Source organism: Trematomus bernacchii, unplaced genomic scaffold (assembly GCF_902827165.1).
Source record: "Trematomus bernacchii unplaced genomic scaffold, fTreBer1.1, whole genome shotgun sequence".
Taxonomy (NCBI): domain Eukaryota; kingdom Metazoa; phylum Chordata; class Actinopteri; order Perciformes; family Nototheniidae; genus Trematomus; species Trematomus bernacchii.
Window position 1 is genome coordinate 2,966,352 of NW_022987778.1, and position 144,179 is coordinate 3,110,530.

General features: G+C 40.7%; 2 protein-coding genes and 1 long non-coding RNA gene across 6 annotated transcripts in view; 2 read left to right on the plus strand and 1 right to left on the minus strand.

Annotated features, from left to right (window-relative positions):
• Nucleotides 1–10,796: 10,796 nt before the first annotated feature.
• Nucleotides 10,797–75,337, plus strand: ppip5k1b (diphosphoinositol pentakisphosphate kinase 1b). Of its 3 annotated transcripts, none has more exons than XM_034149121.1 (30): nt 10,797–10,971; nt 26,608–27,154; nt 29,668–29,863; nt 31,262–31,352; nt 32,207–32,292; nt 32,815–32,969; nt 34,117–34,218; nt 34,849–35,010; nt 37,371–37,492; nt 38,354–38,455; nt 38,673–38,759; nt 39,915–39,990; nt 40,337–40,446; nt 43,303–43,388; nt 43,911–44,036; nt 47,138–47,259; nt 48,079–48,261; nt 49,189–49,330; nt 50,470–50,693; nt 52,737–52,864; nt 53,008–53,122; nt 54,187–54,300; nt 54,409–54,525; nt 55,698–55,838; nt 57,013–57,124; nt 59,535–59,678; nt 62,015–62,077; nt 70,487–70,624; nt 71,581–71,694; nt 73,439–75,337. In XM_034149121.1, exons 2-30 carry the CDS (start codon nt 26,882–26,884, stop codon nt 73,540–73,542), a joined length of 3,735 nt encoding a protein of 1,244 aa, XP_034005012.1. In that variant the 5' UTR covers nt 10,797–10,971; nt 26,608–26,881; the 3' UTR covers nt 73,543–75,337. The 3 variants fall into 3 exon arrangements, with proteins under 3 accessions (XP_034005012.1, XP_034005013.1, XP_034005014.1); XM_034149122.1 differs by having other exon boundaries at nt 54,193–54,300; nt 73,439–73,542; XM_034149123.1 differs by lacking the exon at nt 62,015–62,077.
• Nucleotides 75,338–96,109: 20,772 nt separating this feature from the next.
• LOC117497288 lies at nt 96,110–98,872 on the plus strand. The gene is made up of 3 exons (XR_004557364.1): nt 96,110–96,152; nt 98,187–98,227; nt 98,305–98,872. It is a non-coding gene; the product is annotated as an uncharacterized LOC117497288 (long non-coding RNA).
• Nucleotides 98,873–105,882: 7,010 nt separating this feature from the next.
• The window catches only part of map1ab (microtubule-associated protein 1Ab), a 70,548-nt gene continuing 32,251 nt past the window's right edge, over nt 105,883–144,179 (minus strand). For both annotated transcript variants that reach the window (XM_034149199.1, XM_034149200.1), the window contains 5 exons: nt 121,534–121,616; nt 120,819–120,956; nt 109,378–119,920; nt 107,807–108,039; nt 105,883–106,454 (listed from right to left, as the gene is read on the minus strand). In XM_034149199.1, coding sequence (XP_034005090.1) covers nt 106,299–106,454; nt 107,807–108,039; nt 109,378–119,920; nt 120,819–120,956; nt 121,534–121,616 — 11,153 coding nt within the window. In that variant the 3' untranslated portion in view covers nt 105,883–106,298. The remainder of the gene's footprint in view (nt 106,455–107,806; nt 108,040–109,377; nt 119,921–120,818; nt 120,957–121,533; nt 121,617–144,179) is intronic.

A 144,179-nucleotide genomic window follows, 5' to 3' on the forward strand; every position in this document is an offset into this window, starting at 1 on the left:
CACTGATCGAGGTTTTCTGAAACTGTCCAAGTCTGTTTTCCTTTTTTTGACAAATCCCTAAACAATGCCATGAGTCCATACCCTGTTCCTGTTGGTGTTAACTTCCTTTCTGTCCTCTTCTGTTCATTTATCTGACGTCCAACGCTCAGTCTTTGAACCTTTCTATCTCTCCCTTGATCCTCCGCAGCAATGGTCATTATTTAGCTTAGTGTGTTATCGAGTATTAATAACCTCGGAAATGTCCGAATTGACCAATCAGAATTGAGTATTCCACTAATCCGTGTAATAACTACTGATAGAGGTCATTTTATGGGCTGTCATCTATCAGAGTGGGTGATAACTTAATTTAAACTATTGCTTTGTTTAGGAACTCATCTTGAAGTGTAATCGGTTTCCCTCCAGTTTGACATTTAAAGGTCCCCTATTATACTGTTTTTCATCAATATATTATAGGTCTCAGATATATACAAAACATGTCTCTGAAGTGTTTGGCTCCAAACACCAAACAGATCATTGCAGCATCCCATGATCCCCTCTGTTTCAGCCCTGTTTCAAAAGTGCTGATTCTCTGTCTGTTACTTTAGATGAAAATAAGGAGCCCCTCCCCACGCCCCTCTGAGAGAGATTTGGTTAAAAAGAACACAATGGTGCTCTAGGAGGAGATGCAGGTGATAAGTGGGGGGGGGGGGGTTACCTTGGTTGCTGATTGGCTAATGGTTACACAAGCCAAGAAATCGTCATCAGCTCATTTTCAGACAGGTTTTTATATAAATGGATCAGGACAAAAAGAGAGAGAATCTTTTTTCCTGAAACGTTCAGAATCTCTTTACACAGAGGGGACACATGTTGATGTAGAAGAGACATGAAAAAGTGAATTTTGCACAATAGGCGACCTTTAATACTGCTGTCACTCAAAGTTAAAAAGAGGAAAACTGAAACACTTTGTCCGTTGCAGAAAAATCCCCTCCAGCTAGATTCGGTGTCATTGCCCTGAAATTGCACTGAGGTTGTTAAAAGTGTGTGTGAGTGTTAGGGCTTCTGTGTTGGGCTAAGACACACAAAGAGTCTCTAGAAACAGACATGTAATCTGTTTTCATAGTCTGGGTCGTAAAGAAATTTTGGTGTTGCGCTAACCCACAAAATCAATGGTATTTAATAGTAAATGATATCCTGTTACTCTTAGCTATAGACATGGTAGTTGGACCATGAATGACCCTTTTGTTCGCATGAAAATGAAGAATTTGGTTTATTTGCTTTATGACTTAACTGCAGTTGACTCAAAAGTCACGTTTGCACCAAATTGTCCTTTCTGTTTTTAAGTGTGTGTGTTAAATCTGTGTATCATTGTCTACACACCTCAAACCGTTGCTTTTAGAGAATGATTTCATCTCATTTGCAGTCTGTGTGAGTCCAGGCTTCCCTTACAAGAGTCCACCTGAAAGACGTCTCAGAGTGGACGAAAGGGTCAACACAGAGACGCTTGTGTTTCCTCTCTTCCCCCGCCTGTAATGATCCAAATATGGGCAGCCGCACACTGGAAACAAGCCCGAATATTGCTGACACAGGTAGTCGGTTGGGATAAACTGGAACAAGAGTAGAGCTTCTTCTTCAGGGTGACAAATTTCAAGCTCAGGAAAAAGTGCTGAGGCGTCTGTTTCGGTTGATGGGTTGTTGCACTTTCTGTTCACACAGGCACACACACACACACACACACACACACACACACACACACACACACACACACACACACACACACACACACACACACACACACACACACACACACACACACACACACACACACTTGCCTGGGCTGTATGCATGTGTGATGACAAAATGATTTTGTAGCTTCTCTCTTACAGTAAAGTAGGTCACATTAACCATACCACAGCAACAAAATTAATGCATATTTGACAGGTTTAGCCATGTAATCAGCTTGCTCAAAGGGATGGTTATTTCAGTCTGTCTGTTGTGTACCACTTTGGCTTACACTGAAATATATAGACAATATTTGGATGGGTTAAGATGGAAGTTTCTGAAGAAATTCATGGTTAATAGAGGATGAATTCTAAATATGTTGGTACTCATGTTCCCTCTAGCACCACCAGAAGTTTGTCAAATGTTGTGTTTTTTGTCTTGCCAGCTGTAAGCATTAGAGACACATGCACCCAGGTATCCATAGTAGACAGTGCTATATAACCTAGGGCATACATTTGATTAAGTTTTGAATCTATAAGTATTTTTAGAAATGTCATTTGTCTTTGATAACTAATTGGAAATAGCCATCAGCTATACACACAACTACATTTACAAGTCTTTGAGAGACATGTCAATCATGTCGTTTTTTCCCATCCAGTATAATAATGAGCAACTTCCGGTAGAAAATATATCTGTTTCCATTGCATGCATTGTGCTTTCTTTAAAAAACAGATTCAGATTTGGTACTCTCATGACCGCAACAACTACAATAGCTGATTAGTCATGACAGATGTTCATGGTCCCCAACAATAAAACCAAGAAGATCTTCTGACATTAAAGGTGGGGTAGGTAAGTTTGAGAAACCGGCTCGAGATACACTTTTTGTTATATTCCATGGAATGCTCTTAACATCCCGATAGCAATGAATATCTTAAGTGCTTTGACAAAAAATCCATACAAAAATGTCATCTGTGGAAGCCGTAGTACTGTAAAAAGTACGACCAATCATTTTAGCCGGCCCGGCTAAAGTAACTGGATGGCCTACCTGCCTGTCAGCCTTCCATCTGTGCACAAACTTATCTCGTGCCCTCATTGGTCATGTGCGCGTTCGTGTGTGTTGGAGGAGGGGCTCTATAAGGAAGTGGCAGATTTTCTCCGGTTGTGTATTTTCAAATTCTAGCGCACTCGAGCTGGTTTCTCCAAAATTACCTACCCCACCTTTAACAAGTTTCCATTTGTGATGTGCTAAAATATGTCAGCAATTAGCTTTCAGCATCACGCATACATATTGGGTCAGGTCATAAAATGCATTCTTAAAGATACAGATATATAAACTATGTATATTACACAGCCATAAAGCATATATACATTCATACACACTGTACTGTATTGTACAACCACTTAATTTGCAATTGCAATTTTTCCACATTAGATTTTATTACCATACTGTACCATCTGTAGACTGTAAATCAGCACTGAGAGACGTGGAGAGGCCCGTGAGAAAGACACATAGATTTATAGATAACTGTGACTAAAATCAGAACAGAACCTGACAGAAACACACAGAGGAGGCTTTCTGTCTATTCAGTGTATAGGACGGTTTGTATCATATATGTTTCTGCAACATCTTGGGGTCCAGTTGGAGTAAAGTCAACATCTTGCAGATGCCAGATCATTTATTTCTGCCTGAAATAGACAGTTTAACATCTTGTGGCTGCATGTTTTCAGTCATTGTGAGTTTTTGAATGTTAAACGTACTGTTCTCACACTGCTTTAGACTAGAATAGATTACAGTGTGTATTTACCTACCTGTAAAAATACACAGAGAATGAGGCTGCTCTTTCAAAACAGCAGGGTCAGTTTACCTCTGTTGCAAATATAAAAAAGGTGGAGCAAACCTATAGACACTGAACTAATCTCAAACTCATGTTACACTTCAATCTTTGTCAACTTTAGGTAGATTGTCTGGTGAAATGTGGTTCAAACCCTCAGAACCAAATAAGTGTCACATCCCATATTCTAAATCTGCTTAGAATAATGGGTAATAATAAGTCAAAGTAAAACCAACATAAAGTGTTTCCTTACACCATATGTTGTCCCCTTTAATGCTCTGGACATTTCATCACAAAATTGCAGAGGTGGAGGAAGTACTCAGAACCATCGCTTTAGTAAAAGTAGAAATACTGTGGTCTTAAAATACTCCTTTACAAGTAATAGTCTTAAGGGCGAAACGTTACATGTCAGCCATTGAGATGTCTGCCTTTTCTAGATGGTACAGTTTCATATACAAACTCATTTCGGAGCATGAAGCGTTGTGCAAGTGTTAGAGGTTTGAGACAGACTAGAGGAAAGAAAACATTCAAACACACTTAGATAGGTGATAGAAATGTGGTCTATGAATTGTGCAAGAATAAAATATGTTATTTATTTTATTAATACAGCTGCCAAACTGTCAAAACTGTATTCTTTACAAGCATTAGTGTGGAATTATAATGTGATTAACAGCATCACTTTCTGGTGTTAAGTTGTTCCCTTATTACTACACAGTATGGTTTTATAATATATTATATAATATATTATGAAGTGTGTGTGTGTGTGTGTGTGTGTGTGTGTGTGTGTGTGTTGTGTGTGTGTGGTGTGTGTGTGTGTGTGTGTGTGTGTGTGTGTGTGTGTGTGTGTGGTGTGTGTGTGTGTGTGTGTGTGTGTGTGTGTGTGTGTGTGTGTGTGTGTGTGTGTGTGTGTTCCTGTCATAAGGCCTTCTTTCAACCAGTCCTGGCTGGGCATCTCGTCCTGCTATCCATTAAGGAAAGGGGGCAGTGGTGTGTTCGTGTGTGTGTGTGTGTGTGTGTGTGTGTGTGTGTGTGTGTGTGTGTGTGTGTGTGTGTGTGTGTGTGTGTGTGTGTGTGTGTGTGTGTGTGTGTGTGTGTGTGTGTGTGTGTGTGTGTGTGTGTGTGTGTGTGTGTGTGTGTGTGTGTGTGTGTGTGTGTGTGTGTGTGTGTGTGTGTGTGTGTGTGTGTGTGTGTGTGTGTGTGTGTTGACACAGCCTCTGGCAGTCTATCAAGTTAGAGGGCTGCGTTTTTCTCTTTACAGCCTCTCCATAGAGTGAATAGTGGCTTTATGGCAGTCAGGGCTCACTCACTATATATAAATGTGTATACGTGCTGATATACGTGCCACACGGAGAGCTCTGCTGAGCGTGTCATGGATAAGATTGATGAGCAGATGCACAGAGATCTTCCTCTCATCCTTCTTGTCTTTAACAGACGCTTCATGTTTTATGTAGTTGCAGAAAATGACTCAAGAGGCTTTTGTGAGTCATTAGGATGCTGTGTAAACCTCCGAATACATACATCCGGATGACAGTAGCAGAGGAAATATAGTCTTATTTTAACCAGTTACCACAAAAAACAAACTACTTAGACTCCAGTAGTGTTGTCACTATTACTTTACAGCATCAGAGAAAAACAAAATGGATAAAGATGGGACAATATGGGATTTATAAGATATGATAAGGTAAGATGCAGTAAGATACGATAAGATAAGATAAGGTAAAATAAGATAAGATAAGATAAATCATTATTGACCCCCGTAGGGAATTTCAGATGCCTTAGCAACAACAGTAACTAGTATAGATGTACTGGTTATCTTCATTGGCATCTATGTAGTGATCATTTGTTTGTCTGATTGCCGGAAAAACTAAAACTCTGGTGGATCAAAACAAATTAAATCCATTCATGTGCCTCAAATCCATTATATATTTGGTAACCAGGTGACATTTTGTTGATATTATAAAGGATTTCTCTGAATCTCGTTTTAGGAAAAGGCCGTCGTCATTCTTCCTAAAAATGCTAAATCTCAATCATTAGAGGCTCATAAGATGGTCACTAAATGTCAGGATGCGATATTCACTTTGAGCTCACCAACTCCCCAATAATAGTCTGAAAATCAACCACATCTTGTCGTAGGTTTTCTAAATTCTTATTATCTAATTTTATACTGGAAAGTGACCAGTAAAGGTAGGCGTCAATAACATGAAGTGGATTGAAAATGTAATGTTCTGAGCTCTCAAAAAATGTAGGTTAATGGACATAGCTACATCCCACTATTGATATTTATAGTTATATTATAAGCTACAAGCATGCTGTTTTTTGTGCATATTTGTATCAGTAAATGTCATTATCTTTAGCATCCTGGTCAATATGACAACACAGGGTTCTGTTTTCTCCGTCATACATTCAGATATCTTTTCAATAATGAAATGCAATCCACAGCCATCATGGCCCAACGTGAGACATGTTAGTGGCATTTTGTGTAAAGCTCAATCTCAGTTTCAATACAAATGACGACAGCCTCTATCCTCCTCTTTTTCAGGTAATCTATGGGAGAAAGTGAGGAAGAGAGGCGTCAGTATAACGAGAAAGAGACGTTTACTGAACCCATTCACCTCATAATTCATCATTGTGCACACTCACCATCCATGGAAACTACATGAAGGAAAGTTTCCTCTTTTAAAAAAAAACGTTTTTCTGGGGCACGTTGCTAAATTTGTTCACAGGGCAGACATGTTAATGACTTCTCTCTGTAGGTGTCCTGCTAACAGCCACTGGTGGGAATTTAGTAGTACTTAACTTCGAGGTACTTATACTTTAATTGAGTATTTTCATTTCATGCCACTATATACTTCAACTCTATACTTAACCCTTTTACTACATTTGTTTTCCAGGCGTAACTTGTTACCTTACAAATTAAGATTGTTTGATTAAAGAACACAAGTGTTTATAAAATGTGATGTTTTGTAAACAAGCCAATAGTTTATTCAAAAACAAACTTTAATCAACTTGCCAATTGAGAGAAAATTAAATGGCATCTATACATATTTAAGTTTTTAAAATGTATTCAAAATGTTCCTGCATTGAATACTTTTACGTATAATACTGTAAGTTTATTTTGTTAATTATACTTACTTTATTCTACTTCAGTAAAATCATCAATGCAGGACTTTTACTTGTAACTGGGTACTTTTACAGTATGGTGGTACTATGATGCAACTTCTTGCAAGAAACAGCGTCTGAGGGCTTCTTAACATTTAATAAACGATGAATGTGTCATACCCACTTAACAGGAAGAAACTCAGCTAACTGACGATATTAACAGTTTTTAGCAAAACGAAACATAAGGGTAATAACAGCCCTGAGCGAAAAAATGCTAATGCAGTTAGCACAGAACTCAAGGTAAAATACCCTTATTACTTATCGGATCTGCACAAACAAGATATCTATTAGCAAACTGAGATTCCACAGATTCCAGACATATAAGTATCATCACTGAGCGATCAAAACTCGCGACAGGGGAAGCGAAAACAGACATCACAACACGTAGCTTCACGGAGGAAACACGGAGATATTCTTACATTAGCTGTTGTTCTGATCAAAAGTTGTGTTCAATGGCATCAAAACGATAAAAACACTGCTGAAGGTTAATCCAATGTGTCTGTGTCACTTTGAAATGATTACTGATAATCCATCTTCATATAGTTTGAGCCTAGGTTTCAGTTTTCAGAGCGTAACATAGCTTTCGACTGCGTGCGCGTCACTGTGTGTGTATGTGGAACTTCCCCTTCGATTATATTGGCTCTAACGGTTCAAAAGAGATGTCAATCACCAAAATCGACCAATGGGTTCCAGAGATACGGCAAATCCACCCAAATGACCCCAGAGGTGGGTTATTTTTGCTAAACCTCTCTAAAAAGGTCAAATGTCACTTGTTTTGCATCAATCTTGATACAGGGTACTTATTATATTATATAGCTTTTAGTCTACTATCCCATCATTCAAGGGTGGTTTTCACTATAAGTACTGTTTTTTTTTACTATGTTCAATCTGAATTTACTTTAAAATAAAACAATTATATATTGATTCTGACTTTTCTACATCCAACTCACAGGTTTATCATTGCTTTGAGAAAAAAGATTATTAATTTACCCCTTTTAGAAGTGAAGATATGGTCATTTGTTCTGGGAATGTCATTTTCGAGCCTGAAAAACAGGCTCGGGGCTTAACTGGTCAACTATAATGCAAAATCCACTTTTTCATGTCTTTTATACATAAACATTTGTCCCCTCTGTGTAAAGAGATTCTGAAAGTTCCAGGAAAAAAGATTCGCTCAGAGACATGTTTTGTATATATCTGAGACCTATATATTGATGAAAAACAGTACTTTAACGTAAGAATCTTAATAGATCTTACAACACGGCAGACAGCCTTATTGGTTTAGGCCCCATCCACACAGAGACGATATCAGTTGTATCCGCTAACGTTCTCTATCGTATAGACGGTTCGTCCACACGAGGCCAAAACGGATCCGCGGATTCGGAGCCCGAAAACGATACACTTTGATAACGGCTCCCAAAGTGGGAAAGTCTGGAAGCGAAACGCTTGCGGCTCCGTGTGTACGCCTTATACGATCATGTCCTGAATCGATGACGCCATAGCCCCGCCTCTCCCCACCTCTGCTGCTCACCCCCGCGTCATTGCTGATGTGTTTCACCAACAACAACAACAATGGCGGATCACAGGGTTGCGTTCGTGCTCCAGACGCTACTGACCATGATACAGATTTTAGTGCAAAATCTACAGCTCCTCTACCACAACCATCAGCAACAATAATAATATAATATAATATAATAATAATAACAATAATAATCGCCATCGGTCTTATTCGCTGCTTTTGGTGTATTTTGTGGCGGAAGTACAGCGCCACTTACAGGCCCGGCATATGTACTACAGCGTCTCCAGCGGTTTCGTGCGGTTTCGTGTGGACGGACACGTTTCTTGAGCCGACTTTTTTTAAATCGACTTCGGTTCGAAATTGGTTTCGTCTCGGTTTCGTCTTCGTGTGGACGGGGCCTTAATGTCACCGAGCTGCACATTTTAAACAAACCTTTTAACTCTGTTTCTTCTTTCTTGTAAGCTAAATGTATCTTAAAGAGAACAATGTCTTGTTTGTTAAAATCCAAGATAGCCATCAATGATAGTGAGTCTTCTGAATAAATGAAGAAAGGGCGTTTCAGTGCGCACTTACATTTTTTTCAAATGCATTACATAATTTGGATGCAGGATAGGTGGAGAGAGAGAGAAGATGAGGAGGAGGAGGGAGAGGTGGTTTGAGGGGTTTTTCAACTGAACACTACTTCCTTATTCCTGCAGCACAGACTGACTCCTCATGTCCTGATGCATGATGGGATGGAGAGCCGCTCCACTTTTTGTTGACAGGCTGCCAGACTCCCATCAGCCTCTGAGGCTCTGAACGTCTTAATGTGAAGCGCAGGGAGCAGAGGGATTATGGAAAACTGTGTAAGGCTTGTTTCACATGACTGTGTGGGCGGGATGAATAACTTGTGAAATAAAAAGATGTGTGTGTGTTTTATCCCTTGACATACAACACATAATGTTAGCCCACTTGATAAACACTGACACATGTCTTGCATTAAAAGGATTGAAAACTGGTCAAAACTTGCTAGAATTAAGTGGAATACTAAATAAAAACTCAAGTAAAGATGCCTTTTTAAAAGAAGTGTTTAAATGTGTAAAGAGTGTGTTTTGTCTCTTAAACGACAATAAATCAAATGATATATGTACGTTTTGATGTTTCTTTATACCGGGTAATAACCAGATCATTTTATGTCACCACTGATTGGGCATTACAATTATTTTGTATTTTCATTTTCTGCAATTTCATCATTCTTCTTCACTACTTTTCATTTATATAATATTCTCTTCCTCGACATTTATGGGATATCTGGGGTTATGTTTAAGATCAACAGTATACTCTAACTTGAAATAACTGAATAAGCTTAAACTCACTAAATCCAACACATTGTTCAATTTTAAACATCTCCTTCGCGGCTGTTACACTGCACATTCCCATGCTGTAGGAAAAGGATTATCTTATCTTTCTGTATCTGCAGTTAGACAGTATAACATTTTAACATAATATAGTATGATATAATAAAGTATTTCAGTAGTAGAAGAGTAGTAGAAGATATAAAGTATAGTTTGAGTTGAAATGTAATAATAATATAACATAGTAAAGTAGTATCATTTTATTATAATATTTTTTTTTATTGTTGAGCATCATTTTCAAACATTGCATTGCCATGCTTCTTTTATACACAAGCACACTTCATAATAATTTATAATCATAACAATTAAAATAAGATTGTTCATAAACCTTTATTATTCTGGAAGTGTAATCATTAATAAAAAAAGGGGTAATATCAATATAATAATAATAATAATAATAATAATAAATACTTACACATTTATAACATAATTTGCTAAATGTTCTTGACAGCCTAAAAAAAAGCACAATACCACAAACCATAATGCAGCCTAACAATGTCTCATTATCTACATAATATAATATTGTATTCAATAAAAAAACATTAGTATTCAATTGTAGATTTTTATATTGGTACTTATACCAATACTTGTAAAATAAACCTTATACATACATTCACATACCTCACGCACACTCATTCACATACCTCACGCACACTCAGGTCAGACAGCTCCAATCTCCTGGCTGTCCCGCGGACAAAACTGGTCACCATGGGAAACCGTGCTTTCTCCTCCCTGGGTCCACGTCTGTGGAATCAGCTTCCAGAGAACATACGGACCTCAGCATCACTCTCAGTTTTAGGAAATGCCTCAAGACCCACCTGTTCCACACCGCATTTTACTGACTGTCCTTTACTTTATTTATTTTTAAACCTTCTATGCTCTTAACCTTTTATTTTTATATTGTCATATTTTATCCAATATGCTCCTTTAGATAACTTTTTACTTATTGTTCCTTATAGCTTTGTGAAGCACCTTGAGATGACGTTGTTTTTAAAGTGTGCTATATAAATCAAATGTATTATTATTATTATTATACACAGTTTTTTTTATCAGGCATAATTTTTTCCTATAGTAATCGATGAGTGCAGTTCACCACTTTGACCGATAGATGGCAGTGATGGCGCGTCTTACAAACATTTTTACTTTATGTAAAACAACAAACAAAAAAAGTGAAGAAAAGAGAAAAAGGAAGGAAGCTAGCCGCAGCAGCTAAACACCAGACATGAGCGGACATGAACTTTAGCATGCAGTTAGCTCACAACTTCACTGAGAGTTAAAAAAAGACAAGCTAAACTCAGGCGGCTGCAGCTTCCCTTCAGTCGGAGGAAATAAGGAAGTGAGCAGCTGACGGACCTCCAGTGGTTTTCCGCCGGTAAGTCCCGCTGTTGTTCCCACACTTTGTGCTCTATATTCGGCGTGGCTTCCCTGTGATGTCGCTGCTGCTGTGTCGCTGGAAGTGGACTGAATGAGGCAAGCTTTTAAGGATTTGTGCAACTCTATGTAACAGGAGTACTGTGTTGTGAGCAGGCGATACTTGGATGTATTTACGTGTGTTTTGTGAGGTTTATTTCTCCCACATAAGGCTTGTTTGACTACAAAACACCCATCTGACTCATTCATTGTGTTCTATAGAGATTTGAGACGCATGTTGTGGCTTTTAACAGGCTGCTGGACACCTGCAATGCACTGATATAGTGTATTAACCACTTTATTAAACTATCAAAGCTTGATATGCATCTTTCTGGATGTCTATGTAGGGAGTGTGACTGGGAGTGTTGACATATTGTGTGCAATTGTAACATTAACTTAAGTAATGTTACTCCACTTTAAGTACATTTTTGAGGTACTTTATCTGATAATTAGCATGTTCTACTACCTTTACGTTATATTTAATTACATTTTAGAGGCTTAGGCTATATTAAAACTTTTACGCCATTATATTTCACAACATTAGTTAAACTGCAGATTCAGTTTATTAAAACCAAGTCACCTAAGATATCATGATGTATTATCATAGGTTAAACTACCCAGCAGTATATAAGGTAAAGAAACTAGTCCTACATTAACTAGCTGCAACATTAAAAAGGTACATCATTGTTGTTGTTGTTGGTGCTAATTAAAAAGAGCGCGGTAATGAATGTGACCATGTTTTTAGTGAATTAAACATCACCATTTGCACCTTTTTATGGACATACGCATATTTACTTTAGGGGCAACAAACATGCATGGATATTGAAATAAGAGACATGTCTTTATTCATTCCCCGCCTCCAAAGTCTTAAAAGTGAACTTGTCAGAGCCCCGTGACCACAGGAAGTGCAGAAATGTTCCTTCACGAGGATGCTTTATACAGCTGACTATATATGTATATATCTGACTAACAGAAGCAGAAATGTCAGAAACCTTACATACATGCCTTTTAAAAAAACAACCTTTCAATAGATAAATAGTAAGCCTTTTGTTGATTATAGTGTACATTATTCTCTTTTAACCTGACCAGGAATGATAGGCATAGCTCCTACTAACTAGGTTTCCATAATATTAAATTGTACATACTTTAAACATCGACACCGTGTGTTATGACCTGGCTCAAAAGGCCACAACAAAGAGGAGACACACCATATCAACGGTTTAACAAAATATGTTTATTAAAGTGGACCTATCATGCTATATTTGAATAATATAGTGTAGGACCATACCTATATAAGGCATATTTATACTTTTTTTTTTCTTTCAAAATTCCAAACAGATCATGCATTTTAGCCATGCCTCATTTCGCTCAATTTGAAAATGTTTAGCTCTGTTTTTGCAAGGGTTGATTCTGTGAGAACAGCACCACCTACAGGCCTGGCATATGTACTACAGCGTCTCCAGCGCTTTTCGAACGGCAATGGCCGTGGCTGTCTCCTCCTGATTGGTGGAGTTGGCCCAATAGCCGTAGCGCCACTGTCCTGACGTCAGGACAGTGTTCAAATCTGGATCAGTTTTTATCAGATCCGTTGCAGCCCCTTTTTTAGAGATTTGGGTATGGAGGAAAATAGAGAGGGTTGTGTTTTCTGACACTTGGTGAGTTCCCTGGAACACCGGGGACACATATTCATGTATAAAAGACGTACACAAGTGCATTTTGCATGATAGGTCCCCTTTAAAGCAAGTGGTTCAAATTAACCAAATTAATTAAGTGCAAAACAAGTAAAGCATGAGGTGTGGATGTCAGTGGTATCAGTAGTGTAAATGCAGGGTGAGGATTGCATGAACATGTATGAGTGTGAGAGTGTTGAAGTGCACAAAGTGAAGAAACTCGTAGCATACTCAACCGAAACCAGGTGCCTGTAGGAGAAAGCAGAGGCTTTAAATAGCTGTAGGGCGCCAGACCCAGGTGTCCTGAGTTACTGCAATCAAGGCAATCAAGACAGCACAGCCACACCCTCTCTAGATGAACCCACAGGGGCATCACACCGTGTTAAAAACGCTTACTTTTTTAATAGAAAAAAACCACATAATGCATGAACACTATTAAGCGTGCACTCTTGGAGAAATACTGGACATTATACTCGTAGCATTTTCACTGTGTGAATTGATTATACGTGCAAATCAAGAAACAAGAACAACTTGGATAATGTATGTTCAGACTTCAGTCAGACATCACATGCTGCAGATAACTTACCCATGTCTGATCTGATTGCCTCAATCAACAAGCAAAGAAACTAATAATGAGAATGTTTTTTGCTCATGTTGAAGCATAGGCCCTTACTGTGAGTCACTTGTAAAATAGTATCTGCCAAATGAATTGAATGCAATCAGATCAGTGAATACAAACTATGTCGGTCCTTCTGTTATGCCACAATCTCTACTTTTCTTCTGAACTCACTTGAAAACCTTTGCGGTATCTGTTTACAATCCAATCCATCCTCTGTTTTTGTTGCTGCTGCATATTGGGTTTATCTGCTGAATCTGCCAGTATTCTCCAAAGCAACCTATTACAGTTTAATTGTATTATAAGCTGTATGTATGGCTAAAGTAATTCATCAGTAGCTCAAAAGCAGGCGAATAAAGTCATATATTTCCCCGATCCATAAATCATCTCATAAAAACTCTACACAGGTCTTATGCTTTAGGTAGAAATGTTAGTATTCATGAGTTGGAAAAATAATGGGTCTGTTTTGCACGGCCCGCGGTACAGAGAGCTTGTTCTTCCTCTGTTTTCAGTAATAACTGCACTTTGTATTTGCAAACAAAGCTAATTTCTCCAGTGCGCTGCATAATGAGTTTACAAGTTTCTGTAACTGCTGTTCCTCCGGTAATTGTATCCTGATAACATCAAGTTTCTGACCCCTGGGGCTGGAGGTTTGGTTGAACAACTTTTAAAGCTTTGTGCACTTAAGCAGCACGTTTATTACAAATAATTATTAAGCTTTGTTAATGATTGCGTCTTGAACTCTCTTCAGATAACTAATACTTGTTCTGCATTGTCCTGATAAAAAAAGCAGAGATACTGGGCTTGGCTAAATGCTTATTAACCTTTCACAAAAAAGGACCCAATCACAAACAAGTCAAATGTCATTATCTTTTCCGAGAAATGGCCTACATTCATTCGATCAATCGACAATATATGAGACCATAATTGACAGGCTAACAGTTTCCATTTGCGTTTCTTCCTGATGTTTCTCATGTGCCCTCCTATCAGAGGAATGAGAGTGAGTTGCAGCTAATGACCACGTCCTCCATCACCGGTCATAAACACGTCACAGCCTTCAGTCTCAAAGGTTAAAAACCTTTTATTGCAGCCGTGTTTTTTATTATCTGAGGGCCCGCAGTGATGACTCGTAGACGAGGGCCTGCAGGTGACAGCTGGGGATGTTTTTAATCAGCCTCCTAATTTATTCTCGGGTGATGAAGTGTGTTATTTGTTTCCGAGGGGAACAATTTAACTGACAGAGAGGAGACAGTTTCGAAGAATTTGTCTGGTTCCTCTGTCTGTCTCCTTTTTGCTTCTCCATTTCTATCGCCAGTGAAAGGAACGTTAGCTAATTTATGACTTGGATTAATCTCCATTGACGTCCAAGACACAAGAATGTGGATGTTTTGTTGTGTTTGTCAGAGAGTTTTAGTAACAAGCTGAGACTTGTATACATACTATGGATACCTCAAAGATGCAAATCAGGTGTTACAGGAATCTACTTTCTGTGGAAATGATGTGTCAGAGAACAGTGTACCTGGAGAAAAACATATAATAGCACAACGTTGATTTGTGAATGAGGGGCCAATTATGACCAGCTATCTCACTGCTGCAAGTTATCTGAACAAGTGAAGTCACTTGATCTGAAAAAATCTAATTTGTATCAGGGCTGCAGGATTTTTATAAATCTGAAGATGAAGAATATTGTTTATAGGTCGAGACTGCAGCACCCGGTATTTTATTTAGTGTACTTTTTATTTAGTGACTTAGTTTTACCTTACAAATATTTTTTCATAATACAAACTCATGTTTTTATATACAGTATACATACAAAAACCCAAAGAAACACGCCTATACCTTGAACCCAAAAGCTGTTTTTTTATGCATAGAAAATAAAAAGTAAATATATATATATTTATAATAAAAAAACAAATACATTTAAATTCATAAAAATAAATCGTAAACATTTTTTAACATATTTTTCCAAATATTGAGCTTAATTTGATCTGAATAGTTAACTTTTCCATATTGTGATTTTGATAACATTTCGATTAATTATGCAGCGCTCATTTTTATGCTTTGACACATTTAGTGATTGTCGTGCACCAGCTTGTGATGCTAGTAGAGTAAAGGTCATGTCCTCTGCCAATGACTCAATCTCAGCGGTGCCTTCTTACAGCAGTTACACAGATCTGTATATATGAGTTCATCGTTGTTGGTGTATTGACGGGGACGGCAAGAAGAGCTTCCACTCCGTTTAGTGAGGCTTGTCATCGCCTCACGTGTTAGTAATGCTGAGTTATGTTTGGGGGGCGTAGCAGAGCCAACAGCCGGGCCTTTGCTCCTTCAGATCCTGCAGGAGAGGACAGAGTTATTTCTGGGTACCAAGGTTAAGCTGTGTCACGAGTGAGATTCGTCTGTGGGAGCAGAGTCCAGGACACATGAAGAGCAGGGCTTCTCTTTAGCAGCCAGAACAGCTTAATGGTCAAATAATCTGCACTGTATTTGAATGAAGGTGACTTTAAATACCCTGAACAGAAATTATAACAACTGTTTTTCCATGAGTTGCCGTGGTAAACATCTAAGTCTTTATCTTATTTCTGTCAAATGTTGTTCACAAATGTGTTAAATTCTGTGTTTGTGAGCAAAGATAATCTGTTTTACCTGACAGGTAACAGCATGCTTATTAGACAGTTTGTCCCTGGGCTGGTGGCCACTCTCAAATGCACAGGTTTATCTTGAAAGAACACTTTATGAGGCGATCTGCATTTCAGATTTCACATAGCATGGCCTACGGACATGCATTTTTCTGTGGTCACACAGGATTGATCTGTGAAGAGAACAATTTGTTGTTTACGACGCTCAGCTACAATCAGGTCATGACCCTTGTGAGGACACGCAGACGAGTTCCTTCACGTGTTTTCTGTGCAGAAATGCTTTGGTTGTGCAAGCCAACTGTTGCATCAGGTTAAGAAGCTGGATGTGGAGGGACACACTTGATCTAGCTTTGGAATGCCTGTTGAATGTACTTCTTAATTTCTTGGAAACGACATTGGAGACGGTGTTTGGAAGTGATATTAACCTTCATTCACGGGCAACAGCTCTGGTGGACATTCACAGTCCTGCAGGATGTCAATGGCACGCAAATAAAAAACTTTTCAGGGTTTTATTTTGACCGGCCCGAAGCACACCTTATGATGCTGTTCAATCAACATCTTGATATGCCATACCTGTCAAAGGATAGAATATCTTGGATGACTTTTTAACAACTGTGTCAATCAATCAATCAAAGTTTATTTATATCGCCCAATATCACACATTTACATTTTTCTATGGGGACTTTACAGTTTACAGTGTTTCCCCTAGGATGGAGTCATAGCAGCGGTGCTAAGGCACGTGGGCCCAGCATAATGTGAGCGCGGAGCGTGTGGAATTTTTTTGTCTGCAAGCCCAAGAAAGGCTCTTGAGGCCTAGTAACAGGGCCGGTTCTAGCCAATTTGCCGCCCAAGGCGAGATTTTAGGCGAGATTTTAGGTGAGATTTTAGGCGAGATTTTATATATAAAGAATAAATGAAAAATCTCTGCAAAAGACAAATACACTACAAAAACAGAAACTTATTGACATAGATTACCTATGTCAATAAGTTTCTGTTTTTGTTTTTGTAGTGTATTTGTCTTTTGCAGAGATTTTTCATTTCATATGTCAAAATTGCTTCAAATGTATTCAGTATTGTATGAACATGTTTTAATTGGGGGGTGGACGTCACATCCTCTAGGGGGGTCCGGGGGTCGGCCCCCCCGGGAAGATTATTTTGAACATTTTAAAGTAAAATGCTTCAATCTGGTGCACTTTGAGCAGAATTACTAGAGACCTGATCTAGGGGGCACAACTCTAAAACACCCATATGAAAAAGATCGGTTTACATTTTAATAATCAAATAAGTATGTGAACATAACCTACCATTGCCAATAACATTTAAATGTAACTTATTTTATTTTTGTTGTTCATTTATATCTTATTTTACCTTAACATTTATTTATTTATGCATATTTTTGTATCTCTCCAACTTTAAACGATATTTTTGGTTACTGTCCTATAGTATACATTGGAATGATTTCAAACCTGTTTTTATTCATCCTTATAATTATAAAGGAGTGCCTTGGAAATATGTGTTTACATAATTTGTAAACACATATTTGTTTGAGACCCACTGAGATAACTTAGACTAAAATGAACTATCTAAACCCTCAGAGAGTCCTTTACCTCACTGAGCCTCTCAGTCTGACAGGAGAGCTCTCCTCCACCCTGGTTGTAGAAACATCTACTTCTTATATCCGTTAGCGCAGCTAGCACCAGATTCTAATGACAACAGCGCCGGTACCGGTGCGCCCTCTCTCTCTCCCGCGCTCGCTCTCTCGCTCCCACGCTCGCACTTTGGCTGTGAGCTGCGGGCGCCTGATAAGCCAACATCCCCCACTTTCATCACTTACAGCGCCCATCGTACAGGGCAAATGAAAAGTGTAACCGGGGTGAAAAGGGTGTTACATTTACTTAATTATGAATGTTGTTACATCAAGGCTGAAAATTAGGATGAGCACCAACGGTCAAAAATGTTTTTTCCCCTCCCAGAGCTACCAGCGCAGCGCCCCCCAGATCTGGCGCCCTAGGCGACCGCCTATGTCGCCTATGCCAAAAATCGGCCCTGCCTAGTACATACAGTGGCAATGTCTCAAGATTTTGCAAAAATACACCTTTATTGAACATACAGTAACACAAATACTACAAATCCACATAACAAATAATCAAAAATGAAAAAGTTATTATTATTTTAATTAAAAAAAAAGAAGTATTTAAATATATAAAAATATTTGTATATAGGGGAAACACTGGTTTATACAGAATATAATACGGTCAGTGTTTGATGGGAAACACGATCCTCCATCTGTTTCTGGAGGCTTTTCCCCTGGACTCAGCTGTTAGATGTGGGGTCAGGTTGGTGCTGGTGGTGTTTGATGGGGGTGTGAGACTATTCTGATGAGCGACACATGAACCAGCTTTGGCTTCATCCACCGTGTGTGTGAACTTCCTGCAGCAGCAAGTTTCTTCCACTTCTTGGTTGTCTACACTTCACACCTTGCTCTTGGACTTTGGCTCAGTTGGGGAATGACATCTTATGTAACAGCCTTAGTTCTTTTCTGCTATCGGATCAGATAACGGATAAGCATTGAGTGACCGCACACACACCCCTAATATTAAAGGACTTGTGTTGCAAGTGCTATTTGGCAGCTGTTAACTGTTGGGTTTCTGGAACAAGATGATCAGAGAAATGACATCAAGATCCATTGTTTTGGAGTTTGTTATGATAGATTGGTTTTAGGTCACATAGTGTATCCTTGCGTACAAGAACAGTCATACAACAATCCTGGAACAAATACTACTTTCATGAAGGTTGTAACTGTTCAGTTTTTGTTGTAAATGGTTCATAGAGTTGTTGATTTAACTAGGGATGCTCCGATCGATCGGTCACCGATCGAGATCTGCCGATACTCACTCTCTACCGATCGATCGGTGCTCTCTAAACATGCCGATCGCGAGGGCCGATCGCATGACGTAAAATACATGACACTTTTCTCTGTACGCGGCAAAACAAGCTCGCCAAAATGGCTTCACCGGTCTGGCATTATTTTAAGGTGTCCGAAAAAGACAGTAAAATAGCGGTATGCAACGTGTGTGTGAAGCAGAAATCCTGCAGCTCCACCCGCTGTAATGGACCGGTGAGCGGAGCAACACACAAGAGTTAGATCTAACACACTTAGCTATTTGATCTACCTCTGGAACAAGCTAAACTAGTTATAAATATGTTTATTCTTCACTGTCGGCCTCACACATTACTGGATCAGCGAGCTGCATGAGACGATACTGACGGGCTGTCAGGAAAGGGAGAGAGGGGGAGAGAGAGAGAGGGAGAGAGAGGGAGAGAGAGGGAGAGAGAGGAAAAGAGAGCGCTTGCTCATTTCTCCCGTGGTATTATCCAAAGTGAATGTAAACTTGAATAATATACATAATTTAAATAATAATAGTTATAAAAATGAAATAAAGTTATGATGTGGAATAGTGCAGTATGAGTCTATATACAAGTTATTGGAATGATATATATATATTAGGTATTAGATACATACTACTGAGTAGCAGTTGAATGTTTGATGTTGTTTCAACAGTTCAATTTTTTAACAGTCTCACTGCCCGCGGGAAGAAACTGTCTCCGAATCTTCTTGTCCTTGCCAGGATGCTGCGGTAACGTCTGCCAGACGGCAACAGAAAGAACAGTTTGTGGCTGGGGTGATGGGGGTCTTTGATAATCCGTAGTGATTTCTTCCTGAGCCGCTGGAAGTAAAGGTCCTCCATGGATGGCAGCTCCGTCCTGGTGATGTGCTGTGCAGTTTTCACCACCCTCTGTAAAGCCTTACGATCGAGGTCGGTGCAGCTGCCGTACCAGGCCGGCATGCTGCCAGTGAGGATACTCTCTATCGTGCACCTGTAGAAGTTGCAGAGTATCCTGGGATCCATTTTGAACCTCCTCAACCTGCGGAGGAAGAAGAGCCGCTGTCGAGCTTTCTTGGTGATGGTGGTGGTGTGAAGAGACCATGTCAGGTCCTCAGTGATGTGGACCCCAAGGAACCTGAAGCTTTTGACTCTCTCCACCGTAGTCCCATTGATGGCGATGGGGGCGTGTCCCTCTCCCTGCTGCTTCCTGTAGTCCACAATCAGCTCCTTTGTTTTGCTGATGTTGAGATGGAGGTTGTTATCCTGGCACCAAGATGTCAGGTTTTCGACCTCCTCTCTGTACGCCGTCTCGTCATCGTCTGTGATCTGGCCGATGACGGTCGTGTCATCAGCAAACTTCACAATGGTGTTGGAGCTGTGTGTGGCCACGCAGTCGTGGGTGAACAGGGAGTAGAGGAGAGGGCTGAGCACGCAGCCTTGAGGGGCACCGGTGTTGAGGATCAGGGTGGAGGATGTGATATTTCCCACCCGCACTGCCTGGGGGGGTCTGCCCGTCAGGAAGTTCAGGATCCAGTCACAGAGGGCGCTGTTGAGCCCGAGGTCTCTGAGCTTGATGGCCAGCTTGGAGGGCACAATGGTGTTGAATGCTGAACTGTAGTCAATGAACAGCATTCTCACATATGTGTTCCTGTTCTTCGGGTCCAGGTGTGAGAGGGCAGTGTGGAGGGTGAGGGCTATGGCGTCGTCTGTGGACCTGTTTGCTCTGTTGGCAAACTGCAGGGGGTCCAGAGATTCAGGGAGGGAGGAGGTGATGAATAATTTGACTAACCGCTCAAAGCACTTCATTATGATGGAGGTGAGTGCTACTGGGCGGTAGTCGTTGGGGCAGGGTGATGATTGTCTTTTGGGGACAGGAATGATGGTGGAGTGTTTAAAACATGTGGGGACTACAGACTGCAGCAGGGACCTGTTGAAGATGTCTGTGAACACCTCTGCCAGCTGAACTGCACACACCCTGAGAACACGGCCAGGGATGCCATCAGGTCCAGGAGCCTTGTGTGGGTTAACCCTTTTAAAGGATTTACACACATCTGCCCTATTTAAAACAAAAGGGCAGTGTAGCTCCTGGTCCCTCTGTACCTCCACAGCCTGGCTGCTCTCAAAGCGTGCAAAAAAAACTGTTTAGCTCATCTGGGAGAGATGCGCACGCAGACACTCCCGCAGCACCCCCCGCTGCTCCTTTGTAGTCAGTCATTGTCCTTAGTCCCGCCCACATATTCCTAGTGTTACAGCCTTTGAAGTCAGATTCCACCTTGTCTTTGTACTGTCTCTTTGCATTTTGAATTGCTCTCCGGAGATCATACCTAGACTTCCTGTACTCCTCCAAATCTCCCGCTGTGTGCGCGAGAGTGCGCGCTTTCAGTTTGCCGCGCACCTCACCGTTTACCCAGGGCTTTTGATTTGGGAATGTCCGTACAGAAACCTTCGGTACCACGTCATCGATGCATTCCCAATGTAGCAGATGACAGTGTCCGTGTGTGATGTTATTGTCTCAAACACACTCCAATCCGTAGATGCAAAGCAATCCTGCAGTGCTGAATCTGACTCCTCGCTCCATCGCTGTACTGTCCTTGTTATCGGTCTGTCCCTTTTAAGTTTCTGCTTGTACGCAGGCAACAACAGTAGTGAGATATGGTCTGATTTGCCGAAGGGAGGGCGAGGGAGAGCCTTATATCCATTCCGGAAAGGGGAATAAACATGGTCCAGTATGTTTCCCCGCGCGTCGGGAAGTTGATGTGTTGGTAATATTTTGGCAAAACCTTCTTCATGTTGGCGGTGTTGAAATCTCCGGCCACAACGAACGCCGCATCTGGCCGGTGAAGTCTCGGTTTTATCAATAAACCCAAACAGCTGATCGAGTGCCGTGTTGTTGTCGGCGAGTGGCTGCGGCGGGATATACACTGCTGTTATCACAACAGATGTGAATTCCCTCGGCAGATGGAAGGCCCGACATGAGATCATGAGGTGCTCTAGATGTGCGGAACAGTCCGATGAAATAATCTTCACATCTGAGCACCAGTTGTTGTTAGTCATTACACACACCGCCTCCCTTACTTTTCCCCGAGTTAGCAGTCCGGTCCTGACAAAAATAGAGAATCCGTCAGGGACAATAGCGGAGTCCGGGATAGCGGGGTTGAGCCAAGTCTCAGTGAGAATTAACACGTTACAGTTCTTAATGTCCCGTTGAAAAGCAATCCGGCTTCTGAGTTCATCTAGCTTATTTTCAATGGATTGAACATTAGCCAGAAGAATACTCGGAAGAGGGGGTCGATTCTCTCGTTTTCTCAGTCTGACCAGCAACCCGGCCCGGCATCCCCGCTTTGTCTTCTTCTTGCGTCTCTCAGGTAGAACAGCAACAGGTAGCCATGGTGAATCTCCATTGTTTGTCGGAGGGTTATTATTGTCCACGAAGTTTCGCAATTGGAAAGTTCCTCTCTGCTATATTGTATGGCAGAGTAGGTGCGGTCGGCTAGCATGTTGCGAACCATGTTAAAAGAATTAAGTTGATTGTTGTTTGGAAGCTCCAGTGAATGAGCCCCATTAACTGAGTTTTAAACATCACTTTAAATGGAAGATTTAAAGTGATGTTTAAATCTTCCATTTAGGCCCCGCCCACTCGATCGGATCGGCGATCGGTATCGGCAGATACTGATTCCGGCGATCGGCGATCGGCCCCAAAATTGGCGATCGGAGCATCCCTAGATTTAACTGTGTGATAACTGTACAGTTTGTGTTGCTGTTAGACATGCTAGCGCTGCAACAATAAGACAACTAATGGGTTTGAGGAATCAACAGAAAAATGTAATCTATTTTCCAACTTTTAATACTCGATCATTTGTTTAAGTGCGTTTTTATGTCTGTTAATTATTATGATTATAAGGTTTCTTTGTTTTATAACGTATAATTAAACTGAATACATGAGAAAACATTTGTTAGTTGCCGCCCTACATTATAGTGAGAAGTGTTTTATAATTGTTATCTACTCTACTTATACTAAAGTGTTTCTGGAGCTTGAGTTTAATATGGGTAAAGTGCCTTATATTGTTTAATCTGATCCTGTAGTATGAGGAGTAATGTATCAGTAATGTATAACACACACCCTTAGCAATACAACACATAATCAGAATATGTTCACACAGTAAAACAGCAACAAAAACGTATATATAAAAACACATTTCAATTGTTTGTGTTGAGAAGAAGCCAGTAAGCCGCATTAAGACGATTGAAACTGTTGTTTATCAGACTGTGATCACACAGTAAAGACAATAACAACAAACAGCAGCTGTCTTTGTTCCACTTCCCAGACATGTGGGAATTCAAGTTTCAAAGTTTTTTTTTGTCATATGCACAAAGCAGCTACAGTGTAGAAATGGCAATGAAAATCTTCTGACCTGAGCTCCTCCAACAATCCAACATATATATAATAAAATAACAATCAAAACCAATTCCTGGAAAAACTCAAGTGTTGTTAGAGTGTCAGAAATGTACTTATAATTTCATAATTACAAAAAATATGACTCTATGAGGGGATGTGGAAATGTCTGGAAAGTGAAATGTAAACCAGAGTAATGCGATGCGGCCGGGTATCATGTGCTTCATTAAACTGCTGAACATACAGGAACAATAGAGGAACAATCAGGCTCCTCTTCAGGACCTTTCGTCATGGCAAACAGCGGCAACATTACATGGAGTAGACAATGATGTTGTTGTTGTTTATAATGCTAGTGTTTATGTGTGTAATGGCGCATTTCCACTACAGCGCGGTTTAAGCGTGCCGTGCCCGGCCCGTTTTTGGTTGCGTTTCCACTAGGCGTAGTTCCGGCTAGCGGGTACTTTTTCACAGTTTTCTGGCTCTCCAAAATCGAGGTTCTTTCCGGGCCAACAACCGGCCTGAGTATGCTAAACTAGTGAGAGAATCGCTGGCAACTACAACAAAATGAACATATTTGACCGTGATTTAATTGTAATACACGTTTCAAAATGATGCTGAAGTAACAACATACTGATACCGGTTAGTAAAAACCATGAATTAATGCTTTGACAAGTCTGCAGACAGACGGCAGGCAAAAAACCTTTTAAAATCCGTGTTTTCTAAATGGAGATCGGCTAAGCTAACGTTGTATATGCTCCGACCGTCCACACTCACAACAACGGCCCTACAGACATAAATAAAGCAGCGACTGTATTCACCATGACACAGGCAGTCTGTGGTTTGTACTTGTTTCACTTTTGTCTAGTTTCTGAACAGATATGAGGAGCTGTGAGCTCTGAGGGCTAACAGCTAACGGCTGATGTTGGTTTTGTGGTTTGCATTGAAGATGACGTCACGGCTCCGCCTACACTGCGTTACTATAGTTACTGCCCCAGTTCCTAAACTGTAATGGAAACGCAGCATGAAGTGAGCCTGGCCTACCAAGGCCTAACTATACCGTACTAAGCCGTGCGAGGCCCTGCAGTGGAAATGCGCCATTAGTGTCTTACCTAGAAGACCCGGGCCACAACATCTGAATAAAAGCTACGGCCTTAAGGACATTTGGGAATGATGTCCACACTTTAATTTCTACTTGCAGACTTAAAAATACATTTTTTTTATCAAAACTTCAAAAGCTTAATAATGCCTTTTTAAAAGGGACACAACAAAGGGACCTTTGGAAGTGACACCTCACCTCTAAATCACGGCTGTTACATTGGATTTGACTGTAAATTGGGGTCAGTTGTATGATAAATGTGTGTTGTTGCTCACTCTCAACAGATTCCTGAATTTCACATGATTAAAAATAATTGGTTTGAAGACGTTCCACCTTCTGGATCCTCTACTTACTTTTTTGAAACTGACAGGGTGTAATCTGGGGCCTCATTTATAACGCCTTGCGTAGGATTGACGTAGGAAGGTTGCTTACGTAGTACAAAGCACAAAAATAGGTACATACATTTTCCGCCATTTTCCGATTCACAAAACATTGCGTACCGGCGAGGGAAGTGCGTACGGCACTCCCTACGCCTGTTTCCCTTGATAAATCACAATCGACTCGTAACGCCCATATTTGCCTATACATAGTCAAAGAAACGCCCATTCATTCATTCATTTTGACTGACTGCATGAAGAAGATCGCAGGAAATTACGATAGAACAGCTAAAAAAGACATCTCACACCGTGTCAGATTTTGGTTATTGTGGGGAGGTCGAGATAAATCATATTGTTTGGTGGATGCAGTTTGAACCAGAGTAGCAGCATGGAGGTCGGATCGTCACCAAAATAAATAAATAAGTGGTCCGAAAAAAGTTAATGACAAAACAAATACACATAACCTTCCTCAGGCAGTGTGTTTGTCCCGGGGACAGGAGACACCCCCTTGATGAGAAACTGTAAGAAATGATGGGGGAATCCCTCCGGAGTGGAGTCATGACGACTGGATCTGAATTATTTTGTTGTATTTGGTGGTTTGTGTTCCAGCTGTCGATCAGCAACTATATATCCATAATCCACCAGTTAAAGGAAATACAACTAATGGATTGTGTTATATTAGCTGTACAATTTACCACATATGGTGTTCTTAGTTTCCATACCTCCTGTGTTTTACGAGCGACTTATCAAGTCTTGGCAAACGGCATAAAACACGATTAAACGTGATAGTATATAAAACCATGCTCGTATCTACAACCTATAGAAATGCAAAACGGCGTCAGTTTAGACGTAATTCTGTCCTCCTGTTTACCGCATCATTTATGAGAAAACATTTCATAACATTAACACAACATATTCGAGGTGGTTTTAAATAGCATATCCGTATTTATTTATTTCTCCAAGTTATGTTTTTGTGTGCACTGAGGAGTCTCAAACAGGCGTTTGTTTAATCATTTTATGATTGGCTTTAATCAATGTTTGAAAATGAATTCTTCATATTTGATAAATGAGAGGTAACATTTTATTTATGGTATTATTTCCACATATTTCTCTCCATTCTTCCTTCTGCCAACGGTGTCGCAGTTTCTCGTCTCTCCCGTTTGTGTGCTTAGTGCGTACGCATGGGTTAGAGTTTGCGTGGAGGACAGCACATTTTCCCGTCAAGTTAGTATTTTATAAATCGCAAACATTGCGTAGAAACTGGCGTACGCCATTTTTTGAGCGTATATCCCTTTATAAATGAGGCCCCTGATCATATCTTTTGTAGTTTTCTACCGAAGAGAGTGCCTTGCATGCCTGTAAGATTCTTTACTCTGGATTAATGCGTGCGAGAGCTGCCATCATCAATACATTTCCCACATGTCAGCAAAATACCAGAGATTCTTTTGAGCCCAAATCCTGACTCATGTCTTAAGTAACATTTTTTTTAAGTGTTGCATAATGGGTTTCCTCAGAAATTAATATTCTTCTTCTTTTCTTTTGCCTGATCTTACAACCCTGATGTTTATTTCACAAATGTTGGATGTAGCAACACCACAGCAACCAGTGCTCTGGTTATTCAGTATACTTATTGACTTTGATTGAACTAGTGAGTGTCTCTACAATTGCATAAGTCTTGCTTAATTTATCAAGTTTCCATCTTTTGTTTAAACGGTAAGAGTAAGATTTGTTTTACTTGACTAACTCTCATTCTCTTGATTTTAGTCCGCAACACTAACTTTCTTCACGCAGAAGCAGCACTTTAGAACATGGTTTTACCAAATATGTTCTTATATCTCTTGTAAATATGTATTTCAGCACAAAAAGTAAAGAAAAAATGACAGAATATTTGCTCAATTTCTTTCATTTTTTTTCCCTAGGGCAAGAGAAATGGTGCCCAGATGTTGACTCGGAGCAGCAACCAGGATCTTGACTTTCTACGTCAGTACGCCTTCTCTCTTCAACCTCAACACAAACTGTAGCAGCACAGACACACGTAGCTGTTATCACAAACTCCAACAGACACTCCACTTTATCACGGGGCTCCCAGACGCCGGTCATATAGTGACGGTCATACACTGATACCGGGCTACTTCCTGCTTTGCTATCTGGGGAGGAGCCACCTGAAGCAGCCATGTTTTATAGAAGTATGTGATGTCCAGGACCTGTGACGGAGCAGGTGTAGTGGCAGGAGAAGGAGAAGGAGAAGGAGCAGGAGAAGGAGAAGGAGAAGGAGCAGGAGAAGGAGAAGGAGAAGGAGAAGGAGAAGGAGAAAGAGAAGCATTAGAACGGGGGCGGAGCCACAGAGACGTTCCTCGGTTTGTGATTGGCTGTGGGGATGACGAGCAGGACATGGGTCAAATGGAGGCAGGCATGAAGAACGAGATGTTTCGAGAAGAGGATATGGAAGGCGATGACGACGAGTCGGTAGGTGTTAAAGAAATACTACACCTACAAAATGATTTGTTTAAAAAGAATCACCCTATGCTATCCTGAATCATCTTGAAAACAGAAATGAATATAAAGATAAATGGAGGCCAAGTTTACAGTAACAACATTAAAACATCTGTTAACGAACTCATACACAACTTGTGCAGTATGATACTCAGTCTTAGTTATCCACAGATTAGCTCAATACCTCACAAACATGTATTTTTGCTAAATTACTATCTGAGAATGCTTTTTCACAAACTGTCTCCCGATAGTCAAACTACTTATCTGTGCGAGTTCAAAGTAGAAAGACAGAGTGAGTTACTGATACACTTTGCCCATGAGATATTCCTCTCATTCAAGTTTACAGAAAGCTGGTGTAGAAGCTGTGTCTTTGCAAATAGACTAAGTAAAAATATCATGTTTTTTGTTCCTTTTTGAAACGTTTTGATTGGGAAATATCACAAAACTTCATATTATTGTACCTAAAATTAGAGACCATGTGTTGTATGAAAATGACCTAATGTAACTAAAGTGTTCATGTGAAAAAATATGATTTAATGTCGGGAACAGGAAGCCAAAGTCTAGGTCATTTCTGGGCAGTAGGACATTATCAAGCCTGGAAATTATAAAGAGGAATGTTTTTATTAGGAACGGAAAATAAATGGAGACACAAATATACAACGGTTGGCGTGAGAACAATGCAGAAGATAAACATCTTTAAAGCATCTGGTCTGTTGTGTAGTCCTTTAGCTATAAAAGGACTTTATGGTAGTGCTCTGTTAGCGGCTCGCTTACTTGTTATGATTTCTATGTCTCAGTCAGTATTTGTCTCTGTTTCACGATCTGATCGTCTTTATCTAGAGAGCGTTTTACAGGAAGCAGCTCAGTACGTCCATACTTTTCCTTTCAACTACACTACTGTGGCACATCAGCAAAAAGGCTCTTACTTACGTATTAGTGTAGGAATCAATCTACACACAACTTTAAGTGTTTTCTGAAGAATAAGATTCTCTATATGCAATAATGTTTTAGTTTAGATAATCAAATCAAATCAAATCAAGTTTTATTTATAAAGCACATTTAAAAGTGATTTTTGGTCGAGCCAAAGTGCTGTACATGTAATAAAAACACATTACTACAATCACAATAAAAGACAATAAATTACAACAGATATGTAAAAAACACAGGGAAAAGTCAGGAGTCGTGCTCCGCTCTGACTAGAAGGCCAGGGATGATATAATGTTTGCTTTATGAGCCTGCTGAATGTTTTTCCATTCAACAGTGCAATACATTATTTGGCGTTAAGCAAACTGAGGTATTGATGAGGTCGACTACATTTGATCAATAAAGCCCAATATTACAAATCACAATTTTTCCACATTGTCTTTAATCCCCAAATGTACATGTAAAGGCCCGGACACACCAACCCGATTTTGGCCGTCGATAGATGTCTTGCCGTCGATGAGCGTCCTGTCGCCCTACTCAGATTGGTGTGTCCTGCACCGTCGTGTCTTTTCGACCGTGCCGACACCTTCCGCCGGCTGTCGGCCAAAGAAAACTTTCTGATTGGCTGTTCAGCTTAGCGAATCAGTGCATGAGAAGCGAAACGGAAGTGAGGGACCCAAACAAACTATTAAGAAGGCAAATCTGAGATTTCATTTAACTCCAGCTCTCGACACAGGTTCGGGAAAGCCCCATGAGCTTCTCGCTGTAGAGTGAAAATGGAACGCACACGCTATTTGTTGTTTGTTTATATCACGCAGTCTGTTCTTCTTCTCTCGGTGTATCAAGCAGTCTGTCTTCAGGTTGTTGCCTCTTTTGACGAATACACACTACCGCCGCCTGCTGGTAAGGAGAGTTATTGCCACTCACGCATGCGCAGTTCGTACGTGCTTCTTGGCCGTCGGCTGAAGTCTTAGCGGTGTGTTCCAGTGCGACTGTTGGCCAAGACGCAGGAGACGTGAGGCGACACAACAGTCGTGTCCGTCGGGACGTGTTCTTTGGTGTCAGTTTGGTGTGTCAGGGCCTGTAGATGTTGAGGGTTTAGGTGCCAAATTTGTATCTGCAGGTCAAATGACACCCTATGATCTAAAAAGACTTGTGACGTTTAAATCCTTTATCATGAAAGGCTATACATGAATACGAGAATAAGCCTGTCAAGCGCACTAATCAAAAAACCCTCTTTGACATCTCACAATATAACCAGTAGGTCCAATACATTTTCAAAATCCACTGGGAGTCACATCCTGATGTTAAGTTTGGTTTAGTTTATTTGTTTATAGTGTCGTGGACAGTCCCCATTCATCAACTGTCACTGGCAGCTTTAGCCAACATTGCTAATTTCCAGCTGTTGTCCAGAAGATAATGGACACCCTTAAAATCACAATACATCAACAGTTATAAAAAAAGGATGAAAGACAAGTATCTGTGCTCCTCTGCTGTTTTTACATTAAACTAAACTTGCCGTTGCATTGTCCCATTTTTCTGTCTTCCCCGTCCTCCTTCAGCCACCGGAGCGACAGATCTTGGTCGGCATCTGTGCCATGGTGAAGAAATCCAAATCAAAGCCGATGACTCAGATCCTGGAGCGGCTTTGTAAGTTTGACTACATCGACATGGTCATCTTTCCAGAGGAGGTGATCCTGGAGGAGCCGGTGGAGAACTGGCCGCTCTGCGACTGCCTCATCTCCTTCCACTCCAAAGGTAAACATCTACCAACTAATGTCAAAAAAACATCCTGTTGAACGATGAGAAACACTAAGGGAGATGGAGGGGAAATGCTCAGGAGAGGTTTTGTAGCTTCAGAGCGGACGCTAACTCACAATCAGATTGTCACTACAAGATTTAATCGGCCAAAATAAGTCAATGCTGATATTAGAAAATGTGCTAAAATAATCATCTTTATTTGAGTTTTTTCTCAGTTTAGTAGCTATTGTGTCAACAGAGAAAGACAAAAGAGAAGTAGTGGGGTTTTGACATTCGTACATACAGTAGCTACAGTGTAGATATGTCAATGGAAATCTTAGGTCGCAGGCTCCTCCAACAGTGCAACACAATAAAACAGATAAAATAGTGCAAGTAAAAAAAAACGTAGATACTACAGGGTGTCCGCGGGGTCTTAAAAAGTATTGAAAGTTGATAAATCAATTTAGCGAAAATTAAGGCTATTAAAAAGTATTAAACGGCATTTTCCAAGGTATTACATTTTGTAGCTTGTTTTCAATAAGTATGTAAATGGTCCAAAGAGGTTGTATTCTACAGTCTGCCTGAATGTAATCATTGCGTAGGTGTGTAGTGTGATTCTGTGTAGTTTATTTATGGCATCCCGTTGGGTTTGACGTCATCTGAACAGGACATCGCACGCTCACTGCTTGATAGCGCGCGAAGGTCCGTTTACGCCGGTTGTTAAACAACATCGTTATGGGGAAATGCAAGTTTGCGTCCAAATGGTTGGAAGATAAGGAGGAAGGACAATCAATACTGTATATAGTCAATGTGAGGTAAAGTGTGTCGCCAAGGTAACCGGTTAAAACTCGAAGTGGCGATGAGGTCTTAAAATGTATGGAAAGGGTCTTAAAAAAGGTCTTAAAAGGTCTTACATTTGACTTCAGGATTCCTGCATATACCCTGTACTAACTAAGCACTTATATACTAACTAAGCACTTACATACTAACAAAGCAATGATATACTAACTAAGCACTTACATACTAACTAAGCACTTACATACTAACAAAGCACTTATATACTAACTAAGCACTTATATACTAACAAAGCACTTATATACTAACAAAGCACTTATATACTAACAAAGCACTTATATACTAACTAAGCACTTATATACTAACAAAGCACTTATATACTAACAAAGGACTGGCTTATCTAAAGCTAGTTGAGTAGCACTTGAAATGGTTTCGCTCTATGACACCTGATGTACTTATATGATTCTGTTTTCTTCAAGTTCGTATCTTCTTGGTCGAATGCACTTATTGCAAGTCGCTTTGGATAAAAGCGTCAGCTAAATGTAATGTAATTACAAATTAAATAGAATGAGATGGTCTATTTGTTAATAACGTTTTTTTTGTTTGTGTGCCATTTCACAGGTTTCCCTCTGGACAAAGCTGTGGAGTACGCCAAGCTCAGGAATCCACTGCTCCTCAATGACCTCAACATGCAGTATTTCATCCAGGACAGGTAAAGCAGGACTGAAGGGTATCACAGAGAAGAAGCTAATTTCTACATAATGGTGCCTCATAACACAAACAATGAGTACAACGAGGGGTCATTAAGTAGCTAAAATCATCGTTACGCTACTTGTTGAAGAAGATACTTCAAAATGGAAGTTTCTCTGTATAAAATAAAACAATATACCTGCATCAAGTTTTTCACCCCCTTATGTCACTTTCAAATAGCAGAAGCTGGACTCTTTTACACAACCATCTTGTTTGCACTTGCCCATTATTAATAGGAGAGAAATCATGACGTAATTGCCATCTTCACACTTTTTACATAACTGTTTGACTGCCTAACCCCAGCACAACGTATCAAAGCACATCAAAGCTGCATACATTGAAATAGGGCTGTGCGATTATGGCAAAAATCATAATCACGATTATTTTGGTCAATAATTGATATCACGATTATTAAATACGATTATTCATTGACTTTGAAAACATCCATTTATTGAACTTTTAAACGAATACAAATAATAATTTGAACAGTGTCTTTTTAACTGTTGATTACCCTGAACGTATAATTCAACTGAAAAACCAATACATAAATAAATAAAATAAATGAAACAATTTAAATAAATAATATCAAAATAATAAATACCAATAAACAAGATCAACAAATATTTTGGAGCGCACTTCAACAAGCTACTAAACATATATAAATATGATAAATACAAATAAATTAGATCAAATATGTTGCAGTGTACTGTCACAACCAAGCAAAGCAAAATAATCGTTTTTTTCACACCCCTACTTTGAAATACTTTGATTGTTCTTGTTTTGAGGTTATTAACATTTTATTGGATTTTCCATCAGGAGGGAAGTTTACAGGATACTAAAGGAAGAGGGCATCGACCTCCCTCGTTACGGCGTATTGAACAGAGACCCTGACAATCCTGAAGGTGAGGAACGGTTCTTATTTTGTGTGAATAAAGTTTGCATGATTTTGGATGGAAACTAAAACAAATCCCATGAATAAATATATATTAAATTATCCATCTGTGACATACAACAGCATACAGGACATCAGTTACTTTGCAATATACACATATTTTCAGTTATTTGAAACCAAAACAAGAAGTCGAGCTGTCAAAAAAAAAACAATTCGATGTAGCTGAGATTGTCTATCATGTTTTTGCCTGTTTTTTCCTCCTATAAATGTAAAATGCTGACAGTGAATATTTTAAAGAAGAGTGTTTTAATGTATATTTATGATGTTATCTCTCGTAGATTGTTAAATAAAATATAAATAAAGTTTGTCAAAATGCAATGGATTTCTTTTATACATTTATGTGAAAGGCAGCTCGGTAAGAATCTACAACTATCAAACTTATTTATGTATTTCCCTTCTTTGAAATATTCCAGGTACTTTTTGATTAAATGCTTTTACTATGTGTTTAAAACCGAAGTGTCCCCCTGTGCAGAGTGCAACCTGGTGGAAGGGGAGGACCACGTGGAGGTGAACGGGGAAGTGTTCCCTAAACCCTTCGTGGAGAAACCTGTGTGTGCCGAGGACCACAACGTGTACGTCTACTACCCATCGTCTGCTGGGGGGGGCAGCCAGAGGCTCTTCAGAAAGGTAGAGAGCTGGCAAGAGACACAGGAAAATAAACAAGTCATTGAAAGATGGTCTGATCTAGAAATACTGACAAGTTACCTTAACGTCACACTGCTTTTGAACTCTTATTGGCTTATTGTAGAGCTTTTGTAAAGAGTATCCACTGTCCCTACTGTACATGTCAAGGAGTGTTATTTTAATATAACCCTAATCATAATGCTAATTTTCCTAATTGCCTAAGACATAATGTTTTCAGAGTTGTTCAGCATCCTTACATCAAAGTATTTCTCATGAACAAGATATCTCAGGAATGCATGAAAGGACATTTCTTGTAATTTTGCAAAAAAAAGTCCCTTTTGATTTAAGGGTAAACTTATTCGATTGAATGCTCGATGGTTAAGGTCTCTGGGACCTCGCAAAACACTTTTTTGGTCCAAAAGCAAACAATAAATGCTTATAATGACTATTTCTTACACATGTCTCATGGGATTGAAGGATTAAGTGAAGACATTTTGGGCAGATTTTGATGTAAATTGCAACTTGACTGGTTGGCTGAGTCAACAACGAGGTGGTAATTCTAGTTTGGGTTGTTTTATTGCATTATTCAATGACTTACACAAAGGAAACATGGCTGAATAGCTGCTGCAGGGTTAGACCTTCTAGATTTACAGTTAATAACACAGTGAAACCAAAGGAACATGAGAGACAAATACTACCATTAGGAGGTTGCAGAGGTGAAAAAAAGTTTGGGTAATCGAGGATTTTTCACCTTAAGTGGTTTCTATATCCTGGGGGAGGCATTCATTTGACAGGCTTTGTCTCTGTGTGATATAAGTGTAATATGGGTGTAATAACAGTGTAATGTGGGTGTAATATGGGTATAATATAGGTCTCATAATATAAGAAATGTTCAATGTATGTTAGTTGGAAAATAAAGGTCATGTTTTGAAAGAAGCCTATATATAAATACACATCATAAAAAAAGAATCAATACATTTTCCCAAATATTTATACGTTTCAAAGTCAACTTTATTGTCAATCTTTCAGTTTGTGTGTACAGACAGAGAGATCGAAATACCGTTTCCCACAATCCCATTTAAGTGTTAATCCAGGCTCGGTTTCCAACGCCCTTTGAATTGTTCTTCTTTGTCTCTGGCTCTCTCTGTAGATCGGGAGTCGCAGCAGTGTGTATTCTCCAGAAGCCAGCGTACGAAAGACCGGATCCTACATCTACGAGGAGTTCATGCCCACAGATGGAACTGACGTGAAGGTACTGTTCACTCAGCCATTAATGATAATGATAATAATAAAGCTTTATTTATATAGCACTTTTCATTTTGAACACATGCAGCTCAAAGTGCTTTACAAAATGACACATCACAAGTTAAAAATACACAACAAGAAATTCCCCTCAGATTATTTGTTAAGAACTTTTTAAAAGGTACATGCAGCAAAATATAACATTTGATCAGGTTAATAGACACAATAATACAAATAAAATAAATAATGGTTTCTCTCAGACAGATAAAGCCAGCCTACATTTCAGATATTACGTCATATCGGACGCAAATCTGGATCAGCTCCGTTGTACCCCTGTTTTTAGAGATTTGGGTACGGAGGAAAAGAGAGAGGGTTTTATTTGCTGACGCTGCGTGAGTTCCCTGACACACCGGGGACACATATTTATGTATAAAAGACATCAACAAGTGCATTTTGCATAATAGGTCCCCTTTAAAGTGGGGGGTTGCTAATAAAAAGCTAATCTAAAAAGATGTGTCTTTAGCTGGTGTTTAAAATGGAGGGGTTCATTGTTTGAATTGATTCATGCACCAGTGACCCTTCTGCTTCAACACCACCTCTGTGTTTGCTTCCCTTCTTCCTGTGTGTTTGAACGTCTCAGGTGTACACAGTGGGTCCAGACTACGCCCATGCGGAGGCCCGGAAATCTCCTGCTCTGGACGGAAAGGTGGAGAGGGACAGCGAGGGGAAGGAGATCCGTTACCCTGTCATGCTGACCGCCATGGAGAAACTGGTGGCTCGCAAAGTCTGCCTGGCCTTCAAGGTAAACTTAAAGGTCACTTATTATGCAAAATCCACTTGTTCATGTCTCTTCTACATCAACATGTGTCCCCTCTGTGTGAAGAGATTCTGAAAGTTTCAGGAAAAAAGATTCTCTCTCTTTTTGTCCTGATCCATTTATATAAAAACCTGTCTGAAAATGAGCTGATCAGATTTTGGCCACCTTATGATGTCATAACGATGTTTTGTCTTGTGTAACCATTAGCCAATCACCAACCAAGGTAACCCCCCCCACCTTATCACCTGAATCTCCTCCTAGAGCACCATTGAGTTCTTTTTAACCAAATATCTCTCAGAGGGGCGTGGGGAGTGGCTCCTTATTTTCATCTAAAGTAACAGACAGAGAATCAGCACTTTTGAAACAGGGCTGAAACAGAGGGGATTATGGGATGCTGCAATGATCTGTTTGGAGTTTGGAGCCAAACACTTCAGAGACATGTTCTGTATATATCTGAGACCTATAATATATTGATGAAAAACAGTATAATAGGGGACCTTTAAGTCATCATATAGAGGATTTAGCACAGAATAGTGTGCAGGGAAGCAAATAAAGCAGCTTTGAAATTGCCAGGAAACCTCCAATTATTCCTGAAAACTGCATTATTTATGCCCTTTGGTTGTTTTGTATTGCTTCACAAGCCATTGGTGTTCAGAAGCTCCTCTGGGTTTCTCTTTGTGTGCAGTTATCCACTTGAAGCTGACATAAACATTGCATCACCTTGTGTTTAGCTGCATGAAACACTAAGAGCATGTGCTTTCAGTTGGTTGAATCCAATTTAAAGCAGGGAGAACATATCTTCAAAACACGGACAGTTGTAGACCTATTACATTGTTTTCCGTTGCTAACTAAATACTCAATTTCCTGGAACATGGGAGCTGCCAGAAGCATTTTTTTCTAAAAGCCTTCTGCCATGGTAATTATTGCTTTCAAATTGTTCTAACTTTGTACAGTGCTTGAAGCAAGTATTAATCAAAAGGGAGGATTCCTAGTAGTGGCTCTATTACCGCCTACACTACAGCTCGTTACTGATGACTCAGTGTTTTCAGAAAACACACCGGACTCCCACAAACAAATAAAACAACAGCATGAGGCCCAGCAAATCAATAATTCATAAGTCCTTTGTGTTGTAAGTTCAGCTCTTAATATAACGACTTAAGAAATAATGAGCGCACATAGAAAATGTTTCTGTAAACAAATAAACACTTCTAGCAGCATTAAAGCCTCATGGACACAAAACTGTTACTAAATAACACTTATACAGTTACAGAAATAAGGGATATTTTATGTTGCTGAAGTTTAAACATGCTTAATACTTGCAGATACATAATGTTACAAAACTGCACCAAAAGGGAAGGTCTAAATATAGATAATATGCCACAAATTAGGCTTATACAAGTGTATTTTCAAGACAAACTAAGTCAGTGTGCGAGTGTGTGAACTTTTGGATTTTAGCCTTTGCAGACCATTTACATGCACACAAACCTGTATAACACAGGAAAGGGAAACTCCAAAAAACAGAAAAGAACAGAATGAAGTTTTTACTTTTGCACATATTGGCTTACATTGCTATGCATTGTATGAATGTACTTTAAAGGTCACCTATCATGCTATTTTTAAGCAATAGCATAGGTCTCAGATATATACAAATATATAAAAAACATGTCTATGAAGTGTTTTGCTCAAAATACCAAACAGATCACCCATTCTAGCCATGCCTCATATCCCTCTATTTCACTTCCTGTTTCAAAAGTGCTGATTTGGGGTATAAAGCTTTAAAAAAAAAAGAAGAATTGATAACTAAAAAAGGAGGGGGCTGAGCTCATGTGGGACCCGGCAGCAACTGTCTAAACTAAATACTGCGGTGATGAAACGCCATATCATGGATTATCAAGGATTCTTTCTGAAACAGTATGGAGCTCAAAGGCTTTCTCTCTTGCCGGTTATACCACAAGGTGAGTTCCTTTTTATTTCCTGCTTCTTCACACACATGCTCTCCAGTACAGGTTAGCTCTGAGTGTTAGCGATGCTAATGTAAACACTGACCATATTACGTCCAAAACAGTCGGGCATTGTTTCTGATAGCAACGTTTCTGATAGGGCCATGGATGTAAAGCCAGCCTACATTTCCGATATTACGTCATATCGGACACAAATCTGGATCAGCTCCGTTGTAGCCCCGTTTTTAGAGATTTGGGTACGGAGGAAAAGAGAGAGGGTTTTATTTTCTGACGCTGCGTGAGTTCCCCGACACACCGGGGACACATGTTTATGTATAAAAGACATCAACAAGTGCATTTTGCATGATAGGTCCCCTTTAAGTCATTTTTTTGTGTGTTTTTTAGCAAACAGTGTGCGGGTTCGACCTGCTCAGAGCCAACGGACACTCGTACGTCTGTGACGTTAACGGCTTCAGCTTCGTCAAAAACTCCATGAAGTATTACGACGACTGTGCCAAAGTCCTGGGGTAGGTTTATAACATATATATTTTTAAATTGTATTCTTTTCAAACTCATATTTATGTGTTTTTTTTTTATGTTGACCAGCACTTATAATCGCAGAAACTTCTTCATGGCATGAAACAGAAAACGTAAATATAATATTATTAATGACTGACTTTCTTTATCTTTGTAAGCTCGTCGTTGGCAAAGGTATTTTTTTGATTGACTGAAGTTTGTATTATCTTTAGTGTATTGATAGCATTTGAGCTTTTTTTGATTATTTTAATGCAATTGTTTGAATATACAATATCCTGTTTAAAAACTCAGAAGCAACTTTTAAGCAGAATATCTTTATAAAACTGATTCGCACACGAGGACGAGGAGCCTGCCGAATGAATGCCATGCTAACTTTTGTTTTGTATTAAGTCCTTTCCATCTTTAATATTTACTTAAAGGTATGGTAGGTAAGTTTGAGAAACTGGCTCGAGATACACTTTTTGTTATATTCCATGGAATGCTCTTAACATCCCGATAGCAATGAATATCTTAAGTGCTTTGACACAAAATCCATAAAAAAATGTCATCTGTGGAAGCCGTGGTACTGTAAAAAGCACGACCAATCATTTTAGCCGCCCGGCTAAAATAACTGGATGGCCTACCTGCCTGTCAGCCTTCCATCTCTGCACAAACTTATCTCGTGCCCTCATTGGTCATGTGCGCGTTCGTGTGTGTTGGAGGAGGGGCTCTGTAAGGAAGTGGCAGATTTTTTCCGGCTGTGTATTTTCAAATTCTAGCGCACTCGAGTCGGTTTCTCCAAAATTACCTACCCCACCTTTAATGTTCTCCAATCTTAAATTCTTTACATCTGTTATTCCTTGCCTCACCAGGAACATGGTGATGAGGGAGTTAGCGCCTCAGTTCCACATCCCCTGGTCCATCCCCATGGAGGCTGAAGACATCCCCATCGTCCCCACAACCTCAGGAACCATGTACGTACCTAAAAACTCTACAGTACTGTGTTCATGGGTCCTCTGCAGCCTGGAAAAGTCCTGGGAAATATATGGGGACTACTACACATATAATACAACATGCGATTAATGCAACATTTATTTTACGCTGATTTAAAGTAGTATGATTATAGTGGACTTTTGTTGAGTTGGGATAGTGAAACACTTTTGAATTGTTTTACTCCTTTGCCTGTTTTAGGATGGAGCTGCGTTGTGTCATCGCCATCATCCGCCATGGAGATCGCACGCCAAAACAAAAGATGAAAATGGAGGTCAGACATCCTCTGTAAGTCTTTTTTAAGTGTTGCTCCAGCATTCAGATGTATCTCCCTCTTTCTGTCAGCATATATTTAAAGTATTGGGTCTATTGTGCGTGTAACTTTTTATTTTCAACATTAAATACGAATATTTTTTACAGTTTACATAATTTTACTTTAAAGGGGACCTATTATGCAAAATGCACTTTTTGATGTCTTTTATACATAAAGATGTGTCCCCGGTGTGTCGGGGAACTCACGCAGCATCAGAAAATAAAACCCTCTCTCTTTTCCTCCGTACCCAAATCTCTAAAAACGGGGCTACAACGGAACTGATCCAGATTTGTGTCCGATATGACGTAATATCAGAAATGTAGGCTGGCTTTACACCCACGGCCCTATCAGAAACGTTGCTATCAGAAACAATGCCCGACTGTTTTGGACGTAATATGGTCAGTGTTTACATTAGCATCGCTAACACTCAGAGCTAACCTGTACTGGAGAGCATGTGTGTGAAGAAGCAGGAAATAAAAAGGAACTCACCTTGTGGTATAACCGGCAAGAAAGAAAGCCTTTGAGCTCCATACTGTTTCAGAAATAATCCTTGATAATCCATGATATGGCGTTTCATCACCGCAGTATTTAGTTTAGACAGTAGCTGCCGGGTCCCGCATGAGCTCAGCCCCCTCCTTTTTTCTTTTCTTTTTAAAGCTTTATACCCAGAATCAGCACTTTTGAAACAGGAAGTGAAATAGAGGGATATGAGGCATGGCTAGAATGGGTGATCTGTTTGGTATTTTGAGCAAAACACTTCATAGACATGTTTTTTATATATTTTCTATATATCTGAGACCTATGCTATTGCCTAAAAATAGCATGATAGGTGACCTTTAAGATATTGCATTAGAAGATTAAAATGTAAGCATCAATGGACTCAATATGCATACATACATAGTTAACTAAGTTATTTATTTTACAGAAGAGTGCAGGTGATAACAAACATGGATTATATTTCACAACTGAACTGCCTTCTCACCCTGCCTACCCTAACCCGTCTCATATTACCCACTTATTACTTAGAGATGAATCAAATTATCAAATATGTTTTCACTTTTAAGATATTGCCCTGATCTGATGTAACTGCACTTCTTATTCTGCTGTTTTATTCTGCTTGTCTTGCTCAGATTCTTTGATTTGTTTGAGAAGCACGGAGGCTACAAGTCAGGAAAGCTAAAACTGAAGAAACCAAAGCAGCTCCAAGTGAGTGAGATTGATTTTCAGTCTTTCTTTTTCCCACGCTCCCCCTCCTCTGTTGTTCTTTTGGCAGATTGTGACTGAATCCTACCAAGACTAATGAAGGGTTTCAGATGATAAGGTTGCTTTTTACTAATTATTATTATGGAGCAGAAACCATTATAGTGTTGTCTAAATATTTATACCAAACCTTGCATTTATCCTGTCATCATATACATCTTTTAATAAGTCTTTCTCTTTGGCATTGTTTTCATTGTCAGGGCGTTAGCAAAGGTTTCAGTGTGTGTTTTAGTCTGACATGTAAACAAATAAAAAGATAAGAGCCAGATAAAAGAATAATGTGTGTTTCCAGGAAGTGCTGGATATCGCCCGCCTGCTGCTGGTTGAACTCGTCCAGCACAACGACTGTGAGATCGAGGAGAAGAAATCCAAACTGGAGCAACTCAAGACGGTCCTGGAGATGTGAGTGACGTCCCACATCAAAAACACACACACACACACACACACACACACACACACACACACACACACACACACAACACACACACACACACACACACACACACACACACACACACACACACACACCACACACACACACACACACACACACACACACACACACACACACACACACACACACACACACACACACACACACACACACACCTAAACACACAACACAGTCATTATCCTCCTGTTTCCAGTCATTCATCACCCACTCTCATCCACCATGTGTAAACACTCCTCAGGGTTCATTCATCTTTCCTCACAAACACACACACACATGTTAACCTTGATTCTACCTCCCCCTCTCTTGAGTCCCTAACTCTTTTCTTCCCTTTTCTGTCTCTCTTTTCTCCTGACCACCCACCCACCCATCCCTTCCTTCTCTTCAAAAGGAATTCCAGCTTGAATGACATTCAGTACGCACCCTCTCCCTCCTCACTTTAAAGGATGAGGTTTTACCACCCTCCTTTAAATTTGTCCGTACAAAATGTTATGAATACCTGTTGTTTAATACCTGTGAGAGTAGCCTGAAACGCCTCCATTGGACTCCATTGTTTACTTCCTTAACATAATTGCATCACTATTTAATACTCATGCCTCTATTAGCTAGTGCTTCAACACATTTAGGCAAAGAGGCGGGACATCTTTAAGCGGTTGACCAATCACAACAGAGCATTGTATGTGATAGGCTAAGGGGCGGGACATCCGACCATTCACAACAGAGCTGGCCAGCTAACCAATCAGAGCAGACTGGGCTCTGGTTTCAGACAGACGGTGAAAATAGGTGCTGCAGCACAGGCAGTATGAGAACAATAAAGAGCTTTTTGAACATTAAAGCACGGAGACATGTCACAGTAGAAGCAAAAAATACAAATATGAATAGCATTATCGGGCTCCTTTAAAATTGTATATGAGGCAGCTGGCAGCACATTTGTCTTTATTAGAACAAAAAAGCAATTAAAGTAAATTTATCTATGACTATTTTGGAAAGTGATGGGGCAAATCCTGGGACATTTCAGGTAAATGACTTCTCAATTTACCAAAGGTCAAATTCAAATAACCTTAAAGGTGGGGTAGGTAAGTTTGAAAAACCAGCTCGAGATACACTTTTTGTTATATTCCATGGAATGCTCTTAACATCCCGATAGCAATGAATATCTTAAGTGCTTTGACAAACAATCCATACAAAAAAATGTCATCTGTGGAAGCCGTGGTACTGTAAAAAGCACGACCAATTATTTTAGCCGGCCCGGCTAAAATAACTGGATGGCCTACCTGCCTGTCAGCCTTCCATCTGTGCACAAACTTATCTCGTGCCCTCATTGGTCATGTGCGCGTTGGAGGAGGGGCTCTATAAGGAAGTGGCAGATTTTTTCCGGTTGTGTATTTTCAAATTCTAGCGATCTCGAGCCGGTTTCTCAAACTTACCTACCCCACCTTTAATGTCTGAAATAAAACATTGTAGTATTTGTTTTATTTGCTAAAACCTTCATAACTAAGCCATAAAATAGACCGAAGGTTGGCCTACCAGCCCCACGAGTGTCCAAACAGGGTATCAGTTAGTTTTATGCAAAGTTTGTGCACGATGAAAGATAGTATAACATATTTTGAAAGGTATTCCTAATGTTTTGTGCACTGAGTGTATCATTTTTATTAACACCCATTCATTGTCCCTGATGACTTCACTGTGTAATTCAGTGTGCTGTGAGACTTTGTGTGCATGCTGTTCTCACCACAGCGTTAACATTCATACGCACATGCAAACCAAACGGGAAATACAACCTCCTTAGCGACGGTAATAATATTATCATCCGTATACTAAAAAAACACTGTAAAAAAAAAGAAGTAAAATCATCAAGAAATTCCGGATAATAAGAATTGTATTCATACATTTATTTTATTTTAATAGAACATTGGATTTAAAACGTACAGACAGTTATACAATATAATCTTTTTATAAATATTTGCATTATAATGAAATAATACATTAATTTTTAATTAGTTAGAAACAATAGGGAAAACCATTTCAATTATTTATTTTTTATATTACTGTGATTTTCCAGCTGAGTGGCTGAAGTTAATTAGAAAATCTAAAATGCTTCTCAGGCTAATTATATGTATGAATAGTAATAATTGTGAGTTTGTGTTGCACAGCGATGCAGGAAGCGCCACAAAATGTATATTTTAATTGATGCAAACAAACACCAAGCATTACCTCACCACAGTGTGTAAGTGTGAGTCAGCTGTTCAGAGTTCTTTATCCTGCTTCAGGGTCACTGTCCTCTCCTCTCAGAGAACACTGTGCGCTCATTAGTCTGCAGGATGTGGCAAATTCTTCCTAAAGCACAGTGCAAGGGGCAAAGCTCCTGATACGCGATAAGACTTAATTCAGAATAACAGGATTTGAAATTGGCTTTTATTTCGACCTTGCAAACAGGTTCTCTGTCTCTTTTGTTCTTACACCCACACACTTGAAAAGATGCAATTACACACTTTAATCAAACTGAACAATCTAGCAGATCAAAACTGCCCGATGACCGAGTTATCATTAAATCATTTTCTAATACTGTTACTTGATTATGTGATATTTTTGAAAAAGGTGTTTGCCTTTTTCTGTCTCTCTTGAAGTTTTTTTTTAAACGGAAGACAGACTTTTGATTTTAGATATCAAACAAAGTTCTTTAAGCTGGGATCAATTCTTCCTGTGTTTTTGTGTGCACTCTTTGTCCGACTTATATGTGCGTATTAACATTTGTTGTGTTGGCTCTGTTTGTGTGTGTGTGTGTGTGTGTGTGTGTGTGTTGCTAGGTACGGTCATTTCTCAGGTATAAACAGGAAAGTCCAGCTGACCTACCTGCGTAACGGACAACCTAAAGCCTCCAGTGAAGAAGAAGGTACACACACACACACACACACACACACACACACACACACACACACATTATGATGTTTATATTTACATATGTGTGTTTTACATATGTTTGTACAAGGTTATAGATTCCATGTGAAATGATGATATTAATCCCCCAAAAACCTATAAACACATGATATTAAAATGTTATTTTGCTAATTAATGCCTGTCAAAGAAAGAAATCATTCAATTTCTAACAAGTAGTTTTCAGATTTGTTAACGTGTCCTGTAACTGTGAAATAATAAGGAAACAAGTCAAACTATTAAAGCACCCTGGGATGGTAACATCAACATAAATGGATAAAACAAAACTATTGAAGCTAAACTAAGCAGGAATCTTGTGTTAAAGTAACACAAGATTCCTGCACACTTTGATGCTGGTTGATGGTAACCTGGATGTTTTGTGTTTGTCCTTTACAGCCGTCCAACAAATTCAAATATTTTGAAGTTGCTTAAAGTATATTTTTTATAGGGATATCAATAACGTTACTTTGTTGTATTTCAGACTCTAAGAAGGACGGCCCCTCTCTGCTGCTGGTGCTGAAGTGGGGGGGCGAGCTGACGCCTGCAGGCCGGGTTCAGGCTGAGGAGCTGGGCAGAGCTTTCCGCTGCATGTACCCTGGAGGTCAAGGTACCCACTGCACTCACATTACCTAAAATATGAACTTATAAATCATCCTTCTGCCGTTGCTGTGATTATTTAGTTCTTCCATTGCATACAATGTTTGATTTCTTTCCTTGTGTGTAATCCACCTTTCAAACTGCCATGAGATGGGAAAAAGTTGAGAGTTTTTGTGAACAGTTGAACACAAAGAAAGCAACCACACACCTACACACACACGGCAATGCACACACATTACCTCAGTTGAAATGATAATCATAAAGCACAGCCTGTCCTCCCATGTGTACCTTTGCTCGTAAAAGTTTAATTTTAGCCGTTCTTTTCAGTTGTGGAAAGCACCACCATATACAGAAGAATGTCAACACTGCGTAGCTGACATACAGCCTATCAGAGAGGCTCGAGGTGGAGGTCATTTTGGAGTCAGCCGGACACATGTTCCCACTTAGTGCAGGGTCTTTATTTGGACTGTATTCGTTCAGTAATTGCAAATATTTGTAGACATGTTGCAAAATTGTAATGCATTTTTGATGAGATTATGACCCACGATATTGGGCATATAAGCCTGTCTTTTTTTTTTAATCAGATTTGAGCCAATAAGATCAAGCAAAAATAAATATCTGAGATGAAATAAAACTCAGTTGGCACAGATCTGATTCAATAGTCTTACAATAGAAATCTGATCTGGAAAAAGGAGGTGTGTTTGTGTGTGTGTGTGTGTGTGTGTGTGTGTTGTGTGTGTGTGTGTGTGTGTGTGTGTGTGGTGTGTGTGTGTGTGTGTGTGTGTGTGTGTGTGTGTGTGTGTAGGTGAATGTGTGTGGTGTGTGTGTGTGTGTGTGTGTGTGTGGTGTGTGTGTGTGTGTGTGTGTGTGTGTGTGTGTGTGGTGTGTGTGTGTGTGTGGTGTGTGTGTGGTGGTGTGTGTGTGTGTGTGGTGTGTGTGTGTGTGTGATGTGTGTGTGTGTGTGTGTGTGTGTGTGTGTAGTGTGTGTGTGTGGTGTGTGTGTGTGTGTGTGTGTGTGTGTGTGTGTGTGTGTGTGTGTGTGTGTCTGATAATACTGCCATCTATATTTTATTGACAGTATTTACATCACAGTGTCATTGTAGGATAATATATAAAAGATATAACGCTGACATGTATGTGCAACATGCTGTCCACACCCTGGTGATGTTGGGTGCTGTGCATCATGACACACAAATGCAGCGCTGCTTTTCCTCAATGGAAAGATGAAGGGTGGAGTTTCTCTTTCATTCTGTAAAAGAGTCAACACACCGTGAAATACAATGCGGACAAACCGGCTCCTTACATAAAGCTTTCTTACTCTCGATCACATGAATCATTCCTTATATTTATTATCGCGCTTTTCCAGCGCTCAAAGCGCTTTACAAATACACATTACACACATATCATACATGTAACGGTCATGTACTGTGGACAATACCCACAGGAGCAAATTCGCTGTGGTGGCGGAGGCGGGTTTCGAACTGGAGTTCCCCAACGCCCCCTTGATCTGATGATCAACGCACAGCCCACTGCGCCCACACCTCTCTGTCATTTAGATGTTGAACCTTCTTCAGTCTTTCCCTCAGATTCTTTGTTTTATTGTGCATGCAAACAACACCTAAACTGCACTGAAAAACAGCCTGAAGCAGAATTGAAATGAGATTAAATGGTATGCAGCCTTTTCTCATCTCAGCCACTGTTTTCATTCATTTCTTTTTCCACCACAAGTTGTGTCTATTAACTCTGCTCTTCTCTTCTTACCTGTTGTTGCTCTGTGTAAACTACCAGCTGGTAACCGGTCCCTTGGCTGTGAGTCCCCTATTGAGTTTGGTAAGAGAGAGGTTTCCTGGACATCACCGCTGTTCCACGCCTTTCTCATCCTGAGCGTTCGTCCCACTAACGTGCTCTGATCTCGCCTTAATCTCATCATGATTTAGATTCATTTCACCCTGCGTCTCGTGCTGTTTGTCCTCCATTGAGAGTGCTGTGGGTTGTTTGTCGTGTGTGAGATGATCCTCTGCAGCAACACAGACATATACAGGCCCCAAAAGTGACTGCTAACGCGGATCATCTCACACTAATCCTACTGAATTGATCTCTTCATGAGTTCTTGGATATGTTGTTTTTTGCTTGATGAAAGCGAGCCCATCTGGATTAGATACTAGAAAAGGGGTACGTCCCCATCAGATATTGTAATGTGAAACAAGGCATGATAACCCAAGGAGGCTTTGGATATAACATCAGGTTGTTTGGCACTAAAGAAAAATGCATGAAGCATCAGTGTGGTTTGATCTGAGGCGTTAGTATGCATCCACTTCCTTCAGGTACAATTTAAAGTGGACCTATCATGCTATATTTGAATAATATAGTGTAGGACCATACCTATATACAGTAAGGCATTTTTATACCTTTTTTTTTTCTTCAAAATACCAAACAGATCATGCATTTTAGCCATGCCTCATTTCGCTCAATTTGACATTTTTTAGCTCTGTTTTTGCAAGGGCTGATTCTGTGAGAACAGCACCATCTAGAGGCCTGGCATATGTACTACAGCGTCTCCAGCGCTTTCGAACGGCAATGGCCGTGGCTGTCTCCTCCTGATTGGTGGACCTTTTTTAGAGATTTGGGTATGGAGGAAAATAGAGAGGGTTGTGTTTTCTGACACTTGGTGAGTTCCCTGGAACACCGGGGACACATATTCATGAACTGTATAAAAGACGTACAAAAGTGCATTTTGCATGATAGGTCCCCTTTAAATATATTTAACATGTTACAATAGTAAATGTCCCTCTTCAAGTATCTCTCTAAAGTACATAATCTTCTTGGGAGCTTAACTCAACATCTGTTCACTTCACTTTCACTACAATTTATATTTAGCTTAATCAAACAATTTCTGTTCACATTAAAGTGAAGTGAGCCATGTCAAAAGCTTACAAAGCAATGCATTTGAACTGCACAGGTGCACTGTGTCCCTTTTTAAAAAATTGAAATCCTTAGAACTTTTGGGTTCAATCAACTCTTCTCCTCCGACTACTTCCCTGCCTCAGCTATCTCTTGATTGAGACAGTTATTAGCTCGTTATGAAGCTCCTCTCTGTACGTTATCTTCCAGGTGACTATGCGGGGTTTCCAGGCTGCGGCCTCCTGCGCCTGCACAGCACGTACCGCCACGACCTGAAGATCTACGCCTCTGACGAAGGCCGGGTGCAGATGACCGCCGCTGCTTTCGCAAAGGTAACCCTGACCCGGCCTGAAAGACTTTATCCTGTGCATAACTAATGATACACTTACAGGGGAAACTCTGAAAGGGACAGAGTATATCTTTGGATGCTTGTGATCCATTGTTTCTGCCTTATTACGGGGAAGAAATAATTGAACAAATATTTAATGTGTAGTCTGGTGGACACAACTTCAGAGTTGGAATTATAATTTTTTAACTATTATATTATTTTCTGGATTGATTTTTCGTTTGGTTTATTTTGCCTATACAATGCCTGTGAAGTTTGTTTGTGTTTTCAAAAGATATTGTGTTGATATAAGACAACAAAATATAGAAAATATTTTCAACTTGTATATATGTTAATGTCCCTCTCTAACCCTAACCCTAACCCTAACCCTAACCCTAACCCTAGAAAAGATCAAGTGTTACATAAAAAGCTGTGCAGAATGAAAAAGAACTATATTGAAAATAACATTACAGGCCTGGCATATGTACTACAGCGTCTCCAGCGCTTTCGAACGGCAATGGCCGTGGCTGTCTCCTCCTGATTGGTGGAGTTGGCCCAATAGCCGTAGCGCCACCGTCCTGACGTCAGGACAGTGTTCAAATCTGGATCAGTTTTTATCAGATCCGTTGCAGCCCCTTTTTTAGAGATTTGGGTATGGAGGAAAATAGAGAGGGTTGTGTTTTCTGACACTTGGTGAGTTCCCTGAAACACCGGGGACACATATTCATGTATAAAAGACGTACAAAAGTGCATTTTGCATGATAGGTCCCCTTTAAGTAGAAAGTCCACACATTGATTACTTACCACTTCTCTGCTTTCCCTTCAGGGTCTCCTGGCTCTGGAAGGAGAGTTGACTCCCATCCTGGTCCAGATGGTGAAGAGCGCCAACATGAACGGTCTGCTGGACAGCGACAGCGACTCTCTGACCGACTGCCAACAGAAAGTGAAGGCCCGACTGCACGAGATCATGCAGAGGAGCCAGGAGTTCACAGAGGACGACTATCTGAAGGTTTGTGGCTGAGAGGGGGAAGAGAAAATATAAAACATGTTTGATTTGATAAGGTAAATACTTCAATGTTTCCCAGTAAGCTCAGTTTAAACTGTGAAGTGGTAATTATTCCAAGAAATGTCAATCTCTTTGTAATTTACTTCCTATATGATGTTGGGATGAGATTAAAGTAAAAGCCAGAGGAATAATACATCCAGAAAGTGTCAAGGCAGTAAATGTTATCTGCCTTTGGTATACATGGTTCCTTCGGTCATTAAAAACCTGGAAAAGTCATGGAAATTCAAAATGCAAATTCCAGGCCCTAGAAAGGTTATGGAAAACAATATTTTTGGAAAAGTTATGGAAATGTAACCAAATTTGCATCAAATATAATTTATATTTTTATCTAATCGCCGACATAGTAATACTATAATGATAATACATACTGTATCGTATAGTAATGAAACGTAAAATGGCATTTACTGTAACTGACGAGGTATTTTGCTGGTGAGAGATTTTTACAATCACGTCTGTAGAAGCTAGTAAGCCTACTATTTGATTTGTTTTAGATAGGCACAACATGTTTCATATGCACACCTTATTTTCCAGCTTACCATGCTAAAATAAAAATGTTTCAGTGGTACTGCTGAGAATGAGTAATTTTTTTGGTCATGGACAATTAGGTAAAGGTCATGGAGAAGTCATGGAAAAGTCATTGGTGAAAAAGTGTATGAACCCTGGGTATAATAAAGTCTTTCTACTTCTTATTTAGCAGGGTAGAAGTGACGTCTCCGACATAATAAAAGTAATATTATTTCTGATGGTAAACATTAATACAGAAGCTGACGTTTCAAACTACATGTGCTAAAGGTTTCAAAGTATTTTTTCCTGCCTGTATTCAACAATATAATGTGATGTTAACATGTTTCTGTTTCCCCTGTGTACTAGTTGGCGCCGACTAGCAGCCCGTCGCTGGTGAACTCGATGAAGATCATACAGAATCCGGTCAAAACCTGTGACAAAGTGTACGCCCTCATCCAGAGCCTCAACTCACAGATCCGCAAAAGACTGGAGGACCCCAAGTCTGCAGGTAGGGTGAACCTGCCTTACCTTCAGACAGAAGAAACGTATTCAGCTGCATTTAAAGAAACGATTATCAAAATGTTCTTTAAAGCCAAAATCTGTGGTTTAGTCAAGGCAGGGCACATGTACATTACATTATATTTCATTTAGCTGACGCTTTTATCCAAACAACTAGTACAATTATTATATTTTTATGCCAAGGTTCAGTTGAAACAGGTTTTAAGTCTGCGATGGAAGATGTGTAGACTTTTCATTTGATATCAACCCAGAGATCTTTCCACCATTTTGAACCCGTGATAGGCATATCACATATGAAGAAAATGAAACGTATGATAGAAACAAAGCAAGCGAAAGGAATAAAAAACGTTAAAGCAAACCAACAAATATAATTTAAAGTGGACCTATCATGCTATATTGTAATAATATAGTGTAGGACCATACCTATATAAGGCATATTTATACTTTTTTTTTTTCAAAATACCAAACAGATCATGCATTTTAGCCATGCCTCATTTTGCTCAATTTGAAATGTTTTAGCTCTTTAGTTGCAAGGGCAGATTATGTGAGAATAGCACCATCTACAGGCCTGGCATATGTACTACAGCGTCTCCAGCGCTTTCGAACGGCAATGGCCGTGGCTGTCTCCTCCTGATTGGTGGAGTTGGCCCAATAGCCGTAGCGCCACCGTCCTGACGTCAGGACAGTGTTCAAATCTGGATCAGTTTTGATCAGATCCGTTGCAGCCCCTTTTTTAGAGATTTGGGTATGGAGGAAAATAGAGAGGGTTGTGTTTTCTGACACTTGGTGAGTTCCCTGGAACACCGGGGACACATATTCATGTAGAAAAGACGTACACAAGTGCATTTTGCATGATAGGTCCCCTTTAAAAGAAAATGAATTAACAGCCTGAAATTCAAAGTAGCCTTATCCAAAATCTTAGCGCTTCTTATAATTTGTTCCGCAGTTGAGCAGCGTATTAGCTCAAGGCAGCTTTACCAGTTTATTTGATATGCTTTTCTCGGCATGAATCAGGCAGAAGCTGGAAAGGTTAAATGTGTGCAGGCTGTGAATATCAAGTAAACATTGCCAGACATTTACCTGTCTAACATTAAACATGGCTCACTCATGCTGTGCTTCTTGTCTCAGACCTGCAGCTGTACCACAGTGAGACGCTGGAGCTGATGCTGCAGCGCTGGTCCAAACTGGAGAGAGACTTCCGAATGAAGAACGGCCGCTACGACATCAGCAAGATCCCCGACATCTACGACTGCATCAAATACGACTCGCAGCACAACGCCTCGCTGGGACTGGAGGACACGCTGGAGCTGTTCAGGCTGTCCCGCGCCCTGGCAGACATCGTCATCCCTCAGGTTAATAAAGACCAAACTCAGCTCTGTAGCTCTCCTCAGGGTCTCTCAGGCCATTACATTACATCTAGCTGGTGCTTTTATCCTAAGCAATTTAGGATTAGGCAATCATCAATGAGGAAACAAACTCAAAATGGCAAGAATCATGTAATTAGCTCCAAATAAGACAAACGATTTCAAGTGCTACAATCAGAAATGTGTTGTTTTTAATGTATTGATTGACCAAGGTGCATCTGAAACAGCTGGAGAGATTCTACGACCTGATCAATAAGGAGCTAGATCCACCATTTTGGAGACAAAGAGCAAACTGGTGTCTTCCACTGTCTTGTTCCTACAGTAGCTCATGAGGACCAAGCTCTGTCCCAAAGCTCTCATGTTTTTTCCTTACCTGTAGACTAGGACTGCACAATTTGCGGAAATAATCTAATTGCGATTTTTCTGACAGATATTCGATTTGCGATATATTTTTTTAAGCGACCCAACGGAAGTTTATTGTAAAATGCGGCCATATCTCCGGCTAGGAAGGTCGTATCAACGTGCTCCCGTCTCAAGCACCCCCGCAGCCCGAGCTACGAGTGAAAGAACTAAACTTACATGAAACTTCCGTTGGGTTGCTTTAAAGTCAAGCTTCAGTTTCAGATTCACCCTGTAATGGATGTAGAACATGTGATGGAGCATTACTAACCTGACTCAGATGGTTTGTTTCACCATCTAGGAAAGCTCCATTGGAAGCCATTTGGAAAAGTATTTCAAAAATACTTGGCAGGTGATTGGATCAATCTGTCTATCACCTTCTATCATGGGCCACTTCTGATTGGTTAACAATGACTGGTACATGTGGAGCACAGCACTTCTGATTGGTGTGGATGACTGACACACAAGAAGAACAAACAAAAAACAACAACAACAATTAAGAAAGAAAAAACATGGCAGGCTTTGCGATTTGATAATTGCATCATTTCAAATCGCGATTTCGATTTAAAATCGATTAATCGTTCAGCCCTACTGTAGACCACCATAGGTCTTTCTAAGCTGGAAAAGAGAGGGTATTCTGCTGTGCAATCTACCAAACAGTATGCTAAGCTACTAATTTTTTGTTAAGGTAGTTATGACTTAACAGATACATGGAGAAATATGAGTACGAGTTGTTAAAGTATTAATTCAGTTGAAAATAAAAGTGCACACCCTTTTGGCGTGCCATGCAGCCTCGTAGCTGTACAGAGCCCAATATTCAAATACAGTGGTGGTGTGTAACTAAGTTCATTTAATTAAGTACTGTAATTGAGTACAAATTAGAGTAACTTGTACTTCACTTGAGTATTTTCTTACAGCTACTTTTTGCTTTTATTCCACTAGATTTTGTAAATGATCTTGTACATTTTGGAGCCAGGATAGCAAACAGTCATGTTTTAGTTGTCATGGCTTTAGACTACTTTTTCACATTACTACTGTTTTATTTTGTTAACTTGATGTTGTGTAAGAGTTGTATTCCAGAGAGCAAAACTAAGAGGGTTGAATGATGTACTTTAATTATCCAAAGGAGTCGGGGAATGTCAGGAATGTTAACAAATAGGTGACATTAGAGAATTGAACCAGACGGCGTATTGCAGATCATTTCAAGCTTTTATTGCCGTAGTGGTGGTGGTAATGAAACCACTTATTTTCCCTTCTGAACATAAAATCTAACCATATTGATCCCTGTGGAAAGAGTAAAATATTGCACCAAAGGAAAGGAGTGTGACTCAGCAGAGAAAATAAAAATGTTCTATAAAGTATGCCCTTAAAAAGAGCTTTAATAGCGAAACACTCAATCAGTTGAAAGGGCGAATGCAAGATCCAGTAGTGCTTCAGCATAACTTCACACAGTCACAGAAAACACATTTAGGCTGTTATGCATACATTTGTTTTCTGCATAAATGTGTCACTTCCTAGCCTTCTGCTCTAAGATATGCTGAGTTAAGACTCCTTCTCCTCATGATCATGACTAAGTAGGTATAAAAGAAGTCGATAAAAGTGTTGAAATGCTTTTTTTCTTTTTCATATCAGGAGTACGGCATCAGCAAAGCAGAGAAACTGGACATCGCTCAGGCTTACTGTGTTCCTCTGATGAAGAAGATCCAGCTGGACCTGCAGAGGACGCACGAGGACGAGGCCGTGAACAAGCTGCACCCTCTGTGAGAAACACAAAGCACACACAAACATGTTTACATGTATATAGACTCAGCACGTATATGCATGCAGTGTGTGCTTGTGTGTGTTTGAGCTCTCTGGGGCTGTGTTGACTGATGAGTCTCATTTCTCTCCCGCTGGTCTTCAGGTATTCTCGTGGCGTGATGTCTCCGGGTCGTCACGTGCGCACACGCCTCTACTTCACCAGCGAGAGCCACGTGCACTCGCTGCTCAGTGTCTTCCGCTACGGAGGACTGTTGGATGTATGTCTGATCTCTCTGACTATTTCGTTTAAAGGTCACCTATTATGCAAAATCCACTTGTTCATGTCTCTTCTACGTCAACATGTGTCCCCTCTGTGTAAAGAGACTCTGAAAGTTTCAGGAACAAAGATTCTCTCTCTTGTTGTCCTGATCCATTTCTATAAAAACCTGTCTGAAAATGAGCTGATCAGATTTTGGCCACTTTATGATGTCATAACGATGTTTTGGCTTGTGTTACCATTAGCCAATCACCAACCAAGGTAACCCCCCCCCCCCACCCCTTATCACCTGAATCTCCTCCTAAAGCACCATTGTGTTCTTTGTAACCAAATATCTCTCAGAGGGGCGTGGGGAGGGGCTCCTTATTTTCATCTAAAGTAACAGACAGAGAATCAGCACTTTTGAAACAGGGCTGAAACAGAGGGGATTATGGGTAATGCTGCAATGATCTGTTTGGTGTTTGGAGCCAAACATTTCAGAGACATGTTTTGTATATATCTGTGACCTATAATATATTGATGAAAAACAGTACAATAGGGGACCTTTAAAGTAGCGATCTTGTTTCATCTTCCTGTGTCTGCTGATGATGATGGAGAAAACAATATATAAATGTCTATAAAAGATTGTATTTTAACACAATTTAGAAATATTATCATACACATTTTATTGCAGACTTCAATAACTGTCCTAAAATCTATTGAAAATTAGTCATTAAAAAGCAACCTTTGTGTGATTACTTTTCTTTGTAACCTGCTGTGTCATACACCACTAACTCTACAGAAATGAGCTGCTATATAATAACATATCATTTGGCATTATAGTTGTATATTTAAAAAAAATGTATGTTTGTTCATATTTGTGAAATGTTGTCTCGTATAATTTATACACACATTTGCCAGATCATGATGTGTATATATTAGAAGTATCCATATCTTAATATTGATACAGCTACATTGCCTTAATGAATCCTAAGTCTTTAATATCTTCTGTCAATCACAAATACAGATGTGTTATGTCTCTTGTGATGTTGTCCTGTGTTTACTGTCTTTGTGTTTTTGTTTGAGTGCCAGGATGAGACGGACCAGCAGTGGAAACAGGCCATGGACTACCTGAGTGCCGTGACTGAACTCAACTACATGACGCAGATCGTCATCATGCTGTATGAAGACAACAACAAGGTGCAGAGAGCTGCAGCAAAACGTCTCCCTATGATTGCATTCCCCTCAGCATTCACACCACACGTCTGTATAGATGTCATCATGTCTTTATGTCTGTGTTGTGAGCAGGACCCTTCCTCAGAGGAGCGTTTCCACGTTGAGATTCACTTCAGTCCAGGAGTCAAAGGGTGTGAGGATGAGGAGAACGTTCCTCTTGGCTTCGGTTTCCGACCAGCCTCCTCTGAGGTGTGTTTCTGTGTTTTGTCTTTTTCAGGGTTACACATATTTAGTGGCCCTCAATAAGCAATCTAAAGTAAATCACGTCCTAAAAGAGCAAATCACATGTAGTAGAATATCAGGATCCTTTCTAGTTTTGACAAGGGTTTGGACAAGTGCAGCATTTCCAACTTTTTCATATCAGAAGATGCAGAACACCTCATCTCTATAATTTAAGTTGGCCGCCTTTCCACCACTGCAACACTTTTACAACACAAGTTAATGTATGTGTGGTCGTTTAAAATGTAAATACAATTTCTCCAGTGCTCCTAAGCTGGTTAAAGGTAGGGTAGGTAAGAATGGAGAAACCAGCTCGAGTGCGCTAGAATTTGAAAATACACAACCGGAAAAAATCTGCCCCTTCCTTCAGACTTCCTTACAGAGCCCCTCCTCCAACACGCACGAACGCGCACATGACCAATGAGGGCACGAGATAAGTTTGTGCACAGATGGAAGGCTGACAGGCAGGTAGGCCATGCAGTTATTTTAGCCGGGCCGGCTCAGATGATTGGTCGTACTTTTTAAAGCGCCACGGCTTCCACAGATGACATTTTTTAATGTATTTATTGTCAAAGCATTTAATATATTCATTGCTATCGGGATGTTAAGAGCATTCCATGGAATATAACAACAAGTGTTTCTGAAGTGAATTACCTACCCCACCTTTAAGAGTAAATGGCCACCAGTGGAGAGTTCCTTCTCGTTGCTTACATGTGCACGAAATGTTGTGCCCCATTATTACATTTATAGATTTTATGCCTTTTTAATGAAAAAGTTAAACCAACTAGTTTTAATTTTCAAAAGTGAGTGAGTTCTTTCCGGCATATTGATGACAAACCTTTAAACAACTTATTTTTGGAAATACATTCAAACATATAAAGACTTTGCACCCTAAAAACATTACATCCAACTCTGTCTGCAGGGAAAGATTATATATCCTACTTGTGTAACATGCATTCGTCATGCGTAATGAAATCTTTATGTTCTGCCACACTGGTATGCAGGCCAGTACGTTGCGGTGACCTCTGTGTGAAGAAACATTCTCATGTACTACAGCTCAAGTGGTATTTGCATGTGTTTTAATTGAATAGATAAGAACAGTGTTTAGACATCATGTCCTTCTCGTGTTCTTTGATCAATAGAACCAAGACAAGAAGCCCAATCAGGGCAGTCTGGAGGATCTGTCCCAGGATCAGCTGGACCAGGCTCTTCCTCTCTCTGATCCAATCAACATCCAGAGAAAGTCTCCTATGATCCGCAACCGCAAGACAGGCTCCATGGAGGTACCAGACCCCGAAGTGTTTCAGATGTCCTGCTGATAATGATGCAACCACACTGGGTGTTTCCTTTGTATTATCCCACTTAGTAGTTTTAGTTTGGGTTTAGTTGAGCAGTTTTTTGCTCTTCGATGTGCTGAATCGTAATGCATTCACTTAGGAAACAACATATTTGCGCTCTCTTGAGTAACACGATTATTAACTCAGAATGTAGAGAAACATTTTTATAAGGAAGAAACATTAAGAAAAGCTTTTATTCAGTTAAAGGTAGGGTAGGTAAGAATGGAGAAACCAGCTGGAGTGCGCTAGAATTTGAAATTACACAACCGAAAAAAATCTGCCACTTCCTTATAGAGCCCCTCCTCCAACACACACGAACGCGCACATGACCAATGAGGGCACGAGATAAGTTTGTGCACAGATGGAAGGCTGACAGGCAGGTAGGCCATCCAGTTATTTTAGCCGGGCCGGCTCAGATGATTGGTCGTGCTTTTTACAGCGCCATGGCTTCCACAGATGACATTTTTTTAATGTATTTATTGTCAAAGCATTTAATGTATTCATTGCTATCGGGATGTTAAGAGCATTCCATGGAATATAACAAAAAGTGTTTCTGAAGTGAATTACATACCCCACCTTTAAGAGCTTGATTATTTGGAAGGTACTGAGAAACCTATAGATTTTGTGAGTGCAACTGGACTCAATTGATTTTATATCAGATCACCATCTAAAATCAGGGAAGCATGCTATTTCTGTTTAATTAACCCTGGAGAAACACATAACATACAGCCGCTAGGGATGGGTTTTTTGTCCGCAGGTCCTGAAATACCTGTACAAAGTCAACAATCTAATAAAATACCATCTGTTTTCACTCTAAAACAATATCTCCTCAGGTTTCAAAAATGTAACTTGATTAACTGAAAAGGTGGTGCATTCCTACGTCCATGAAGTCAAGCTCTAAAGAAAATCAGAGCCTCTGTTTGGATTTAAAAGCATTTTTTAAATTCCAAAAAATTCTGTGATAACAATCTCTTAAATTCAGAAAAATAGGGATAGTATTTTACTCCTGAGCTGAATGCATTGCGCCTCAGAAGAAGTGTTAAAGGTTTTAAAGTAAATAGCGTTGTGTCCCTGATTTACTGTATCTGCCCTCTCAGTTTTAACCCCTGCTCTCCCTCAGGTCCTCTCTGAAACGTCTCCCAGCCAATCCTCCAAAGGCAGCACGTCTCACCGACTCTTCCCTTCGTCCTGTTCGCGCCAGTCTCCTGAGATCAAACCAGCCAGTGGCTTAGGTGGGAAACCCTGTTCTGGTGTGTGTGTGTTTTGTGTACGTGTGTGTGTGTGGGCGGAGAAAGACACACTGACCTTACAGCACATTGTATCTGTCCTCACTGATCCTCTCCTCATCACTTCTCCCACCTTTCCAAATCTCTCAGTGTCTTTCAGTCTGTTTATCTTTCGGTCTGTTGTTCTTTTCCGTCCATAACACCCCTCCCTGTCTCTGTCACTTCTTTTTGTTTCCCGGGCGGTCACATAGCTTTCACCCCAGGCTTAGCATAGCTGCAGACAAACAGGATCAGACTCCCAACTATGTAGGCGAGAGGTCAGCGGAGGGAGCTGCGTTCACAGCCAACCGCTGGCCTCTGCTGTCGCGTAGCGTTCAAAGACCGATATCAAGGCAGGACATTAAGTGACAACATAGGGAACATACTGAAGATGTTCCTATCTCATGTTTCTAAAGGTTCGTCAAGTCAATCGTAAAACTTCTTAGGATCAAATCATAAGACTTCACGGATGTTTGCCATTTATTTATTATTAGACATCACAATCCTTTATATAGGAAGTAACATATTTAGAGAATAGGCCTGCAGTCTAAGTGGTTATTGCTCTTCAAACCCTAAATAGAAAACACATTATCTTAAAACTATGCTCTATTTTGCACCAAATATGCTGTTTAGACAAAGTCAGAAGTGTTTGAAATATAGTCAAATGCTTTCAAATGTTCCAAATCGGCTGCAATAGAGGTCTTCTTAAGGGTACCTGAAACTGATTTAACCTCCTTACTAATGTAACCCCCGTTAAGGACTCTTGTTTTGCTGTGTGATCACTTTCCAAGAGCATGAAACCTTCAACAGCCTGCTAACACGTACAGTAGGTGACTCTTACACAAGCATGAGAGCCGACATCTAAATCAAGACGTGTGGAGAAAACTGTGAGAACAGGGAGTCACTTTGTGGAAACTAAATCTGTGACAGGGAGAGTTAAAGCTGTGTTTCTCAATCAGCAAATGAGTGCAGATTATCTCTTTTTATTTTTGCAATTAAGACCTAAAACACTCAATTACAATTCATGGATATTTGGCAGAGGAAGCCCTTTCCAATCTAAAGTAAATACACTCTGATGCAATCACGTTCAATCACAAACATCAAGCAGACACGTTGCTTATCCGGTCACTCAATTATCACACGTCTGAACGCAGCCGTCACATCAGAGGAGCTCCAGGAGACTGTCAGTGTGTAGTGAGTGTGAGGCTGCTGAGTGATCACACACACACACACACACACACACACACACACACACACACACACACACACACACACACACACACACACACACACACACACACACAGAGGTCACTGACAGCAGCAGGTGTCAGAGACGACCTCTGTTAGCGAGCTGTGTTAAATACCATCATACCGTTTATAGAACAACGGGACTGGAGTCTTTTTTCTGCAATTCCAAAGATGATATCTCCTCCACTGCTTGGTCTATTAACTCAATATTAAATTATAAGTTCATGAGGATTGGCTGTTTAACTTCAGAGGGTTTGTCCACAGCGGGGGTCTGAAACAATCCCATTTCCACTCTGCCTGTTCGTCACGCTGCTTTCTGCATACAAAACACACAGGCTCTGTTTTGACTTGTTCACTCACTCTTAACTTTATTTACTCGTATGCACTCATACATGAACATGAACATGCAGAGAGGTGGGCTCTGTTGTGGAAACCTTGTTGTTTCCATGTCATCATTTCCAGGAACAAACGGCAGCTTTTTGTTTCTGATTGTTCATGAATATTTTTAGTTGATCATAAACCAGTTCTTGAATTTGGACAATATGAGTTAAAGTGGAAACGATGGCAACTTCCTTCCCCCCTGGAGTTTCCACTGTATTGGTTTGTGCCGCTGTCAAAACAATTACGGATTGCTTTCTGTTTTCCTTAGAGCTACCAACAACACAGGACTAGTAGTAGGAAAAGTACTCTTTACATCATTGAAAGGAGTAGTTTAAAAGTTCTCCATTTCAAGTACAAGTCCTGAGTTCAAAATGTTATTCAAGTAACTTTTTAAATAACATTTTAAAAAGTATAATCAACAAATATTGTATAGTGGTTTTACTACTGAGATTAGTAAGATTTATATTTCATATAAACACATCATGTTATTCAAGTTAAGAGTAACAAGTCATTCAACGTTTCACATGAATGTAGTGCATTAATAAATACAGTATCTCTCTCTCGTGCTCATCCTTTTTGAACTGTACACACACTAAGGCCACTTTGCTTTGGTTTGCTTTGTTCAGCCCTTTGAGGCACTTCTTGTGATTTGGGGCTATAATACATTTGGATTTGATTTGATTTGAATAATGGCATGGTGTGTGATGTAAACTAACCTGCAACCCCCCCCGGCTCCTCCTCCTCACAGGCTCGCTCTGCTCCGGCCTCTTCAGCGCCTCGACCCTCGGGGTGTCCTGCAGCGCCCCCAACCTGCGGGACTACGTCCGCACGCACCACCTCCTCCACAGGAAGCCCCCCCTCTCCCCCGGCAGTCTGCCCATCGGCGTGTTCGGTATGTTCTCCCCTCCGTCCTCCTCCTCCACCAGGCGGCTCTCTGTCCTTTTTGAGAAGCTCTCCAAACTCTTTTTTTTACTTTTCACTCCTCAAGATTTAAGACTCCTTTTGGGAAATTCTTTGTTTTATTTTTAATTAAAGCTTCTTGCTCTCTTTTGCCCCCAAAACACAACCCGACAATTTCAATCTGTTGCATCACATTTCTTGAGTGATTTTACTTCCCAGTGGCATGATGAGGGCACTGATTTGACAGCAGAGTGATCGGCTGAGCATTGGACCGTGTTACGCTCCCTGATCCCCCCCCTCCCCCCTCCGCCGTCCACTTGGGTTTGATTGTGTTGAAATGTTCTTTCTCTCTGTGCATGTTGTTTTGCAGTGCGTACTACCACATTCCCACCATGGTAATTCGATTTCATAATCCACAGTAAAGTATATTTTGTGTCTGGAAGCCAGACGTCTGGCATTAATTACAGTTTTAGGTAATCCTTACTTTAGGAAACTCAGCCTGTTATTTGGAACCGACCCAATAATCCACCTTTAAATAATCAGTCGCATTCTCCCTCCCTTCCCTTCTCCCTCAGTGTCATGTTGGTTATGGTGAGTAAAAGCAAGATGTTTTTACAGCCACCAGGGGTCCTTATAGCAGCTGTAATTAGCCCGAACACATGGACTGGATCTCTTTCTCATGGTCACAGCTGCTTTAGTTGTTGTAGTACTTTCATGAAATTAATGTAACACATCCTGAGGTTCAATCCGCATCAGATACATGTTTCTGATGCATGTTTCTGTGGGTTTTTAAACACATAAATCTGAGTCACTCTGTTTCTCCACTGGGTGTCACTCTAACTGCGAGGCTACACACTGCCAGGAGCAAACAGACTCTCGTTTCTTTCACATCAGGCTCTCTGAGAGGCAGGTGAGGGTTTAGACTGACGTCATCTCAGGGAAGCGAGAGCAGAACAACATTGTACTCGTTTTACGGGAAATGTGAAAGGAAGTGTTCTGGTTTGAACTCAGACCTTTAAACAGCCTGCAGTGTTGCTGGAGAGCGAGCTTTAGAGCAGTGTTATAAGGTGAGTTCAAATACCCCTTCATCAACACCACTCATCATGTTTACAATGTCTCATGGATTACAAACATTATAACGTCTATCAGCCATTGGTTTTACCATTTTAGTTTACTGCTCTCAAAGCATCTTTTTTGGTCGTCACAGGCAGCCGTTTTCAGCAAAAGAAGCTGCTCCAGCTCTGCACCAAAAGGTAGGCAGATAATAGCTGATGAAACATAATGACATGTTTTTGTAGGTCGACACGGAAGTTAGCAAGGTTCCTTTACTAAAAGCAATGGGAATTTTCCATTGGATTTTGAAATATTGCAGAAAAATCTTTGGCAAACAAACTTCACACAACACCTCTTTTAAAAAATAGTTAAAACTGAAATAGAGACCAGTTGCCGTGTGTCACACCCTCTGTTTCCCAGTTTAAATTATGTCTCTTCATTTAAGGAACTGGTTGCCCCAAAAAAGATTTTAAACAGAATTGAAAACGAAATGCCAGAATTAAATAGCCAACGTGGTAAACAAACTTCATGACGGTTGCATGAAGTCCGCACCGCTATGCTTGAGACTTACTTAGTCAGTAGTCTCAATTAGCCACTTGTTAGTTAAAAGCTTCGGACATGCTGACGTATTTTATGTTGTATAACAAAATATGAGTAGGCTTGCATTAACCACAAGCCTTTTCGGGAATCTAATCAAAAACTAATTTAATAATGCTTACTAATTTCCGTTTGTTCTGTTCTTCATCGAGTGCTAAAAAAAGGGCAATCTTTGACTTGATTTGCCAAAACATCGACAGGTTTGGTATAAATTAAACAACTGTGAGGGTATTTGAACAAAGCCAACTTGTCTGTAGCTTCATATTAACCATCCAGACATAAATCCTCGCGTCCAACTGTCGGCAAGAAAAGGAAGCCGTGTATTTCCCAAAATATGGTACTTCACAGATTGTTTCCTGTCACAGGTGATCACCCTTTAGATTGAAGTCCATCGTCCCTCCTCCTGCATGTCTACTATCCAGACAAAACATCAGTCCTCCTCCCTCTCCACAGCCTCTCCTCTCCCTCTCTCTGATGGCCTATCTCTTCTTTGTTTATTCAGAGACCACCCTCACTTTCACGCATGTTGGTTGGCAGACAGACACTGATGGATCGACGGGCCAAATCTCTCATTCTGTTTCTCTCTCCTCTTTTTTTCCCTCCCATGTTAAAACCACTGGCACCACAGGCAGGTACCAGCAGTCCCAGTAACCCCAGTTACCTTTCTTATCTCCTCAGAGCTGTTCTCTATGCCGCCAGTAAAGAGATTTTCTGTGTCGTTTGCCAGGCATCCGACTAATGGTATGTCTGCTTTTTATTCAAGTTTTTTTTCGACCCTCCTCCAGTTTTTCCTGTTATCTTGCATGACCCTTTTTTTTGTGGGAAAACATTTCCTGTGTTTTCTATTTTTTGGGGGGGTTTGACGTTTGGCTGCGTTAATTACATTAAACGTCTCCGAAATGAAATTTGTAAGAGTTTCTGTTTCACCACACGCCCTCGGTGTTTGTTGTACCTTGTGTTGTGTTTCGGCCCTCACCTCTAACACCACCTGCTCTGCCTGTTCTTGTTCAAATCGCCTCTGTGATCCTGCTGTTTCTCCACAGGATGAATATATCTCCTGCCTCTGATACGTTTCCATGTGCAGATAATCTGTGCACGCATCTTAAATATATCTCCAATTTGAAATCATTCATTCTTTTAATTTCTTAGTTTGGGCAATGAGAGATGCAGATTTTTCTTTGACAGCATCACTGATTGATGTGGTCAGTATTATATTCACTTGTAAACACGCTCAGCAGTGAAGTCACGATGCACTGACACACCCTGCAGCAAGGTTACTCTGAGTCACTTTCCAACGGCATGAATGCGGAGCTTCTCACAAAATCAGAACAAAAAAAGCGTGTTTTTTGATTTTGTTTCTTCATTAATTTGTTGAAGTCTTTTTATCTACACCCTACAAAAGGAGTCAATAAGAGATGGTGTGATTTACTGGATTCAGTCGTCACTTTATTCAACAGTTTTTTTGTATCGGACACATTTTGTATGCTTTGCACTTTTATCTATTGTATTCATTAGGTGCTACTTTACAAGCAACTATGACTTTTGTGAATTCTGAGAATGTTTGATTAAGCTAAAATTATGAAGTGATTAGACAATCTACAACAAATATATAAATCACCTCCTCCAATGTGAGCATCTGGTGCTTTTCTCTGTTTTATACAATTATAAATTAATAGATATTGGAGACCTAAAGTCATCATCTTTGAAATTGGGTGTTTTCAGGTATGTCATAGGTCATTAAAACAATTAACTATTATATAAAATACTATTAGCTGCAGCATTATAATATACAGAAAAGGATTGGGCCACATTTTTGAGATCTGACCAAAAGCTGATTTTCAGAAAAAGACAGAATTGGGTTTAATGTCAAAACTCAAATGAAAACCACTCTAGGTCAGATTTATCTTAAAGTCATGTGTATTTCCCCCTGTTGTTTGATGTGATAGTTGATGATAGTTGATGCTGTGTAAGGTAGAAAGGGCCAGCATTATCGACAGCTTCATTTGAGTGCTCCACACTTCATCTCTAACACTGTCGAGTTAGTAACAAGTTGTTCTGTCTTCAGTGTCTTTGATTCAGTTTCATGTTTCTGTCCCTGGAGAATAGCGAAGTAGCTTGAAACACAAAGTCTTCCTCTGGTAACAGCAGGTGTTGGGATTTAACGAGTTACTCCTTTGTTTTTGATTTGTCAAAAGCTGCAGCATGATGAAATAATTCTCTTATTACTTTTGTGAGATGAGTTTTGAGGCCGTTTCGTGCCACCACTGTGAACGAGAAGCTCGTCCCGCCGTCTTTTATAGATCGAGAAGGGGCGAAGAAGCTCGTCCCATTAGGATGTTTTTCATATGACTGAATGCTATTAATGATTTAAGTCACTGGCTCAGAAATATCCCAGCATGTGTTTGCAGGCTGATTGGTGCTGAAAGAAAGCACTTAGAGCATCGGGATCATGTCAAGCAGAGTTTCTGTGGTTCAGAAATCTGATATGATGTTGACGAGATGACATGAGAAACATCGAGCTTCCTGAGAGAGATTTGGGTCTTCAGGGAAGTTTCCCGATTCTCACCATCGTAGTCAAGCTTTGTCAAAAAGGCATGGTTTGATGCCATAGATCTTCAAGGTTCAAGGCTTTTATTAGTCATACGTACATAGCTACACTGTAGTTATGACGATGAAAATCTTAGGTCACAGGCTCCTCCAACAGTGGAACACAATAAAACTGAAAAACAGTAACAATAGCAGATCTTAATCTCATATGCACATTTTTTATTTGACAGAGCAGTCATCTGTTCAACTTTATACTCAGCCCTGCAAGGTCATAGTTTTCTCTATGCAATACTTGTGTTGAATTTTCTGTTTGAACTATGTTATTGATGACTCTAAGACCCTCTGGTTCACATGTTTTCTGGAGTAGATCTGTGGCTTTTATGTCTTTGATTATTTTCTAAAACTAGGAGTGAGGGATCATGAATAGATTATTGACTTTTAACTGCTGCTGTTTTTTATTTAGCTATAAATAAATATATAGCTTTAGTTTGAACTACGTGTGTTTTGAAATATAAATAGTTGGATTCATGTCAGTAGCTTGTTTGTGGATGAGTCATCAGGGTGTCCGCGGGGTCTTAAAAAGTATTAAAAGTTGATAAATCAATTTAGCGAAAATGAAGGCTATTAAAAAGTATTAAACGGCATTTTCCAAGGTATTACATTTTGTAGCTTGTTTTCAATAAGTATATAAATTGTCCAAAGAGGTTGTATTCTACAATCTGCCTGAATGTAATCATTGCGTAGGTGTGTAGTGTGATTCTGTGTAGTTTATTTATGGCATCCCGTTGGATTTGACGTCATCTGAACAGGACATCACACGCTCACTGCTTGATAGCGTGAAGGTCCGTTTACGCCGGTTGTTAAACAACATCGTTATGGGGAAATGCAAGTCTGCGTCCAAATGGTTGGAAGATAAGGAGGAAGGACAATCAATACTGTATATAGTCAATGTGAGGTAAAGTGTGTCGCCAATGTAACCGGTTAGAACTCCAAGTGGCGATGAGGTCTTCAAATGTATGGAAAGGGTCTTAAAAAAGGTCTTAAAAGGTCTTACATTTGACTTCAGGATTCCTGCATATACCCTGGTCATACCATTGTGCTTCGTCACAGTTGGTCTACTTCATATTGTACAATGGCTTATTACAATTACTTAAAGTCGCTTCAGATGGAAGCATCAGCTAACTGAAATGAAATGAAAGATCAATACCTCGATCGATCGAGCCACAGACTGAAAGTGAATGAACTTTCTATAATGAATTTCTTGTCCTGAAGCCACACTGCTCTTTTGGCTCTATCACTCTTCTTCATCTTATTGTGAAGTAAGTTTGACTAAAAAGGCAAATGATTGGTTTTGGCTAGACTAGTTTGACTGAAATGTTCAATATAATCTGATGACTAAAAAAGACTAAAATGTCAACATTTTTCGTTGACAAAAAGTAGACTAAAATAGTTAGTTTTCTTTGACTAAAGTAAGACTTTTAGTCGACTAAAACTTGACTAAATGAAAACAGGATGAAGGTGACTAAATATGACTAAAATTGACAAGGACATTTGACACAGGACTAAGACTAAGACTAAAAACTGCTCCGTTTACAGGTCACGTATTATGCAAAATGCACTTGTTCATTTCTCTTCTACATCAACATGTGTCCCCTCTCTGTAAAGAGACTCTGAAAGTTTCAGAAACAAAGATTCTCTCTCTTTTTGTCCTGATCCATTTATATAAAAACCTGTCTGAAAATGAGCTGATCAGATTCTGGCCACTTTATGATGTCATAATGATTTTTTGGCTTGTGTAACCATTAGCCAATCACCAACCAAGGTAACCCCCCCCCCCACCGTATCACCTGAATCTCCTCCTAGAGCACCATTGTGTTCTTTGTAACCAAATATCTCTCAGAGGGGCGTGGGGAGGGGCTCCTTATTTTCATCTAAAGTAACAGACAGAGAATCAGCACTTTTGAAACAGGGCTGAAACAGAGGGGATTATGGGTAATGCTGCAATGATCTGTTTGGTGTTTGGAGCCAAACACTTCAGAGACATGTTTTGTATATATCTGAGACTTATAATATATTGATGAAAAACAGTATAATAGGGGACCTTTAATGTGCAGCTGGAAATGTTATGTTGCATGTCTGCCAGAGGGTGCAACACTTGCTTTGAAAGAAGGATGTCCATTTTCTTCTGCATACAATACTTAAAGTCACAGTGAAACGTCAATCTTCAGTAATGCGACTTATTACATAAGATAAGATGAGAGGTACTTTATTGATCCCATGTTCATGTTTGCGTTGCAGCAGCATAAAAAACAACAAAACAAAACAAGGCATTGCACATAAGTAGAAATGAAAGAGTAGAAATAAACAATACTAGAATTTAAACATCTCAAAATATACAGTAGACCGTGAAGATAACAAATCTATAAACTATTATCCAGTGAAATAGGATATGTGGGGTGGGCTTTAAGTCCTAGAAGGATTTTATTAGCTTTAGGACTCCTTTGTTTACTTCTGTGACATCACTATGTAACACTCACGCTCCTATTGGCTAGTGCTCCAACACATGTCATAGGCTAAGAAGCTGGACATCTCTAAGTGGTTGACCAATCACAACAGAGCCGGCCAGCTAACCAATCAGAGCAGACTGCAGGTTCTGGTTTCAGACAGAGGGTGAAAAGAGGTGCTGTGAACCTAAACATTAGCATAATAGGGTCGCTTGAATTATCTTATTCTATTGGCCTAGTGCAGTTTTACTAGTTTTATAAAATAATCCAGCCCAAAATCACATGTGATTAGATACATTAATATAAAATGATAGTTATGGATGAGTCATCAAAAATATGACTCAGTTTTACTTCAAGATAAAATTAAGACTTTGATGAAATGTCTATTATGTGACATGTATTATGTTTATTTCTGGAACTAGAAAAAGCTACAGTATACTAAGATAAACCATAATTTTCTTTAAAGTGGACCTATCATGCTATATTTGAATAATATATTGTAGGGCCATACCTATATAAAACATGTCTGTGAAGTTTTTTTTTCAAAATACCAAACAGATCATGCATTTTAGCCATGCCTCATTTCGCTCTATTTGCTCTTTTCCAGCCCTGTTTTTGCAAGGGCTGATTCTGTGAGAAGTCTTCTTCGCTGCTTTTGTGGCAGACTACAGCGCCACTTACAGGCCTGGCATATGTACTACAGCATCTCCAGCGCTTTCGAGCGGCAATGGCCGTGGCCCAACCCCCCATTCCCCTGATAGGTGGAGAGTTGCCCATATAGGCGGAGCTCCCCGTTTCTGACGTCAGAACAATTTCAAATCTGTATCAGTCTGGATCAGCTCCGTTGCAGCCCCGTTTTTAGAGATTTGGGTATGGAGGAAAAGAGAGAGGGTTGTGTTTTCTGACACTTGGTGAGTTCCCTGACACACCGGGGACACATATTCATGTATAAAAGACGTACAAAAGTGCATTTTGCATGATAGGTCCCCTTTAACTTAATATTGAATGAATCTGCAGAAGAAGAACTGATTGCTCTGCATGCTGGGTGGAAGCTTGATTAGCAGTCGAAATAAGAAACAGATGTTCTGCTCATCTAACTGCATCGTGTGATCCCATTTGTTTCATAATGAGCTCTCTTTGAAGAGTCAGACGCTGGTGGCTTCAGTTTGGCCGTCTCGATGGGAGGTCACGACCCCAGCACTCACAAATTAGGTTTCCTGGCCATGTGGCAGATATCTGAGCGTCTGTTGAAAGATTTGGGACTTGTCTAATTAAGTTGAAGCCTTTTCACAGACTGCTGATTCTGTAAAGTGTTTCTGGAGCACGTTGGTGTCTCTTTAATGGAGCTCCTGTATTATTCTCTTGCAGTAAGCAGAGAGGACTTTCTGTAATGAGTAACAGATGTTTTTAATTGCTGCAGGCAGATTGATCCCGTCTTTCAAATCCTCTCTTTCCTGTCTCTTTGTGTTCACCTGTGTTTAACTGTTGTCTATATGCTGCAGTGTTGCATCAGTGTTTCTCTCCCACTGCATCTGCCATGTGAGCTGAATCTGATATCCAGATTGAGAAGCTGCAGCAAACAATAGGAACAGGAAGAGACAGATAAATGCCATCTTATGTCATTTGTATGCAATCCATCAGCTGTGTTCGACAAAAGACAGAACAAGCAGTTGAAGGAAAGGATTAATGTCACGTATTGGACCTAAAGACCAATATCTTACATACACGAGATAGATAGATAGATAGATGGATGGATAGATAGATAGATAGGTAGATGGATGGATGGATAGATAGATAGGTGGATGGATGGATGGATGGATAGATAGATAGGTAGATAGATAGATAGATAGATGGATAGATAGATGGATGGATAGATAGATAGATGGATGGATAGATAGATAGATAGATGGGATAGATGGATGGATGGATGGATAGATAGATAGATAGATAGATAGATGGATAGATAGGTAGATAGATAGGTAGGTAGATGGACAGATGGATGGACAGATGGATGGATAGATAGATGGATGGATAGATAGATAGATGGATAGATGGATGGATGGATGGATGGATAGATAGATAGATAGATAGGTAGGTAGGTAGGTAGGTAGGTAGGTAGGTAGATGGACAGATGGATGGACAGATGGATGGATAGATAGATGGATGGATAGATAGATAGATAGATAGATGGATGGATAGATAGATAGATAGATGGATGGATAGATAGATAGATAGATAGATAGATGGATGGATGGATGGATGGATAGGTAGGTAGGTAGGTAGATAGATAGATGGATGGATAGATAGATAGATAGATAGATAGATGGGTAGGTAGATGGATAGATAGATGGATAGATAGATGGACAGATGGATAGATGGATAGATAGATAGATGGATAGATAGATGGATAGATAGATGGACAGATGGATAGATAGATGGATGGATGGATGGATAGATAGATACAGTAGATAGATAGATACTTTATTGATCCCAATTTGGGAAATGTTTGCGTTGCACTTCCTCCTGAGGCTTTGTTATATAAATGTATGCCAAGTACGTGTGGTTTTTCTATATGTTGAACACTGAAATCACTTAAAATAAAGCTGCATTGGCCGTCATCTATGTATATTAAGGAACAAAGTTAATGATTAATGACAGATTAGAGTCTAAAGCAAGTTTTGAAGCAGCTGTCTGTGATGGATCCTGCTTTTTAGTCCTGTTTGTCTTTGAGTTATGTTGTATTTCAAATAATTGGCCCAAGGGCTATGAAGAAATATCGTGTAGCGACCATGATAGGATTTTAATAACACCCAAAGGATTTCAAATGCTCCCGATGTCCATTTCTTGTCATGTTATGCATTTAATTATTCCCATAAGAAACTTTAAGTAAATTGAGTGAAACTTTGATGTGAAAATGACCGACATCTTCGCTCTTCAAGGCCCTGAATGGTTCCCGTCCGTTAAATGCCGACCGCAGTTTGTTCCGCTTGTGTCGTTTATATTAAGACGAGTGGTTTTTGGGGACTAGCTCTGGTCAAATCTGTATTCACATCACATGAGTGGTGGTGGAGAAATGCAAGGCCTCCCAGCATGCTCTCTGCTGATATGGATGCGCTGCTTTTGTCGGGCTGCACTGAATGACTCTGGACTGTAAGGTGTGTTATATGGCATCGTTGAGTTTGTGTTTTCTCAGCACACACACATTTCTGTTGTGATTTTATAAAGAGAAAATATCCAATCTTAATATCTCCATACAGACTTCTTCCAGGCACCAAAGACATTTAGAACAAAAATAATTGACATAAAAGCTACAAAGGAAAATGAAAGATAGGAAGTATAAAAATGAATGTGTAAACATGAATTGCAAACACACAAAATATGAATCATACACTGCACCAAAGGATTGTTTTAAATACTTATACCTGTTAAGATTCAAGGGTTGTGATCAATTCACTTTTAAACCATTAATAAAGAAAAATGTTTAAATGCGACACAATTCATCCTTGAGGAAAAGTATTTTATTTTCATTTATAAAAACACAAATATTAAATATATATTTTTGTACATGGCAAAAAAAAATAAGAAAATCAAAACATATACATTAAAAATAATAAAGCCCCAAAAAATAGTACAAAGAATCTGGTAAAATCATTTTAACTCATTTCTTCTGCATTTCTTTAATTAATATTATTTCACGTGGTTTGTATGACAGTGAATTGATCCACATCCTCTTATAAGTGGCATTTTCCCAAATGATCAGCACATCCTGCTTTTCTTAATTACATAAAACTAACCAATATAGGAAATAATCCATCCATAGTGACGATTTTGTTTCATTATATCAAGTCTGGTTGTAATTTGAATGCATTGCAGCATTGGGTAAACTGTAGCAGCGCTCGTAGGATCTTTAAAAAGGTCTGTGTGGCTGGTTAACAATTCAAAATGGCTGCCTAATTTTGTGGGACCTGCTTGTCACTGTTTGGCATTAATTGAGAGAATCAGCAGACACCATGCACAGAGAGCTGTAGCCCCCCCCCCCTCCCCCTCGCTCTGTAGTGGAGCCGTGTTTCCACCGGCTGTGTTTGTGTCTCTGCTGCAGGGTTTGAAGGCTGCTCCATGGTGCCCTCCATCTATCCTCTGGAGACGCTGCACAACTCGCTCTCTCTGAAGCAGGTGGACGAGTTCCTCAACACGGTGTGTGCGAGCAGCAGCGAGGCGCACGCCAAGACCATGAGAGGTACTGTAGGCCCGCACAATCACAATCACATAAAGAGGCCTGTAGTTTTCTCGTATAGGTTTTAGTGCATGTAAATGGTCTGCAAATCAGAATCAGAATACCCTTATTAGTCCCACAGAGGGGAAATGTACATTGTTACAGCAGAAAAGAGCCAAAGACAGCTTAATGTTACTTAAGAAGCATGCATAAAGTATTAAAGATGAAAAAATAAATAAAAAGACTAAGACTTCTGTAAAATCTGTAAGTAAATGATAGGTAAAGGAGTATTAATCTAGTTGCTTTTCAATGGGCTCAAATTCCCTTTGCACATGATTCAGTGTTGTAGCCCTCATCTTTTTATCCTGTTTGAAGCCACATTTTACAATACACTCCTGGTCATTGTTTCAACACATACATAAACAGATAAAGAATGTAACGATCTTAACTTAACAAAGAAATAACCTTGGTTAATAGTAGCGGTTAGCTCTCAGGCTCTTCTTGTATCCGCCAAAGAAACACTGATTTGAACATGAAACAAACTTATTCAGTTTTTTTAAAAGTGGTCTGTAGTTTTTGAAGAGAAGGGGACATATGTGGATAGTTTGACTCAGTAAAAACCTGAATACTATTACAATATAATTCCAGACCCAAGGTAAAATACCCAAAACAGAGAAAGGATTGATGAATGAAACAGCATTGTACGTTTCTTTGGCTCTTATGTTTGAGTCCGTGATTGGAAAGCATTTTTCACAAATTATTAAATATAATGACTATTTGAGTTTAAATCAACTTGTGTAATTAATGTGTCCACTACACTCTGCTGTCTGTGTGCACACATTGTTTCAATTCAAAACATGTCAATCTGGAGTTCAGCCAATGTGCACAACTCAGAAAATGTTATAACGCTGTGGTTCTGTTAAATAAAATGCATTTTCAGCTGACATTTCCAAACTGACCTTAATGTTTTCTCGTCTCAGCGCTCTCCTGCCTGTTTGACTCTCAGAGCCAGACGTCTCTCTACAGCCCTCAGCCGGCACTCTCCTCCTCCGGGTCGGAGACGTCTCTGCGCCCGCCGAGCCAGCCGCTGTGGCGTGAGTGCTTCATCTTTTAATGGCGTTATGCAACACGTAGAGCCACCTTCATCTCCTCTGGTAGGAGCGTTAGGAAACATACGAGCCAAATCTCACTGGAATGAAAGTTAAATACTGTAGTGGCTGTTAGAAGTATTTGGATATATACTGTACACAGTGTTATGGGGTTTGTCAATTGTATTTTAAATTCACTTTTTCAATCCCTACAAACATTTTGGCACAGAAAAACAGCTGCTTCAGTAGACAATTACAATAAGGAGAAAGAAAATAGGTCCTTAAATAGGCGAACAAATCAGTACTGTGAGAGGGATTTGTTGTAAAATACTACATGTTAACATTATTTGGAAGAACACTGGTAGTAATGGCTGGTAACATCTAAAGGTACCTTTTAATAAACACTTTATATTGTAGAAAGTAAAGTTGTGTCCTTATTTATGAAACCCAAAAAGGACTGTCTGCATGAAGTTCTCCATGGCAACAAAGATGAAGCAGCGAGGGGTGACGTTGGTGCTTTTCTGTTTTTGTTCCTGATCTCTCCTCCCGTCTTTGTTCACTTCCTGTCCCTCCACATGACGCACACTCAGGAAGAAACACACCCACACCCTCTGAGTGGAGTGAGGACAAGAAGAGAGACAAATACCACCATCACAGAAGCTAACTAATGCTAACTGATGCTAACTGCTGCTCATTTTCAACAAGATAAATCTGAAAAACAGTGATTTAGGTATTAAATACAAAGTACGATTGGGCTTATCAGTGATTGCGCACTGTTATTGTTTTATTAGTATTTCATTTTCTTAGTAATACATTTTCCAGATGTCTTCATCTAGCTTGTTTTGTCTGATCCAACAGAGCAAAAACAACCAAGGTGTTTAAATGAATATTAAAGGTGGGGTAGGTAATTCACTTCAGAAACACTTTTTGTTATATTCCATGGAATGCTCTTAACATCCCGATAGCAATGAATATATTAAATGCTTTGACAATAAATACATAAAGAAATGTCATCTGTGGAAGCCGTAGTACTGTAAAAAGCACGACCAATCATCTGAGCCGGCCCTGCTAAAATAACTGGATGGCCTACCTGCCTGTCAGCCTTCCATCTGTGCACAAACTTATCTCGTGCCCTCATTGGTCATGTGCGCGTTCGTGTGTGTTGGAGGAGGGGCTCTGTAAGGAAGTGGCAGATTTTTTCCGGTTGTGTATTTTCAATTTCTAGCGCACTCCAGCTGGTTTCTCCATTCTTACCTACCCCACATTTAAGAGTTAAAAAAAGAGTCAAGAGTGAACTGAAAGTAATTTTTTTTGGTTTGAATCAAACAAATAGGAAATAACATTTAAATTATTAAGCTTTTAAGTTGTTTAGGGGTGGATTTTGTTTACCAAATAAACAAAATGGCATCCTTATAATTGCCTGAAATACAAAAAGCATCAATCTGACACGTTTATCATTTTCACGAGTCAGTGATCATACACTGTTTTTGTTTTATTTATATTTATGTTTTTTTTGTAACATTTTCCAGGTGTCTTCATCTTGCTTGTTTTGTCTGATCAAGCAGTAAAAAACAAGCAAGATTTTGTAATTATTTTAAAATTGATTTTGAGCTTTAATGACTGATTCACTGGAAAATGTGTTTCTGTTTTCAGGTTCGGATCAGAGCTGTTTGTACTATCTGTACCTGCATGTAGTGTTTTTAGACTACAAAGATAAGTGACTGAATGATGTGGTTTTTGTGTTGTAAAGATGGCAGTATCCCCTCCAGTGCTGTTTCCAGTGCTGTTTCCAGCGCCGGCCCCTCCTCCCCGAACACAGAGAGCCCGGGGGCCAACTTCGGCTTCAGTGAGTGAACTCTTTAAAAGAAAAGCACAAGGACTTCTGGGAATTTAAGGACACAATCTGAAGACCTCGGTTTCTACGTCACTGTGTGTTTTCATACGTCTTTTCCCCCGTCCTGCTGCTTTGAATTCACACCCACTGGAGGAGAATCTGAATAGTTTAAAAACACTCAAACAGTGCACGGACTCTTCAGATGCACTCCTAGAAACTCTGGACTTTAAACTTTTTTGTATTACCTCGATCCTCCTCCCTTTGTCGACACACATGAAACCAGCTCCAGCAGAGCATCAAGCCAACTCTATGACCAGCCGTGCCTTCAGTGTAATTTGGATGCTGCCGTCGCTGAAACAACAACAACAACACATGTTTGTTTTTGTTTTTAAGCCCAAATGCTGATGGTGTATTTTTCCAAATCTCTCTCACACACCAGCTGCCTCACCTCTGACCTCAGACTACAGAAATGCATTTCAGACTCTGAGTCAAAGTGTCAGCAATCACTCATTTGCATTTGAGATTCATGTTGTGCTGCAGCCAATCACAGCCCACCCTTAAAAAAAAACAGCCTATTTCTGAAATTCAAGTGACATTTTGTGTAATTTTACTTTTAGCAGTTAGTTAAATCTTAAAAGCAACAGTTTTAGAAATGTTGGTTGTAAAATATAATCACATCTATCTGTTACATTTGAAGCCACAGCCCGTTAGCTTAGCACAAAGCTACTAGAACTACAACGCCTGTTAACACATCATATCTCCTTTCATTTGTACGGTAAGTGTAAAAACAACTATTTTAGGAGCCAGACTATTTCGTGGCTGGGTGCACTATCGTTCAGGTTTAAGTGAAACACATAGGAAATAACTTTTTAATTATTGAGCTTTAAAGTTTTTTTAAGCGGATTTTTCGTTACCAAATGAATGAAATGGCCGCCTAAGAATGGCCGCCTTGAAAAACAAATCTGACACGTTAATCATTTCAGAGATTAACACAAATCATAGTCAACAATCTGGATTATATCTAAATGCTCTGTACCATCAAGTTACCATCTGATTTTTTCGTTAAATTCTTTCAAACTAAACAACATTTGAGTTGTTTGTATTGTGTAACTCGAGCCGCTGAATCAAACCGCTGTTAAATAGACACACATTTCATCTGTAAATGTGCCTTAAATTAATGTTTTAAAGATATTTGTAGACACTGTTTATTTACGGCTGTATTTTTTTATCTAAAAATGACTTATAGGAAAATATGTGGTGTAGCTTTATTTGAGATTTTAGGGAAAGAACCACTTCAATAGTATAAAAACTATTAGTTATTATCTGCTGTCACACCAAATGAAATGTGTATTACTATTTGTTCAGGCTTTAATGAGTGATACTCTGGTAGAAACGTCAATCAGCTTTAAACTTACATTCAACTCAAAGAAAACGTGTATTACTTTAAATAACCTTTATTGACGTAGTTCTCTGTGGGATGTATGTTCGAACAGTGCAAGCATGTATACAGACATGTCTAAATATATATATGACCCCCAAGTCCTGGAAACCTCTGCTGTTTATTTTAGTTATAGATTTTATTAGGATTTTTTAATTCCAGATTGTTGCTGTATGTATTTTCCGTTGTGTACTTCTATGATTATTTAAAGTGTTATTTAATGTCAGCCAAAGTTTATCTGTTCGGCTGCTGGACAACAAAGTGGACTTTACTCTTTGTAAACATGTTGAATAATTCTGTTGACCTTTAGATGTTCGGGTCGGGTTGAACTGATGGAAAGAGGAAGAGGAGGATGTAATAAAAAACACATAATTAAACTGTCTGTGTCCTCTTTCTGTTTTGTCTCCTGTCCAATCTATCTTAGTTTTCCTCTCTACTTTGTTTTCTCTACCTTCCTCATTACCTCTCCTTGTTTTTCCACTCTCCTCTACTCGTCTCCTCTCCTTGTCTCCTCTTTTTATTTCCTTACTTGTACTCTTGTCTGCTTCCTCTCCTTGTCATTTCTTCTTGTTTTTTCCCCTCTCCTGTGTTTGACTGCATCTCACTTCGGTTAAATGGATTCCTTGCGTCCCTCACTTGCGTCCTTTCCCTGCGACTAGTCCCTCCCACCAAGGAAGCATGGAGAGACGCAAGGAAACCACGAGAAGCAGGGAAATGAGTTTTAAGAGCAATGGGACGTCGTTTCCTCCGTAGCGTCACGTGAAGCGACGTCCATTTGTGATGACGCTGCACAGCTGATCGTCTGACAGCAACAGATCAGTGCATGCGCTGCATCGTCCAATCAGTGAGCGATACACAGTAAGGGGGCGGAGCGAGTGTCTGAGGATTTCACCGGAGGATGGTCTGTAGTTCCTCGATTATCGCTCCTCCGTTATCGCTCCTCGATCCTCGATCCTCCGGCACAAATAAGGACACTGGGACGGTACTCAAGATGACGCAGACAAATCAACTTCCGGTGATACCGAGAAGCGAGGAAATGAAAAATAACCGAAGTGAGACGCACCCTGTGTGTCCTCCACTACCCTCTACTATCCTTACCTACCCTCCTTGTCCCTTCATTTGTTTCCTTGCCTCTCCTTGGTTGCTTCCCTTTACTTCACCTTTTCATCGCTTGATGTTTCCTCTCTTGTCCTTGCACCTTTCCTTGTTTTCTCCCCTCTCCTCCTTTCCTTGTCTGTTATTGTTTCTTCTCCTTGTCACTTCTTCGTGTTTCCTCTCCTTCCCTCTTTCGGTCCTTCCCTCAACTCTGCTCTTTGTGTCTTCTCTCCTTGTTTCCTCCCCTTCCTGTCCTTGTCTCTTCCCTCTATTATCCTTGTCTTCTCTCCTTCTCTCCTCTTTTTGTGTCCTCTCCTCACCTTTACCCTTCTTGCCTGCTCTCCTTATTTCCTTTCCTTATCTCCTGCTATCTTCCCCTTGTTTTCATTCTTCTTCTTCTCTTCTCCTCCTTAATCTCCACCCACTCTGTTTTTCTCCCTTGTTCACATTAGTTGTGTCTCTTCTCTCCCCTCCTGTCTTTCTTCCCTTCTTCTCTCGTCTTTGTACCTCACCCACTAATCGTCCCTTGTCCTCTTCTCGTTTCCTCTCTCTCTCTCTCTCTCTCTCTCTCTCTCTCTCTCTCTCTCTCTCTCTCTCTCTCTATCTCTCTGTCTCTCTCTATCTCTCTCTATCTCTCTGTCTCTCTCTATCTCTCTGTCTCTCTCTATCTCTCTGTCTCTCTATCTCTCTCGCTCTCTCTGTCTATCTCTCTCTCTGTCTCTCTCTCTCTCTCTGTCTCTCTCTCGCTCTCTCTGTCTCTCTCTCGCTCTCTCTATCTCTCTCTCTGTCTCTCTCTCTCTCTCTCTGTCTCTCTCTCGCTCTCTCTGTCTCTCTCTCTCTCTCTATCTCTCGCTCTCTCTGTCACCCTCCTCTCCAAACAGCTTTTAAGTGATGAGTCATGCATACTCCTGTTGCTTCTCATACGTTGCCATGGTGACGCCCCCAGATGTAATTATGCAATTTACACCTCGTCCTCATGGGAGATAGACGAAGAGGGGAGACAGAGAGAGAGACAGAGAGAGACCACCAACTCACAGGAAGCCAACAGCTGATGTAATTTACTCTGTCTGGATGTTCCTCTCTCAGGCTTTATTTCCCACACTCACACACACACATACACACACACACACACATTTCCATTAATTCTGTTTCCATCCGCTCTGACACACACACACACACATTCCCATGAATTCTGTTTCCATCCGCTCTGACACAAACACACACACACACACACACACAGCCGTCTCTCTTGCTCTAACACACACTCCTCAGCAGCTACTTTCCTCCTCACAAATTGAGCGCTGTGTGGCAGCCGGTTGTTTGGTGACCTTTATCAGGTTGTACTCCAGAAAAAACAATCATTAAAGCATTCGGCTGCAAAAGTGTTTATTTTATTTCAGTGAGACACGTCAGCAGAGGTCTCTCAGGTTGAAGACCCTCTGCATGGCCTTTTTCATGTGAATTGTATTTAAGAAATGACAAAGGTCAAGATATTGTGCAGGGACAAATGAACATGTCACCATTTTGTTTGGGTTCTGTAGCCTTTTAAAGTGTGATTCTGAAGTGTCTGCGTTTTAAAACCAAACTTCCAGAAGTCCAAAGGAAAGAAGACGGAGAGGAGCCTCAGAAAACAAACATATACATTTATATCTCAACATTATGGCTTTTCTTCATGATAGTTTCAACATTTTTCCATTATATTTTTCACAAGGACTTTAAAAAATATATTCTTTGACTATTACTTTTTTCATGATATTTTCAACATGGCTTTTTTTTTTACAAATAATAACTTTTTTCAACATACTTTATAACTTTTACCATGATTTCTTCTGCATGCTCAACAATGACTTTTTCCTGATCTTTTTTAACATCTAATATTATGTATTTTTTCAGCTTATTAGTTATTTTTTCGGGATACTATATCACTTTATTTTCCTTTTTTTTGTACATACTATACTCTTGACTTTTTTTCCATGATTTCTTTCGACATGATTTAGTATGCTTTTGTTTTCAACATACTGTACTACGAATTTTCACTAAATGGGGCGAAGCCTGCGAGCTAGTTCAGGCAGTCAACTCGAGCACTTATGCTGCATTCATACATAACGCCCCTTGCCACTCTACAACCAACTAAACAGAGTCTCCTTAATATGCCGCTCTATTGAACCTGCCAGATATCTCTCCATGCATCGCTTGCTGCTGCTATCGCTGGAGCTACTTCCACGTCGCTGCTGCTTGCCTGCCCCACCACCACCCCAGCTTCCACCCCAGCTTCCACCCCAGCTTCCACCCCAGCTTCCACCCCAGCTTCCACCCGTAGGCTCGGGGGGGGTTAGTTATTTAATCATCACTCATCGTGCTATGTATATCTGTGGAGTGATGAGGCCCGAGCCTAGACGCCAAACTCAACTATATGCTGCTTCTAATAAACATGTTAAAGAAACACGTGAGTTGTCTGACTGAACTGACTTTCTTTCATTATATTTTTAACATACTTCATTTTGAAAAATAGTTTTGATGACTTTTTCCTGATCTTTTTTAACATCTAATATTGTCTTTTTTCAGCTTATTAGGTATTTCTTCGAGATACTATAACTTTATTTTCCTTTTTTTTGGACATACTATAATATTACTTTTTTCCATGATTTCTTTCGACATAATTTAGACTACGAACTTTCACTTACTGACTTTTTTTCATTATATTTTTTAACATACTTAATTTGGATTTTTTTCCTGATATTGTCAATATACATACTATGACTTTCTCTCATATGGTGAAGTCAAAGCATCTCAAACAGACGGAGGTTTTCAAATCTTTGCCCACCTGCTCTTAAAGAGACCCATCAGGTATTTGAATGTCAGTGTGACAGAATGCTGTAGGAGGTCAGCGTGTCCCGGCTTCACTCCCACAGGTCAGTGACTCAGCTTGTACTCCCAGGCTAATTGCCACACAAAGAGAGAAAGAGAGAAGTGGGCGGACGACAGGAAGGAGACCGAGAATGGACACACACACACACACACACACACACACACACACACACATAACCCTCCTTTGAAATCAAAATGCATTGTCATGGTTACCTGGAGGCCAGCAGTAATGTGTGTCTCGTTACAACCTGCAGATAACAGATTCATTTCAACAGGAGTGAAAACCAGGCCACAGTTCTTCCTCTGTTTCACTTCTCCTTTTTTATTTCCCTGTATTAGATCAACCATCATTAATTAATGATTAGGATCAGGATACTCTTTTTTACCCTTGGGGAAATTAGGTTTTGTGACAGCGACTCTATTTTAGAGTGACATCAAATGAAATGTATGTAAGAAATAGAATACAAATATTTATATACATGTACGATGTTGAATAAAAAATGACCAATAAAGAACAAATAAGATAGATAAGAAATATTTACTTAAACATAATACAAATATTTAATTTAATTAATTGGATATCTTTGTAAAATGTAATTTGATTCAAATAAATTAAATCTGATCAAATGTATGTACTGTACTGTATTGATTGAGTGGCATTGCACATGAGTTGAACAAATAAATAGAGAATACAAAACAGTACAGAGCATAAAATATAAAGAATAACTTACACAGGGTTCGTACGGGTGCTGGAAATCCTTGAAAATGCTTGAAATTTCATGTGGTGTTTTTCAAGGTTTGAAAAGTGCTTGAATTTTGGATAAAGTGCTTGAAATTGTACTTGCTTTACTTTTATAATAAATTGCTATCTGACTGAATAGTTCGCTTTTTTTGATTAAAAAAAAAAGAGAAAGAAGTCGGAGCGAGCTTAATTACTTTTCATAAAAAGACAGCTCCACTCCTTTTATACATATTTTGATATTTGAATCCTTCTTTTTTTCAGTTGCATATTTTACGTTTTCAGATTCAAAACAATTATTTTTTTCTGTTTCAAATCTTGTTTTTTCAGGTTTCACCGTTTTTTTCGCCTTCAAACCATAGACTATTTCAAACTTGATGTTGCTTGGGGGGGCGGGGCTTGCCAAAGAGTAGTTTGGCATCCTGAGTGACAGCCCTCCCTCTGTCATGTTGCCTTCATGGATGTTAGGTAGCGTGAGAAATATAACTCAACACTTTCTATACACAATACTCCCGTGATTGGTGGGAAACCAAACTGATACCAGCGTCAAAGTTCTGTTAAGCGAGCTGCTGAGCATCGTAGTTCAGAATCAGATCAGAATCAGAACACCTTTATTAGTCCCACAGAGGGGACATTTACGTTGTTACAGCAGAAAAGAGCCACAGACAGCTTAATGTTACATGCAAAAAAAAGTATTACAGTTTTTCTCGATTGCTAACACACATTTTTTTTTTTAATTGCTCAGTTTCTCAGAACACTAAACACAATTCACAAAACCACACACCCAAAGTGCAAAACACCTCATGTCTCCTGCTAAGTGAAGAACTGCACTCAAAACTACATAAACACTTACCAAATGCAAACTTTAGCACCAAATATAACACACTTCATTCATAATACTAGATGGTTTGACCACCCAACTACACACTGCTGAGCATAATCTAAAGCACTTTCATCTGTTATGGGCTATGCTCTGTACATAGAGGTTTCTGCAGAGAAAGATTGCTTGAGTATACAGAAATACAGTAAATGAAGAAATACAAATGAGTTGTTGAAAAAAATCACATTTTATTCAAAAATAACATTGTGCAACATGCATCTCAGCACATAGTTACTATGCTTCGGATCTCTCTAGTGTGATGGCATTGTTTACCAAAACCCAGTTTGTAACTGCTGCTTCCTGTGCCTCATTGAAAACCCTTAGCCTTCCACCTGCACCTCTTTTGTGGTTGGTCAGTGTCTGTGTTGCATAAAAGTAAGTTTACCACAGTACATTGTGCAGGATTGTTGTACAGTTATAGTATGCAACATGCCAACAATTCAATTACAGTAATGAAGTTAATACGTTTCACACAACAGATATAAGCACTGATATATCATGAATTATGCAGAGCTAAAAACTGGTAACTAACCTGTTTTCAAGTCTAAGTGTCCGGATTACAGAGGCAACAGTACATCGGCTTAGATTAGGCTGAACCCTCTGTCCAGCCTCTCTCATCGTCAAACCATGGTTGATAACATTTCATTTCATTAGAGAGTACTCTTATTTGTCCACGTCCTCTCCCTCCAGCTAGGGTTAGGGGTTAGGGTGTGTGGTTTTGTGAATCGTTTTTAGTGTTCTGAGAAACTGAGCAATTTAAAAAGAAATGTGTGTTAGCAATCGAGAAAAACTGTAAAACACTTTTCCTCCTTCCACCTTGCTAGAGGTGAAATCTCTATTTCAGCCCTGATTTTGGCACATCCTGTAAATTAGTTCAATATTAGCTTTGTGTTTTTATTTAAAGGTGGTGTAGGTAATTTTGGAGAAACCAGCTCGAGTGCGCGAGAATTTGAAAATACACAACCGGAAAAGATCTGCCACTTCCTTACAGAGCCCCTCCTCCAACACACACGAATGCGTACATGACCAATGAGGGCATGAGATAAGTCTGTGCACAGATGGAAGGCTGACAGGCAGGTAGGCCATCCAGTTATTTTAGCAGGGCCGGCTAAAATGATTGGTCGTGCTTTTTACAGCGCCACGGCTTCCACAGATGACATTTCTTTATGGATTTTTTGTCAAAGCACTTAAAATATTCGTTGCGATCGGGATGTTAAGAGCATTCCATGGAATATAACAAAAAGTGTATCTCGAGCCGGTTTCTCAAACTTACCTACCCCACCTTTAAGTCGCTGTTCATTGTTTTTCATATAAAGCAGATTTAATGATATCCTATGGACGCTGATGTGTGGATGTTGTGTCCTTTTGATAACTTTGTTGAGCTTGTTTTTAGCTGCATGTCTTTTTTTTATCTCACTGAACAAAGTCCCTGTATGTGAACTGCTTCAGCTGGTGAGGCTGGTTATGAATCAGAGGGAGGAGCTGCAGACAAGTGAGGGAAGGTGAAAGTATGAAGTCATACTTGTCAGACTGCCAGACGCCATTTTACAGCTCGGAGCAGGAGGAGGACAACACATGGATGTATAATAAGGGACAACAGGGTGAGTGTTAACACCAGGGTTGCGGTCGAATAGTCCATTTAGCTTAGGAACCTTCCTAACGGAGTGAAATGACCCGGAAGTCCCTCAGTGGCAGCCATGATAAGTGCCGTTCGAATTCTCTAAATGAAAAGAAAGGAGGTTTCAAACTTCCTTTATAACCTCCTTTAGCTTAGGAACCACTGGACCTCCCTAACCGAAAGGAGAGGAGAAAATGCTGCCCCACAATGCCTTGCGGCTGCCGCATTTGCCATCACACAACAGTCGGCCGTTCACGGAAACAACCGATTATGAACGAGAAATGATATCATGAAAGTTACGGTGCTTATTAAGCATTTTAAAACGTATGTGGTAAGTTGCCAAAGTGCTTTGTTTTGAACGTTCATCAGTATTATAAACAAAAAGAGAAATATGAACGTTAGTTTTTACTGAAATGATCAAATAAAGTCAACATGTCACAGTCTTTACTGAGCTGTGTGGGGTTTGTTCAACTTTTAAAAGATGTTTGAATGGTGCATACACAGTGATAGATGTTAAGGACTAACGTTTATAATAAATACATTTGTATTGATTTTAAGATCTTTTCATACAGTCATACGTATTGGGATCATTTGTATTAATGTGGACCGGAGGGAGAGGGTGACGAGCATAAATTTCACTTTCCTTTTTTATTTCAATTCCAACTTTGGTCATGTTCATGAATATGTTTCTCTGTTGTCCCCGTTCATAAAGCATAAAACAACAGCATCAGAGCACGGTGCAGAGTCTCTAGATGAGTTTACAGTAGTCCCTCGTTCTTATTAAACATCCATGTTGTAGTCCGCTGTATAGAAAACTGTAGTTTCCATAGTTTCCCCACAGCAGCAGACGCACATTTATGACCTCCGCTGGCGCATCATAAACACGTCGGATAGTGAAAGTGCAGTCGGATTCTCTAAAGCAGGGGTTCCCAACCCCCGGTCCGCGGACCGGTACCGGGCCGCGGAGGTGTTACTGCCGGGCCGCGAAATAGCTGTGAGTTTATCGTAATATTTGCAGAATTATAAATATATAAAAATATGTTATCATATTTTTTTTCAAAATGTTCGCACCTATGCCACCAGTCATATTATTTCATTCAGTAGCTAGTTAAACTTTCACCAGAAAACAGTTGAAAATGGCTTTTATGGTGTTCCGAGGGATTCGGCGGCTCAGCAGGTCTCAGCCTCTCTTGCGCACGAGAAAGTTACCGGTGCGCCAAGTAGGAAGAGGAGCGCACAGGAGACAACCGTTTCATTGCAGACTGTTATGTTTATGTGGGGAATGGTGGTGCATACATTATTTGAGATATATTTCAAACTCGGACTTCATTTTAAGGACATGTCGGCCAGGGGTGTAGAGCTATTTGTTTAAGCTGTGCCTTTGCACCGCCTTCGCTGTGTTTAACTTCATCAGAACAGCTTAAGAGTGACTGCAGGCTGCTACGTGTTAACCACACACACCTCTACACACATCTCTACACACATCGAACTGCCCGATTACTGTCAGTCACCAAGGCGCATGATGTGTGTGTGTATGTGCTCTGCTCAGCTCAGCTCTGTGTGTTCGGTGTGTTTGTGTCTGTCCGACACCGGCATTTGTTTTCAAATGTTTATGAAAAGTAATTTACACACATATGGCTAACTCCATATATGCGGCTGTTCCCAAAATAAATTAGTTTAAACTTAATCTCGATGTAGTGCTAAATGCTGTCGGAGTGCACCGGAACAAACGACACTATCATAATATCTTCTGAAAACAAATGCCAGTGACACACACACACACACACACACACACACACACACACACACACACACACACACACACACACACACACACACACACACACCCTGGCGACCGGACATCTCCTTCATAATGCGCCTTCTCCTCGTTTCCCCAGCATTCACTGGATTATCCGTAAATCATACAAACAAAACCAAAACGTTGATTTATCTGTTTTCCCGTTTTGGTTTAAAAACTGAATAACGTCGGTTTTTTGGTTTTCCGAAAAACCAAAAAACACCGGTTCTTTTTTAAACTTTGTTAATATGTTTTGGATGCATATTGTTCTAGTATTTGTTCAGGCTGTTACATACAATTAGCCTCTGTTGCTACCTGCTGGTGGTGAGTAAATATTAAAATCAGTTAAAATTGACAACCGGTCCGCGATTTCTTTTAATGTATCTGCCGGTCCTTGGCACAATAAAGGTTGGGAACCCCTGCTCTAAAGTACGGCAGTCTCCTTTTGAATAGAGTGGCGAAGTCACGCCCACTTAATGGGTAATGGGACCTTATTTCGGAAAAATTATGCATTGAAGTCAATGGGGAGAGAAAACTTATCTTTTGATCCCGTTTGAATTGTGCCATGAATTACACATATGATGTTTGTCAATCTTAAAAAATCATTTCCATGTCAAAAAAGTCACAGTTTGTCGTAAAACTGTTGAAATATAAGACTATGAAAAATACGCAACTAGAAAGACTACAAATCCCAGAGTAAGTGATGTCACAATTGAGACACTACGATATACGTATAATACCGGGGGGGTGGTCAATAACGTAACCAGATGAGTGATTACAGCGCCCGGTATCATTTTACACACATTTGTATCACACAGATGCAGGACTTGCACACGCCTGTTATCTAACCGACAGGTCCGCACGCACTCTCCAGCCGAGACTCTTGTTTTATTAATTTAAGCATTTCTTATTAATTTATGCAGACACACCCCCCCCCCCCCCCCCCAAATGCAATACCAGCCGCTCAATGCGCAGTGCAGATTCGGTAATGAATAAAAAAGAAGCATTCATTCACAAAGTAAATCAGGAGACCTTTAAAGTTTTATGTACACATCAAAGTATCAGTAGGCGTGTATGAAACACATGAATTCAAAAACAATTATGTACAGAAACATTTGCATGCGATAGTCCACCTTCTCTTCCCTTCCCTTTCTAACACACGGCAAGTGCAGCAACAGTCCTCGTCTCTGTAATTAGCTCAGTCCGTAGTCCAAAAGTAACTAAAAAATATAAACAATCTCATCTATTCAGGTGAAATCGCCAGCCGCTTCTGAAGGGAAGCCAGGCATGGCCCTGACCAATCACAGGTTGGCAGGGGCATCACGTGGGCCTCATCTGATTGGTCAATCCCTCAATTTTTTTCACCAAGGGAAGCTCGATCCGACTGGCCTCCTCTCGCAACAGTGAATGCAATCTACTGTTTCACCATAACATCTAGAGGGGCGCTGTTTGTTTCACTCTTTGTAAAATACTCAATGAGAGTGGGGGAGAGACCAAGCCCCCAGGAAGTGCGCCGGACTCTGATGAAAATATTCGTGCTGGCCAAACGGCGGTACTACACTTCCTTTTGGTTGCCAGGCCCGGAAACACTTTTTCCCATTGACTTACATGGGGAAAGAGTGGTCTGTAAATCGTTGGATAATTTTTTTTAAACTAAATAAACTACCCAGTATGAACACTTGTATAGCCCTTATTAAAAACATTCGTTCCTCAAGTTGTAAAATGTGCTAATAACGTTATTCTGAGAGTTATTTCCCTCTGCATTATGAACGCGCATCTAACCCACGGGACCGCGCCGCCCGGCACGTTCATGTTACGTGTTCAGCACTACATGCGTTTATCTTTACCCATGGATGCACAATAAGAACGGACCCATATCGCCTTACTGCCAGCCCACGGAGCTGTAATAATGGATATATTGCACATGTTTGCTGTAATTCATCATTTATAACATATTATACTACATGGGCTGTATGATTAAATCTTGTACCGTAAATGTTGTATTAAATAAAGTTAATATTACCGACGTAGATTAACGTCCCTGTAGCTTCTTATTGCACTAAGAAGCTTATTGCACTGTGTGTATATATATATATATATATATATATATATATATATACAGTGCAATAATTCTTTCATGCTAAATGAAGCTCTGTTGCTTGGATATCACTAGATCCTGTTACAGCGTAATATAAAAGTACATAACGATTGATGTGTAAATTAGCATAATTACTAGCTAACCGCTAGCTGCTAACTGCCGCCTCGTTAATATCAAATCTATCATAACAAACATTACCATGCTGTCATGAACGTGCGGTGCTGTTACGTGTACGCAAATTGACGTGCTTGATGTGAACGAGCATTTTGGGGGGCATGGTTAAAGTTGCGCATGCGCTATGAGCGCACATACGGGTACTTCTCAGGCATGCCGGGTAATCTGTGACGTTTCGCTCTCTCAAAAGTTGGGCCATTTTATCATCATGCGCGAATGAGCAACTCTCATAGGAATGAATGAGGCCCCGCCTCCCACGCTGTATCCAGTTCTTATTATACATCCATGGGAGAGACGGGCCGGCAGCAACACACAGCAAAGGAGAATTATCGAAACAAAACAAAGTGTTTTTATTTATTTATTTAAATTATAACTACAATCCGAAAAAACAGGGGAAGCCTGGCTTCCCTTGGCCTCCGGGAGAAAACGCCACTGCACTCCGGAGGGATTCCCCGATCATTTCTTACAGTTTCTCATCAAGGGGGTGTCTCCTGTCCCTGGTACAAACACACTGCCTGAGGAAGGTTATGTGTATTGTTTTTGTCATTAACTTTTTTCGGACCACTTATTTATTTATTTTGGTGACGATCCGACCTCCATGCTGCTACTCTGGTTCAAACTGCATCCCACCAAACAATATGATTTATCTCGACCTCCCCAAAATAACCTAAATCTGACACGGTGTGAGATGTCTTTTTTAGCTGTTCTATCGTCATTTCCTGCGATCTTCTTCATGCAGTCAGTCAGAATGAATGAATGAATGGGCGTTTCTTTGACTATTTATAGGCAAATATGGGCGTTACGAGTCGATTGTTATTTATAAAGGGAAACAGGCGTAGGAAGTGCCGTACGCACTTCCCTCGCCGGTACGCAATGTTTTGTGAATCGGAAAATGGCGGAAAATGTATGTACCTATTTTTGTGCTTTGTACTACGTAAGCAACCTTCCCACGTCAATCCTACGCAAGGCGTTATAAATGAGGCCCCTGAAGAGGATCCAGTTTGTTGGTATCTGATCATCTAAACTGTTTAATGAAACCCAGTAGAGTACATTAACAAAGTTGAATTGAACTCTTGCTTCTTGTCATCATCAGAGATAGTAAATAATCTACTAGTGAAATCATCCTCACACTCTACATGTTGGACTTTGTGTTAAATTAAGCAAATAAAATACAAATATGTAAAACGTTTCACACTCGAATGAATTTTAACAACAGAAACCCACAATCACAACTCTAAACATCTTTAATAAGGTGAACAGTCATAGATCAAAAGCTGCTCTTTTAAATGAACTAATGATGTTTAAAACATGTGTTGTTTCCACAGACAGAGAGCACAGTCTACGGTCTCCATGTGGTCTCTGAAGAGTGACTGGTCTAAACAGTGGACTCCTCCAGTCTTCAGTAATGAACCTGGACCCTCAGACACAAAGTAAGAGTTTCCGCTGTAAAATGAAGAGGATTGAGTTTTGATGTAATCTAATATATGAAACTGTTCTTTAATGAAATCATGTGAGCCGTTTGTAAAGGAAAAACGCAGCAGAGTAAGCTAACATTATCTAAGGATATTTCAATATGCAATTATATTATCATTGTATCTGTGGTATAAAATGGTTTTAAATAGCAAACATGTTGATGAATTCTGATTTAAAAACTAAATATATTGTCCAAAACATTATTTACCAAATTGGGCATGTCTATGATATGTCTTTTTAAGATGTTTATTAATAATAGTGATAACCTGGTGAGCTGGTTGTGTTTAGCATTAGCAGATAAAACAGAGTTTTGTGATATTACATGTAGAGTCAATACAAAGACCCAGATCAATGCCTGGCAACACGAAGGAAGTGAAGATGTTCAATTCATGTCACCTGCGTATTCGTGCAGCGTGACACATTTCAACTTGAGTGTAAAGTTAGTGATGCTCTGTTACAAAAACCTTTCAGTGTTGAGATTGTGCTCCTGTGGTCTCTGATGGTCTGAGGGGAATCAGAGAGGAGAACAGAGCTCGACAGCAGCTCATATTAAATCAGGGTTATTCATGTTCCTGTATAAACCAGACTGTCTGTGGTGCTAACAATATAGACACTGCTGTACTTATGACTTCATTAAGTTATTATGAGTGCTGATGGAGCAGCTAATGTTAGCCTAGCTTTAATCAAACCGGTCTCTTCAGAAAAAAACATTTAAAAATGTTTGTATGCTCATTGTGTTGGAGACAGACCTGACAAAGCATTAACTCAGGCTTTTTACAAATCAGTATCATTCTGTTGTTATTTAGGCATCCTTTCCATATGTTTATTGCTATTAATTCACAGCAGATTCTCTGCAAGTTGGGTTTATAGTGTACCAGGTTAATACAGCTGTGTGTGTAGATACAGGGAACATGTGCTCCTCTGGGTCATGAATCCAGGCAGGATGCTCTCTGGTTTTATGATCATGTGAATTGTAAGCTGTCTACCTGATCACAAGGGTATATTATATAGATTTTTTTTAAATATCAAACTAGAATTTGCCACCTTGTTGTACCTTTGGTGAGAATCAGCCCCTCTGAAGTAAAGTGCTATAAAGAATGTGTTCCTCTCCACAGAGGGAGGAGGAAGAGTGGTGTTCCTGTGGAGGAGCAGCTGTCCAGCTGTGCTCTGTGTCAGGACGTCCTGAAGGATCCTGTCTCTACCAGCTGTGGACACTGGTTCTGCAGACAGTGCATCACCTCATACTGGGAGCAGAGACCTCCATCAGGAGACCCCTCCTGTCCCCAGTGTGGAGAAAGACCCAGAACCAGAGCTGGCCTGCAGACAGCCAGTCAAACCAGCTCTGTACGAGGTAAGAGGTCAAACTCATGCAGCGTCTTATTCCTCTACCTGGTTCATTTTTTTATTATTATTAAACTCAGTCTGTTTTTATTAGTTTTATTGTTATATTCTCAAAAGCATTTTCTGATTCTCTCCTGTTTCCTTCTCTTCCAGCAGATAGTGGTCTGCAGGAGGTTTTAGATGAACATAGGCTCAGTCTGAGGAGGAGATGTGAACGTGTGACTGAAGGAACTGATCAAAGTGAAACCCTCCTCAACAGCATCTTCACTGAGCTCTACATCACACAAGGCCTGAGTGAAGAGGTTAATACCCAACATGAGGTGAGGCAGCTGGAGACAGCTTCCAAGAAGATGACCCTCCATGACACTCCAATCAAGTGCCAGGACATCTTTAAAGCCTTACCTGACCAACAGACTCTCATCAGAGCGGTCCTGACCAACGGAGTCGCTGGAGTTGGAAAAAACCTTCTCAGTGCAGAAGTTCACTCTGGACTGGGCCGAGGGTTTGGGAAACCAAGATGTCAGTCTGGTGATCCCGCTCTCCTTCAGGGAGCTGAACCTGATCAAAGGTGAGCAGTACAGTCTTCTCAGGCTGCTCCATGTTTTCCATCCAACCTTACAGAAGGTCACAGCAGAGCAGCTGGCTGTCTGCAAAGTGCTGCTCATCTTTGACGGCCTGGATGAAAGCAGACTTTCTCTGGACTTCAGAAACAATGAGGTTGTGTCTGATGTCTCTCAGCAGTCCTCAGTCGACGTGCTGCTGACAAACCTCATCAGGGGGAAGCTGCTTCCCTCGGCTCTCGTCTGGATAACTTCCAGACCTGCAGCGGCCAATCAGATCCCTCCTGAGTGTGTGGACAGGGTAACAGAAGTACGAGGCTTCACTGACGCCCAGAAGGAGGAGTACTTCAGGAGGAGATGGAGTGATGAAGACCTGTCCAGCAGAATCATCTCTCACATCAAGAGCTCCAGGAGCCTCCACATCATGTGTCCGATCCCAGTCTTCTGCTGGATCGCTGCTGCCGTTCTGGACCACATGTTGACTACAGACCAGAGAGGAGAGCTGCCCCAGACCCTCACTGACATGTACTCACACTTCCTGCTGGTCCAGACCAAGAGGAAGAAGCAGAAGTATGAAGAGCGACATGAGACGAGTCCACAGCAGCTGACGGAGGCTGACAGGGAGGTTCTTCTGAAGCTGGGGAGGCTGGCGTTTGAACATCTGGAGAAAGGAGACATCATGTTCTACCAAGAAGACCTGCAGCGCTGTGGTCTTGGTGTCACTGAGGCCTTGGTGCACTCAGGAGTTTGTACAGAGATCTTTAAAAGAGAGAGAGTGATCTTCCAGAAAACAGTCTACTGCTTTGTTCATCTGAGCATTCAGGAGTTTCTGGCTGCAGCCTACTTGTTCCACTGTTACACCAACAGGAACACAGAAGTACTGAAGGACTTCCTGCAGGGAGACTGGCCCTATGAGAACAGTAAAAACACAGATCAGGATTACCCATCCCTAGATGTCTTCCTGAAGGGAGCCATGGAGAAATCCCTCAGAAGTAGAAATGGCCACCTGGACCTGTTTGTCCGCTTTCTCCACGGCCTCTCTCTGGAGTCCAACCAGAGACTGTTAGGAGGCCTGCTGGGTCGCACTGACACCAGACCAACATTAATCCAGAGACTGTTAGGAGGCCTGCTGGGTCGCACAGACAACAGACCAACATTAATCCAGAGACTGTTAGGAGGCCTGCTGGGTCGCACAGACAACCGTCCAGAAATCATCCAGAGAGCCATCAACAACCTGAAGGAGATGAACAGTGATGAAATCTCTCCTGACAGGAGCATCAACATCTTCCACTGTCTGACAGAGATAAAGGACCACTCAGTACATCAGGAGATCACAGAGTTCCTGAAGTCAGAGAACAGATCAAAGGAGAAACTCTCTGTGATCCACTGCTCTGCTCTGGCCTACATGCTGCAGATGTCAGAGGAGGTTCTGGATGAGTTGGACCTGAGTCAGTACAAAACATCAGCTGAGGGACGACGAAGACTGATTCCAGCTGTGAGGAACTGCAGGAAGGCACAGTAAGTCCAGATGTGATTAACTTTATAAACTAATGTAGATCAGGAGTTTAATTATTCAAATACAATAACATTTCTGCTGTTTAAATACTGAGAGAGCAAAATAAACCAACACTGTTCTTCTATTTATTTTTAATAATAGTTACATTGAAGCGTTTCTCTCTTCATATTGAGTGATGGAGGCGACATGTCAAACACATGGAGGACTTTAGAGGTTTCTCAGCATGTGATCACACCACACAGCAGGACTTACAGTTATCAGTTATTATTACTTTCTAGTAGTTTCTTTATCATTAAACACACACACGTTTTTATCACAATGTTTAAGAGTTTAAAATCAGATCTATATCATATCCCACCAATACCAGAGTTATGTCTTAATACTCACACTGTAAAATGTTTGGCTGTAAAATTACAGTACATTACTGGCTACTAGTTACATGGATTTCACAGTAATTTACTGTAAATATTTCACAGTAAATTAGGATAAAAGTACAACTAAATACTGTGACTTTACAGTTGCCATGCCCATGGAATTACTGTGATGTAGCAATACAGAGCTGTGGTATTATGGTATCTTGCTGTACATAAATTACAGTAATTAGTAATTACCTGTATTTTCACACTATTACTGACTGTAGAAGTAATGCAACACAGTAGCCAGTAATTTACTGTAAATATAAAAATGTAAATAATACGATCATATATTATAAATTTGACTAGTTAACTGGGATTTTACCTTAACTACACAATTCAATCAGCTCAATCAACAAAGAAAAACAAAGAAAATGCCCATTTTAACTTTTTATTACTCTATTGAAGTACATTTCACAGTGTCTTGGACATGTTGTTACGGCCCCAACCTCTACTCCGCGGTAGTGGCTCGTGCTGAGACCCGCAACATGAAAGAATACACGCAATAACCGGTACTTGGTAACGAGCATTTATTGATAATCAGCCGTTTACTCACACAAGCGAAACGGGAAACAAAAAGAGGTCTGGAGGACTGGCCAAAAGGAACAAACAGAAGGAGGGAACCCGAGCCAGCCACACCACAGGCCGTAGGACCCAGAGCTTCCCTCCCCTAACCAGAAATCAAATATAAACCCTATGGGAAACAAAATAAAGCCGCAAAAACTGGACTACCAGGTCCTCCCGGCTAAACATAAACACATCTGCAAAAATATGGCCTACAGCTCAAAATGGCAAAGAGGTATTCTGAGGAGAGTGTCTCCCGGCGTTAGGATAGGCGACACATCCTTCTCCTCCAGCTTCTCCTTATATATACACGGCTGAGTGGAATTTGGAACACCTGGGCAGAGGCGGAGCCAGGGGCAGACCAGGTGCACCTGGGCAGAGGCGGAGCCAGGGGCAGACCAGGTGCACCTGGGCAGAGGCGGAGCCAGGGGCAGACCAGGTGCACCTGGGCAGAGGCGGAGCCAGGGCAGACCAGGTTCACCTGGGCAGAGGCGGAGCCAGGGGCAGACCAGGTGCAGACCAGGTGCACCCCATGCGCACTAACATGCGCAGCAGGGAGACAGAAAATGAAACAAGGAGGGGAGCACGTAACACATGTCTACACAGACATCCACTCAAAGTCAACAATTTTTCTGAAGAATGTGCTGACATGGGGGTTTAAATGGCCATGCCTCTTTTTGGCTTTCGAGCCCGTCTCAGGATTAATGCCCAGGAAGCACCTGAAAACAATAAGCCAAGACAACAATTTCAATTTTACATAGATTTATATGTTGCATCGTTTATTTTTAAGGCACATGCAGCGGTGCCCCTTTCAATTTAAATAAAAACCTGCACCAAAGAAAGAAATTAGTATTTAAAGCCAAGCAAGAGCGATAAAAGCAAGAAAATCACTTAATTTGTTGTTATCACAGAGGATGGTCTGAATACAGTATTTTACTGTGAAATAATACAGTAACATGTTGTGAAATCCTGGTAATAATGTATCCTGTACATTCACAGTAATTAACTGTGCCTGCATTGATTTAACTGTGAAATTCAAAATTACAGTATTATATTGTGAACATTACAGGTAAAGACTGTAAAGTGGTAAAACAGTAATTTATTGTAAAATATTACAGCTAAATATTGTGAAATCATGGTAATATTTTACAGTGCATATAGTGAGAACATCTGATGGTATTTAGTTTAAAATATTGAGACTTTATTGGTTTGTTAACTGTGTTTGTTATGCACAATACATTTCCAGATGCTCAGAGAAGCCAAAACATCCATCATTCACATCTAAATATTAATTAACATTTAAATATGTACATCTCTAATATTGTCATGTGATTTATGTAATTTCTGTTTCTTTTGGTAACAGTCAGTGACAGCAGGAGCACAGACCTGTGATCAGATCACACTGACAACACATTACACTCTATTATTATATATAATTATATATAAAATTGACTAACAGCAAATCTCAATGAGAACATATGTCAAATATTTAGTTCATCAAATGCTTGAGGTCATTACGTTTCCTCTTTTTTAACACATGTTGTAATATATGTGTTATTATAGATTTACTGACTGTGGACTCTCAGAGGCTCACTGCGAAGTCGTGGCCTCAGCTCTGAAGTCTGAGCCCTCCCACCTGAGAGATCTGGACCTGAGTTACAACCCTCTGGAGGATTCAGGAGTGGAGCTGCTGAGTTCTGGACTAAAGAGTCCAAACTGCAGACTGGAGACTCTCAGGTCAGTTCACTGACTGAACTTCATCTGTTTGTGTTTATCATTTTCTGAATTTGAAAAAAAGACATTAAAATTGTTTCTTCCATTTTTGCTAATGACTGAATATTGATCAGAGTAACAAAGAGAAGTTGAATGTGTGAGGGAGAGTGTTTGAGCTTCCTCAGATCTGATCAAAGTCAAAGTTCCAGATTATCAGTGGATTCTTTCTGCATCATCTCTGACATTAAAGGGGACCTATCATGCAAAATGCACTTTTTGATGTCTTTTCTACATCACCATGTGTCCCCGGTGTGTCCCCGGTGTCAGGAGACTCACAAAGTGTCAGGAAATAAAACCCTCTCTCTTTTCCTCCGTACCCACATCTCTAAAAAGGGGGGAACAACGGAGCTGATCCAGATTTGCTGCGTCATGACGACATACTAAAATGTGGGCGGGCTTTACACCCACGGGCCAATCAGAAACGTTGCTGTCAGAAACAATGAGACGTGTTCTGGAAGTAATATGGTCTGTGTTTACATTAGCATCGCTAACACTCAGAGCTAACCTGTACTGGAGAGAGCATGTGTGAAGAAGCAGGAAATAAAAAGGAACTCACCTTGTGGTAAGCCTGAGAGAGAGAAAGAGTTTGAGCTCCATACTGTTTCAGAGATAATCCTTGATATGGTTTGGAACATGATCAATCACGGCAGCATTTAGCTGAATTTGCCGGGTAATTCTGATCAGGCATTAGCTCCACCTCCTCTTTTTTCAAGCTAAGGACCCGAACCTGCGTTTCTCTAACACCTGAAACAGAGGGATATGAGGGATTTCTAAAATGCATGATCTGTTTGATATTTGCAGCAAAACACATCATAGACATGTTTTTATATATTTGTGTATATCTGAGACCCATAATATATGCCTAAAAATAGCATGATAGGAGACCTTTAAAACCCTGTTTAACTCTGAACAGATTATTAAACCTGGAGTTATTTCAAACAGGAACATTGTTTTCTAAACTTACATCATGTTTTCTTTATTCAGACTGTGGAGCTGCAGTTTGTCAGAGATCAGCTGGTCTGCTCTGATCTCAGCTCTGAAGTCCAACATCCATCTGAGAGATCTGGACCTGAGTTTCAACGCTCTGCAGGATTCAGGAGTGGAGCTGCTGAGAGATCTTCTGGAGAGTCCAGACTGCAGACTGCAGACTCTCGAGTCAGTTCACTGACTCTCTGTTACTGCTGGAGATCTCATGTTTCATTAGTTATTCAACCTGATTCTTCACATAATTAACTTACATCCATTAAGTTGTAAATGTTCTTTTATTCATACTTTCTATTGTAGGTACTAAAGTAAGAACTGCAGAGATAAATGTTGACTGATTCTTAAAGGAACTGTAATAGATGTTAGTTGTAAAAAGTAAATCTATGTTTTTAATATTTAGTAAACGATAACGTCTGAATAAAGTTAATCTGAAGTAATATTAGTTTTACAGGATAAAGTTGACTTTCTGAAGAAGACATGTGTTTTTGTTCCCATTCATTTCAATGTTGAGTAACACATCTGATTATAAACTGATTTTTATCCTCATCATGTTTTCTTTATTCAGACTGATGGACTGCAGTTTGTCAGAGATCAGCTGTTCTGCTCTGGCCTCAGCTCTGAAGTCCAACATCCATCTGAGAGATCTATACCTGAGTGGGAACGATCTGAAGGGTTCAGAGAAGCTGCTGAGAGATCTTCTGGAGAGTCCAGACTGCAGACTGGAGACTCTCATGTCAGTTCACTGACTCTCTGTTACTGCTGGAGACCTCATGTTTCATTAGTTATTCAACCTGATTCTTCACATCATTAACTTACATCCATAAAGTTGTAAATGTTCTTTTATTCATACTTTCTATTGTAGGTACTAAAGTAAGAACTGCAGAGATACATGTTAACTGATTCTTAAAGGAACTTTAATAGATGTTAGTTGTTCAAAGTAAATCTATGTTTTTAATATTTAGTAAACCATAGCGTCTGAATAAAGGTAATCTGAAGTAATATTAGTTTTACAGGATAAAGTTGACTTTCTGAAGAAGACATGTGTTTTTGTTCCCATTCATTTCAATGTTGAGTAACACATCTGATTATAAACTGATTTGTATCCTCATCATGTTTTCTTTATTCAGACTGAGGAGCTGCTGGTTGTCAGAGATCAGCTGTTCTGCTCTGGCCTCAGCTCTGAAGTCCAACATCCATCTGAGAGATCTGGACCTGAGTAACAACGATCTGAAGGGTTCAGGAGTGGAGCTGCTGAGAGATCTTCTGGAGAGTCCAGACTGCAGACTGGAGACTCTCTGGTCAGTAAGGGGTCTCTGCTGGTTCAGCAGTATTGTATGAACCACAGGGAGGTGTTTCTCTCACTGGGGAAACAGATCAGTGATGTTACCCACTGACTGCAGGCTCTCTCATTCTTCCATCTACTATAGAAGGCCAGCTGAACATGCAAAGCCACACTTTAGTAATCAACTCTCTAACAGACATACGTATGGGGTTTTACAGAAGAGTGGGAAAGGTAGTCTGTTCTTATGGGATGTTTTTAGTTTCTAGGCCGGGGGTGTTCAAACTGCGGCCCGGGGGCCAAATGCGGCCCTCGGAATCGGCCCTCAGCAAATTCTGAAAGTATAATGAAATACGGCCCACAAATGAAACTTGTGCTTGTCTTGTATTGTATTGTACTTCTTAAATATATATGTACACATATATTACACAGTAGTATTCATGTGTTAATAAGCCCACCTTTAAAATAAATTCAGTCAATTAAAGCTGAAAACATTTCCTAACAAATCTAACTTGATAAGAAAAAAGCCCAATAACTTATTGTTATAACAAGCGTGAAATAAACCCTTCATACTTCCTGTAATTATAATCAATCTGAAGCTCCTGCTTTAAGGAATGAGCTGCTAACAGAATAAAGTAAACCCTCTGGAGAGCTGTGAGCTGTTTTGTTTCTTAAAGCATCTTCAAGTAACAAGCATCCTTTACCTTCATTTGATTGAGTTTTCTGACTTATAACTTAACTTATGAGGCAACATACCTCTAGTGAGCGGCCCAGACCTTTATATATTTTTCTGTATGTGGCCCTCGGTGAAAAAAGTTTGGACCCCCCCTGATCTAGACCAATGACTACTTCCTGTAATGCAACTGAGAGCTGTGGCAGTCGTAGTGTTTGCAGAGAAGATATGATGGGATGTAAAGCATGAGATCAGGGGGGTATACTACGAATCTAGTTCAACATATCCTGGATATGTTTTGAGTTATCCGGCTGACTAAATCCAAAAAAAAAAAACGCTCTCGCTAAACTGTCCTACGACGCTGGCTATCACCTCGACCGCAAGCCAGCCGTGTCCTATCTAGTTAGGTGCGCGTTCACATAAAAGGGGTGGTATTTGGAGCATTCGACCAATCACAAACATGGACAAGCCGTGTACTGACAGCGCAGCGCGTCATATATTTCCTGAATGAAAAGTCAACTAATATTAGACAAATATGAAGACGTTAAACTTTAAACATCCATGACTTAAACACTTTATCCAGGATAAAAGCCACATAGTTGCAGCTGCAAGGTGAATACTGCTGGTAAAAGAAAAAGTGTTTGAATACGTTCATTAACAGTTTTATGATATCACTGCTGCCCCGTCCAAGACACGAGTGGATCTGACTTTAATTACATTTGACTCGAGTGTCAACTTAATGTGTTGCTTAAAATAATACTTCTGCATACAGTATGTGACACTGTGAGTGTTGCACGGCCAGATACGGCTCAAGAAGCTGACTCAGATAAGGAAATATATGATACATTATGATGTGATATCATGTGATATGAATGATAATGGGGTACGTCTGCACTCACAGTGCCGCGGACTGTAGGTTACTTATGTTGTGGCAGATATTTAAGTAAGCTTTCTTAACGCTAATGTTATAATAGTCAGATTGCTCTGAAGATGGGAGGTGATATTCTATTCATTTTCACGTTCACACAGTCGGTGATTTTGGCCGGCTGTCTTTCCTGCAACGGCAGTTTAAACTGTATTTCCTTTCTCCTCCTGTCATATGAATTGATCGCTTTAAACTCCGCACACTGAGCTCTGATTGGTCAGCAGGCAGTGCTTTTATCCTGGAACCTATCCTGCTCCGGAGGATAGCCGTTCAGAATAAGTTATCTAGCCCGCTAAAAAGTGAACCAGCTTCGTAGGACCGGAAACCCCTGAAGTTAGCTTGCTAAACGAAAATCTTGATTCGTAGTATAGCCCCCTGGACTCTGAAGCTGACTCAAAGAACAAACACTTATTTAAACTGGATCTCAAACTGTTGGATTGTGTTCATCCCTACAGGATCAATGATGAGCCGTTCAGAGCCACGATCCCGAAGACCTGTGAGTACTGAAACCATATCCTCCATTCATCAAGATATGAAACTCTTTAATGGAGCTCAGGTTTTATTTGTTCACAGTTTATTCATCACGGGGCGAGTTTGAGACGTAAAGAGGAGCGTGGAGGCGTTTTGGAAAATAAAGAAGAAGGCTGCAGCTGATGAGACACTTCCTGTTAGCTCTCCTCAATATTAAATGAACAAAAACAATCAATTGTACTTAAAGCTTTTCTTAAGAATAAATATGTGTTGCACATACACCTGCTGCTACCTACCACCACCTCCCACCCATCCCGGCACCAAAGAGGAGACTCCATCGACCCCAGATACCCAAACTCACTCTTCTTCAGGTTAGCTTCGAGCCCCGCCTTTACCTGCCCCAACACCTCACTTTGAACGATGTAGTCATCCGGATATCTGCATACTGAGAGTGGGACGCAGGACCCGGTCAATGAGGCTGTATAGGTTGATCCATGGGTTGATAATGTGACTGTCGGTTTGAAAAAATTATTTATAATCCATAATTTCCATTTGTATGTAAAATTCGGAGCAAATAAGTTAGCTGCTAATGGTAGCCACCTTCCGGTGTGCAGCTTCCGGTTTTGGCCACGCGTCACTCTCACTCCTTATTTGTTAACATGTTGATGTGTGTAGAACTTCCCCTCGATTCCATTGGCTCTAGCGGTTATAAAGAGATTTCATTCATCAAAATCGACCAAGGGGGGCCAGAGATAGGTCAAATCCACCCAAATGACCCCAGAAGTGGGGTTTTTTGGCTAAATCTCTCTAAAAAGGTCAAATTTCAATTGTTTTGCATCAATCTTGATACAGGGTACTTATTATATGTTGTACTTTGGATTCCTAAAGCTTTTAGTCTACTAACCCATCATCCAAGGGTAGTTTTCACTATGAGTAAAAAAGAATTTTTGGACGGACACTATAATTTACAGTTTTTTACTATGTTCAATCTGAATTTTCTTTAAAATAAAAAACATCTATATTGATTCTGACTCTTCTACATCCAACTCACAGGTTTATCATTACTTTGAGAACAAAGATTATTAATTTAACCCTTTTAGAAGGGAAGATATGGTCATTTGTTCTGGGAATGTCATTTTCGAGCCTGAGACCTGAAAAACAGGCTCAGGTCTTAACAGGTTAATACAAGGCTTTTAAAAAAAGGTTTTTAGGCCCTTCTTAAAGGAGTCAGTGGTCTGTGAAGTCCTCAGTTTGTCTGGGAGGGAATTCCACAGGTGAACAGAAAGCCCCCCCCCCATGGTGCAGAGTTTGGTCCTGGGGGGGGAAGCAGATGGTTGGTTGTAGAATGGAGGTTGCGTGTGGAGGTTTGTGAGGAGAGTAGTTCCTTGAGGTATGAAGGAGCGTTCCTGCACCTATTAGTAGGAGAGGCTGCACTTTGGGAAATGAGGGAAGGAGTTTCTTGAGTTCATCCACAGGATAACTCTAGTCCACAAGTGAAAGTCTGTCAGAGGTGAATGTGTCTTTGAGGAGGAATGTTTTCTTGGGATTGAAAGAGGGTGATATCTCAAAAGTCACTGAGGCTCCATTTCAGAATAATATATATATATGATATGTTTTATAATGATTGATCATTAAAGTGTTATCAAGGCTGGTAAAGGTGCAGCTAGTTTGAATGACTTTGTATACTGCAGGGTAGCTTGTGAATTTACTCCAGGTGGAACTAAAGTCTGATTTAACACTTGGTTATATTTCACATCATTCATCCAGATCTGTAAAGTAACTAAAGGTATTAAGTACATGTAGTGGAGTAAAAGTACACCATTTACCTCTGAACTGTAGTGGAGGAAAAGTACACCATTTACCTCTGAACTGGAGGAAAAGTACACCATTTACCTCTGAACTGGAGGAAAAGTACACCATTTACCTCTGAACTGTAGTGGAGTAGAAGAAGTACACAGTTGCATACAAAGAAAACTAAGCTTCATCTCCAAGCCCAATGGCCTTCGAAGAGCTGCTAAGGAAAAGGAAAGACATCCTGAGACTTTGGAGAGACAGCTACTGTAACTGACAAACTCAAGGAACTGAAAGACACTCCCTAACAGGCCGTAAGCTGTTTAGCCTTACCTTGAATGATTCAGTGCAGTGTTCTGTGCAGGTTTTTGGTTTGCTTTTTCAACTCAAGGAGCTAAAAGACTGATTGAAAGTTGATTTGATTTGCATAATTTCTGATTGCTGATTCAATGTGAAGGAAAATTCACATTTGAGTTTATACAGTATATGTGTGCATATACTGTAGGCCTTATGTTGACTGCCAACCTAAGGACCTCCAACATGTTAATAGAGAATTTATTGAAAAGTTATTTGGCTGATTGTTGTATATTGGCTCAGCCAGGTTATATGGGATGCCCAGTCTACTTACAGATGGGTCACTCATTTTAAAATATTAAACTTTGTTTTATTTTTCTTTAATTTTTCATCCTCATGTAGAATGCTATCACGAAACACACATTTGGTTGTTTATAGCATAAAGAACATCTGATTTAATGTGAGGTAGGGAAATAATCATTTGAGGATAGGTATGTGTATATAAATATGTAATTTACAACAGCTGTAAGATGCTTGATAAGCTTGAAATGCACCTTGAAAAAGTGCTTGAAAAGTGCTTGAATTTGACTTTGGAAAAGGTGTAAGAACCCTGCTTACAATGTAACAGACAAATCTACTACTAATAAAATATAAACATAGCATGCTATAGACATAATACACGTGTTCAAAATGTACACTTACTGTAAATGCACTGAGGTCTGTACTACACTATGTGCAGGTTGTTCAGGGTTATTCCAAAAACTAAGAGTGGAGTCTGGTAAAAACGATGAAGGTTCAGAAACGATGAAGCTTGTTCCTGTGTTTGACTTGTGGGGATAGATCATAGATTAAATGTGAGACGTGATAATAAATCAGTGGTTCCTCGGTGTGTAACGGGTCAGAGGAGGAGGAGCTTCAGGTGGAGATGCTTCAGGGTTGATTTTGCAGAAGATCGATTCTCCATCCCGCTCCCTTTCCTCTGGGAGAACATGTATTGAGTTTTTTATTTACCTCGCTGCTCAGTCAGAGATCTGTCAACATTAACAAGAAAACTGCTAAGTTATTTTGACAAGTCGAGTGTGAGGAGTGAGCGGTGCTGCTGGAGGATTTCAACGTGACAAATCAAATGATCCAGACGTGTCTCTCAAACTGAGGCCAAAAGCTCACTACTTCATTTATAAATTACGCCGAACTAAATGTATTTACAGAAACCCATTAAGGTGTATTTCTTAACTTATACTGTAGCAACTGCCATGTCATATTTTGTGACGGATCAGTCTAAAATACATTACATTACATGTTACTTGTTAGACGCTTTTATCCAAAGCGATTTACATACTCAATAATGTGGGCAATCCCCACAGGAGCAATGTGGGGTGACGTGTCTTGCCCAGGGACACAACGATATGCTGACTGCAGTGGGGTTTGAACCTGTGCTCCCGTGATCCGAACACCAACGCACTAGCCCACTGCGCCACACGCCTCCCGAGGTACGTTTTTAAAATGTAGGCAAAAACTGCTTTTCTACTTTATGTATCTACTTATTTGATTTTTGTTTCAGGGGCAAGCACAGCAACACAATATTAGGGAGACACTTTTATTATAATGACGGTTGTTTCTGTAATGTTTCCAGGACTCAAGTTAAAGTCAAGTAAGTCGAGTTAACGATTTGATGACATACTGTAGGACTCGACTTAAATCAAAAAAGACTTGCAGCTTAACTCGGACTCCAATAATCAATGACTCAGGACTTCACTTCGAGTTCATTCATCTGATAGAAAAATACTAGATTGGAAATAAAAGAATGTTTTTTAAAAGGTTTACGAGAAATCCAATTATTTTCCCTTTTATTCCTTAAGGCTGTTCATCCCCAGCACTTTGTTTGATTCAACATTATCTACAAGTGGCAGGACAGAAAGGTTTAGAAATAATGTTATGTGATTGTATAAAGATACCACACATGATTTCATTTGCATAGAAAACTAAATTGTTTTCACACAAAAACAAATGAAAGAATGCAAAATGAGACATTTTAAATTGGTGTAAACTGCTAAATGACTTGAGCCTTGAGTGCAAAAAATGTAAGACATACTTGCCACTTGCATAAAAAGACTTTTTTCCACATCTGTATGTCAAATGACCGTGTTAGCTTTAAAAGCACTGCCATGCCCAAATATAGTGCTAGCATGGCTATAGACTTGTGGTCTTGTTTAGTCATTAATAGTAATTCGTTTTCTTTATTTTGAGTACTGTGATGTGTTTTAAAAAATCATGAAATGCATTTACTTACTCCCTATCACTTTGAGATACAGTCTTGACATATAAAACGACCTGTAAATAATAAAAGGAGACATGAAAACACACACAAAGTGAGATTTAAATGTACTTTAATAGATGATCACCAGGCTGTTTCCCTTTTACAATGAATCTGAAGTAGTTCTACTTTTACAAGTTAGATTTAAAGACAGAGAGATATTGAATATTGCGCTGAGGAAGAGAAACGTAACTAAGATTAATACAATGCAAAAAGAAAAGAGAGAATCAAACAGAACTACCAATACAGCGTTTCTTAACAACATGTTAACAGGGCAAACAATAAAAGCACAGCCCAGTATTATATTATTATATCACTGTATTTCAGGACCAGTTAAGACAATACGCTTTTTTTGTTCTTTTTTCAAATATACCTCTTTAAAATAGCATTGTATTTTGTATTATTATTTCCATGTTAAACAACTACATTCAGGATTATAACTAAATAAATCACATGCAGAGATTAAATGGATGGATGACACCATGTTGAGATCAAATGAAATCTTCATTTCGATGCAGCGATGGCGATGAGATTGAACTGATAGATTTGTATTTCGTTCTGTATCTTGTCAGCGTTTTATCTTGAAGTAGTTTTGAGAGTATTGTCATTAAAACCGGCTAACAGGACAGTGTGTTATATATCTTTCAGGTTTGTTCTCTCCAGAGCGATATGTACAATCTGTGCACAGTACATACATGTACATGTGGCGTTTGTTTCATTTCATCCATGTTTTGTTTTTTGAGTCTGCATGTGTTTCAAGTCATTTTCAGGAAAAAGTTAACGTTGCATTTAGTACTATTTCTGTGTTAGTGTTAATGTGTTTGTTACGGGACCTCCCTTGCTTTCTGTCCCATCAGGAATGACGCAGAACAGTCGTAATGACAGCGTCGTCAAAACATCAAACCGTTTCTGCTCTCATCCTCCGCTCCACACAATGTATTCTCTGTCAAGGCTGGTGTGTTTTGTTTTCATTTTTATTTATTTTCTCTATTGTTTTGATCCAGCAGCAATCGCATGGTAGTACCAACTCAACATTCAGAAAAATAGATCTCCTCTATAGTGCATTCAGCTTCTGCATGTGGTCACACAGTTCAGTATCGAGCGATTCACAGCGTTCTACTGGTGCCTTGAAAACCTCAAGGCTGGGTATTTGGAATCTGCCAACTTAAAGACAATATTTGAAAGACACTACATATCCGACCCTCCACAAAATCTGATTTCCAGACAACGACTTTTTAAATGAGTCAATGTAAACCTTTCCTCTCCTCTAAGTGTGCCCTCCAGTGTACTTGTGCGTTCTCCAGCTGTTTAATATACAACCTGCATCAAACTCTCCCCAGTGGGATGAAATAAGAAGTCTGCCTCGGATTCATCACAAGCATGAGATGCATATCGAGGCTCAGAAAGTGCATAATGGACAGTATAATGTTAGGGGAGGCCAGGCAGAGCAGAGAGCACGGAGGCTTGGGAAGATGAGGTATAAACACGTGTGAGCGTTACACAGGGAAAGAAAATGGCACAAACTCTGACAACACGCTCTAGCTGTTTTTGAAATAGATTGAGAGAAATAATTAAGTTTAGTTAAACTATACAAGCAGAGGATCCTTTCTGCTTTTAGTTGGCAACATCTGGATCGATCAATAGCTCAAACAAAGTGCTTTCTGTAAATCCAAGCCTCCTTTCCTCCATCGCCCACACTGGCCTCATATCAGTCCTTAACACACACAAAAAAACAAGCCTGTGATGAGCCATGTCGGCAGAAATGTATTTCTTAGAAATCAAATATAATAAATATTAGTAAAAGAATACAAATCAAAACAAAATTATTTTAAAAAAGTAAATTATTTTGTTAAATCTTTTGATATAAATAAAGAAATACAACTTGGCCTCATTTAAAATCAATGTGAGCGACTCTCTGTGAAGAAGCAGAAAGGCCTTTCATGCTGAACCAGTTAAGAGGACTCACCGTCAGAAAACAGTGTGTATCGAGTGTGTCATATATCACACACACACGTACACAACTATTGCAAAGACATTCACTTTGAATCAGCATCCAGCACATAATCATTCATGCTCATTCTGTAATAAATATTTCTCTGGGAATAATATTGGGAATAATTGCTTCTTTATATATAAGATCGACTGTTTTTACATTATTCTATAATACAGGTAAAAGTAGTTTTCTATCACCACACTCACTCTCTGTGCTCAAACTACTTCACCCCAACCCTAAACTCTCAGAAAATGACATACCTATCATGTGCAAGACTTCGCTCAAAGACATTCATATTTGTTTAAAAGTGGCTTTAATGCTGAATTTGATTAAAGAGCTCTTTAGTTATTGAGTGTATTATTTGTGTGGATACGATTTGTGCGTACTGGTATAAACTGACTGGTCCTTTATTTCAAAGTTGTGTTCTTGGTTTCTTTGTTTTACCCTGGTTTCTCGCTCCGCCTCACAATGGCTGACTTGTCCTTCAACTACCCCTTCCTCTTTAAAACCTCAAGCTAAAGGCACATGAAAAACGCCTCCTGTAACACCCACTTATTGTCCTGAAATACAACCGCAGTGATAAATATATATATTGCCGTTCCCACTTCTAACTCTCCCTTCGGTTGCTACATTAGTCACATTATTTTCCTTTCTCGTCATTTTGTGATACTGACAGAGACATGTCGCTGAACAGGAGGAAAGTACAGATCATTCTACATGAACCTTCTTCTCAAATGCATAATCAGAAACACTGCATTCGCTTCATCATTTCCTGCATTATATCTAATTATTTAACATAACCTCTGTATTGATATAGACACATGTTTGTACTGGAGGTCATACAACACACACAGAGCATGATGAAGACTTAAAGAGTAGCCATTGTAGTGTGCAAACATCGTCCTTCTGCCTATTGAATCACAGCCAAACAGTAACCTATCTACTCTAAACTGCATCCATCACTTGGCTAAAGAACGGGTTAACCCTACGCAGTTCTGAACGATTTTCAGCTAAAACGCAAGCACCATGCAGCAGCTTAAGAGAGAAAGCCGAGAAGTAAAATCTCAAACAGTGGCAACCTCAGGCACCTCCTAAAACGTCACCACGAATTACAAGAAGTGTTGTTTTTTTGTCTTTTACATTACATCGATTCATGTCGTATGTATTGAGTAAATCCAGCAGCTACTGATCAGAATTGCAAATCCTGTGCATTGAAAATAAAACTGTGAATACAATCCAAACACATTTTTGATCACTGATTCATTTAGGTAAAACATTTTTTTAACATTTTTTTAATGTTAGATGATTAGATTTCTGAGTTAATTTGGAATTAAGCCAACAGTTTAAGAACTACACTTCTGTCGTGTAACTGTGGCTGAATACATGTATCAATGCATCTGTTATACGAGTCAAATAAAGCGTCATTATGTTATTACGAATATTTTTTCACCTAGTGCTAGTGTAGGAGTGTTTTAGGGCTTACGGTTAAGTAACAGATGAAAAACCCTAACTGACACATGAAAGCATAAACCCACAATTTTGACTTTGATTTCAGCGAACAGAATCTAGTGTATTGAGCGCTGCGGCAAATGCATTGAGAGCTTTGAAGCAGCGCTGGTCGCTTTGCTTTGAGTGAGAACAGATGAGAGGGAGGGGAGAGATGGGAGGGGGGGGTCACAGCGGGGGGAGTGAAGCTCGTGAAGCTCAGAACTCGATCTTGCAGGCAGAGAAGGACTCGTCCTGCATGACGACGGTGCTGCTGGAGGCCAGGACCATGATGTTCAGGTCCTGCTGCTTCTCGTGGGTCTGTTGGTACCATTCCCGGGTCACCTCCGAGTCGTGGGTCGGGATCAGAGTCACCTGACGGGGTCACAATACATTTCATTTAGCCGATGGTTTTATCCAAAACGAGTTACAATAAGGGCATTTTATTTCTTTATTTTAAGCTATTTTAATTTCTTGTCAGCTTTAATTCAAGGGCATTTCATTAGGATCACTTTGGATGTTTCATCTTGTTCTGTATTTATTTTAATATTGTTGTTATGTTTTCTGTAAAGCACTTTGGGCTAAACATCAGGTGCTAAAGTGTATTATTATTATTCAACCATGGAGAAACAAACTGGGAAAGGGTTATTTCCTATCTATAAGCCCGACCAGATTAAGTGCTACTGCATTAGCTTCACTTAAAACCAAATCCTTTGTAAGTGCTACGAACAAAAGAGATGTTTTTTTGTGTTTTTTGTTGAGATGCAGTCAAAACAGGTGAGTTTTCAGTCTGCGATACAGAATTAGAGGGAAGTGAGGGGACATTTTAAATGTTATACAGCAAAAAGTCCAACACTGTTCTTATATAACATTTGTATTTCACTATCTGCAGATGGACCTGCAGGATCAGTCAAGTCAGTAATGTGAGCGAGAGAGCCAGGAACAGAGGATATTTTAGGTTCTTATACAGATTGATGCTGCATGCAGATATTTGCAAGGTCAGGAACATATAGAACATTAATCATTCTCTCTAAGCTAGCACAGAACAGAACCATACAGCACAATACTGCTGAGCGAGGAAGGGATACTATCATCATTGTTTCCAGGATAGCAGTTTGTTAATTGCAAATGCATCACAACGATATAAGTAGATATCACAAACTAAGACTTTTTAGTTGTTCAAACATACAGTATGATCAAAGCATAGTAAAGGTTTGTTCAAGTGTGTTGCTGATGTAACCAGTTAGAACTGGTCGCCGGCATTTAACAAAATAAAGGCAGGGTTTTAAAGAAGCCCTTTTATGCTTTTTGGGGTTTTGCACCCACTAAGGCCCTACAGTACGTAGCTGTGTACGTGACAGGATGTATGATTACCTAGAAGAGCGTCAGGACTGTTTTAGGCATATGATAGCTATGTGATTAACATGATGACTGAGCCTCTATGGAGATAGACATAGGCTATGACTGTCATGTGTATTGCTGACGTGGGCCTTAGCTAATCTGAACTAAACATTGAATCCTGCTTTGAACCGGTATTCCTCCATCTCTTGAATATCAGCATGTGAAGGACACTGTTCAGGAACTAGTTGGACCAAATGCTCTGTATGTGATGAATACTTTCATTCTTGCAAGGATCATAAATACATGTATCCTGATTATTGAAGCTCAAGCCGGCGACGAGTGATATTTTTCTAACAGAGGCACAGATAGACTGATGGAGGTTGTACCTGTAAATTGGAGCCCCACTGAGCCTTGCCCTCCAGCAGGGCGTCCAGGACTCCTCGGCTCGGCTCTCCGCTGCCCGGGTCGTTCCCGCTCACCACGTAGTACGACGCTCGCACCCTCTTGAAGAACTCCTGGTCCACGTTCTTGGCACTGCAGTGGTTGGGCACATAGGCCAGGTCCACATAGATGGGGGGTCCAGGGGGAACAACAGAGCCAACTTTCTGGGGGTTGGTGCCTGAAGGTGAAAACATATTTAAAACAGCATGAGGAGGCAATTATCGTAGTTGCACAGCAGAAGCAAAGATCAACTTTGTCCTCAACTGAAGAAATTATATTCTGTTCAATCATTTATTCATAGAAATCAGTGCTTCGACGGAGAATAATACATGTGCTGCACATCCATCATTTGAATGTGCACCTACCTCATTTGAAGATACACTTGATGTGCTGTTTAATGAGAAATATATAATTGTTCCTTGTAACTTCACATTATTAAGTGCAGAATTATTATAGTTGCAAATAGAAAGTCAAAATTCAAATTAAGTTGTTAGCATGATCGCATCAATGCCCCAAAATAACCATGTTAGCTATAACAAAGAAACTTAGATTTAGAAATACGATTAACAGTCGTATTTATTTGCACAACATCTTATGGACCTTGGATATAAACGAACAACAAATGATGTACAATTCTCCCAAAATGTTTTTTAATGCAAGTACAGGACTTTATATGTGAGTGTAGTCAGGTGTATTTCCAATGAAAGCTTACAGTATTCATATCATTGGAGAGGACACTTTGTTGTTGTTTAGGTTGCATTATAATTGCTTTCTAATTGAGCATGTAAATGTGACTACAGGTTGAAATTCAATTGGATATCTGGGTCTAAACATCTGCTTCTTGCTTCATTTAAAGTGGACCTATCATGCTATATTTGAATAATATAGTGTAGGACCATACGTATATAAGGCATATTTATACTTTTTTTTTTTCATAATACCAAACAGATCATGCATTTTAGCCATGCCTCATTTTGCTCAATTTGACATTTTTTAGCTCTGTTTTTGCAAGGGCTGATTCTGTGAGAACAGCACCACCCACAGGCCTGGCATATGTACTACAACGTCTCCAGCGCTTTCGAACGGCAATGGCCGTGGCTGTCTCCTCCTGATTGGTGGAGTTGGCCCAATAGCCGTAGCGCCACTGTCCTGACGTCAGGACAGTGTTCAAATCTGGATCAGTTTTTATCAGATCCGTTGCAGCCCCTTTTTTAGAGATTTGGGTATGGAGGAAAATAGAGAGGGTTGTGTTTTCTGACACTTGGTGAGTTCCCTGGAACACCGGGGACACATATTCATGTATAAAAGACGTACAAAAGTGCATTTTGCATGATAGGTCCCCTTTAAAATGTCGAAAAGAGTAAATATCAAGTTTTTTTAATTTCTGATTTCAATCTTGGTGAATAAAATGGTCCTTTCTTTTGTCTGTTGTGCCTTTGTCTGGTTTGAATGTGCCCAGGAATCAAGTTACATGTACAATCCTATCATGTTGTTGGACGTGAAGATGTTAACAAACCTGAACTGCTCTTGACGCCGTTGACCAAGCCTTTCCCCGGGCTGACGATCTCAGTCCTGGAGCCTTGAGTCTCGGACATCTTGATCAGCCTGGAGCTTCTGTCCGTGTCCTTCCTCTTCAGGGACGCTGACCGAGGCGAGGAGGAGTCCTTGGAGGTCTGCTTCGATGGAGTAGAGGACCTCTTCCTGACTTCGCCCTTACGGGAAGGGGAGGCCGATTTGGGTTTGCTCTTCCTGAGGCCCTTGGTGGTTTTGTGCTCCTTCTTAAGAAGTTTCTCTGTGCTGCTGTTATCATGGAGAAGAGCTTCTGGATCCACCATGCACACATCTGGGTGCGGAGGGTGGGGATAAGGGTCCTTCATCGCGGTTGGAGCCGGATCATGAGTCTTCTGCGATGACCTGGGTGATGAAGGATGGTGTCCACCGCCAGCTGCAGATAACTTGTCCACGGGAAGATGTTCAGCGTCCTCGTCCGAGTCCAGATTCCCTTCAGCTGTTATGGACGGACACTCTTCGGTTCCTGGAGGGACGTCAGAATCCGACTGCGAAGGCAACGACTCGCTCACTGATGTCGGAGGAGTTTCCTCTCCAGCTAGAGTCACGGCCAAACCAGAAGACATGGGTCCGGGCAGCTGGTGAGGCGCCTGTCCAGAGTCCCCATGAGCACTCGGGGTGTGGTGGGGCTTCTGCTTGTGCGACCTCCTTTTTACAGAGTGTTGCTCCTGATCGTCCTCGTCCCCTTCCTCAGAGTGCTCACTGCGTCCTTCCTCCTCGCCCTCGCCCTCGTCACTGGACAGCGGGTGAGGGCTGGGGTTCATGAACGATGGAGAAAGGTCTCCTTTGCGGTGTTTGTATTCGCAGGACGAGTAGCCTGGATGGGAGGAAGAGGAGGTGGCTCCGGTGTTCAAGTCAGACGGACGATCCGCCCTTGCTGCTCCTTTGCTGGATGTTTCTGTGTGATAGGCATCTTTTGAGGAGGACACAGAGGTACCGTGGGCACTGGTCATCCATTCCATTGCTTCCTCATCCTCTTCGTCCTCATCGTCATCCCCATAACCCGGAGGAGGGGCACTTGGGCAGTCTTCAGGCCTTTGTAGTAGCTCCCAATCAGATATACTGCTCCTTCTCCTTTCCACTAAGCTCTCTGGTGTCAAGCTTTTCTTCTCGTCTCCCTTACAATCTCCTGCTTGTTCACACATCTTTGTATCAGCTGTTGCCTTCTTCTCCTCTGCGCTGTCTTTACACATGATGCTTTCACTGTCTTTAGCCGTCTCTGCCTTTTCATCACTTCCTGACACCTTGGCGTCTTCCTTCAAAGCTGCATTTGTCTTTTCCTCTTTCACCTCCATTGTTGTGGCACATGTGGTTGTGCTGGCTCCACTATCACTCAGTGAAGGAAGCGAGGCGGTCTGTTGCCACGTTTCAGGTTTAGACACATAAGCAGAGGTGATGGCGACTGCCTTGGTCTCTGTGGACTGAGTGGTACTTTCAACCACATATGAGTCAGTTATCGATGGAAAACTCTGCTCCTGCTGTGCTACTTTGACAGTTTGACATATACGACATGGTAGGGTGCTGTCCTCCATTTCAAGTGTCACAGGCTCCTCTTCTTCTGATGATTCTTGGTATACCTTGTCAGATGAGTCAGCCCTTTGGAGGGGAGAGACATCAAAGCAAGCCTCTGATGAGGACAAACCCTCGGACACCTTGACTTGACTTTGTAAAGAAGGTGCCGCGGACGATGTAGTCATCCTAGTTTCTAGCATGTAGAAACTATCAGTGCTTGACTTTGTGTCCGTTTCAGGCTTTGCAGAACCACGTTGATCCATAGTCTGTTTGGCAGTGGTGGAGAAGACCGATGATGATGCTTTGGTATCATCAAACTGGCTGGGTAAAGACACTTTAGTTGTAGGTTTAGTCGTCACCTCCATGTACTCATCTCTCTGAAAGCCTCCAAAGCAAGAGCTGGAAGACTCAGCCCTGAACGATGGTTCCTCTTTGGCTAGAGGTACAGTAGAGCCTGATAACGTTTTAGCTTTGTCTCCAGACTCTTGGCTCAAAGGGCCGGACATTGAGGCTGAGGATGAGTAACTGTACGATGTGGAGGAGAATGTTGAAGTAGAGTATGTTAGGGTGGTGTATGTGCAAGGTGATGAGGCAGTTTCCTTGTGTTTTGCGCTGATCTCTAAGCTCTGCCTCTCGTCTTCTTGGCTGTAATGTTTGTCATCGCTAAGCTTGGATAGCTGGGAGGCCTCTGAGGTTTCTTTCTTATCTTCTTTCAATCCCACCTGACTTCCTTCACTGTGAAACTCAGAATAACCTCCAGATCTATTCTGTCCGATGTCGGCATAGCTTCCTCTTAGAGGGAGTGAGGGACTAGATGAAGGTAAAGACTCTGAATGGTCAGGTGGCAAAAAGCTGGACAAGGTGCTTGCGGGCATTGGTTCAGTGTCCTTGTTCAAAAAGCTTGGCGATAGAGACTCTTTGTCGTCATCTCCCTTTGTTGTCTGCAGGGCTTCATAGGAGGTATCCTGAGCCGATGATAACCTCCTGCTTGAGGTTGGTTCAGGAGACAAATGCTCTTTCTTAGTCTCAGGAAGTTTGGGAAGATCTGATGAAGTGAAATGGATGTCGTCCATTTTGTAAGGGTCTGGTGATGAAGTCATGTGACCAACATCTTCACTCTTTGTCTCGGGGACTTTTGATGTGGCGGCGTCATCTTCTTTGAGTGGTTTTGTTTCAGGCGATTGTGGTTTTCTGCATACCTCCTGCTGGTCTGAAGATGAGGCTTCACCAGTTGTTGGTTGAGAGACTTTTTCCTCTTTAAGGACACTTGATTCAGACAACTTTTTATTTGAGTCCTCCACCTCTGCTAACACAGCACTGTCACCAGAGGTACGTCTGCACATTTCCTTTTCGGACTGTTCCCTTGCGCCCTTCTCCATATCTACATCACTTAAGTCCTCGTCTTCATCCTCCTCCTCATCATCATCTTCGTCTTCATCATCATCCACATTGAAATCTTCCCCTTCTACAAGTAATCTTTTATCTATAAAGCTCTCTTTTCCATCAGGAAAGTCTAAAGTTGGTTTACAGGAGGCAGAGCTGCTCATGTGACTGTTGTCCGATGCCAAAACATTATCATCTATTTCCTGTCCTGAGAACGTGGCGGCAGATACAGGCCTTGAAGTGTCTTCTCTCTGTAAAGGTTTTGCTTGTTGAGGTAAAATGTCTTTTTCTGCAGGTGAATGCCGACCAGATGGAGATTTTTCTTTGAGCGACTCAGCAGATTTTTCTTTTTCTTTTTCCGTTGTTTTCTTTTCTGTAAATGCCTCAAAAGCTCCAGGAGTTGCTGAAACTTGAGTACCGAGATCTGACTGGCTCCATGATGGAGAGGGTGTCTCCTGTCTTAGTGGCACACTTGCTGATTGAGCAGATGTACTGCTACAAACAAGATCACTTTCTTGTGTCCCCCCTGATGGAAAAGCTGCAGCTGAAGCCCCTTCCTTCTCTTTTTCAGATTTCTCCGGTTTGTCCTCTTTAGGAGTGAAAGAATAAGACTCAGCAGCCTGGGACATTTTGTTATCCTGCATGTCTACGGATGAAAAGCTCCTGTCAACATAAGGTGTATCTGGTCTCTCTTCTTTCTGACTTTCTTCCTCCTGGCCTTTCTCTCTGTCTTCATATCTAGGTGAGGCACTTGGACTGTGGTGGCTGCTTCTTTCACTTTCTGTCAGAGACACCGGGCTGTAATCGACTCTACTGAAGGACAGAGGCTCTTCTTTGAACTGATCGTCCAGGAGGAACATGGCTCCTCCAGCCTCTGTCTGGCTTGTTCTTCTGTTATCATCAATATCAGAGGGGTGTTCGAAACCTAAAGAAACCTCACTTTCTTCCCTAGAGTCCAAGTCATGATCCTTTGGAATGGGCTTTTCATACGGATCATATTTGGACGCACCAAAGGTTGGCTTTTCTTCTCCGAGGCTACCACTGACAGTCTCTGAGGTCAGTTTTGCAGCGTCAGAGGGGCTCTTGTCTTCAGAGTCCAACGTGAAATAGGAACAAGGCGGGGGTAATCCTGGAGAAGCCACCTCTCGCTCTCCTTCCATCTCCCTCTCTGCTTCCTTCCCTGCTTTCTCCTCTAGTCCTGTCTTCTCTGCGGCGCTGCCTTCTGAACTAAACAGGGATGGGTGACTGTCGGTGCTCGATACCGTCGACAACGCAGGCTTTTTCTCCTCTGACATTGGTTGTGCTTTAGACGCGGGGACATCAGAAGCTGTTTCTTGTTTGGGAACAGTGGCTGTGTCCTCCTTTGATGTCACAGCATCAAAGGAGGGCTCTGGCTTTGCAAATGGTGCAACCGTGGTTTCTGTTTTCACAACACCTTTCCCAGCTGCAGGGGAAAAACTGTATTCTTCTTTTTCAAACTCATCAAGAGAGGGCTCCTGCATTGTGAGAGTTGGTATGATCACTGTGACGGATATCGGTGGTTTAGTTGGGTCACTCGTCTGTGGTTTTTGGGGCGAGGGGAGAACTACCGAGGGGATGTCATGTTCTGATTTCTTCAGATCTACCGACAGAGGTCTGGAACCAGCTCCCCCCATACAAATGTCCTCGTCCTCTACATCTTCCCTGTCTTCATCGGAGGACTGAACCACAAATGCAGGTTTGCAATCTGACTTGGATGCTTCACCTAATGTTGTCTCTGCAGGTTGTTTCATGGTTTTCTCCAGGTCTTTCTCTTGTACCTGCTCTTTCTCCCACTTCTCCTCCTTAGTGTGGTCGGCATCAGAGTCTTTCTCAGTGATCTCATCCGTCTTCCTGTCACGGATGTCATCAGTCTCATATGTGTATTCCTTTTCCTGTTCTTTTTCCATTTTCTGTTCTTTGCTCAGTTCAGCAACATGTGTGTCGTCCTTTCCTTTCTCTGTCTTCTCTTCTTGGCTGATAACAACCTTTTCCTCTGGGTCTCTCTCTCCCTGACTCTGGCTTGGAGACAGGTCTGTACTCCATGTACTTATAGAAGTGTCTTGCTGCATTGACGTAGCTCCGAAAGTTTCCTTCTCTTTCGGAGTTTCACCAGACTTCTCAGAGATGTCTTGATGTCGTGGCTTATCACTTACGTCACTAATATCATCCTTTTGGGGTTTGTCCCCTTCCAAGATCCAAGACACGGGAAGGTCTACCTCTTTTTTCTCATCCTTGGCACTAAATAATGGAGACTTCTCGGTCTCCAGTTTGATTACCACGTCCTTAGGTTGTGCAACACTGGAGTCTGTTGCTTTCTGTTTGTCATCTTGTTCAGTGTCCTTATCCTTTACGTCTTCACTTTTGGCTGAAGTACCAATGTTCTGCTCCTTAGATAAAAGCTCAGAACTCTTTTCTTTCATGTCTTGTTCGCCTATGTCATCCTTTGGTACATCTTTTACCTCAGCCTTGATGACTTTAACATCTTTTACCTCAGCCTTGCCCTCATCCGCAGGGCTTCTCAAACCATCTTTGCTTTCTTCATCCTTCGTACCAGAAATGTCATCCTTAATTGTTACTGTAGTTTCCTCCTTGTCCTCTTCCATACTGGATCTGACAGCACAGATATCTTTACTGATTTCTTTCTCCTTATCATCTCGTGTGGTGGGTTTAGCAACACATTCCTCCGTTGATGTTTTGACAGTGGGAATGTCTTTGCTCATCATGACATCCATCTTGGAAGTGTTGTCTCTGTTTGTTTCTTGGTCCTTTGTGTCCTCCATGCCTGGTTTGACGCCATCCTTAAGAGTCTCGTTTGAGGAACTATCTTCCCTACTGGTCAGTTTCTCTCCAGCTTCTGTCACGGTAAGTTTAGTAGCAGCAGTATCATCTTTACTCCCGTCTCCCTTCTTCTCTTCTTCTACAGTAGGTTTGAAGGTGCTAGCATCATCCTTGCTTGTTGTCATATCTTCTTCGTGCCTTTCTGTTTCAGAGATATCATCTTTACCCGTCTCTCTCTCTCGTTCTGCAGTTGGCTTGGGAGCAGAAATGTCCTCTTTCCTCAGAGTTGCATCCCTTCCCTGCACTGTGGTGGGGCTGGTGGGCGAGATAGCATCTTTACAAATGTCTTGCTCATTTTCTTCTTTCATGATAACAGCAGACGTATCAGTCTTACTAATCAGTTCTTCTTCTTTGGTGAGTTTAGCCCCAGTAATGTCACCCATCCCTTTCTCTTTCTCTTTCTCCTCCCCAGTAAAAGGCTTAGAAGCAGATATTTCTATCTTTCCCATCTCTTTCTTATCCTCAATCACTTTTATATCAGATGTTTCCGCCTCCTTTTCCTCATCTTTAGTTTGCTCAACGATGGGCATGGCGTCCTTCTTAAACTCTTTTTCCATCTCGTCTTTAAGAGGCTTGATATCTGTGGTTTCGACCATTTGAGTCTCGTTTGCTTCGGCCTTTACAGTCCTAATGTCACAAATATCACCCTCTTTCTTCTCCTCCTCTTTCAGAATCTCACTCTTAGACACAGCGTCCCTTTTAACCTCAGTCTCCATAGCACCGGCTTTCGTCTTGAGGTCAAATTCATCATCTTTCTGCTCACCTTTGATTCGTGTGACCTGAGACGCAGCAGTTTCCATCTCTGCTTCTTCAGTAGTGTTGATGTCAGGTTGATCTTTTCCAGGCTCTTTCTGTTGATCTGTAAGAGCTCCATCCACTGCGGAGACGTCCTTTGCAATTTTCTCTTCCTTCATGGGTTTAATATCCGAGGTGATCCCCTTTACTGCCTCTTTCTCATCTGTGAAGAACATGACGGCAGAAACACCTTCCTGGGTGACAGATTTCCGTCTTTGCTCATCCTTCAATTGTATGATATCAGAAGTGTCGTCCATTTCCTTTTCCTGTTCCACCTTAACTGCAGACTTATCATCGTGATGGTCGTCATCATCATCATCATCATCATCGAGGAAAGTGCTCTCCCTCTCTGGAAAGGTACTTGGCACTTTAGGCACTTTCTCTCTGAGCGTAGAGTCAACCTCTTCATCAATGTGTCCAGAGGAGACGAGGGAATCTCTTCCTGACATGGGGGACTGAACATCTGTTGAAGACGCAGCAGCAGGGATTGTTTCTGTGTCTTTGCCTTCATCTTGTTGCACTGATGAAGAGTCCTTTTCTGACTCCTTCATCACTGGAACCTCTTCTATGTGTTTCTCCAAAGATGTGGGAACTTCCCCTTCAAGTAGATCTGCTTTCTGTGTGTCTGTTTGTGTCTCATCCTTCTTTGTAGTTTCAGTTGTCGTGACGACATGGAGGACCTCCGCTTGCTTCTGCTGCTCCAAATCAGGGCTCGCCTTCGTCTTGTCTCCCACTGGGGACTGACGAAGAGGAGAGTGAGCTGCACTCGGTGGTCCAGAATGAGGAGGAGATGCCATTTTCACAGTGATATCATCTGGACTGAAGCAGCGCTCTTCGCTCTCTGAAGTCACTGAGTCTGACCCAAAAGGTCTCGTAGGCACAACAGATGAACGATCTCTAGGGGCAACGGCATCCATGTTCTCTTCTTCAATTGGAAGGTGGATTGGTTTGGTTTCCTTGATAGACACTGAGCCAGCAAGCTGTGTGATATCAGTCTCTTTACCTTGTAGAAATTGGGATGAAGCATATCCCTCTTGGAGTTTCTCAAGTGAAATGTCAACATTAGGAGTTTGGTCTTCATCATCCTCCTCTTCCTCTTCCTCTTCAGAGTGAGCTTCAGGAGCTTTAGTGGATGTTTTGACTTCTGCAACCGGAAGATGCAAGTCATCAGATGGAGACTTGATTTGTTTGTCTTCCTCTAGAGAAGGTGGTGAAATAGTTCCTGCAGAGAGTGGCTGCTCTTTGCCTTGGCTGGCGTCAGGTGGGGAGGAGAGGGGGCTTTTAGGCGGGTCCTCGGCTCGAGGGGCCGCGACAGAACCCCCAGAATGATCCTCTGCGATAGAAGTCGGAAAGGAGCACACTTTGTCGTACTCGGTGATGGACGTGGCAGAAGACACATGCTCCTCTTCGGCCAGAGGAGCCGTGATGATGCTGGTGAACACCGACACCTGCTCCTGCACGCCGGGGAGGAACATCTTCTCAGTCACAGCGGCAGCTTGAATCTCCCGCATGCCGTGAATGTTCACAAAGGATTCAGTTTGATCCGGAACAGAGATGTCGTAGGCACCGACGTCGTATTGAAGGTGTGGTATCCTCTCCTCTGCCTCCTCGTGAATCTCCTCGTCAGAGATGGTCTGTTCTGTCTCAGAGTAGCCGGGGATGGTCTCGTCCTGGATGTAGGAGACGGGCTCAGCTGCAGTGGCTCCGTGAAATACGGAGGTTATGGGAGCTGTGGCCCCTCCAACATGCGACAGGTAGCCCTCCTCCTCTTCCTCTTCCTCTTCTTCAGTTGCATCTTCAGGTTTGATCTCTTCGTCTGCTATAACATCTAAATCCTCGACCTCCTCCAGTTCGGCTTTCTCCAGCACCTCTTCGTCTTCCTCTTCCTCTTCGAAGGGGATATATTTAGTCGCTGCCAGATTTCCTGTTTTCTCCATTTCTTCTAACTCGTGTTTCCTGTCAAGCCCTTCGTCCTTTGCCTCCTTCCATTTTGCTTCGTCTTCCTCTTCACCGATTCCCATATCTTCTTCTTCCTCCTCGCCAGTTGTCTTTTTAGCAGCTGGGGACTCGTCGTCTTCTTCTTCCTCTCCTTCTTCTTCTTCATCCTGAGAGGCTGCTCCTTCGTCCTCAAACTTTTGAGCGTCTTCCATTTCTCTCAGCTCTTTCTCTTTGTCTTCTGCTTTAGCTTCTGGGGCTGAGTCGTCCTTTTCTGGAGACGTAGGCTCGGCAGATTCAGTTGCAACAGATCTTTTCAGATCATCAAAGTCCTTGGTGAGGTCTTCAGGGCTCGAGGTGACGGACGTGAGCTCAGCAGCTCCGTTCTCTGCTGGTTCAGGCTGAATGGGTTCAGGCTCTTCTGCAGGTAACGCCTTTGCTGCCTTGCCTTTTCCACTCTTGGCTTTACTTGTTGTCTTAGCTTTGTGTAATGTCTTCCTGACCTCCGGTGTAAACGTTTTCAGCTCAGGTTTAGTCATTTTCCTCAGCTCTGGTTTGGACGAGTCCTTCTTCTTCTTGTCGTCTTTGGACTTAACATCTTTCGAGTCATCCCTCTTTACTTTCTTGATCTCTTTCTTTTCCTTGTCCTTTTTCTCATCCATCTTTGACACCCTTTCCTTCGGGTGCTTTTTGATCGATTTCTCTTTCAGGAGCTTTTTCTTCTCCGGGACATCACTTTTGGATTTGATCATTTTAGTAGGCTTTTTCTCTTCTTCTACGTTTTCCTTGACAGAGTCACTCTTTGCCTCGGTGGCGGCTGAGACATCGTCTTGTCCTTCGGTTTCTTTCTTTGAGGCTTTCACAGTAGTCTTCGGGGACGACTTGAGACTCTCTTTGCTGTCTGTTCTTTGTTTTAATTTGGTTTGTTTGATAACAGAGGGAGGAGCTCCGGAGGCAATGTCCTTTTGTGTGGCGACAGGATAGCGCAAGAAGTCAAGGTGCTTCAATTTTTCCAGGCCTTCCAGGATCTTGTTCTGCGGTGCATTCCCAGGGAACAACACTCTGATGATCTTTTCTGCAGGGTTGGCAGGCAGCCAGACAACCAAGGCTGTAACTGATGTCAGGTAGGGCACAGATATTTCTCCTTCTTTCCCGTTGGGCAGAATAATACCAGTTTTAGCCTTGCTGTTTCCAGCCCACTTCTGCATTAAAAACTGCATCTCTTTACTATCTTTGACAGGGTTGAGAACATACATGTCCAACTTGCCCACTCCCATCTTGTGGAACAGAGTAATGGGCTCTATGGTGTTGCCGGACACTCGGAAGAGAGGCTCCGGTTTGATTCCTAGTTTACTCAGGTACTGCAAAGTCAGGGAGGCTTCTTCGATGCTGCGCTTCACTTTAAGATTAGATTCTGGCATACGGAGCTTCTCGGGCACGTTGAAGAAAACCACACCTAGCTCAGGAGAGATCAGGTTCTTCATCCAGTCGTTGTAGTTGACGGAGCCTTGAGAATGCTCCTCCTCTTGTTCGGCTATCTTCCTCTGGAGCAGCCCATTGATACCTGGGAGATTGTCTGCGCCGATGTGTGTGAGCAGAACCGAGTCAATGCGGTCCAAGTGACGGACCAGCTTCCAGAAGCATGACTTTCGTTCAGAGCCTCCATCCACTAAGATGTTGAAGCCATTCACGGCAAAGAGAGCCGAGTCTCCTCGCCCGCCGGGAAAGATGTAGCAACACGGTTTGGAGAGTTTCAGGAAGCCTCCGGACGTGGGAGGCTCCAGGAGCTCGAAAGGTGAGGGGACATCCACCGTCTCAGAGACATACTCTGTGAACTCGGTGACGCCCTCCATCTTGGGAAGAACAGACTCAGGGTTTAGTTTGTATTCCAGAAAGTCCCTCAGGGTCTGCTGTTGTCCCAGGGAGCTCCAGCCCACCTCCCCGCGGCAGGACACAGTGAGAGTAGCCTGCTGCTTCGGGGCTGTTGAGCCCAGCAACTCACTGACCTGCAGGAGGGACAAACCCAGGCAGAGAGTCAGTAATGCAATGAGGCAAGATGGTAGACCATTTTGTTAACTCGAATGTGAGATAAGTGGGGGCTGAACATTAACATACATACAGTTATTTGTGTAGATTCAAGATTTAAGATTCAAGGTTTATGTGTGCATAGCTACAGTGTGGTTATGACAACGAAAATCGTAGGTCACAGGCTCCTCCAACGGTGCAACACAATACAACAGATAAAATAGTGCAAGTAATTAAAATAAAATAGAATATAGTAGAAATAGTGCAGAATAGTCTATATACAAGTAATTGGAATATTGATATATATAAGTTGCATTTTGTTGTCTACAGTGCCAGTATATATATTCCTAAATGGTATCAGCATGTACCTATGCTTTCATATTTTAAGGAGAGTTCACCCCAACAATCTGAAATATTTGTCCTCTTTCTATGACCAGGATATGCTAGGTAATCTACAGATCTTGTTGTGACCAGTATCCTGTAGGAAACATTTTCTACAGAACTAAATCCACATCTAGTAAAGGGCCCGTGCTCACTCATTGGAAGGTGTAATGCAGTAGAAAAAGTTCCTTCATGAAACTGCTCACTACAAGGTCTGTGGATTAGTTGCTTACTAGTTAGTTGAGTAACCAGGTCATGATTTCTGGAAAGAGAGTATTTTAAATGTAATTTTCGGGGGGTTTGTAAACCACAAGCCTAGTGTCATCATGTTCGTCCATGTTCTAGAGAGATCTAACATCTCAACGGCTGATACTATATCCCACATGCAACTCAAACCAAACAAAAAAGATAATCAAGACTGATAAGTAGCACTACAGCTAACAGGAAACAAATATAGATTTTCTGAAACTCTTCAATCAGGCAGTGGGTTGGACTCACCCCAGGATCAGAGAAGACTCGTGAGAGGGTCTGGTGGTTGAAAACGCCGCTTTGAAGAAGAAGGCCACCGTGATCCGAGCTCTGTCCACTCAGGACCAGAAGCTTCTGTGCTGCAGAGTCAGTGACCAGAGACTCGATCTGACACACACACACACACACACACACACACCACACACACACACACACACACACACACACACACACACACACACACACACACACACACACACACACACACACACACACACACACACACACACACACACAGCGAGAGGGGGGAGACAGAGGACAGTTAAAGAAGAGATAACATTGCCACATTACAAAGGGAAATGCCTCTTTCACTGGCAAATAAATGACCTTTAATTGTGTCAAGGTTAACCCGATTGCCAATGTGTTCTCTGCAATAAATACAGACAAATATAAAAGACACGAAGGTCATCAGGGTTTCTATTATTATATATCCTTTACAAATGTAAGGGCCATGATTTGCTGGAATCTTAACACAATACTTATTTTCTACATCTACTGTGGTAAAAAATACTAGGATGCATTAATTCTCTGTCCAGATTTACATTATTGCTTTCTTTAATCAGATGACATGCTCAACAACTGTGGCCATTTATCAAAGACCTTATTTGTTTAGATGCCACACGACTCATTTCTAAGCGTATAATTAGACAGCAGGGCCCTGTATTCCAGGATATGATGAAATTACCTCTGATACGACAGAATCTTCTGAAGGGTTGACCAGCACTACGGTCTCTAAGACATCACTTCTGTGGTGGAGAGTCCTTTGTCCTGAAGCAGAAGATTGAAAACATAATGTCAACACCTTGTGTCAATGAAGCACTTCAGACGAAGATTAAGATTCAACTCCATCAAGATCTGAAGGTTGGACACTGTCGTCCAGCTGAAGACATCCAGCTGGACGACATTGAAGTCGTTTTCAATTGTGCCAGTTTTTAATGATCAGGGTTCATACACTTTTTCACCAATGATTTTCCAGGACTTCTCCAGGACCTTTACCTAATTTTCCATGACCAAAACATTACTCTTTCTCAGCGGTACCACTGAAAATGGTTTATTTGAACATGGAACAGGAAAATAAGGTCTGCATATGAAACATGTTGTGCCTATCTAAAACAAGCTTCTACAGACTAAAGCAGCTAACATCTCTCACCAGCAAAATACCTCGTCAGTTAAATGCCATTTTACATTTCATTACTATACGATACAGTATTTATTATCATTATAGTATTACTATTTCGGCATTTGATGCAACTTTAGTTGAATTTCCATGACTTTTCCAGGTTTTTAATGACCGTAAGAACCCTGAATGATGTATAATAGTTTATTTTATTTGCATATAGATTGGTTAATGTGCCATTTAATTTGTGTTTTTACGACCACTGTGTTCGTCTGCCTGTATTGTCTGTGTTTTATCTGTGTAACTTTGTGCATGCTGCCCTTCTTGGCCAGGTCGCTCTTGGAAAAGAGATTTTAATCTCAATGAGACTTTTACCTGGTTAAATAAAGGATATATATATATCCAGACCTAATCCAGGAAACCTCTTTGAGTCAGGGAGATGTACTTCACTGCATTCTGCTTTGTATGTGGGACAATCACGAGAGAGACGAGCAACCCACCCACCCACGTGTGCATCAACGCAAGAACAAAAGTAGGAAATGGGTCACTGTTTTCTGTTGGGGGAAAATTCAACTATTTAAAAAATCCATCCAAACTGATAACCTACCCCTAACCCCTGGATAATTCATGTATTCTTATTGTGATTCTGATACGTTTTTTCATACATTATCTTACACTATCCCAATTTAAACATCTGCTTTTCTGGACACAGACAGAAAGAAACGCCACTTGCAATCTGGTCCTGCTTAAATAGTTTTCTTATTTCTTTATTCCAGGCCAGACATATTAACAATTATGTCAATAAAAACCCCAATGCATTCAAATGTGCACACAAGACCACAGGAAACATCACTAAATGCACTGCATTGTTTAACATACATTGTTTCCACACATCCAAATGCATATTCATTGTAATCGTGCATCAGCAGTTCATTCTCAGGGCTGATAAGCTTTTAATTCCCCTTTGTTTCAGCACAGATGCACGCTCTAATATTAGACAGCTCTAATAATAGTGGTCTCTCAGTGACTCTGCCATCCCCTGAGTCTGCGGTGCTGCGCCATCTTTTTTAAGATCAGGGCTGATGACATGAGTTTTCCACGAAAAACCTCTGATGTAAATTGTTCTCACACTTAGACACTGTGATGCATAAACGACTGGGACAATTAAAAAAACTATAAAGAAGAATTGTATACAGTAAAGATGCATAAGAGAGAAAAACGTATATCAGGAAGGTAGCGCAGTATTTAAAGGGGCCCTATTATCATTTCCAGGTTCATATTTGTATTTAGTGTCTCTCCTGTGACATGTCTCCTTGCTTTAATGTTCACAAAGATTTTTCTCATACTTCCTGTGCTGCAGCACCTCTTTTCACCCTCTGTCTGAAACCAGAGCACAGTCTGCTCTGATTGGTTAGCTGGCCGACTCTGTTGTAATTGGTCAACAGATGTCCCACCTCTTAGCCTATCACGTACAGTGTGTAGGAGCGCTAGCCAATAGAAGCGTGAGTGTTACATGTGATGTCATTATGTGACAGAAGTAAACAAAGGAGTCCAATGGAGGTGTTTCAGGAAGGGGGGGAGAGAAACTCAGGGATTTTAGCTTTTGCAGACCATTTACATGCACTAAAAACTTATATATCACACTACAGGAAAGGGAAAACCCCAAAAAGCATAATAGGGCTTCTTTAAAATGCAGGTCCATCTGTGAAGAATAAGTCACTCTCACTCAAATAGAAGCTGTTATATTACAGATGATAATCACACACACATTATCTCCTTTCAACTCATGATTGTATTTTACGCTTCCTTATTCTCCATTAAACTACAGTAAATGGCATTAACAATACAACGGTGATTAGGAAACACGAGCTGAATTGAGTCGTTTTATATTCAAACACAATTTTCTCTTATCTCAAAGATAGCCGTCCATGACATTTCCTGAACACATGTCAGTATTTTCTTTCTACTCTTTCTAAATTCAGATCATGGAAACGTTTTTTACCATGGAAGCTCTTTTTGGAAAGTGTGAAAGTGTTCACCCTATCCTGTTTAAATTCGTCCAAGCAAGCTGTGGATCACTTTAAATAGCCGTTGCGTATGACAGACGCTGCGGTATATAAACAAAATTGCCTTTGCTTGTGGGTACGAGCTGCCGTAACTACGTCTGAACACAAAGTGAGGAGAGAAACACAAGGTCAGAGATAACAACGCTGACACAGCAAAACTACTTAGAAGAATACAGAAGCATGAACCAAGCAGAACGATTTGAAATGACCAAAGAGACAAAGTCAAGCCCAATGAAAGGAGACACGTATTTACTGAAGCACACTAAAGGATCATTTGCTGGGTATTTGACACAAAATATAACGATATTAAAAGATATATTTATATGTATAAAACACATTGGCGTACATTACCTTAGGTTGTTGAGAAGAATATTAACATTTATCTAGTATGGAGACTGTGAGCAGAGATCACAAAACTGCCACAGTAAAAAAACAGAAAGAAATCAAGAAGAGATTTGGGCAAATTTGGGTAAAACGGAAGTAAAACTTGATGATTGTGTTAGAATAATAACATATATGTGATACTGGCCGGTCAAATTATGAAATAGTCGCACTATAAATCATTTTAGACGTGCCATTCCTGTAGAGATGCCATCATTATTTTTGTGTTTTTGAATGTGTGTCCTCTGTGTATATACAGTATATACTTTCTCTGTATGTTTTACCTGTAAAAGAGCTTTGAGACTTTCTTTTAAATGGTGTTACATAAATAAAATCTTAATGACTTACATAAAGATTAAACAATCTGAATCACTGAAGCAAACAGGAAGATCATTGACTGTGTGTGAGAAAACAATACTGCCACGGTAGAGAAAAACTAAATATGCACCAAGTAGATCGATAGACAGAAAGACCAGCATCAAATACACATACTGTACAATTTGAGGAGTCTTGGTGGAAATACAACATATACTGTATGTCTGTCTGACTGGCCTCGAAAGACATATTTGAATAGACTTAATACATCTCCTCTGTGTAGTAGCTGTATTTAAATATGTGTCCCTTGTTTATAACTATATGCATGTGTTTACGTGTGAAAGCACTTGTTTTAAAAGCTGCTACAGAACGTAAATATAATGTTACTAATTGACATAAATATGAAACAAACAGAGGATGTGGCTCCCTCTGTTGATGTCACCATAGCAACACACTGATGTCCATATGCTGTTTCCCCTCATCAGTGCATCACTAATGTGAAATATAGAACACAGCAGACCCCCCCCCCCCTGCATGGAGGGTATTGAGTTCCCTCAGAGATCAGAGGAAGATGCTGGTGCAGCAGTGAAGAGGAGCTCTGGCTCTTCATCAGACGTGTCCGATTTCACAGAACGATGACTCAGCTGGGGGGGGCTTTAAAGGTCACCTATTATGCAAAATCCACTTTTTCATGTCTCTTCTACATAAACATGTGTCCCCTCTGTGTAAAGAGACTCTGAAAGTTTCAGGAAAAAAGATTCTCTCTCTTTTTGTCCTGATCCATTTATATAAAAACCTGTCTGAAAATGAGCTGATCAGATTTTGGCCACTTTATGATGTCATAACGATTTTTTGGCTTGAGTAACCATTAGCCAATCACCAACCAAGGTAACCCCCCCCCCCCCCCCCCCTCACCTTATCACCTGAATCTCCTCCTAGAGCACCATTGTGTTCTTTTTAACCAAATATCTCTCAGAGGGGCGTGGGGAGGGGCTCCTTATTTTCATCTAAAGTAACAGACAGAGAATCAGCACTTTGGAAACAGGGCTGAAACAGAGGGGATTATGGGATGCTGCAATGATCTGTTTGGTATTTGGAGCCAAACACTTCAGAGACATGTTTTGTATATATCTGAGACCTATAATATATTGATGAAAAACAGTATAATAGGGGACCTTTAATTGTGGCTGCGAAGGGAGTGCGATCGTCTTTCAATTAGAAGGTTGTGGGTTCGATCCCTGCCAGTGCAGAAAACATGTCGATGTATCCTTGACCAAGAAACTGAACCCTGAGTTGCTCCCGATGGCCAACGGTGTGTGAATGTTAGCTCTGTATGAATGAGGTGTGAATGATTAATGGTAGTATGTAAGGCACTTTGAGGGGTCGTAAAGACTGGATAAAGCGCTATATAAGTACAGTGTGTGAGTGTGTGTGAGTGTTAGCCTCCCCTGAGCAAGTGGTACTGCTCTGTATGAATGTTGTGTGAATGACTTGTAGTATCTTTTGAGGGGTCGATAAAGCACTTTATAAGTACAGTCCATTTACCATTTGATGCTAGTTAGCAACACAAAACAGCTGACACCTCCATGTAGATACAGACCAGAGGTCATTTCGAAATGTATTCTGTTACAGTTTAAAAAACCGGTAAAAAACTGTAACCAGTAGCTTAATCTGAGTATCAAATTATAAAATAAAAGTAATGCTATCTGATTAATTTCCATTATTTTTGGATTACCGAAATATCAAACGAAATGCAAATTTATAGAAGAGAGAATAAATATATATAAAATGTTTTTTCCTTAAGTGTACTTGTAAGAAAACAGATTAATGTGACCTTAGAAAATAGGAAACCAAGTAATTTAATATAAAAAATGTGTTATCATAAATTATACAGTAAGACAGAATAGTATAGTTTCCAAATGCTGTTAAGTTTTAACACATGGATAAAAAACAAAACCCAGTATTTTGGTTTAATAAATCACATTTCCAATTACTCCACCTCTTTGAAATAAAGAAAATGAAACTGAAAAAAAAGAAAAAAGAAGAAATTGGTTTGCTGCTCAGCTCTGTTGTGATTGGTCAACTGCTTAGAGATGTCCCGCCCCTTAGCCTATCACGTACAATGTGTTGTAGCCAATAGAAGCACGAGTGATACATACTGTAGTGATGTCATTATGGTATCTTTAAAAATGACCAGTATTCTGATGACATCTCTTTTAAATATCGGTGTAAGGCAGCGGTTCCCAACCTTTTTCAACTCAGGGCCCATTTGTGAATGAAAAAAAAATGTGCGGCCCACATTTGGGCAATTCAGAACATGTGACATGTTGTTAATCCAGTAGAACAGACCGCTGTCAAGGACTGTAATGACCGTTGCTATGGAGGATCGAGAAAGAGAAAGGAAAGGAGGTTCAAATAAAAACAAATCTTAATAATGAAATGTTTCCACACAAATCATAATGTTTTGCAAATTATTTGGCGGCCTACTTGCAATGCCTTCGTGGCCCACTATGGTGCCGCGGCCCACAGGTTGGGAACCACTGGTGTAAGGGAATACATTTTAATCTGAATAATATAATCCAGTTACATGAAATGTGTTCTTTTCTAAATCTGATACAGACTCTAGAGAGGAAATCATAGCGGTATGAATTTTTAAATCCAGCTTTAGGAGAATGAACAGAGAGACAGCTTTGACCCCCTGAATGCTTCCCTCAGGTGAAATGAAGAGAGACTGCATTACTGTGATGTGTGCCTGCAGGGTGACTCTGCAGACTGGTACAACGTGATACTACGACAACAAAGACACTCTAAGTCTGAACCGCTGCTGTTCCCCCCCCCCCCCCCCCCCATCAGATAACATGAACAATGCAGAGCGCTGAGAGTCCGTCCGGCTGCACGTCTCTCAGATCAGGTTCACTTTCACTCTCAAACACAGCTAACGGACGGGAAACAGTGTGGGTCACATTGGAGCACAGAGACTTAAAGAGGCCCTGTGATACTTGGGCTTTCAGATGGTCTACAACTCAGGATAATTTTGAGATTTTCTTATTTATTCGTTTATTTAACAGGGACATTGCACATTAATCAACATTCCTGTAAATGTGCCAGAGTTAGCCAAGAGGTTATTTGTCATCTGTAGTCCCTGGACAGATTTTGTAAGTCAATCTAAAGACACATTTCATTTTAAACAAGTAAATAGAATAAGACCATTGTTTTGCATGATGAAAGTGTCAGGCTGCACGTCTCTCAGATCACGTTCACAAACACAGCTAACGGACGGGAAACTGGGGAGGTGACACAGAGACTTAAAGAGGCCCTGTAATACTTGGGTTTTCAAATGGACATTGCTCAACTTTTGAAGCGAGCAACGCGAAGCGACGGAACCACAATGCAGTTCGGTAAAAGCGTGACGTCACCCCATTCAAAGTGAATGGGCAGAAGCGTTGAAACGCACGCCGCCGTGTGGACGGGCCGTTACTGAAAAGATAAGTTTATGTGTTTGCTTCATTCAGAACTCTAGAGTAGCACACACAGCCATGGCCTATAATACCTTATCTACAGGAGCCAGTACGGTTAGATAAATAGGTTCTATCATATTGTGTCGCAGAGGATGTTAATCATCACTTGGCCTTTTATTAGCAATCAGCCAACACGACATCATGTGTATCTAAAGAACATGTAAGTGAAGGTTAGTGTGCAGGGAGTCATGTCTGATTTTGATTTGTGCATCTTGAAATGTGCTCAGCCTAAATGAAGCTGTCAACTGCAAAAACGGTTGGATTTTTAAGGACTTGGTAACCGACTTATCTCTGCAGTGCGTCAGACACGCCTTCAGTAAACACAACTCCATATATATATATATATATAATGGGAGGGATGAAACCCTCTTTAATGGTCACACATGCAGAGCACACAGCACACACAGTGACATGTGTTCTCTGCTTTTAACCCATCCTAGTACCAGGAGTCTAGTACTAGGAGCAGTGGGCAGCTACTGTACAGCATTGGGAGTGAGGGGGAAGGGGGGTGTCCGGTGCCTTGCTCAAGGGCACCACGGCAGGGCAGGGGGTGAACTGGGACCTCTACAAGTAGCAGTCCAAGCCCCTACTGACTGAGCCACTGCCGGACTCCACCTCAGCATTTTCCTGTACTTACCATCAAACGAATAACATATTTGCACATTTTTGTATAATTTAAAGTAGTTTATTTAATTTTCTTTTACCAATATTTTCTTTTACTTGGACATTTCTATTTGTAAATCTAATATTTTAACAGATAAATTACTTTATTTGATATGATCTTTTTATGCTACCTTTAATTCCTTTTGATATCTAAATATTATTATTATATTTTTCCCCTTTTTTCTCAATATTAAATGGAGCAACTGTCACAAAAACCCAAATAAATAAAGTATTCTGATTCAGATTTTGATAAGACAAGTCACAGAAGAGCTCCCTTAAAACTATCTATACATTAATTATCATTTTCAGGTGTATCTTAAGGAAGGTTTTTGGAGGCCTACTGCAGCATTGAGAATTGCAAAGTCACTGCTGGATACCAAATCAGTGCGGTAGTCACAACAAACATCCATCATCACCGCTCCAGTGTTTTAACCTTTGGCTCTGTAAATGAAATGTAAAAAACAAGCATAATCAGAGCCAATGATGAGTCAGCGCCAGGGTCTCCTCCCCTCCACTGAGATGCACACAGTGTGAAGCTGAAGCCTCCTGGAGCAGTAGCATCTGTTTCTCAGCCTAAAAGTGTTTGTTTAAAGAGTCCTTTTGAAGAGTGCGATGTTCTGCCAAGCTGCTCTCGTCTATTTATCCTTTTCTGGCATCCCAGACATCCTCCTTTCACATGAAGTGACTCTCAGCCAAAGGCGTTTGGAGAGACTTGTGAAAACGTCGACACTGGCTGATCATCTCCATGCACCATTTTAAAATACCTCTGCTCCCTGCTTACGTTGTCAGCTGAATCTGAAATACTTCTTCTCATCATATCAGTTGCTTTTGTAGCTCGGTAATACGCCGGTGATTTTCAACATCGAAGCTGTGCATATCATTATCATTGTGCCATATTCCTGCAGTTTCACTGAGTCCACAACAACAGACACAACAACAGACACGGCGGTGGGGTAGGTAAGTCACTTCAGAAACACTTGTTGTTATATTCCATGGAATGCTCTTAACATCCCGATAGCAATGAATATATTAAATGCTTTGACAATAAATATATACAAATATTTCATCTGTGGAAGCCGTGGCGCTGTAAAAAGCACGACCAATCATCTGAGCCGGCCCGGCTAAAATAACTGGATGGCCTACCTGCCTGTCAGCCTTCCATCTGTGCACAAACTTATCTCGTGCCCTCATTGGTCATGTGCGCGTTCGTGTGTGTTGGAGGAGAGGCTCTGTAAGGAAGTCTGAAGGAAGGGGCAGATTTTTTCCGGCTGCGTATTTTCAAATTCTAGCGCACTCGAGCTGGTTTCTCCAAAATTACCTACCCTACCTTTAAAGATGAAAACAAAATCTAAAAAGCTTCATTTCTGTTTATGAAGTCTATTTTGTAAGTGCCATTGAGTTTAAGTTGAAAACACATTTAAAAGTCTAATGTTTGGGACAATATTTGGCAACACCGTTTATCATTTGACTCAAATATACCACTTCTCTAAAGAAATATGTTGTTGCTTATCAGCCGACATTTCGTATCAGCCATGACGATGAACTTTGCCCCTAGTTGGTTGTTAGTTAATTTATAAGAATAATGAATGTACTTTTTAACTTAATTCATGATATAAGGGGTCATTACTTATTTATTTTTGTCATTGTCACAAAACCCTAAAAGGGACCTTAACCAACAAAGTAGTTTACAAATCAATACTGGTAGTTCCTGTTTTAGTCATTTCCTAAAACAGCGGCACTGTAGTGTATGGTAGCGTTTCTCAAACAAAATCAAATAGTTACTTCTTTCACACGGTGCAGGTTATGAATTTGTTTTTCTTGGACTACATACGGAGCTCTCTGGTCCTGAGGATTTATCAGGATTTTTACGCATACACGGTAGGGTTCATTCATTGTTGGTTTTGGTCGTTTCACAGGATGTTTTAAAAGTATCATATGGATTATGAACAGCATTGCTTTTAATGTGCCATGTGTACTTCAGGGTTGTATACCTTCTTTTACAATGCACGACACAATGAGGGCATTAAACCTGATCCCTTCCTGTTTCTATGGTCTGATCCAAAATATTTTTTTATAATCTCTTACAGTCCAAAGAAACATGTTATAATGTGAAATCTAGCAGGGGTATCTTTAAGAAATTACTCAACTGCATGATCTTCTCTCTATAAACATAACTCGTGGCAGAGTAGACACCGGGTGTTTCTCAATGTCCAGGAAGGCTGCTCCAGAGCCACTATTTCAAGGATGCTACGTCATCGAGTGCCGCCGAAGGACTGTTCCAATGTCCAGGATCCTTGGAATTCTACCGAGGCCGGTGTCATTCGTTGCGGGACATTTCGAGGCGGCACATGTGTAGACTCCGCGGTCTTAAAATCCCCACAATGCTTTGCGCACGGACCAATTTGTTAAATCTTTGGCGGAAATTGCGCTCCATTTAAGGCGGGGCCTCGCATATGATGCACACCCGTTAGCCTGTTCCACCATTCTTCGTTTTCAGAGGCTAGGAAGGATTCTTGCATCGCTTCTGAAGCAACTGACTCGGAGGGACTCGACATTGAGAAACACCCACTAGTTGTCATGTGACCTCGTTCTGTGGGTTGACTTGAGGATCTTTGAAAGTGAACTCTTCACTCTCTCCTGAATCTCTGTGACTCTGCTCATCACTGCGAGGCCCAGAGGAGGAAGGTCACTGTCAGACAGGACTCAGAGTTCCTGCTCATTCCAGCTTCTCCTGCGTTGACCTGCTTGATATAAATATCCACGTCTGAACTCCCAAAACGAGAACGCTCTGTTTTAAGGCGTCTAAAACGGAGCAGTGATCGACCGAGGCCCAGTCACTGCTCCAGATAACATGCTCCACATTACAGCTGCGAGAGGAGGGGGGGGGTGAGGGGGTTCAAGGAGACAACATGTACCACGCTTTGAAGAAGAAGCTACTTCCAGGGAGACAGACTCTGATATAGATTAGTACGCAGAAGAAGTACATTTGGTGGGAAACAAACTTTATGATTCAGAATACTTTATTTATCCTTAGGGGAAACTGGGTTTTGTGACAGTTGCTCCATTTTATAATGAAAAATGCAATGAAATAAAAACATAAAAATAAAATAATAGATGAAAAAATGTTTATCTAAAAATAAGAAGTTGAAGTAAGAAATTGCAATAAAAAAATATTAATTTAAAATAAAAGGAGTTGAAGAACATTTTTGCAAAAAATAAAGATACTATAAAATAAAAATATGAATTAACAAATAAAAAGTTATATCAAATTGTTATAAAATATGCCACATGAATATATTCCAATAAATAATAGTTTAGCTTAAGCTTAACTTAAGTAAGATGCTGGAGTATCATCAAATATGACACAGAGCATGAAAATGATTCAGCACCAAGGACAGCTCCACTTTCAAAAGTCATATCTGTAATGTAATGTCAGACGGACAGGCAGCATCCTGTTCTAAACATAACACCAAAAAGCATTTAAGTGGACGGTTTTATGTTATAAAAGTCATCTACAGCAGATGTTGACATTGTGTTTAACGTTGTATTCTGTTAAAGTAATACATTAATCAACAAAGTGTGTTATTCTTGACCTAAAGGAAAAGTATATACATGTTTGTAATCTAAACTCAAACCACAAGGAGCAGACGATAAGCATCGCACACGGCTAACTCGACAAGGACAACCACCAGGTTTATCTAGCAGTCTAATCTTTGAACTTTGCTCGGGTACACGGCTGTTTTATTTGCAGATAACCTTACACCTGGCCAGTTTTTTAAGTTCATGCATGAAGGCAATTTGAGCCCAGAAGTATGACGTCAAACAAGAGCTGAAATAGGAAAAGTATCTGTTAAATGGAAACCAGAAGTACACGCAGGCTATTAGTTTTTCTTAGAGGGAAGAACACCATAATCCCTGAGGTCATATAAAGGGCTGCAGAGGGTCAGCTACCTTTGTAATGACATAACTGGGAGATGAGTATCATTTAGTTTGAATGTCACAATGTTAGCATTATGGATTATAGAGAAAGGTACCTGCCAAAGGATGTTATTAAAACTTCCAATTCATTTGTAAACTAGGAGCCTTTTTGAAAGATGTCCTTCCTTTGTTTAAGTTATATTTGTGTAGTTTAGCCATGCCATCCCTAGCAAAAAGCCTATTGCTGTACGGCCTTGTTTTCTATTGAACATAAACTAGTTAAAGTTAGTTAGGTAATGATGATGGAGTTAATGTAGCTGAACTAATGTCTGCGGCTTTCTCTTCCCACTCACCTCGGATAAAAGCACGTTGATGGGAGCTGACAACAAAAAGTTATTACCCGCTTTTAATCTCAGCGGCCTAATGCGAGCTCATTCCTTCCCTCAGACTGAAAGCTAATGTCTCAGCTAAGAGATAAAGAGGAGGGAAGTGGGTTGGAAAATTAAAAATGCCCGAACAGACTCGACCGTCTCCATCCTCGTCCTCACCCAGCAGCAGAGCCATACATCAAAAACCACATTTGTTTGTGTCTTAAAGTGTCAAGTCACTGCTGAGTCACTGCTGAAATCTGCAGTGCAGAGAAACACAGGCCCTGTATCGCTGAAATATGGGCATTTCGCGAATAATTGAAATGGTCTGCATGCAACGTATATTAAGTCGTGAATACATCAACATATGCAAGGTATTCTAATCAATCACAATAGCCGCTTTCACACCAAGTACTTTGCCGTACTTAGTTCCCAGCACTTAGTACCCCCATGGAACTAAAGAGCAGATCGCGTTCACACCGGAATAAGTCCCTGAGGGAAGATTACGCAAATTAAGCCGCTGACGTCACTTCTTCTTCTTCTGCTTTGGGTTTACTGGCAGGCCGCAAACAACTTCACGGCGTATACTGCCACCCGAAGTCCCCGGCTGGAAGCAGCTTCTACTGAAGCCTTCCGAGTAAATCGCCAGAACGCTGACACCTCCTCATCTCCACCGCTCCCATGTTTTTTTTTGTGTTGCCATAAGTTATTCTCTCTCCGTTGGTGCGCGGGGCTAATGCTAATGCTAATAATGCTAATGCCAGCAAATACAATGGCGGCTTCAAAAAACGTTTCAGAGTTTTACGGGGCGTGGTTTGCAATTCGCCCAGCCAATCAGAAAGTGGTACTTTTTTCTCCCCAGGAAAGTCCCACCTCTCTAGCAGGCACTAAACATGGGGGTAAAAGTTCTCTGAACTAAGTTCTCTTTTTGGTGTGAATGCAAAATTCCAGGCACTAATGGAGCTAAACAGGAAAAGTACGGGTAAAAGTACTCCGGTGTGAAAGCGCCTAATGACTTGGTCCTATGTAGCTAAACACTTACAAACATGCCATGTGCTTACCTTCTATTGACGGTCTTTAAATACAGTTACACATGATTATAAGAACCTCATCCACGCTAATCAACCCAGACAGTTGTAGGTTATTTCACTTCTCATGCAAGAGTGATGTAATGTAAAGTAATCTGCAGGACACAAACTTTCTCCTTGACCCCGATCCAGTGTCAGAAGGAAGTCTTAGCTCCTGATGCTAATCCTGGTCCTGTGATCTGGCAGCGCTAATGTTTGGGCGGCTAAGCCATCTGAAGCCTTTGTGCTGCGTAACCTTAGCTAATAGTGTTTCTAGGAAAAGTAGATAAACACATGTATCCAGTTTTCATTCAAATGTGTGAACAAATGAAGAGGGGAAGTGGACAACGTGTTCAATAAGACATCTAGGTTCATTTGTGGGCTTTTATTTTAGAAGTTGCTAATTATCTAAGGGTCCAAACATGAAAGTATTGAAATACCACATTAACACAATCATGAAAGCAACACCTATGACTATAATCAATATAAAAGTGGCTTGTCTCAAATCAATAGCTATCAGAAATATCAAAAAGTGGTTTGAATAACACAAACGGAACAAAAGATGACTAACAGCTAATGACTGAATCAATACACTAAGATGATATTAGATGGAAATAAGTATATCATTAGTCTGATTAAGGTTCATGTTAGGGAATCATTTGCTTTGACACAGTTCATCATCTTCTCCTCTCACTGTCTCCATTCCCACGGCATAGGTCTACGCCCTTGGGTATTGTTGCTATCTCTCTTAAGGAGGGGCAGCTTGGGCGCATTGTTGTTGCCAGTCTATGACCGAGCACAAGCCGCCATGAGGTAGTTTACTGTTCAGGGACGTAGGTTCCCTGGCGCACATTATTTTCTATGGACCAGAGCTCTAGTTAGATTCAGGGTCCATATTGCTTTAGTCTCGCTGATAAAGAATGTTGATTATTACACTCAGAACTAGTTAAAACCTCGAGCTACAGAAAGAGTTCTTCAGAATTGGTTTGGCAACCGCTGTGTCAACTCGTGACACACCACCTGTCTCGTCAATTCTCCGGCCGCAACTCCAAATAAACCGTCAGTGTTTGCCATCAAAGCTCCAGCTCTCCTCGTGTCTCTCTGAGTCCTGACTCCAATTGCTTCAGAAGTTTCCCCCACAGTACACATGCATTTGTTGTTCAAAGTGTACAAGCACTTTTTGATTCTCTGATACAGTTTGGTGTTCAGTAACAATACAAAAAGAGAGGTTCGTCTTGGCTGTAGGGATAACTTATTGCCGATTATTCACATACGTTTGTGTCAGAAATACTGAACATAACCCAGATCCCAGATAGCTTTGATGCAGTACACACAGCAGCGTGTTTTACAGTCAGAGTACTATAATGGTTTAATGATTGAGAATCCAAACTTCTGCAATTTCCCCCGCAGGGATCAGTTAAAGTGCATTTCATCTTAAAAATATAAATAGACAAACTTAATCCCCCTTGTCTCAGATTAAACATGAGTTCAGTCAAAGCCAGTTTCCTACTGAATTCTTAGAATGGCGAATATTTGCAGATAAATGGTCTTTTATCAACATATTCAGCCAGCAATAACTTCCGTATAACTGGCCTGTTTGGCCTTGAGTCAAACAGTGAGTCATACAAATGCATATTCAAGAAATACTTTTGACACTGGACACATCTGAAATCATCCAACACCTTAGAAATGTTAACCTGCAATTCAAGTTTGAATGTGTTACTTCTGTCAAGGCTCTGTAAAGGTGAAGGCTCCAAAGCAGAGATTAAGACAAATTAAACTCTTAATTTGGACGTTTTTTTAAGCATCAGTGAAGCAACCGGTGTGCTTACGTTTCTCAGAAATTCAACACAAAAACTGTGCTTTGAGTAATCGGTTAGTTTAGTTTCCGTCATGTTTATCTGCACTAATTAAATGCAAAGTTTAAAAGCTGCCAGTGATGCAAAAACAAAGATTAAAAATGTCCAATGATACGTTTACAATACACATGTCCTCTTTAAATGCCATACAATTAATTGATAAAATATGATCACAACTAATCCAAGCCAAACTTTTCTCACATTTCAAAATTGGGTTCTTAAACATCTCCAAGTCATTATCAGCACATAAGTCGTGACTGTACAACATGAGGAAGGGGATAAGAGAAAATGATATTAGCTCATTATAACAGATTGAAAAGCACTTCACTAACTTCACCTGATTTAACACATGGCCTGAGTTTCAACTATCACTCCCCTCATGTCCGACGGATTAAAAGAGAGAAATCTGAAGGAAGAAGAGGATGGATAGAGGGCGAGGAAGGGTCGATGAACTGAGTCTGAGCTCTTTAGTAATTCAGTATTAAGTATTTCAGAGAGACTCGGGTAAGTTTAACTTCCATAAAAGCAGCGATCTCCTCTTTTCAACGCTCCCTGAAAGGCCTCTGAGCTCATTCTGCTAGTCCATCATGCAGTCTTTGTTTCTGCAGACTGCCATGGTGATGCCCTACAGCTCACACACACACACACACACACACACACACACACACACACACACACACACACACACACACACACACACACACACACACACACACACACACACACACACACACACACACACACACACACACACACACACACACACACACACACACACACACACACGTCCAATTGAACACAAATGTCTAATACGAATAGTTTCAGTTGCAGATACAGTAATCATAAATGTTTCGAGATTCAATATCTGACATTGGCTTGTGAAAAGATATAAAATAATCCAATGTCCGTACAGAATGAATTATCCTTGACGCCTTGGCACTGTTCTTCACCTGACATTCATGCCAATAAATCCTTTAAAATGGAAAGCTAAATATCTTTGAGGTCATTTCAAATTGAATTGTCTCCATGACACCTTCACCAGAGAGACAAGTTCATTATTAATTACGAATTGTCCCACACAGTACGTATCATGGTCAAGGGCGAGTACAAGTGAAGTGTTTCTTATTGATATCGAACAATATGGGATGATTATATTTAATGAAACTCTTAATATATGTTTTAAAACCAAGTCTTGGTCAGGCTTGTCTAGTTTCACACCCAGAAATGTAAAAATCTTTAAGAAGACTTCAATGTTTCTCTACTGTAAAGTATTCATTACGAAAAAATGCCTGAACTGCTTGGCCAGTAAAATACAAAAAAATAATCTGTTTAGATAAAGCATTTAAAATCTTTTTTTTATGAAGTTGGGACCCAGATACAATCAAATTAGGCAAAGACGTATTGAAAAATAGACCTTCAGTGGGAGAACTGCGATACATCAGAGTAACAGTGAGAAACAACAGACTGAAGGAGCGCCCTGAGAGTGAGAAGCAGACTGAGAATGGGCATCAGGAGGATATTGGCAAAGTGTCATCGTGTCTTAGAGCCCGGTCCACAGCGAGCCAACCATGACATCATTGCTACCCCTGAACTCCCCTCACAACGTCTAAAGAGGCTCACACACACACTGACACACACTGGCACACACACTGACACACACACACACTCTCTAAAGTACATCACATGCTGCCAAAACATCCCAGAGAAATGTGTCAGACTATCTTTTCCAGGCCACCACAAACATTTCCCCTCGCTTTTATAAATACCCACAGTAATGAGCCTTTTGTGTTCAGGCTGTCTCTGAAAAAGGAAGTCACATTCAGGGTGACCTGAAAGCTCTGTGTGTGTGTGTGTGTGTGTGTGTGTGTGTGTGTGTGTGTGTGTGTGTGTGTGTGTGTGTGTGTGTGTGTGTGTGTGTGTGTGTGTGTGTGTGTGTGTGTGTGTGTGTGTGTGTGTGTGTGTGTGTGTGTCTCTCCTTTCCCCAGATTTCTCGTCCCTTTCTAGTTTCATCGAGTTAAGGCATACAATGACCAAAAATATCAAATGTAATGACAAGCGACTTTTAAACATATCTCTATTACTTGTCCTAATTTAGACTATTGGCCTTCCAAAGGTAGACTTTTATTTTGAAGGGTACATATGTTATTTGTTCATTGTTGCAAACTATCAGTAACAAATACATTTTCATTATTCTATGCAGATTCTTTAAAATATACTTCAAATGTTAGCTTTTCGGAATTCAACTTTGCCATTTTTTACTTTTCTTCACACGAACCAGAGAATAATATATATGTACGATTGAGAGGAAACACTGATGCCATCTCTGTTGTCTTGCTATAAGCTGTTGAAAGATTCTACTCAGTAGTGTGGTCGTATATGTTCATCATATAACACAACCCTTAAGTTAGATCAACTACACTTGCAGCATGTTAACTTCGAGAAGATTACCTCGCAATTGTGCCCAAAAGCAGGAAGAAGTTGAGCTTATTTTGAGACTCTGTTTCCCTCATTATTCACCATGAAGCACTGACATAAATATATGCTGCATCACCCACTTGCACCCATTTCTCATGTTCATCTCTGAGGTCTTGTGGGAGAGAGATTGAATGATTTCTCATCTGGTTGTCAGCTGAGAGCAGGAACGTCTCATTCATCATGCTGACAGACACATGACAGCATCTCTGGATCAGGCCCACACAGGAGCCAACAATTACAGTATGATAAATAAGTGTTGATGTGACTTTCACTCATACAGTGACAAGATATTCAATCCCTCAAGGTGGGACACCCCCAAAGGGATGGATTAGGGAGAGAAGAAGCTGTCCTCCCCTGACAGGAAAGGCTCCAGAGATCAGATGCTCGAGAAATGGAAAATGGGGAATGGAGAGGTGGAAAGAAACGCCGTTCAGAAGTCTGTTCAATTGGCTGCAGATAGACTGCAATTTGTTTGCTTTCTCTGCAGTGGCTCCTGAGTTAGAGGCCTTCAGGGATTTACTCTGAGCTTAAGGTGGCTTTAAAAGTGCCAGCGTGCGGGTTTACTGGCTGGTCGCTTGCTAATAACAGCTTATCAGAAAACAACAGACTCATAGATACCTGGCGTTGGTTGCAAAATGACTCGGATGCTGATCCAGTCTAACATACAGACGCTTTTCTGTTTAAATTGCAATATGGAACACGGTATCTTGCAGCAGAAGCTGTAAAAGAAGCTAATAGAGATCCAAATCTATGACTATAGTGAAGCTCAAAGGGAAAATGGAGCACACGGATTCAGCTTTGACTGGATGCATTTATTCAGAGTAGTAATAAAAGAGGAAAAAGCTGCATGCCTCAGTTTGTGTTCTGGGCTCGGCTAGATTTGGATCAGAGTCCAAACACAGGTTTATTTCAGGACTTTGCAGCTTGGCATGGTGGATGTTTTTCAATCAGCTGTTCCTGTATGCAGGTTTAAAATGCTGCAGCAGGATTTACCGATTTAAAAATTGAAAAATGTATCCCTTATTCAGACAAAAACCCACTTAATAGAACACTTGAAGGCCTGTGTGACTCTTATTCCTTCGTGCAAAGACAATATAAGCTGAGTCATGACACAGAAACAAAAGTTATTTCATGTTACAACAGGGCTGAGTGCAGGATGGGTTACCATGGACACCAGCTGCTCGTAAGTTATTGCCTCCCTCCTCATTTGCATCTCTCTCTCGCAGAGCACATTCAAACTTGCTTTGTTCAGCAGAAAGAAGGTCTCAAGGTTAAGTTCATTTTTGTACCTCTTGTTTTTGGTCCATGTTTGGTCTAATGACTCACTGTAGTAAAACATACTCTGTGGCACCTTCAACCAACCTCAAGGATCCACGTCCTCTCAAACGCTCCAATTATCCAAGCAGGTATTTAGTGATGAAAAGGTTTGTTTTACATTTGCTTCTTTTCAGGCTGCTTCATGCACCATCACCCTAATCCATTCTTCTACATTTCCCAGAATTCCTTTCAACAACTTCTACTACAACTGCTATAATCTTTTCTTTTAAAACATTTCCTTATCTGGGACTTTATTTAAACCCTGTATGATGATCAGGTTTCTTTACCTGTCCCACTTCTTGCAATGGTGCTTCTCCGCCTCTTTTCACCCTCTGTCTGAAACCAGAGCCCAGTCTGCTCTGATTGGTTAGCTGGCGAGCTCTGTTGTGATTGGTTAGAAATGTCCCGCCCCAGAGTTACATAGTGATGTCACTATATTCTAGGAGTCAACAAAGGAATTTAATCGAGGCGTTTCAGGCAGGGAGATTTTAAGCCTTTGCAGACCATTTACATGCACACAAACCTATCTAACACACTACAGGAAAGGAAACACCTTAAAACCCTAAAAAGCATAATAGGGTCCCTTTAAATACACATTTTAGTTGTAATCCAAAGAAATAAAGGCAAAAATGAAGCGTGTTTTGCAAATGGCAGTTCTCTTCACATTCACATCGCGTATAGTGAATGGCTTGCTGAGTGTCATCCCCTCTGACTGTGTGTGTGTCCTGTCAGCAGATCAGAGCGGACAGAGGGCTGCAGGTCGCGGCCCTCAGCGACCTCCTGATGGAGGGATCAATGTTTACTGCTGCTCTTCCTCTCTGACGGTGAGGGAGGACGCCTGCAGACACCGAGGCTTCACCTCCGCACTCCGGCCCAATATGGCTGCCATCAGCATGAATTGCACGTCTGCAGTTTGACTACTCTCTCTCTCTTTTCCTTGTGTGTCTGTTGTACCTGTCTTGCTCTGTCAGTGTCGTTCTCATCTTTTATTATGTCAGACATTTAATTCAGTTGCTTTTCTCTCTTTGACTCTAACTCTGTGTAAGACTGTGTTATTTCTTTCTTTCTCTTTTTGCTTTGTCATTCATCTCTGCAGCTTTCACTGAGTCGTATTGCCATCCATCTCCAAAGAAAAAAGCTGCATAATGATGTTCCTTACTCTCTTCCAGATATTCTCTAGTTATGCTTTATTGCACCCAGGATATTTAAAGCAGCAGAGAGAAATTGAACCAAATCATGTTTTTTTTAACCCTATGTGTTCCCGATTCGGATCTACTGTCTCGTGGCTGTATGTTTACGAGCCATCGTATGTGGGGCACATCACGCTACTGGTCAAAAAAAGACACAATTTGGACAAAGGGAGAGCAAATGTCAAGACAGACAGAGAGCTTTTCAAGCAGAACGGAGCAGAGATTGACACTGAATGAAGCTTTTGAACCGGGAAACTACATTTATTTCAGAAAAACTGGGACTCTAATCTCAGCATCTCAGCAGGGGGTATTTGGAGAACGGAGGGAGGGGCGGAGGAGTTTGTCGCATTGGTCTGTACAAAGACTCGAAACAGTCTCTCTTTACATAAATGTAACACAAACAGCATGGCTATTTTCTGCATATCTGTACATTCTCTCACACACACACACACACACACACACACACACACACACACACACACACACACACACACACACACACACACACACACACACACACACACACACACACACACACACACACACACACACACACACACACACACACACACACACACACACACACACACACACACACACACACACACACACACACACCAGCAGCAGCAGCAGGGAGAGCTGGCTCGAGCAGCAGAGCACACAGGGAGGTGCGAAACACTGCAACGACTGCTCATTGCTGAATTCTCCTAGCCAGAACCTCCCCTCTTTTCTCTCCATTGTTGACTCAGTACCCGTTCTCTCTGTACTCATCCTTTGTCTCGTCAACTCGACCCACGGTTCTAAGAAGCAGAAATAATAGACTTTTATGTTTTACGCGACAAGGATAGTGATTTGTTTGTTATTCATGTACCTAGCACTTCTCCATCATACGTAAATATTGCCAGGAGACAGGATTAACCAAATCTTGAGAAACAATGCAAGATATTTAAGATGCTGATGCTCAGACAAAAAGTCCCCCTTGCAAGGGCTTGACCAATGAGGCTTAATGAAAGTCAATACCAGTATATATGTCCGCAAGCCAGGGTTTTGTAAGGGTGTTCCGCATGTTAATGGCAATTTCCATGCTCCCAAAAATACCGATGCACTACGCAGTGATTTGTCTGACACAGACGTTTAAAATGGGACACGAAACCGTCTATTGGCAGGTCAGCTTCTCCTTAAGGTGGACTGACCCAATAGCAAGGGAACAACTAGAACAGACTACCTCCATAAATAGAGACCTAAAAACAGAGTTTTATATGAAAAAGTATATGTAGCTACTGTGTGATCATAATGAACAGCCGGAAACCAAACAATATACTATCTATTCATGAGATGAGCCATAACAATCTAAAACATGTCATGGGAATGCAGGTGGCTGACAATCACAATCAGGATCTCAAATTAACTTGTAGATTAAAATGTGTTAAATGGTGTTAAAACTTTAAATATCACATTTGATAGACAGCTACTGTATGTCAGTACTTTGTGTATGCTAACAAAAGGGAACTTTCTCAACTGTGAGCCAAATAAATGAAAGCAAAACATTATTTCTAACAACAACAGCAAAGCTTTACTTCTGAACAGCAGTCCTTTGAGCTAAATGCTAACGTCAACATGCTAAAAGCTCACCATGACAATGCTAACATGCTGATGTTAGGCAGATATATTGTTAACCATGTTCACCATCGTAGCTTAGCTTAGCTTAGCTTGATTACATTACAATACATTACATGTCATTTGTAGCAAAAGATTAGCGCTAACATTAGCGGATAGGACTGTCGTTAGTCTAAGTATTGTAGAAAAAGTTACAAGTGCAACAAAGTTATCACAACTCATCCAATGAAGGACATGAGTGTGTGTGCACATTTTATGGCGATTGTTGTGGAGGATAACGACAAATAGGAAAATAATCTATAATGTATGAGGGAACCATAAATATATGTTAAACAGTTAATTGCAATCTATCAGTTATTAACTTGCAGTGGACACCTCAATCCATAAACTTATGAGCGTTGCAAAGAAACTACAATAACTGGCTGACTTCGGGTTAGGGTTAAATGAAACAATTGTAGGGGGGGAAATAGGGATGGGAAATAATTATCACATACTTTCAAAATAGGGTATGTTTGAGCGGTACATCTGGTATATATTGATTAAAACAACTAAACTCACAATAACTTTTAATGAATACAGCTATTTTAGTTTGCCAGAGTTTGTTTGATGAGTCCAAAAATAATCATTTTGGACTAAGGCTACAGACTGGTTTTGTAAAGGAAATGAGCCAGCAGTCAAGCGATGCCAATTTTTCTGCATCGGCTTTATAATGTTCTCCAAATCCATCCAACAATGCGTCGCTCTCCCGGTGTCTCTGAACTACATTTCCGCCTTTAGCGGATACTCTTATCTGAACTGAGCAGGTAGGGGCTCTCTGTCTGTCCAACACAGCAAAATTGTTTCTGTTGATAGAAGCTGGCATCAAAGCAACGACTCTCTGCTAGAAGTCTGCCTCTGTAACAACTCCACCCCCCTGCTGTGCCTGCGGAGAGGCGATAATGGCGGCTGGACTGTTCGCTTTGAGAGAAACAGCTGGGGGGCGTCACATTAAATGTGCAGAGAGTAAGAGAAGTAGTAGAAGTAGTGGTGGTAAAGGAATGACCTAAAACCAGAGGGGGGAAGTCGTGGAGTACAAATACTTCGTTACTGTACTTAAGTAAATTGTTCTGGTATCAGTACTTTACTCCACTACTTATTTTTCTGACGACTTTTTACTTCTACTTGTTACATTTTCCAAACAGGCTGGTTCCTTTAGTTTGAATGTGTGTTTGGTGGCGTGATCATTATTATTTAGAGGCATTGCGTGCCTATTGATTTGAACACGATCCGTGTATCCATCATTTCCTGGTCTTCTCTAAAGAAGAGGGACCAATGAAAACGTTGTCATGTTGCCGTTGTTCAGCATGGAAACATTCATTAGCTAACAATGACATTATTGTTCTATTAATATAAAGGGAGGTCAGGTACTCTTTAAAACAGCTGCTAGTTATGGGTACTTTTTACTGAAGTACATTTCAAAG

What these genes read in the sequence shown, in the direction of transcription:
- ppip5k1b (XM_034149121.1), top strand. Translation starts at nt 26,882, where the DNA reads ATGTCCAGGACCTGTGACGGAGCAGGTGTAGTGGCAGGAGAAGGAGAA. An exon ending in ATGGAGGTCAGACATCCTCT is followed by an intron (nt 38,760 to 39,914) that starts GTAAGTCTTTTT and finishes TGTCTTGCTCAG; the next exon opens with ATTCTTTGATTTGTTTGAGA. An exon ending in CTCAAGACGGTCCTGGAGAT is followed by an intron (nt 40,447 to 43,302) that starts GTGAGTGACGTC and finishes GTGTGTTGCTAG; the next exon opens with GTACGGTCATTTCTCAGGTA.